Source organism: Saccopteryx leptura, chromosome 5, assembly GCF_036850995.1.
Source record: "Saccopteryx leptura isolate mSacLep1 chromosome 5, mSacLep1_pri_phased_curated, whole genome shotgun sequence".
Lineage (NCBI taxonomy): Eukaryota > Metazoa > Chordata > Mammalia > Chiroptera > Emballonuridae > Saccopteryx > Saccopteryx leptura.
Genome location: NC_089507.1, coordinates 138,081,600 through 138,225,778, shown reverse-complemented (window position 1 = coordinate 138,225,778; position 144,179 = coordinate 138,081,600). Strand labels below are relative to the sequence as shown.

At 39.9% G+C, this 144,179-nt stretch overlaps 1 long non-coding RNA gene across 1 annotated transcript; it reads right to left on the bottom strand.

Annotated features, from left to right (window-relative positions):
* Nucleotides 1-41,941: 41,941 nt before the first annotated feature.
* On the bottom strand, nucleotides 41,942-129,556 carry LOC136405788 (uncharacterized). The gene is made up of 3 exons (XR_010751572.1): nucleotides 129,514-129,556; nucleotides 120,484-120,682; nucleotides 41,942-42,036 (listed from the first exon to the last, which is right to left on the bottom strand). It is a non-coding gene; the product is annotated as an uncharacterized lncRNA (long non-coding RNA).
* Between the last annotated feature and the right edge of the window lie 14,623 nt (nucleotides 129,557-144,179).

The following is a 144,179-nucleotide window of genomic DNA, read 5'->3' as shown; positions in this document are numbered from 1 at the left end:
AAGAGACTTCTCTCTTGTTCAATGGCAGTTGCCACAGAAAAAAGGCCCACATCTCACACCACCACTCCTGGCTGCATCTAGTCCCAGGCTATGCCAATGACGGTTTCTTAATCTCTAGCAAATGGAATGTTATAGTACCCCAGACTTATAGAATTAGAATCTGCATTTAGCAAAATCCCAGGTTATTTATATGCACTGAATGTTGACAAGTCCCCATTTTTTAATTATTTATATTTGGGAATATGAATATGTAAAACTCTAGCAGTTACTATATTTAACTCCTCATATTGGAAAGCCAAAATCCACTAAATGCTTTCTGTCAGCTGTTTTAACTCATCTGTGACTTTTTAAGTCATTAGTGACAGTCAGGCCACATAGTTTTGAACTCCCATAATCCAAACTTCCCCTGCAACCAGTAAAATTTTTAAATGATGTAGAAATTCTGATTCCAAATGTTGGCAGTTTTTGGGGTGTTGTTACATGAGAGTAACAGGAAATATGATGTACACTGTACTATATATTTTATACACTAGGCTAGGACACAGTATATCAGAGATAACCAAAAAGTGTGTGAGGGGAGGGAGTCTGGGGTGACCCAAGACAACACAGTGGGTCTTGAGCACACACCCCAGAAACCTCAATCCAGGATTGGAGGTCCAGCAGACAATTGAGTAAGGACCCAACCGATGGGCTGAACAACTCACCACACTTTGCTGGCTCTATGACTAAGTGAATTGCTTCATACTTATGCTTTTATTTTCTCATTTGAAAAGCTGAATTATTATATGAGAGTTAAATGAGATGCTACATGTTAAGCACTTAGCATAGTGCCTGGCACAAAATAAGGCTTGACATAAGTCAAATACCATGGCAGAAACACATGTTCTCTGTATGCCTCAGTTTCCTCATTCATTCTATAAATATTACTAAGCACCTACTATCTGCTTAGCTCCATGCTAGGCACTGTGGATCCAGTGAGAGTTAAAACTCTGTTCTTTTCACTTATATGCAACAAGTCTGTTGGAGAAGCCAAATAATGACTAGGTGCTACAACAGAGAAAAATGCCTAGAGCAGCACAGTGAGATGAGGAACTCTGGAGACCCCAGATACTAAAAGGCTAATGCCACCTGTTCACAATTTATTTATTATTATTTTTCCCCCAAAGATAGAATTAGGAAGGCAGTCAGAGTCCACACATGCACCTAACTGGGATCCACCCAACATGCCCATCAGGGGGCAATGCTCTGCCCATCTGGGGAATTGCTCTGTTGTAACAGGGGCCATTCTAAAGCCAGAGGCAGACGCCATGGAGCCCTCCTCAGAGCCAGGGCCAACTTTGCTCCAATGGAGATTTGGCTGCAGGAGGGGAAGAGAGAGATAGAGAGGAATGAGAGGGGGAAAGTTGAAGAAGAAAATGTCTGCCTCTTTTGTGTGTCCTGGCCGGGAATTAAACATAGGACTTCCACACACTGGGCTGATGCTCTACCGCTGAGCCAACCAGCCAAGACCACCTACTGTTTGTAATTTAAAGTGAAAACAGCAATGGTAAAAATAGTAGGAGACAGAGATGAAAATAGCATCTTCCTGAATTTTCTGATGACAACATTCTAGATAATTGAGGCTGTTTCTCTCTTTTTTTTGTTTAAGCCTTAATGATTCCATAAAAGCTGGTTCACATGACAAAGTCAAAGAAAACTCGGGTCTAGTAGAGCACATCTGCATCCACTCTTGCTTCAGCATGTTTAAGCTTTGGAAGGAAGACACAGAAATAAAGGGAATACAGGGAAGACATCTGTGTAGCAGAAAACCAGAAGGTTGTATAGGCAGACCTCTTTCTATTATGTGTAGCTTCATTGTGCTTCATAGATGTTGACTTATTTTTTTCTTTCTTTTAAAACTGAAGGTCAAAACTCTCCACTACTAAATTTTGATTACAGCTCCCTCTATTGCATGGTTGGTCTGGAACCAAACCAGGAAACTATCCAAGGTTTGTTTGCCTCTGATTATTTCTAAGGTCTGGGGCTATACACATTACACTTGTTAATTCACTCATTCAATGTAACCACATCACATCATTTGGAAAGATTAGAAATATATCTTCCTTTCTGAGGCATAAGAAAGATTTCAACTTTCAAATAATTTCCTATCACCATCAAAACTTGCTTTTCTGTGCACTCAGCACCTGCTAGTGCCTGAAGTTCCAATCACTACAGCCACAAAAACGTGGCAACCTTCGCAGGAGCCCTTCCCTCCTTCTTGATGAACTTCTATACATCACTCAAAGCCCACTTTTAGGTTCTGCCACTCTGAAATCTTCTCTGTATCTGTAGGAGTGGCAGGACCTCATCAAAATGTCTTCTTTAAATATTCTTCTATTCTGTAAATGCTCCCCATTTTCACTGTCATTTCCCATAAGAGTGTGATGGTTTTGCATCCCCAGCACTCAGCGTGGGTTCCATCACATGTAGGACAAACGGCAGTATTTTCACAGATGACAAAAAGCAAGCCTCCTGCAGATAGACTGAGGAGCTCAGGAACGAACAGGTCTCCCAGGTTGTGCGGACCTGGAGCTGAGTCCATCATCTTTGCATCCAGCGACCCTGGAACCTGAAGCAACTCGGCTGGGAAAGTAGATTGCGGAGGCTGAGTTATCTCCAATGTTCAGGAAAAGATGACGAAACCCCAGATTCTGAGGGCGTGGCCTCAGGGGCGCCTCTGGGCCAAGACATTCTGCAGGTGGGCGAAAAGACCAGCAGCACCCAACAGAGGAGCAGTGCACACGCGCAAACACACACACACACACACACACACACACACACACACTCTCAGAAATGCACAAGGAGGCTGTAACAAGACAAGCAGAGACAAACCCTCCCTCAGCCCTAGAGGGTCTCGCAGCTCAACAGGAAAAACTGGCCATTTTCGGAGTCACATGACAGCTGAGGCACTGGATCCTTTCTGCCCTTTAGACCCGCCCTGGGTGCCCGCACTGGGAGAGCCCAGGAGCGCCCGCAAACCATGTGGCAGCTTCCGCAGCCACCATGATGGCTACTGGGCTGGGATGGTGCAAGGCTGGTATAAGGTGGGGCACAAAGAGGTGCAGGGCGGGTGTGTTAGACAGGGTGGGGCGGAAGAAGTGTGGAGGGACAGCACCAGAACGACATGGGTTGGAGAAGATGGAGAGAGGTGATTATGGCCCGGGGAGGAATAGTGAGACACAGGGAGGAGCAGGGATTGCATGGGGCGGGGTTAGGGCAAAAAGGGGTAGCCAGGGGTGCTGACACAAATGAAGGAGAGGGAATATGGTTTGGAGAGGGAGCCCAGGGTTTCTTAAGGCAGATATTCTGCAATGTGCAGCAGGGCGCTAGGAGGGGAAAAAACAGCGAGGGACGGAAACCGCGAGGGGCAGAGGCAGCGCAGTGCGAAGTGAATGCACTTAGGATGTTAGAAAGAAGTGTTCAGAAAAGAGCCTTCCTGTGCCCTTTCTGTGAAAGGAAATTTTGTTCATGTCTCATGGTCGTTGTGATGGAAGAAACAGCATTTGTCACCTCAGTGAAATTTGAGTTTATTCAAAGGTTATCCTTGATTGGAAAAGAGATATTATTAAAAAACACAGAAAAGGCCTGACCTGTGGTGGGGCAGTGGATAAAGCGTCGACCTGGGAACACTGACGTCTATGGTTCAGAGCCCTGCACTTGTCTTGTCAAGGCATATATGGGAGTTGATGCTTCCTGCTCCTCTTTCCTCTCTCTCTCTCTCTCTCTCTCTCTCTCTCTCTCTCCTCCCTAAAATGAAAAAGAAACCCAATAAACAAAAATAAAAAAACCCAAAATTATATGTGTCATGAATTTGGATGCAAAGTGTCTGTCGGCACCCTGTTTGTGAGGACGCACTTTGTGCACATGAAGATGTAGATTTGTCATGTCGCAGGAGGTGCCTGTTGGTGTTTTTAGAACAGGTTCTAAAAACCAGTTGTGTGACATAGCTCTTTGGGAATGAGGATGAGAGTGTACTAGACTCTGAAAAAACCTTACATGTAAATGGGGGCTCAAACCTTCTATTATGGAGCTATGGAGTCTTCAGGTAGGTCATTCACTTTTGATTGGGGGGAATGGCGCCCTTTCTGGAAGTCTTCAGTTGTAGGCCTACAGGATATGCATTCCCACTGGTCTGAGTGAGGCCCGCAGTTCCCGCCGGCGTTGTAGACCCATCGGAGACACTTTGCGGTGAGTCTGGGTGCTGTCCTGGGTGTTTTTGTGGGGGGAGAGAAGCGAGGAAGGTTTTCTGTTGGAGGAGGTTTTGGGGGAGTCTGTGGGGGCCACCGTGGCTGAGTGGGGGAGTCACAATGAAGGGAGATGATGATCAGTGCAGGAGGAAGCCCGGAGTTGGTACCTGCTGCTGCTCTGGTTGCAGGTCCTGTAAGAAGGGAGAGGTTGCAAAGGGGAAGGGAGGAAGGGAGGACGGAAAGGAGAGGCACCAACATTTTCTCCGCAAATGTTCCCGGGAGGAAAGGAGTGATGTGTCACAGTGTGGAGTGTTATGAAGGTTCTGGGTCATGGGGCAGCTCCTAAGGTGGAGTCTCATAAAATATTGAAATGAGGTGGCCCAGGGGAAAACTGTTCTCAGCTGGTTTCTCCACTGTGTGTGTCAAGACAGTATCCTCAGTTTGCTGTCCATGGCTATAACCACATAGTGACTCTTTGAAAGATTGCTGTTGATGTATTTGCAGTGCAGTGCTACCTCCATGCTCCTCCTGCAGCCATGGCTCAATTGGAGCGAGTTGGCCCCAGGTGCTCAGGGTGGCTCCATGGTGTTCGCCTCAGGCGCTAAGAAGAGCTTGGTTTCTAAGCAACAGAGCAATGCCCCAGATAGTAAGAACATCACCTCCTAGTGGGCATGCTGGGTTGACCCTGCATACGGGAGTTGGTCTTTCCCCCCCTGTTCCCCTCACTAAATAAAAAAAAGATAGAAACAGCATAGAGCCTTTGCCATTTAGCTCAGGTGATTAGCAACATCCACCGGAAACACCAAGGTTGTGGATTTGATCCCCAGTCAGGGCATAACCAATGAGTTCACGTCTGAGTGGAACAACAAATGAATGTTTCCATTCCCACTCCCTTCTCTCTTCCTTCTTCTCTCTGTCTTTCTATAAATCAATAAAAATTAAACCCTGACCAGATAGCTTCGTTGGTTAGAGCATTGACTTGGACCACAGAGGTTGTCGGTTTGATTCCTTGGTTAGGGCAAATACAGGAACATCTCAATACTTCTGTCTCTCTCTGCCTCTCTCTCAAAAACAACAACCAAAACAGTGGGAGAACTAATTGTAAACCAATAACTGTAGCCTGTTTCCTACTGTAAAACTCGGGGATTAAATATGTTATGTATCGCCCTGTCTTCTCAGAAGGAAATCAGTACAGTGCAGTGCAGTGCTTTGGGCAGCAATCTCAGCTGATGAAACAGGGGAGCTGGTCCCACCCACCCTGCCCTACAGCCCGCTTTATGCTGGTCTGGGGGTTGGTAAGGGGTAAAGAGCTGGCTTGTGGGTGATGGACTCGCACCAGGCACTGCCCTTTCCCCAGAGGAGCCATCGGCCTGTGCAGAAGACACAGGGCATCCCCGCAAGTACCAGAAACAGGAGGGAGGTAGAGAGAGGGTGGACCTCCGTAGTTCCAGACTGGCCACTAAGGGGAGGCGGCAGCCTGTGGCATCCTGATTTAAAACATTCTCAACTGAGGAGAGCGATTGGAGCCACATGAATCCTCCTGAAGGCCACTCAGGCCAGAGGCCAGGTGAGCCCTGGCCTCTTAGGCTGTGAGGGAAAGGGCAAGGGTGGGGCTACAGAGAAGGAGCCCATCAAGTAGGGGAGGCTGAGTGCCATCGCTAAAGAAGAAACTCCTGGAGGATGTGGGGCCTGGTAGATGAAGGGTGGGGTCAGAGTAGCCAGCCTGATAGAGCAGGGTGAAGAAGATCATTGGTTGAGGAGCCTTGGGAAGTGGGGCTTGGTGGAGGTTAGATTTAGGGGTAGGGGTAGGGTTAGGGTGAGAATTAGGGTAAGGATGAGGTTAAGAGTGAGTGTTAGGCGCTCTCCGTCATATTTCTGTCAGAGTTCCCGCCGCTTGGCCAAGCTAGACAATAAAGCTTTAATGTGTAAACGATGGACCTTGCTCCTGTCTTCCATATTTTGGGTCCCTCCGAATTTGGATTAACACTAAGTGCATTCACTCCGCACTGCACTGCCTCTGCCCCTCACAGTTTCCATCCCTCACTGTCCTTTCCCCTCCTAGCGCCCTGCTTCACATCGCAGAATATCTGCCTTAAGAAACCCTCAGCTCCCTCTCCAAACCCTATTCCCTCTCATTCATTTGTGTCAGCGCCCCTGGCTGCCCTTCCTGCCCTGCCTCCACCCCACGCAATTCCTGCTCCTCCTTGCACCTCACTATTCCTCCCCGGGCCATAATCACCTCTTTCCATCTTCCCCATCTCAAAAACAAAAACAAACAAACAAAAAAAAAGAGTGAGTGTTAGGACAGTTAGGGTGAGGGTGAGTGTGATGGTGAAGTTGAGGGTGAGAGTGAAGGTTAGGATTAGTGTTAGGGTTAGAGTAAGCTTAAGGTTAGGGTTAGGGTAAGGGTTAGAGTTATGAAGAATTGCTAGTTCTCATCTCTCCCAGCCTGTTTGTCCCTCTCTCTTTCTCAAAACAAGGGGGGAAATGTTTACCGTGAAGTCATGTCAAACCATTATATTTTGATTTTTTTCTATCACTTTTTTTATTATCTCCTCAAATTACTTTCTGCTCCTTGGTGTTTGCTGCTGTCTGAGATACTACCGCATTTTTTCAGTGCCTGCATAGTTGGTGAGGCTAACACAGACCTCCAGTTTCAGTTTTACAAAAATACATTTTTTTCCTGCTAAAAGACTGGTAAAAAAAAAAAACCCACATTATAATCTCAGTCCCCAGAGACTCCTCTCTGGTTCCTTGGAAGTTCCCACAAGAAAAGGCCCACATCTCACACCTCCAATCCTGTCTGCATCTAGTCCCAGGCTACTCCAAGTATGGTTCCCTAATCTCTAGCAAAGGGAGTGTTGTAGTATCCCAGACTTACAGAATAAGAATCTGCTTTTAGCAAAATCCCAGGTAATTTATATACACTTAATGTTGAAAAGTCCCTATTTTTAATTATTTATATCTGAGAATATGGATATGTAGAAATTCTACCAGTTACTAAATTTAACTTCTCATATTGGAAAGCCAAAATCCACTAAATGCTTTTTGTCAGCTGTTTAAACTCATCCGTGACTATTTAAGTTATTAGTGAAAATCAGGCCACTTAGTTTTGATCTCTCATAATCCCAAACTTCCCCTGCCACCAGTAAAATTTTTAAATGATATAGAAATTCTGATTCCAAAGGGTGGCAGTTTATGGGATGCTGTTTCATGGGAGTAATAGGAAATATAATTAACACTGTTCTATATATTTCATACACTAGGCTAGGCCACAGTATATCAGAGATAACCAAAAAGTTTGTGAAAGAAGGGAGTCTGCAAAGACCCATGACAACACAGTGGGTCTTGATGAGCACACAACCCAGAAACCTCAATCCAGGATTGGAGGTCCAGCAGACAATTGAGAAAGGTCCCAACTGATCAGCTGAACACCTCAGCACTCTTTGCAGGCTCTATGACTAAGTGAACTGCTTCATACTTATGCTTTTATTTTCTCATTAAAATATCAGGGTTATTATTTGAGAGTTAAATATGATGCTACATGTTTAGCACTTAACATAGTGCCTGGCACAAAATAAAGGCTTTAATAAGTCAAAAACCATGGCAGAAACACGTGTTTTCTGTAAGACACAGTTTCCTCATTCATTCTATAAATATTACTAAGCACCTACTATCTGCTAAGCTCCATGTTAGGCACTGGGGATACAGTGATAGTTAAAATTTAGTCCCTTTCTTTTAAAAGCAACAAGTCAGGTGGAGAAGCCAAATAATGACTAGGTGCTACAACAGAGAAAAACGTCTAGAGCAGCACAGTGAGATGAAGAACTCTTGAGACTCCAGATGATAAAAGGCTAATATGACTTGTTCATAATTTATTATTATTTTTCCCCCAAAGTTAGAAGCGGGAAGGCTGTCAGACTCCACACATGCACCAGACCGTGATCCACCCAACATGCTCACCAGGGTGCAATGCTGTGCCCATCTGGAGTATTGCTCTGTTGCAACAGGAGCCATTCTATTGTTGAGGTGGAGGTCAGGGAGCCATCCTCAGGACCTGGGGCCACCTTTGCTCCAAGGGAGTTTTGGCTGCAGGAGGGGAAGAGAGAGATAGAGAGGAAGGAGGCGAGAAAGGTTGAAGAAACAGATGGGTGCCTCTTTTGTATGTCCTAGCCAGGAATTGAACTCAGGACTTCCACACAATGGGACGACACTCTATCACTGAGCCAACCAACCAAGGCCACCACCAAACTGTAATTTAAAGTGAAAACAGCAATGGTAAAAATAGTAGAAAACAGATATGAAAATAGTATCTTCCTGAATTTTCTGATGACAACATTCTAGATAATTGAGGCTGTTTCTCCTGTTTTTGTGTTTAAGCTTTAAAGATTTCATTAATGCTGTTTCACACGACCAAGTCAAAGAAAACTTGGGTCTAGAAGAGCTCATCAGCATCCACTCTTGCTTCAGTGTGTCCTAGCTTTGGAAGGAAGACACAGAAATAAAGGGAATACAGGGAATACAGCTGTGACGCAGAAAACCAGAAGGTTGTATAGGCAGACCTCATTCTATTGTAGGTAGCTTCATTTTGCTTCATAAATGTTGCCCTATTTTTTTCTTTCTTTTAAAACTGAAGGCAAAAACCCTCCACTAGTAAATTTTGATTATAGCTGACTCTATTGCATGGTTGGTCTGGAACCTAACCAGCAAACTATCCAACGTTTGCCTCTGATTATTTCTAAGGTCTGGGACTATATATACTTACACTTGTTTATTCACTCATTTAATGTAACCACATGGAATCATTTGGAAAGATCAGAAAGTTATCTTCCTTTCTGAGTCATAAGGGAGATCTCAGCCCTCAAATAATTCCACTGTCACCATAAAATCTCACTTTTCTGTGCACTCAGCAACAGCTAGCGCCTGAAGTTCCAATCACTACAGGCACAAAAGCTTGGCAACCTTTGCAGGAATTCTTCCCTCCTACTTGATGAACTCCTATACATCACTCATTCCAAATTGGTTTGTCCTCAATAACATAAATTCTTCTATACAGAACAGAGCTACAAGAAAAAATAAACAATTGCATAATCATACCACATTCAAAACAATGCCTCTCCCCTTCTAGACTGAGCATGCCTCTTTCAAAACTAATACATTCTATCTAAGTAGATGGTGGTGCAGTGGATATAGATTTGCATTGGGAAACAGAGGACCCAAGTTCGAATCCTGAGGTTGCTGGCATGAGCACAGTCTCACCAGCTTCAGTGTGCAGAGTCGTTGTATTCAGCATGGGATCATACACATGACTACCCATGGCTGCTGTCTTGAGAAAGGGGTCATTTTTTCTGCTGAAAACCACCTTGCTCCCCGTCAAGGCAAATGTGAGAAAGTAATAACGAACAACTAAGAAGACTAAGGAGCCATAATGAAAAATTGAAATTTCTCATCTCTGTCCCTATCTGTCCCTCTCGATATCTTCTTCTGTCTCTGTAACACATACACACACACACACACACACACACACACACACACATACACACACAAACAAACACAGAACTGATATGTTCCCAGAAAACAAATTATTAAGTATACACAAAAAATTTACAGAAATGGCAAACTGGAATCAACGTGTGTAAACAATACTCTCTACCTAAACTTTCCTTTGGACTTTCACTGAGGCGTGATTTACAAGATGCACACGAGGTGGCAGCAAAGAAGCACATGTAACAGAGACTGTTATTGTATGTGCTATGGAGCAAGCTCCAGCAAACTTCAGAGAATTGAAATGATATAAAGTATGACTCTTGTTTCACTACAGTTAACGTAGAAACAAGTAGCAAACAGTAACTAGAAATTCTTTATATTTACAAGTTATAAAAGTATATTTTAGATAGCCTTGGATTCAACATTAATAGATAATGCACAACACCCAACTGCTGTATTTTTTCCAGGTGAACTACTCTGAGCTGTTATTCCCAAGATGCACACGAGGTGGCAGCAGAGAAGCGCACTTGGAAAACATTTACCAGAGACAATCCGGTATATTCTTTCAAGCAAGTTTCAACTACCTCAAACCTTTGAAATGATATAAAGCATGTTTCCTGTACTCATTACATTTACTCTAGTAATCAGGAATAGAAACTAACTAGAAAACCCTTCTTTTTTTGAGTTAAGAAATTCACTCCATGGCCCTGGCTGGTTGGCTCAGTGGTAGAGCGTCGGCCTGGCATGCGGGGGACCCGGGTTTGGTTCCCGGCCAGGGCACATAGGAGAAGCGCCCATTTGCTTCTCCACCCCTCCTCCTTCCTCTCTGTCTCTCACTTCCCCTCCTGCAGCCAAGGCTCCATTGGGGCAAAGATGGCCCGGGCACTGGGGATGGCTCCTTGGCCTCTGCCCCAGGCACTAGAGTGGCTCTGGTTGCGGCAGAGCGACACCACAGAAGGGCAGAGCATCGCCCCCTGGTGGGCAGAGCGTTGCCCCTGGTGGGCGTGCCGGGTGGATCCCGGTCAGGTGCATGAGGGAGTCTGACTGTCTCTCCCCATTTCCAGCTTCAGAAAAATACAATAAAAAAAATTCACTCCTAAATAACTCCAACTCAAAATAACAATTCAAGTTACAAAATACTTTAAAATTAATGGAAATAAAAATTACATAAGAAAACTTATGAAAAAATGCAGTGATGAATACATTTTAGAGGAAAAAAACCTTAAAATACACAGCCTTTCCACCCATATAAAGAACTAGGATACTAAATAAAATTCAGAGAAAGTAAAAGAAAAAAATATTCACAGCCTGAGCAGGCGGTGACACAGTGGATACAGCATTTGAATGGAAAGCGGAAGACCCAGGTTTGAGATCCCAAGTTCGCCAGCTTGAGCGTGGGCTCATCTGGTTTGAGCAAAGCTCACCAGCTTGAGCCCAAGGACGCTGGCTCAAGCAAGGGGTCACTAGGTCAGCTGTAGCCCCCTTGTCAGGCACATATGAGAAAGCAGTCAGTGAAAAACTACGGTGTCACAATGAAAAACTGCTGAATGATCTGTGATCTGGCACATAATAAAAAACTTTCTCCATTCCTGTCTGTCTGTTCCAATCTATCACTCTCTCTGACTCTCTCCCTCTCTCTGTAAAAAAAAAAAAAAAAGAAAGAAATGTTCACAGAGACATTTAGAGGGTGTATACCATATTTCCCCTTGTATAAGACTCATCCTTTTCAAAAAATGTGAAGTTTGAAAACCGGGTGCATCTCATACAATGGTTGTAGTATATTTTTACATGCATTTTCAGTTTATTCGCATTAGTTATCATTTTCTCAAAATTTGTGCCACAAAATTAAGGTGCGTCTTATACAGGGAGGCATCTTATACATGGGAAAATATGGTACTTTACAACCTGACCACTTATTTTCACTTGGGGTGAAATTTTGAACAACTTAGTTCATTCCTCTATGCAATTTAAGCTGCAAAAACAACAAAAAAATAAGCCATTGTCATTTTTTAATTTAATTATTAATGTTAGAAAGAGGAAGAGGAGGAAAACAAAAAGACAGATAGTCGGAAACGTCAATCTGTTTCTGTATGTTCCTTGACCCAGGACCAAACCTATGACATTAGTGTATGGGTGTGATGCTTTAACTACTGTGCTCTCTAGTGAAAGCAAACCATAGTCTTTTGGGGGGGAAAATTACTTGAGAAAACCTGATATAATTAAAAAATAAAATAAAATTTTAGTCTGCAGTGGTGATAACATCAGAAGACATTTCTTTGCTCCTAACTGTCAGGGGCATAAAAACTATTTCTAGTTGTTTTGCACAAAGTGACTGCTTTCCTAACATGCACTTTTTCTTGTGCCATGGCAGCACACCAGAATGAGAGACCTTCTAATCTTTGGACATCAAAATTTATCTGAGCCTGGGTCTCCACTTACAAGCGAGGTTCTTTTGGTCACAAAACACCTACCAGGGTCTCTGTTTCATTACTTGTAAATTTTCTCAGTTTTATAGCTGAGAACACACATTGCTGAAGAACTGAGACTTATGTCTCAGCTCTGCCTTCCGAGAAACTAATATACTGAACCTCGCCACGATCAATCAAAACTGGAACCAAAGACATTGAACTACCAAATCCAGTTCCTGTCACAACTTATAATTATTTTATTTATGTATATTTTTCCTTCCTCTCTCTACCCCATGACCATGTAGTATTCATAAAGAGAGAAAGTGAGTCTGTCCCATTCACTATAGGCAACCAGTGTCGAGCACAGTGCCTGGCACATAAAAGAAATAAAATAAGTGTTTACTGAATGAATGAATGAATGAATGAATGAATAAATAGTCATTTGCATGTGTACAGACATATCCACAAATGACAGACACTTTAGACAAATATAGATATGCTCATATGCACTGCACATCTATGCACCCAGATGTACACACACCCAATGTAGCTGAGTACATATAGATAAAGAAATATAATAGATACACAAAGAATATGGAAAAAATGTCAAAATATTAAGAGTAGATATCTCTGTATGAAAATTCGTTGTTTTTTTCTTATCATTTTTTCTTGCACTTCTGCAATAAGAATACAGTTTTTATAATATAAAAGCTGTTAAATTTCAACATACTTGTCAAATCAAATCACATCATATTTTACAATACATTAAGAAGATTTAAATAAAAGAAGTTCAAAAGACAGAAGTAAAAATAATAGAATGGGAAGTCATTGAGTGCAGGGACATGAGATCCTAGGAAAGTCTCTAGTATATGATGAACACTTTCAGAGGCTTTATGAAAGCATGCCCAGAAGAAAAAGAAAAACAGGATGAACCGATAGATTCCCAAAAAACAAACCACTAAGAATACACAAAAACTTTACAGAAACAGCAAATTGGAATCAACGTTTTTAGACAATCCTCTCTACCAAAAATTTCCTTTGGGCCTGTACTGAGGTGTAATTCCCAAGATGTACACGAGGTGGCAGCAGAGAAGCACATGTAACAGAGACCATTACTGTATGTGTTATAGAGCAAGTTCCAGCAAAATTTAGAGAATTGAAATGATATCAGTATGTCTCTTGCCTTCACTACACTTAACGTTGAAACAAGTAGCAAATAGTAACTAGAAATTTCTTATATTTACAAGTTACAGAAGTATCTTCTACATAGCCTTGGATTCAACATTGATTGATAATGCACAACACCCAACTGCTGTATTTTTCCAGGTGAACTGCTCTGAGCTGCTATTCCCAAGGTGTACACCAGGCGGCAAAAGAGAAGCGCACTTGGAAAACATTTACCATAGACAATCCTGTATATTCTTTCAAGCAAGTTTCAACTACCTCAAACCTTCGAAATGATATAAAGCATGTTTCCTGTTGTCATTACACTTACTCTAGTTATCAGTAATAGACACTAACTAAAAAACTCTTCCTTTTTTAAGTTAAGAAATTCATTCCTAAATAACTCCCCCTCAAAATCACAATTCAAGTTACAAAATACTTTAAAATAAATGGAAATAAAAACTACATAAGAAAACCTATGAAACATACAATGATGAATATATTTTAGAAAAAAAAAACATTAAATTACATAGCCTTTCCACTGATATTAAGAACCTGAATACTAAATAAAATCCAGAGAAAGTAAAAGAAGAAAATATTCACAGCCTGAGCAGGCAGTGGCACAGTGGATAGAGCCGGAGTCCCCAAACTTTTTACACAGGGGGCCAGTTCACTGTTCCTCAGACCATTGGAGGGTCAGACTATAAAAAAACTATGAACAAATCCCTATGCACACTGCACATATCTTATTTTAAAGTAAAAAAACAAAACGGTAACAAATACAATATTTAAAATAAAGAACAAGTAAATTTAAATCAACAAACTGACTAGTATTTCAATGGGAACTATGGGCCTGCTTTTGGCTAATGAGATGGTCAATGTCGGTTTCATATTTGTCACTGCTAGCCATAACAAGTGATATGACACGCTTCCGGGGCTGTGATGCATACGTCCCGCGTCACCAGAAGTAGTACTGTACATGAGTGATGCCGCGCTTTGCGGCACCACCACATACAGTACTCCAGATGCAGATGCATCCTGTGCTCCTCTCACTGACCACCAGTAAAAAGGTGCCCCTTCTGGAAGTGCGGTGGGGGCCGGATAAATGGACTCAGGGGGCCACATGTGGCCCGCGGGCCGTAGTTTGGTGACCCCTGGGATAGAGCATATGACTGGAATGTGGAGGACCCAGGTTTGAGATCCCAAAGTCACCAGATTGAGTGTGGGCTCATCTGGTTTGAGCAAAGCTCACCAGCTTGAGACCAAGATTGCTGGATCAAGCAAGAGGTCACTCGATCAGCTGTAGACCCCTAGTCCAGGCACATATGAGAGAGCAGTCAATGAACAACTAAGGTGTCAAAACAAAAAACTGCTGATTGATCTGTGACCTGGCACATAATAAAAAACTCTCTCCATTCCTGCCAGTCTGTTCCTATCTATTCCTCTTTCTGAGTTTCTCCCGGTTTCTGTAAAAAAAAAAAAAAAGGTTCACAGAGATATTTGGAGGTGTATACTATATTTCCCCATGTATATGACATCGATTTTGAAAAGTGTGGTGTTTGAAAACTGGGTGAGGCCCTGGCCAGTTAGCTCAGTGGCAGAGTGTCGGCCTGGCATGCAGGAGTCCTGGGTTTGAATCCCGGCCAGGGCACACAGGAGAAGCGCCCATCTGCTTCTCCACCCCTCTCCCTCTCCTTCCTCTCTGTCTCTCTCTTCCCCTCCCACAGCCAAGGCTCCATTGGAGCAAAAGTTTGCCCAGGCGCTGAGGATGGCTCTGTGGCCTCTGCCTCAGGCGCTAGAAAGGCTCTGATTGCGGCAAAGCAATGCCCCAATTGGGCAGAGTATCGCCCCCTGGTGGGCATGCCGGGTGGATCCCGGTCGGGCACATGCGGGAGTCTGTCTGACTGCCTTCCCATTTTCAACTTCAGAAAAATGCAAAAGAAAAAAAAAAAAGAAAACTGGGTGCTTCTTATAAAGTGGTAAGTATATTTTACTTGCATTTCCTGTTTCTTTGTATTTGTTATCATTTTCTCAAATTTTGTGCCACAAATTAAGGAGCTTCTTATACAGGGATGCATTGTATACATGGGGAAATATGGTACTTCAAAATCTGACCACTTATTTCCACTTGAGGCGAAATTTTAAAAAACATAATTCATTCCACTATGCAATTGAAGCTTCAAAAACAACAACAAAAAAGCCATTGTCGTTTTTTCTTTTATTTAATTATTAATGTTAGAGGGAGGAAGAGGGTGGAAACAGACAGACAGATAGTCAGAAACATCAATCTGTTTCTATATGTGCCTTGACCCAAGACCAAAGCTATGACATTATTGTATAGGTGTGATGCTCCAACTACTGAGCTCTCTGTTGAGAGTAAGCCATTGTCTTTTGGGGAAAAAATTACTAGAGAAAACTTGAGGTAATTAAAAAATAAAATAACAATCTAGTCTGCTGTGGTGAAAACACCAGAAGACTATTCTTTGCTCTAGACAGTCAGAGGCATAAACACTACTTCTAATTGATTAGCACAAAGTAACCCCTTTCCTAACATGCACTTTTTCTTGTGCCATGGCAGCAGTCCACACTGTGAGACCTCCTAAGCTTTGGACATCAGAATTTATCTGAGCCTGGGTCACTACTTACAAGCTAGGTTCTTTTGGTCTCAGAACATCTACCAAGGTCTTTATTTCATGACTTGTAAATTTTCTCAGTTTTATAGCTGAGGACACACATTGCTGAAGAACCGAGACTTATGTCTCAGCTCTGTCTTCTGAGAAACTGATATACTAAACCTTGCCAACATCAGTCAGAACTGCTACCAAAGACATTGCACTACGAAATTCAGTGCTTGTCACAACTTAAAAGTATTTTACTTATGTATTTTTTTCCTTCCTCTCTCTACCTCATGACAGTGTAGTATTCATAAAGACAGAAAGTGAGTCAGTCTCATTCACTACAGGCAATTAGTGTTGAGCACAGTGCCTGGCACATAATAGAAATACAATACGTGTTTACTGAATGAATGAATAAATAGTCATTTGCATACATATACAGATATACACAAATGACAGACACTGTGGACACAGAGATATGCTCATGTTCAATGGACATCTATGCACACAGATGTACACACACAATGTACCTGAGTACATATAGATACAGAAATATAATAGAGACACAAAGAATATGAAAAAAAAGTCACAAAATTAACAGTGGATATCTCTGTATGAAAATTTGTTGTTTTTTTCTTATCATTTTTTCTTGCACTTCTGCAATAAGAATACAGTTTTTATAATAAAAAGCTGTTAAAATTCAACATACTTGTAATATCAAAACCCATCATATTTTTCAATACATTAAGAAGATTTAAATAAAAGAAGTTCAAAAGACAGAGGTAAAAATAGTAGAATGGGAAGTCATTGAGTGCAGGGACATGAGTTCCTAGCACACTGCCTAGTATATGATGGGCACATTTAAATGCTTTATGAAAGCATGGCTGGAAGGAAAGAAGAAAAAGAAGATGAACCAATAGGTTCCAAGAAAATAATCACTAAGGATACACAAAAACTTTACAGAAATGGCAAATTGAAATCAACATTTGTAGACAATCCTCTCTAGCAAAACTTTTTTTTTTTTTTGGACCTGTACTGAGGCGTGATTTTCAAGATGCACACTAGGTGGCGCAGGGAACCACATGTAAGAGAGACCATTATTGTATGTGCTATAGAGCAAGTACCAGCAAACTTCAGAGGATTGAAATGATATAAGTGTGTCTCCTGCTTTCACTACACTTAACATTGAAACAAGTAGCAAACAGTAACTAGAAATTTCTTATATTTACAAGTTATAAAAGTGTCTTCTAGATAGCTTGGATTCAACTTGATAGATAATGCACAACACCCAAGTGAACTGCTCTAAGCTTTTATTCCCAAGGTGCACAGGAGGTGGCAGCAGAGAAGTGTACTTGGAAAACATTTACCACAGACAATCCTTTATGTTCTTTCAAGCAATTTCCAACTACCTCAAACCTTTGAATTGATATGAAGCATGTTTCTTGTTGTCATTACACTTACCCTAGTTATCAGTAATAGAAACTAACTAAAAAACCCTTTTTTAAGTTAAGAAATTCACTCCTAAATAACCCCTTTTCAAAATCACAATTCAAGTTACAAAATGCTTGAAAATGAATGCAAATAAAAACTACAACAGAAATCCTATGGAAAAATGTAGAGATGAATACACTTTAGGGGAAAAAAACCTTAAAATACACAGTCTTTCCACATATACTCAGAACAAAGATACTAAATAAAATCCAGAGAAAGTAAAAGAAAAAAATGTTCACAGCCTGAGCAGGCAGTGGCGCTGTGGATATACAATTTTTTCAAAAAAGATGAGTCTTATACATGGGGAAATATGGTATACACCCTCCAAATGTCTCTGTGAATATATCTTTTAAAAAAAAAACAAACAGGAAAAAAGTGAGCGAGAGGGATAGATAGGTACAGTTAGACAGGAATGGGGAGAGTTTTTTATTATGTGCCAGGTCAGAGATCAATCATCAGTATTTTGTTGTGACACCATAAGTGTTCATTGACTGCTCTCCCATATGTGGCTTGACCAGGGACCTACAGCTGACCAATTGACCTTTTGTTTGAGCCAGCGATCTTGGACTTAAGCTGGTGAGCTTTGCTCAAACAATATCACTCATGCTGGCGACCTTGGGATCTCAAACCTGAGTCCTCCGCATTCCAGTCAAATACTCTATCAACTGCACCACCCCCTGCTCAGGCTGTGCACATTTTTTTCTTTTACCTTCTTTGGATTTTGTTTAGTATCCTGGTTATTAGTATGGGTAGAAATGCTGTGTATTTTAAGGGGTTTTTTCCCTAAAATATATTCATCACTACATTTTAATAGGTTTTCTTATGTAGTTTTTATTTCCATTAATTTTAAAGTATTTTGTATCTTGAATAGTGATTTTGAGAGGTGGATATTTAGGAGTGAATTTCTTAACTTAAAAAAGGAAGTGTTTTTTAGTTTGTTTCTATTACTGATAACTAGAGTAATTGTAATGACAACAGGAAACATGCTTTATATCATTTCGAAGGTTTGAGGTAGTTGAAACTTGCTTGAAAGAACATACAGGATTGTCTGTGGTAAATGTTTTCCAAGTGCGCTTCTCTGCTGTCTCTTTGTGTGCAATTTGGGAATAACAACTAAAAGCAGTTCATTTGAAAAAATACAACAGTTGGGTGTTGTGTGTTATCTACCAATGTTGAATCCAAGTCTATCTAGAAGATACTTTTATAACTTGTAAATATAAAAAATTTCTAGTTACTGTTTGCTACTTGTTTCAACGTTAACTGTAGTGAAAGCGAGAGATATACTTGATATGATTTCAATTCTCTGAAGTTTGCTGGAACATGCTCCATAGCACATACAATAATGGAATCTGTTAAATTTGCTTGTCTGCTGCCACCTTGTGTGCATCTTGAAAATCACGCCTCAGTACAGGTCCAAAGGAATTTTTCGGTAGAGATGATTGTCTACAAACGTTGACTCCAATTTGCCGTTTCTGTAAAGTTTTTGTGTATCCTTAGTAGTTTGTTTTCTAGGAATCTATCTGTTCTTTTAGTTTTTCTTCTTTCTTTCCAGCCAAGCTTTCATAAAGCCTTTGAAAGTGTCCATCATATAACAGGCACTGTGCTAGGAACTGATGTACCCGCACTCAATGACTTCCTGTTCTACTATTTTCACTTCTGTCTTTTGAACTTCTTTTATTTAAATCTTCTTAATATATTGTAAAATATGATGTGCTTTGATTTGACAAGTATGTTCAATTTTAACAGCTATTCTATTATAATAAATGTATTCGTATTGCAGAAGTGCAAGAAAAAATGATAAGAAAAACAAAACAATAAATTTTCATACAGAGATATCTACTGTTAATATTATGACATTTTCTTTCCATATTCTTTGTGTCCCTATTATATTTCTGTATCTATATGTACTCAGGTACATTAAGTGTGTGCACATCTGTTTGCAGGGATGTGAATTCTATATGAGCATATCTCTTTCTGTCCACAGTGTCTTTCATTTGTGTATATCTGTGTATGTATGCAAATGACTATTTATTCATGCATTCAATAAACATTTATTGTATTTTTATTATGTGCCAGGCACTGTGCTTGACACTTGATGCCTATAGTGAATGAGACAGACTCACTTTCTGTTTTTATGAATACTACACTTTCATGGGGTAGACAGAGGAAGGAAAATATACATAAATAAAATAATTATACGTTGTGACAAGCACTGCATTTGGCAGTGCAATGTTTTGGTCCCAGTTTTGATTGATTATGGCGAGGTTCAGTATATTAGTTTCTTTTTTTCTTTCCTGAAGCTGGAAACAGGCAGACAGACTCCCGCATGTGCCCGACTGGGATCCACCCAGCACACCCACCAGGGACGATGCTCTGCCCACCAGGGGGCGATGCTCTGCCCCTCTGGGGCATCGCTCTGCCGTGACCAGAGCCACTCTAGCGCCTGGGGCAGAGGTTAAGGAGCCATCCCCAGCGCCCGGGCCATCTTTGCTCCAATGGAGCCTTGGCTGCGGGAAGGGAAGAGAGACACAGAGAGGAAGGAGGGGGTGGAGAAGTATATGGGCGCTTCTCCTATGTGCCCTGGCCAGGAATCAAACCCGGGTCCCCCTCACGCCAGTCCCACACTCTACCGCTGAGCCAACCAGCCAGGGCACTATATATTAGTTTCTTGAAAGTCAGAGCTGAGACATAAGTCTCGGTTCTTCAGCAACGTGTGTTCTCAGCTATAAAACTGAAAAAATTTACAAGTGATTAAACAAAGACACTGGGAAGTGTTCTGTGACCAAAAGAACAAAGCTTGTAAGTGGAGACCCAGGCTCAGATAAATTCTGATGTGCAAAGATTTAAAGATTTCTCAGTCTGGACTGCTGCCACAGCACAAAAAAAAGTTTATGTTAGAAAAGGGGTCACTTTGTCCTAAACAGTTGGAAATAGTGTTTATGCCCTTGAATTTTAAGAGCAAAGAAAATTCTCCCGGTGTTGTCACCACAGGAGACTAGATTATTATTTTAATTTTTAAATACCTCAGGTTTTCTCTAATAATTTTTTCCCTTAAAAGACAATGGCTTGCTCTCACCAGAGAGCTCAATAGCTAGAACATCACACCCATACACTAATGTCATAAGTTTGGTCCTGTGTCAAGGCATATACAGAAACAGATTGATGTTTCTGACTATCTGTCTGTCTGTTTTAGCCCTCTTAGTTCTTCTATCATTAATAATTAAATAAAAAAACAAATGTCAATGGCTTTCCTGTTGTTGTTTTTGCAGCTTCCATTGCATAGAGGAATGAATTATATTTTTCAAAATTTCACCCCAAGAGGAAATAAGTGGTAAGGTTGTAAAGTACCATATTTCCTCATGTCTAAGTGACTCCCTGTATAAAACGCACCTTAATTTTGTGGCACAAAATTTGAGAAAATGATAATGAATGTGAATAAACAGAAAATGTATGTAAAAAATACTTCAACTACTGTATAACACGAACCCAGTTTTCAAACCCCACATTTTTCAAAAAAGATGAGTCTTATACATGGGGAAATATGGTATAAACCATCCAAATTTCTCTGTGAACATTTCTGTTTTTCCTTTTTCTTTTTTTACAGAAACAGGGAGAGAGTCAGAGACAGGGATAAATAGGGATAGACAGACAGGAATGAAGAGAGTTCTTTATTATGTGCCAGGTTATAGATCAATCATCAGTTTTTTGTTGTGACACCTTAGTTGTTCATTGACTGCTCTTTCATATGTGCCTTGACCAGGGGGCTACAGCTGACCGAGTGACCCTATGCTCAAGCCAGCGAACTTGGAATCAAGCTGGTGAGCTTTGCTCAAATCAGATGATCCCTGCTCAAGCTGGCAACCTTGGGATCTCAAACCTGGGTCCTCCACATTCCAGTCAAATGCTCTATCCACTGCGGCACCATCTGCTCAGGCTGTGAATATTTTTTTTCTTTTATTTTCTCTGGATTTTATTCAGTATCCTGCATCTTAGTATGGGTGGAAAGGCTGTGTACTTTAAAGATCTTTTTCCCTAAAATATATTCATCAATACATTTTCCCATAAGTTTTCTTATGTAGTTTGTATTTTCATTAATTTTAAAGTAACTTGTAACTTGAATTGTGATTTTGAAGGGGCGTTATTTAGGAGTGAATTTTTAAAAGAGGACAGATATTTTAGTTAGTTTCTATTACTGATTACTAGAGTAAGTGTAATGACACAAGAAACATGCTTTATATCCTTTCAAATGTTTGAGGTAGTTGAAACTTGCTTGAAAGAACATACAAGCAAGTTTCTGTGGTAAATGTTTTCCAAGTGTGCTTCTCTGCTGCTACCTCTTGTACACCTTGGGAATAAGAGCTCAGAGCAGTTCACCTGGAAATATACAGCAGTTGGGTGTTGTGCATTATCTATCAATGTTGAATCCAAAGCTATCTAGAAGATACTTTTATAACTTGTAAATATAAGGAATTTCTAGTTACTGTTTGCTACTTGTTTCAACGTTAACTTTAGTGAAAGCAAGAGACATACTTGATATCATTTCAATCCTCTGAAGTTTACTGGAACTTGCTCCATAGCACATACAATAATGGTCTCTGTTACATGTGCTTCTCTGCTGCCACCTCGTGTGCATCTTGGGAATCATGCCTCAGTACAGCTCCAAAGGAAAGTTTTGGTAGAGAGGATTGTCTACAAACGTTGATTCCAATTTGCCCTTTCTATAGAGTTTTTGTGTATCCTTAGTGATTTGTTTTATGGGAATCTATCAGTTCTGTGCCTGTGTGTGTGTTTGTGTGTATCTTTGTGTGTGTTATAGAGACAGAGAAAGATAGCGAGAGAAACAGATAGGGGCAGAGTTGAGGAGCTTCAATTTTTCATTATGGCTTCTTAGTCTCCTTAGTGTTTTATTATTGCTTTCTCATGTGTGCCTTGACAAAGTTCGGGGGGGTTTCAGCAGAAAGAGTGACCCCGTGCTCAAGCCAGCAACCATGGGGGTCATGCGTATGATCCCATGCTCAATACAACAACTCTGCGCAATCAAGCTGGTGAGCCCGTGCTCATCTCAGCAACCTCAGGATTCAAACCTGTGTCCTCTGTTTCCCAGTGCGAATCTATATTCACTGCACCACCGTCTGCTTAGTTGGAACCTATTGGTTCTGAAAGAGGCTTGCTCAGTCTAGCTGTGGAGAGGCATTGTGTTAAATCTTTTATGATTATGCATTTGTTTATTTTTTCTTGTAGCTCTGTTCTGTTTAGAAGAATTTATGTTATTGAGCACAGACCAATTTGGAACTCACTAGTTAATTGAAGTCACTGATATGAAGTGCTGTTCATTTCTGTTAGTGCATTTTGCCCTCAAGTGTACTGTATGCTATTATATAATTTTGCATGTAATACAGATAAGTGTGAAAGGAGGTTTACATTTGTTCATATGGAAACAACACAATTGTTCATAAATAGTAATCCCACAAATAACTGTTTGACATACTAAAAAATGTAATCTTACTTTTGTACCACCTGTGCGCCTTTACCCATTCTTTCATTTTCAATCTCTTTGTACTTTTACCAGAAGTGGATTTAATGGTGGGAACACCGGGCATGAACCCTGGGCCCCAACTTCTGAAGGGCCTCGCAAAAGCCCAACTTGACAGTTTTTTCTAATGACAAGAGGCCCAGTAATTTCTTCTGCACCTGAGGCCTCCACCAACCTTAGTTCATCCCTGTCCTCTATATTTTTGGATTTATGTGACTCCATGTCCTATATTAGTAATGAATAATCATTAAAATCTAAATGGAAAGAAGTTTGGTCAAGGTTATAACATTAGGCTCCAATATTTTTATTTACTTTTCTCACAGTATTTATTATATAATGCATTTTGTTTCCATGCAAATAAAAAGATAACTCAAATAAAATTTCTATATGGATGTGCAGGTATTCCTGGGCATTTTTTTTTTTTTTTGTCATTTGGTCTATTCATGTGTCATTACCCTACTGTTTTAATTATTGTATTTTTATAATGGAATGCATTTTATGTCTAGTTGTGCAAGCTTCTCTGTTTTATTTTGCTTTTCAGAATTGTTCTTGCATTGCGGGTGCTTATTGGTCTCCATTCTGTTCACTCACTGCCTGCCGTTAAGACCCTCCCACAGCCCAGTCTTATGACAATCCAAAGTGTTTGCATACACTGCAATTGCCCGACCTGGGTGAGAAACACATGTTCAAAGATTATTCTGGAACCGGAATGATTGGCCTGGGAATGTAGAAACCACACCCCATTAATGCAGTGTGTTAACCTCTGAGGATTGAGGTGTAATATCGAGTTATACACCAATGAATACATAGGGTCACCATGTTTTCTGTGTTCTTCTTCAAGTCTCAGTGTACTGTGATGATGGAAATATTTGTTCACATTATAGAGTTTACAGCAGGACATATTGAATGAGTCAGCTCTGGAGTGACCATCTTTTCTGTTAGGTTGAATACGAAAACTCCCCTTCAACTTCTCTAATGGCCAGGTAATATAGGGAGCAAGGAAAATGTGGAGGGGCTCTGAGGAAGCTCAGTTTTCGCATGTAGCCTGCTATGAGCAGGCAGATATTTGTTGCAGGAATCCAAAGCCCCAAGTGTCTTTCCATTTCTATCCTGAGGAAGTAAAGATTGATACCAAGCATACATGACTGAAGGCATTTGTGTGTCCAGAAAAGGCCTCAAGTACACAATGCTTGGTGCTGCTAGAGCTTTCTGCAGGTCAGGATACAGACAGCAGATGATTTGGTGTTATGTCTTAGAAAGTGCAAGAAAAATCTAATTAGTTTTTCAAAACTAAATAATAAAATTGGACACTGGATTCTGCTTGTTAGTTTCTCATGCATGATGTTAAGTTTCTGCTTAATAAATTGACAAGCTGATTTCTCCAAGGCACCTCAGTCCTGGAGAGTTTGGGTCCTCCACTTGCAGTATTGTTGCTGCCTCATTCCTTTGTAGCTCCTTTACATGAAAACCAAAAACAAAAACAAATGTCAACTGAACAAGGGACATGAGGTAATAACCTTCAAGACTGCTCTTGGTTTTCAGCCCAAGGAAACCAGAGGGATTCATGGGGACAAGTAAATACCTACTCTGGGGCAGTCGATCAATGAAAAATTTTTCATCAAGTGACTATGAAGCATATGCCTATTCGCAGTTTGCTGGCCAAGAAACATAGGAGAAGCAACTAGCAATTGATGCTTCCTACTCCTCTCAACCCTCCTCTGCCTTTTCTTTCTAAACTTAATAAATAAAACTTTTAAATTAATTAATTTTTAAAAATGCATAAGTTTAAAAAGTTCATCTTTACAGGGACACCAGTAAGGCCATATGAATTACTGCTACATCTAGAGAATCTCAAAGTTGATGCCAGAAAGTTTAGGGAAAACAGACCAGTGGCCTGTGGGTTGGACGCCTCTGTGCCATAACTACTTTCTTTCTGGAGAAGGTCAAGAGCAAGTCATAATAATGGTGGAGGTTATGGGCACTGAGTCCTTCTGACCTTTTCCTACGGATAAATCTCCTTTTTAGGTGGCCCCTCAATGTCCCTTCTCAGACTGTTGTTTCCAAAAAATGAGGAGGTTGTGAGAATGCAAGGACTGGGAGGGTGTCCCTGGCTAATCCTGGGCTTCCAGATGCTTGGCCAGATAAGTTTATTATTAGCCTGGATGTCAGCTGAAAATGGCAAGGACAGAGTGCAGTGGGGACATACTGAGCTCCAACATCTCACATGCTATGTGGTGGTGGCAGCATAGAGGAGGAAACTGATAGGAATGTTGTATGGGACTGTGTAAAAATAGCACAGAGGGAAAGTACTGGTCACATGGTTGGCAGGAGCTAATGAGCACCACTTTCCTGAATCCTCACAGCCACATGAGCAGGAGTGGTTCTCCCCATTTGACAAAGGAGGAGACTGAGTTTTCACTTTTTTGCTTGTAGAAGTTGGAGCCAGAAGTCAGCTCTCAAGTTAATTCTGAGCCTGTAGGAAGCTTCTGTCAGGTGAAGCCTCAAAGGAAGAGCACATTGAAAGAAGCATACCAGTGCTCTAGACTGAAGAACAGATTTTAACATGTCATCAGACAGAGAGAAGGTAGAAGTGGGGAGGGCACTCTTAAAGGGATCTGTTGTTGGTTCACCACCTGGGAAGTGCCATGCCACTTCCTGGCTCCCCTCCTATACTATCCTATCTTATCCTATCCTATTCCATTTCTTGCCCAATTTCCACCCCATCTCCAACTAAGTTGAGTGCTTTACAAGCTGGACCATTAGTTTATGTGCAGGTGTTCTTAAAAAAAACCAGTATGCAAAAATTTCAAGGACTACTTTGATGGCTGTATATGTCCAAGATACCTTGTGGGTACACTATTCTAGCCCATCTTGGACCATAGTTTCTAGGTTTTGAATTAGGTTAGAATCGGTCTTTAGTTCTAATACCTGTGAAATGCAGATAACAATCTTCCCTGTCTCATTTGGCAAATGGGAAAATTAAATGAGGTGAGGCATGTGAGGGTCTTAAAGTAAGAATAAATAACATGTCTGGATTCTCAGTGAATGCTGTGGGTAGAAAAAAAATGTTCTCTGTTGCCTTTTTTGTCTTTATTTTTTTTAATTTTTACTTTTATTGAATTCAGAGAGAGGAAGGGGGGTAAAGCTGAGACAGAACTTCGATCTGTTTCTGTATGTGCCCCAGCCAAGGACTGAACCATCCACCTCTTCATTGCAAGACAATGCTCCAGCCAAGCGAGCCATCCAGCCAGGACGATTGCTGCTACGTTTTGCACATATTTGGATTAACACAGCCATGGGCATTTCTAAAAAAACCCAAACAAACAAACTTTTCTGCTGCCATCTCATGGATGTCTGAAATTAACAGCTAGGTAAATGTCACCAGAAAATTGTCTTCCTCTGCCGCTATCTAATTTACATTTTGAAGTTAAAAGCTAGTGCATATAACCAGAAAATGTCAAACTGCTTATTTATCACCGATGTGTCTTTTCCCATCTTTCACTTTGCATCTCGTTGCATGCTTATGTTTTAGGGAACTCCATGTTTTATATTAGTCATAAGTAGTTATTCAAATACAGAGGAACAGTTTGGTCGAGGGGATGATATAAGATTCCAATAATTTTTTGTATTTTCTTTTCTCAAAATATTTATTCTATAATGCATCTTTTTTTTTTCAATTAGACCTGCCCTTTATCTTATTGTTTTCCAACCCTATCAAGTGCTGAAGGCACGGATAAAAAGATTGACTGCAGCTGATGATGATGAACTCTTTTATCATGGCAGCAGTGAGACAGCAGAAGTGAGAAGGGGGTTTCTGTGAAATGGCTTGAGTGCCACAAGAGCTTTGGAAAGAAAAGCAAAAGGATTGTGTTGGCAAATTCCACCCTGAGGTTTTCAAGACTGGGAAGTGATTGAAACTCAGCCAGGTAAAGGAGCAGTATGTTTGAGGAGTGTCAGGGGTGGTATCAACTGAGAGAGTGTACCAAGTAGGGCATGGAAAAAATTATAAAAAAGTGCTGAGACTGGGCCAGGTAAAGGGTGTTATAAAAGCAGAAGTGGGATTGGGGCTTTGTTCATGACAGTTTGGTAATGGAGAGAGCCAGGTAAAAAAAAATGGTTGTGGCATGTTCATCTAGAAATAAATGGGGCATATGTAAGGCAAACTTTACATAATATAAAAAAGTCATTTAGGGAATGGAGAATTTGTCAGATTTGAAGACAGAATGGAGAATGATTCACGGGCAGTGAAGAATTGGAGGGAGTGAGGTTGGATGAGAAACACGACAGTGTGCTGCATAGTGGAAGAAATTTGTGTGTTAATTTTCCCTTGGTGGAAGGAATTGTGAGCAAAGTTAAGCAGCATCAGCTGCTAACAATTTTAATTACTAAGAATTCCAACATCAATAAGGTGGTATTGGCATCAAAAAATGGTCATTTGCTGATGAATAATTGATTTGGCTGAGACTTCAACTAGATTTACCCTGAAAAACTTACTAAATTACCTCTCTTGTTTGTCTGGCTTATACAAAAATAAAGGAAAGACAAGATAAGGAAACTTATGTTACAGAACTGTGGTAGGAGCAAGGAAGTCGTCCAGATTTTAGCAGTGCCTCAATGTGTTTATAGTCTTTCTGAGTTGCAGCCATATATGCTAAAGTGGAATTGTGAAAGTTCAGAAAGGGGGCAGAAATTGAAAAACTGCTTGCAGGCAGGCAATGCTGGAGAAGTGTTTCCTTCCTCCACAGCCTCATCATCTCTGGTTGTTCATTGATTTGTTAGTGAAAGCCTTTCAGACAGGTGTGAAGTAATGTCTCATAGGAGTTTTTATTTGAATTTCTCTATGGATTTTTGACATGGAGTATTTATATATGACCATTTTTACTGGAGAGTTATTTGAATACTCTATCACTTCATTTTTAAAGGTTTATACTTTCCAATTTTGTATTGACTTTTTTAGAAATCATGGTATATATTGTTTCCATTCAGCTTGATGTTTCACCAATTTAATGGATTTAAGCAAGAACTGCTAAAAGGAGTCAGCCACTAAACTGAGCAAGGTATAGGCTAATCTACCCCTTATGCAGGCATAGAGAACCTGAGCTGCCTCTCTGACCCAAATGGCACTTGCATATTTTTATTATGGTGCACATTTAGAATAAGCTCTACCTTATCTGAAAATGCACCTGAGATAGTGTCTGCTTCTTCTAGTCATGCTGAGGCTATTTAAATTGCTCCAGCAGCCACTTGGTTGGCATTGTCATGGAACTGAGAGAAAAAGGTAAAACGGAAAAAGGTGTATATACAGAGGACCAGCAGAGGAATGTTTTGGTATGTAATATTGTGGGTTTTTTAAAAGATATTTTTGGTGGTGTATGGCAGTGGGAGTTTGCGTGAGAATTAGAATTATAAGTTTATTTATGCTTCGCTTTATATTACCAAGAAACTAAGCATATATGTGACAACTAGTAAATATGTCTTGTAAAATATTAAAAATAATTGTTCTACCAGTAAATACAGCTCAACCAACAACAAGATTTATTTTGTTTATGAATATTAATGTAAAGAATACTGGCATAACATATACAATTACTTAATTTTGGTTTTACCAAAATTAAAATTTTCTTAAAAAATAAGAATACTAGTATATATCAATAAAGTTACAGAAAAATCAATAACAAAATGATCTCTTTATAAAATGAAACAAAGATATGTTCTAATTGAATTGAAATGTATGATATACTGGGATAAGTTTTTGAGAGAAAGAGAATTAGTTTTGTCTTAAAGTAAAGATTGTTGTTATTGATGCAAATTTGGTTCTATTTTACTTTGTTAAAAAAAACAAACTTTTTTTATACTGTGTAACACCAGATAAGATATTATAAATTTTTATCTTCCTATAAAGCAAAGATACTATGTTTTTTATAAATTATGTTAATGATTTCTATTTTTCTTAGAGGTTTTCATTTACTATAGGGACAATCTTCTCAAACCTAAGAACCAAAGATGTAATAATCATACATCTATCCAGTCCTAATGTGACAGGACCCATTTCCCAATAATCAGAAATAAAAGCTTTAGTGATTGCATGCCCCAGTCTTTCATGTGTAATTGTGGAAAGGGTCATGCCTAAAAGAGAAAGGTGTCCAGTCACTTTAGTATTTCATTGATTGCTTCTCATATGTGCTTTGAGTGGGGTGCTTTTGTTGAGCCAGCAACCTTGGGCTTAAGCCAGCAACCTTGAGATCATATTCTTGATCCCTTGCTTGAGCTAATAACCACAAGGTTTCTAACCAAGTACCTCAGTGTTTCTGTTTGATGCTTTATCTACTGTACCAACACTCGTCAGGCTGCCATGTTATACTTTGAATCCTCAGATCTTGTTTATGTTATAGCAGAAAGTTTGTACCCTTGTGCAATCTCTGTCTTGAGTATGGGATCATAGACATGACCCCATTGGTTGCTGGCTTGAGCCCAAGGTCACTGGCTTGAGCAAGAGGTAACTCACTCCACTGTAGCCTCCCTATCAACACATATGAAAAAGCAATCAGTAAACAAGTAAGGTGCCACAATGAAGAATTGATGTTTCTCATCTCTCTCTTTTCCTGCCTCTCTGTCCCTATCTGTCCCTCTCTCTATCTCTCTCTCTCTCTCTGAAACAAAAAAGAAAAAAAAACTTCCTTGTTTGATCATATGTTCTAATGTCATGATAAACTGTACAGTAATAATTTGGTTATTTTGGCCTGACAAAGTCAATTTGAACACCATTGTAAGATTTTCTTAAAAATCCATTATTTTTTTTCCAACCTATACATTCTGATATGGATAAATATCAGTAAAAATGTTTCCAAAGATTTATGTCACTTAAATTTTCCTTTTTAAAGTATGTGTGTAATTTATCTATTTTCTTGTCTATATCTTCACCAATTTGAGTTTGCATTTTTTTTTAGAATTAAGACATTTGATGATGAACTACTGTATAATAAATTTCTTGAAGAGATGTGTCTCTTTCATAGGATACTAATTTTTTATTAATCTTCATATGCCTATAAGGACAACTTTTCATATAGAAAGAGCCCCCTTTGTTTTTATGGCACTAAGCTCAACCCATTGATTGTACACATACTGTTCAGTACCCTCATGAGATTTCCTTTAGGGATCAAGGCTTCACCAGATCAGTTTTTAAGAATGAGAACTAATGAAAAGACCAGCAAGAACTCAATGAGGACTGAAAGTGAAGATTCATAATTCTACTTAGAAGCCTGTTAAGTGTAAAATGGCCTTCTGAGAAAGGTAAGCTTGGTCAAGTTCAAGCAGGATATTTCTTCTGGCTGACAATGACAAGAACTCTTGCAAGGCTGCAAAGAGGCACAGACTTCACTGATTTGAAAATAAAATGTCATCTCTGAGTCTTTAGAACTCTGTGTCATTTAAAATGACAAGCTGGGTAACTGGCATACTCTGTTCTCCTAAGCAGTTATATTTCTTATTGTAAAGTAATATACTGGCTTTTGACACATAAGTTTCCTCTTCCCTTTTGTGTCCTGAACAAAGCAGAATTTGAGATTCAATGAAGATTCTTGATGGGTAGCCATGACAGAATAGCCCCAGGAACTGGCTGGCCCTCTGTCAGCACAGTGGTACAGGGCCCTAACTGATAAGATTAAAGCTTGCTGATGATACATTTAGCCTCAGGTATAAAAATGTCAAGAAAAAATTATTTGAAGTTTTTAGGTAATGGTGACTGGTAATTTAACCTAATTTTACCCACCCCTGCCTTCTTGGGGCTGACACTTCAGGGGGACAAACCCTATTATGTAATGAAGTGGGACTGTTTTGGAAGGATTCACGCACTCAGTCTCTTGTATCCCTTCTATCATAAGTCTTCAAAGATGACTCCCATTTTTCTAGAATCAAACATAATTAATTCATCTTGTCTAATTCCATCCTACTGTAAGATATTTTGGTGTCTATATATTTCTCTGTCCTAAAGTTTAAAAGGATAAAGAGATGTGAGATAGCAAGCAAATATTTATGAAAGAAAAAATGATGTACAAAATATATAAGGAGGGTGACAATCTGCTTTCTAATTGTTTGAAAAATTTTGACATATGTTTATTTAGTCAAACCCAGTAACAACATTAGTGGGGCTAAAAATGACTTAAAGTGACTTAGTGGGGCTTAAAATGATTTTAGTATTATTCATTTACCTGAGTGTTCCCAAGGTGACAATGGTCTAAGTCAAAACAGGAAAAAAGTCTTGTCAGTACTCTGCTGAGATATCTTAATACTCATTGCCTACTAAATCTGGAATACATCATGTTGAGGGAAAAGAATGTAAGCTACAGAAGTGACATTCACAGTACAGTGCTATTATATTTATGTAATTAAAACCATTCATACTATGTATTGTTTATGGATTATAGCTAGGTGGTAAATAGTGTCATGCATGAGAATGAGGAAATGAAAAGTTCAGAATAGTACTTTTTTGTGGGGTAGAGAAGGAAAAGAATGCATTTGAGAAAGGCTTTATATGTATTTATAATTTATTTCTCAAGTTTGTGAATGCACAGATGGCTTATTATATTCTCCTAGTTTTTTTGTAAAATTTTTTTAAAGTTTAATTTAAAAAGAAAATGAGAATGAGAGGATGTGTTATTTTAATGAATATGTTAAATTTTTGCATAAGTCAGTGTTACTTTATTTTTCTTCCTCTCTAAGAGAGGTTTGTGTTAGCAAATACCAAGCCTAGTTTGTGTGACTCTGAGCATTCTCTGCTCTGGATGGTCTGGTAGCCTACTGTCCACCTCAGACTGTGGACAGTTGGCCATGTACAGGCTACTTCTGAGCATGTTCTGGATGGCAGATCCCTATGCACAAGTTAACTGCTTTTTCTTTTTATTTTGCGCATGCCACCCCTGGGTGGGGTGGGGGTTAATTTGTTTGACCATGAAACTACAGTGAGTCTAAAAAGCATTTTTAACCAATAGAAGTTTGTGCCACTAAATTCATTTTTGGGATCACTGATTTTTTTCCTTTGATGGTGGAATCAAGGGAGAGAAGGCCAAGACCTGGTGCTTTGTAAATGGAAGTGTATGGTTGACATCTTTTCCAATGAGACTTTTTGTTTTGAGCAGTTTCTGAGTATTATTACTTCTGAATATGTGACTGATCTGGTGTTAAAGACTGATGAAAATTGTTTGATTCCCCCACCCCAATTATTCTGAAAGAACTACATGAGACGTGCCTGTTCTCTCCAGGATTTTGCTAGTTATGAGAACAAGGTACAGCCTTGAGATACAAGGAATGTGAATTACAATAAATTGTTGTCTGTCGGTGGCATACTTGGGTGTACAAAGGGAAAATGGTAAAAATGAGTTGATAAAGAAAAATAGTATGGAAGCAAACCCAAAAGCCATAACACGTTACATGGATCACAGGTCACCTATTCAATTTAATAGAGACTCCATCAGAGTGTTCCTTAATCAAAATGTTAATCTCTAACAGGTACATTTTTGTTTTAACTGAGAAAAGTTTTCTTTCCTTATTACACAATAATATACATATACATATGTGTATATATGTATGTGTGTAGTTATATATTTTTATCATGATTTTACAAAAACTGGAGTCTAAACCAGATGATAAACAAGTACTATCTGTCATTCATAGTTTCTGCCACTGTTACAGTAAAAGAGATGTTCCCTTTCCCCAAGTTTTCAGAGTTAGGAAATACAAATACTTTATTGCCCCATGGAAAAGAATGGGAAGAACACGTGGCCTCTATTAGATTCTCATGGGACTTCTCAAAGAAAATGAGGGGCATATGATTGGTGAGGTGAAAATGACAGTTTGAGCATTGAGGGCTCAGCCTTTCCCAGGTGTCTCTTGGAATGACTAGTTCTCAGCAGCTCTTTGCTCATAACTGTGATGAGATCATGACTGTGATGAGCTTTCTTGATAGATCCTGTTCCTACAAGAGGAAGGGGAAAGTTTACCTTAGTGGGGAATGTATAACTTGGAGAGATTAGGGAGCTCTTCACTGGCTATAAATCAAGCCAAACTCTTTAGCCTTACCAGAAATTATACTGTCCTTTTTTGTTTGTTTTCTTTTTTTCTATTCTCTTTTTTTAGTTGTTTTTTTTTTTTGTGTGTGTGTGTGTGTGAGAGAGAGAGAGGGACAGACAGGGAGAGAGATGAGAAGCACCAATTCTTCATCCTGTTTCTTCATTAAGAGTATATTATTCTGGCTCCCTATTTTGCTTGACTTTCTGCTTTTGTTTCTTTGAGTTGAATAAAACAGTAATCTTGCCCAGTCTTGAAAAAGTTGTCTTTGTTACATTGTGTGTTAAAATAGTTTTAGCCTGCCCGTTGTCATGGGGGAGGTGCACACAGTGCCTGTCATGTCACCTGGCCTGAGTGGGTTCTGAAATGGCCGCCTCTGGTGTGTAAGCCTCCTTGCGCTTTTAATCTGAGCAAGGATGCCTGGTGTAAAAGGGGCTGGGTGATGTGTGCTTTGCGTGTCCTGTTTTAATTATCTGTTGTCAGAGCACGGTCTGCACTGGGTTACCTGGTTGCTTTCTTGTATCTCACCCCCCATTAGATCCACCCTTTGTCCTGGTGGTGTAGCTTGGGTACACTCACATCCTTAATTTGTTCATTCTTCACCTTCTCGGTGCTTGGCAGCCCTGTGCACGTACAGAGCATTCCAACTCACTCCACACTGGGCCGCACAGTTTTGCTAGTGTTAAGCTTTCTGTGGGTAGAGCAGCCAGAGCAATGTGAGCAGAAGCACCCCCCCCCAATCTCTGCACTTTCTCAGATCAGGCAGTCCTGTGTGCAGAGAGCCCATTTGCTGGCCTCTTATTATCTAGGATGGGAATGCCAGTAGTGACCCACTATCTCTGCAATTTCTCTGGGTCAAATAGTCCTGCAGCTGGTACCAGAGTGTTTTGCTAGCTCTGTACTCTCTCTAGGTGGAAAGCCCAATATGTACATGCAGCTCAGTGGGTGAAGTGTCGCCCACCATACCTACTTGCTGGGTCGATATCTGAGAAGAGCTCTCTTTATACAAGCTATGCTGCCCTCATGATTCTGTTGTATTTAGCTCCAGGAGGGGTGGCTGGGGATGTGCAGCAGTGTTCAGTGGTTAGACATAGAGCCTGATTGTAGCTCCCGTCTTCTGACCCCATGCCTGGGAGTTGTTCATATTGGTGCTCACTGGTCCCTTCGGTTCTGAGCTGATCATTCACCTCCTGCAGAGCTCTAATGGTTCCTCAGCCTTTTCTTTGCTCTCTCTCTTACTCTCTCTCTCTCTCTCTGTCTCTCTTTAGCTTATTGTGCAGAAGCTATTTAATTGTTTCTCAGTTGTCTTTCAGGAGGACTTGTTCTATGTATAGAGGTACATTAGATGGGTTTTGGAGAGGGTGCAAGCTCAGCGTCCAAATGTGCCACAATCTCGGACCCACTCTAGAGTTCTTAAATAAAGTCTGATATTGTTGCAGCAACAGGCATTTTATCTGATATGCTCTTATTCCTCATATTCAAATATCTATACAATTTTTGAGACATTGGTTGTCTCTCTGACTTCAATAAGTTTTTGGATCCAGGAGGAGAGTTTATTTTCACCTTGTTTAGATTTTTTTTCTTCTGTGAGGATGGGCATGATAATTTCCAAACTTCTTACTTGTAGGACCAGAAACTGGAACTCTTGTATTAATCACTCTTTATCTCTTGGCTTCATTGTAAAATAAAGGGATCATATCACACCATGGTGCCTAAACTCTCCTCTATTTCCAGCATTCTGTTCATTCAATAAGCACTGACTTGCTTGAATGACAGTGCCAATTTGTGACATTTGCTACCATTCCACAAGTAGACTTGCAGGTGCACAAACAGACAAACTTTTTTTGAGTCCTTTCTTGATTATGTTTATCAAATCCAGAAAGTTCAGGAGTCCAAAAAATTTAACATTTAGAGACATTAAGTTCCATGTATTCTTTAATGCTCTAAAAATATTTTCTGAATGTTTGGTAAATGCTGAAAACTTTTATTGTAAACTTGGGATCTCAAAAATTATGAATGTGTATAATTGTAATGAATCGCTCTCTTTCATCCCCCATTTTTTCTCTCTAGCTATGATTTGTTTTTCTCTTTATTTCTTCCTCTCTCCCTCTTTTCCTCCCTGGATTTCTCTATCACCCTTCTTTTCATCTTGTTTTTCTTCTTTCTTACCAGGCATAATTTCATAAAGCCTTTGAAAGTGCCCATCATATACCAGGAACTGTGCTAGGAACTCATGTCCCTACACTCAAGGACTTCCCATTCTACTATTTTTACTTTTGTCTTTTGAACTTCTTTTATTTAAATCTTCTTAATGTATTGTAAATTGTGATGTGCTTTGATTTGAATATTATCAGCTTTTTTATTAAAAAAATGAATTCTTATTGCAGAAGTGTAAGAAAAAATAATAAAAAAACAAATTTTCATACAGAGATATCTACTGTTAATATTATGACATTTTCTTTCCATATTCTTTGTGTACCTATTATATTTTTCTATCTATATGTACTCAGGTACATTGGGTGTGTGTACATCTGTGTGCATAGATGTACATTGCACATGAGCTTATCTCTCTGTGTCCACAGTGTCTGTCATTTGTATATATCTGTGTATGTATGCAAATTACTATTTATTCATTTATTCAATAAACACTTATTTAATTTCTATTATGTGCCAAGCACTGTGCTCAACACTGTTTGCCTATAGTGAATGAGACAGACTCACTTTCTGTCTTTATGAATACTACACTGTCATGGGATAGAGAAGAAGACAAATATACATAAATAAAATAATTATAAGTTGTGACAAGCACTGCATTTGGTAGTGCAATGTCTTTGGGCCCAGTTTTGATTCATTGTGGCGAGGTTCAGTATATCAGTTTCTTGGAAGGCAGAGGTAAGACATAAGTCTCGATTCTTTAGCAATGTATGTTCTCAGCTATAAAACTGAGAAAATATACAAGTGATGAAATAATACCCTGGGAGGTATTCTGTGACCAAAAAACCTAGCTTCTAAGTGATGACACAGGCTCAGATAAATTCTGATGTCCAAAGCTCAGGAGGTCTCTTAGTCTGGACTGCTGCCATGGCACAAGAAAAAGTGCATGTAAGGAAAGAGGTCACTTTGTGCTTAACAATTAGAAATAGTGTTTATGCCCCTGACTGTCAAGAGCAAAGAAATGTCTTCTCATGTTGTCACCACAGCAAACTAGATTATTATTTTATTTTTTAATTACCTCAGGTTTTTACTAGTAATTTTCCCCCCAAAAGACAATGGCTTGATATCACCAGAAATCTCAGTAGTTAGAACATCACAGCCATACACTAATGTCATAGCTTTGGTCCTGGGTAAAGGCACATACAGAAACAGTTTGATGTTTCTAAATATCTGTCTGTCTGTTTCTCCCCTCTTCCTCTCTCTAACATTAATAATCAAATAAAAAAAATGACAATGGTTTTTTTGTTGTTGTTTTTGCAGCTTAAATTGTATAGAGGAATGAATTATGGCTTTCAAAATCTCACCCCAAGAAGAAATAAGTGGTAAGGTTGTAAAGTACCTTATTTCCCCATGTATAAGATACCTCCCTGTATAAGTTTAATGTGTGGGCACAAAATTTGAGAAAATAATAACAAATGTGAATAAACATGAAATGCAAGTTAAAAATACTACACCCACTGTATAAGATGCACCCAGTTTTCAAATCCTACATTTTTCAAAGAAGATGAGTCTTATACATGGGTAAATATGGTATACACCCTCCAAATATCTCTGTGAACATTTCTTTTTTTTTAAAGGGACAGGGAGAAAGCTAGAGAGAGGGATGGATAGGGCAGACAGACAGGAATAGAGAGTTTTTTTTATTATGTTCCAGGTCACAGATCAATCATCAGTTTTTTGTTGTGATACCTCAGTTGTTCACTGACTGCTCTCTCATATGTGTCTTGACCAGGGTGCTACAGCTGACTGAGTGACCCCTTGCTCAAGCCAGTGACATTGGGCTGAAGATGGTGAGCTTTGCTCAAACGAGATTAACCTACACTTAAGCTGGCGACCTTGGGATCTTAAACCTGGTTCATCAGCATTCCAGTCAAATGCTCTATCCACTGTGCCACTGCCTGCTCAGGCTGTGAACATTTTTTTCTTTTACTTTCTCTAGATTTTATTTAGTATCCTGGTTCTTAGTATGGGTGGAAAGGCTGTATATTTTAAGGTTTTTTTTCCCTAAAATATATCCATCAATACATTTTTCCATAGGTTTTTTTAATCTAGTTTTTATTTCCATTAATTTTAAAGTATTTTGTACTGTAAATTGTGATTTTGAGGAGGGGTTATTTAGGGGTGAATTTCTTATCTTAAAAAAAGAGGGGTTTTTTAGTTAGTTTCTATTACTGATTACTGAATTAAGTGTAATGACAACAAGAAACATGCTTTATATCATTTCAAAGGTTTGAGGTAGTGGAAACTTGCTTGACAGAACATACTGGATTGTCTGTGGTAAATGATTTTCAGTGCGCTTTTCTTGTGCCACATCATGTGCACCTTGGGAATAACAGTTCAGAGCAGTTCACCTGGAAAAATACAGCAGTTGGTTGTTGTGTGTTATCTATCAATGTTGAATCCAAGGCTATCTAGAAGATACTTTTATAACTTGTAAATATAAGGAATTTCTAGTTACTGTTTGCTACTTGTTTCAACGTTAACTGTAGTGAAAGCAAGAGTCATACTTGATACCATTTCAATCCTCTGAAGTTTGCTGGAACTTGCTTTATAGCACATACTATAACAGTCTCTGTTACAAGTGCTTCTCTGCTGCCACCTCGTGTCCATCTTGGCAATCATGCCTCAGTGCAGTTCCGAAAGAAAGTTTTGGTAGAGAGGATTGTCTACAAACATTGATTTCAATTTGCGATTTCTGTAAAGCTTTTGTGTATTTTTAGCGATTTGTTTTCTGGGAATCTATCGGTTCTGTGTGTGTGTGTGTGTGTGTGTGTGTGTGTGTGTGTGTGTGTGTGTGTGTGTTACAGAGTCAGAGAGAGATAGCGAGAGGGACAGATAGGGACAGAGTTGAGAAGCTTCAATTTTTTTATTATGGCTCCTTAGTCTCCTTAGTTGTTCTTTTTTGCTATCTCATATGTGCTTGACGGGGTGTGGGGGAGTTTTTTTTCCAGAGAGTGACACCTTGCTCAAGCCATCAACCATGGGGGTCATGTGTATGATCCCATGCTCAATACAATGACTGGGTGCACTCAAGCTGGTGAGCCAGTGCTCATGCCAGCATCCTCAGGATTTGTACTTGGGTCCTCTGTTTCCTAATGTGAATCTATATCCACTGCACCACTGTCTCCTTAGGTGGAACCTATTGGTTCTGAAAGAGGCATGTTCAGTCTCGAAGGGGAGAGGCATTTTATTAAATCTGTTATGATTATGCAGTTGTTTATTTTTCCTTGTAGCTCTGTTTTTTATAGAAAAATGTATGTTATTGCGCACAGACCAATTTGAAACTTCCCAGTTAATTGAAGTCACTAATATGAAGTGCTGTTTATTTCTGTTAGTGCATTTTTGCCTCAACTGTATTGTTTGCTATTATATAATTTTGCATGTAATACAGATAAGTGTGAAAGAAGGTTTACATTTGTTCATATAGAAACAACACAATTGTTCATAAATAGTAATCCCACAAATAACTGTTTGACATACTAAAAAATATAAACTTACTTTTATAACACCCATGTGCTTTACCCATTCTTTTATTTTCAATCTCTTTGTACCTTTATCAGAGGTGGATTAAATGGGGGGAACACCGGGCATGTTCTCTGGCCCCGACTTCTGAAGGGCCTCACAAAAGCCGAACTTGACAGTTTTTTCTAATGACAAGAAGCCCAATATTTTCTTCTGCAACTGAGACCTCAACGAAACTTAGTCCATCTCTGTCCTCTATGTTTTAGGAATTAGGTGACTCCCTGTCCTATATTAGTAATGAATAGTCATTAAAATATAAAAGGAATGGAGTTTAGTCAAGGTTATGATATAAGGCTCCAATATTTTTTATTGACTTTTCTAAAAGTATTTATTATATAATGCATATTGTTTCCATGCAACTAAAAAGAGAACTCAGACAAAATTTTCATATGGATGGGCAGGTATTACTGGGCATCTTTTTCTGTTTTGTCATTTGGTATATTCATGTGTCATTACTCTACTGTTTTAATTATTGTATCTTCATAATGGAATGCATCTCCTGTCTAGTTGTGCAAGCTTCTTTGTTTTATTTTGCTGTTTAGAATTGTCCTTGCATTGTGGTTGCTTATTGTTCTCTATTCTCTTCACTCACTGCCTTTTGTTAAGACCCTCCCTCAGCTTAGGCTCATGACAATCCAATGTATCTGCATACACTGCAATTGTCCCGACCTGGGTGAGAAACACATGTTCAAAGATTATTCTGGAACCGGAATGTTTGGCCTGGGAATGTAGAGACCATACCCCATTAATGCAGTGTGTTAACCTCTGAGGATTGAGGAGTAATATAGAGTTATACAACAATGGATATGTAGGGTCACAATGTTTTCTGTGTTCTTCTTCAGGTCTCAGTGTACTGTTATGAGAAAAATATTTGCTCACATTCTAGAGTTTAAAACAGGACATATTTAATGAATCAGCTCTGGAATGACCATCTTTTCTCTTAGATTGAATGCGAAACCTCCCCATCAACTTCCCTAATGGCAAGGTAAGAAAGGGAGCAAGGAAAAGGTGGACAGGCTCTGAGGAAGCTCGGTTTCCCCATGTAGCCTGCTATGAGCAGGCAGGTATTTGTTGCAGGAAAGCCAAAGCACCAAGTAATTTTTTATTCCAATCCTGAGGAAGTAAAGGGTGAGACCAAGCATACTTGACTAAAGGCAATTGCGCATTTAGGGTAGGCCTCAAGTACAGGATGCTTGGCCCTGCTGCAGCTTTCTGCAGGTCAGGATACAAACAGCAGATGATTTGGTGTTATGTCTTAGAAAGGGCTAGAGAAGTATAATTAGTTTTTAAAAACTAAATAATAAAATTGGACACTGGATTCTCCCTGTTAGTTTCTCATGCATGATGTTATGTCTGCTTAATAACTTGGATAGCTCATTTCTTCAAGGCACCTCAGTCCTGGGGAGATTGGGGTTTTCCATTTGCAGTATTATTGCTGCCTCATTCCTTTGTGGCTCCTTTACCTGAAACCCAAAAAAAAACAACAACAAATGACACCTGAAAAGGAAACATGAGGAGGAAATAAGCCTTCAAGACTCATCTAGGTTTTCAGCCCAAGGGAAACAGAGGGATTCATGGGGAAAGGTAAGTCCCTACTCTGGGACAGTGGAGCAATGAAAAGATTTCCATCAAGTGACTATGAGGCCTATGCCTATTTGCAGTTTGCTAGCCATAAACAATGGTTAAGCAACTACAAATCGATGCTTCCTGCTCCTCCCCACTTTTCTCTGTCTTCTCTTTCTAAACTTAATAAATAAAAACTTTTAAAATTAATTAATTTTTAAAAATGTATAAGTTTTAAAAATTAATTTTTACAGGGACCCCAGTAAGGCTATATGAATTACTGCTACATCTTGAGAATCTCAAATTAGATGTCAGGAAGGAGTTTAGGAAAAACAGCCCAGTGGACTGTGGGTCGGACCCCTCTGTGCTATAACTAATTTGCTTCTAGAGAAGGTCAAGAGCAAGTCATAATAATGGTGGAGGTTATAAGCACTGAGTCCTTCTGCCCTTTTCCTCCGGATGCATCCCCTTTTCCAGTGGCCCCTCAGTGTCCCTTCTCGGTTGTGGTATCCAAGGAATGAAGAGGTTGTGAGAGTGCAAAAACTAGGAGGGTGTCCCTGGCTAATCCTGGGCTTCCAGGTGCTTGGCCAGATAAGTTTATTATTGGCCTGGACATCAGCTGGGAATGGCAAGGAAAGAGTGCAGGGGGGCCATCCTGAGCTCCAAGGTTTCACACGCTATGTGGTAGTGGCTGCAGTGAGGAGAGAACTGATAGGAATGTTGTATGAGACATGGGTCAAAATGGCACAGAGGGAAAATGCTGGTCACAAGGTTGGCAGGACCTAACAAGCATGGCTTTCCTGAAGTCTCACAGTCACGTAAGCAGGAGAGGTTCGCCCCATCTGACAGAGGAGGAGACTGAGTTTTTATTTCTTTGCTTGTAGATGTTGGAGCCAGAAATCAGCTCTCGAGTTAATTCTGAGCCTGTAGGAACTTCTATCAGGTGAAGCCTCAAAGGAAGGACACATGGTTAGAAGCATACCAGTGCTCTGGACTGAAGAACAGATTTTAAAATACCATCATACAGGGAGGGTGTAGAAGTGGGGAGGGCACTTTTGAAGGGATCTGTTTTTGGTTTAGCTCCTGGGAAGGGCCAGGCCACCTCCTCGCTTCATTTTATCCTATCCTATTTTATTTACTGCCCAATTTCCACCACAACTCCACCTTGGTTGAGTGCTAGAAGAGCTGAACCATTAGTTTATGTGCAGGTGTTCTTAAAAAAAAAACCAGTATGCAAAAAATTGCAATGACTACTTTGATGGCTGTATGTGTCCAGGATGCTGTGTGTGTACACTTTTCTGGCCCATCATGGACCTTCGTTACTGGGTTTTGAATTAGGTTAGAATCGGTCTTTAGTTCAAATAACTGTGAAATGCAGATAACAATCTTCCCTGTCTCATTTTGCAAATGCGAACATTAAGTGAGGTGAGGCATGTGAGGTTCTTAAAATAGGAATGAATAGCATGTTTGGATTCTCAGTGAATACTGTGAGCAGAAAATATTGTCTCTGGTTTTTTTTTTTTTTTTTGTCTTTATTTTTTTCTATTTTTTTAATTTTTATTGAATCCAGAGAGAGTAAAGGGGGTAAGGGGGAGACAAAAACATCAATCTGTTTCTGTATGTGCCCCATCCAAAGACTGAACCAACCTCCTTTGCATTGCAAGACAATGCTACAGCCAAGCAAGCCATTCATCCAGGATGATTGCTGCTGCATTTTGCACACATTTGGATTAACAGGGCCATGGGAATTTCTAGAAAAAAAGAAATACAGTTTTCTGCTGCCATCTCATGGATGTCTTGAAATTAACAGCTAGGTAAATGTCACCAGAAAAATGTCTTTCTCTTCTGCTCTCTAATGTACATTTTAAAATTAAAAGCTAGTACATATAACCAGAAAATGTCAAACTGCATTTGCATCACCAATGTGTCTTTTCCCATTTTTCATTTTGTATCTAATTGCTGCTTATGTTTTAGGGAACTCCATGTTTTATATTAGTCATGAGTAGTTATTCAAATACAGAGGAAAGTTTGGTCGAGGAGATGTTATAGGATTCTAATATTTTTTGTATTATTTTTGTCACAGTATTTATTCTATAATGCATCTTCTTTTCAATTAGACCTGCCCTTTATTTTATTTTTTTCCAAGCTTATTAAGTCCTGATGACATGGATAAAGGGATTGACTGCACGTGATGCTGAGGATCTCTTTCAACATGGCAGCAGTGAGACAGGAGTAGTTAGAAGGGGGTTTGTGTGAAATGGCTTGGGTGCCACAAGAGCTTTTGAAAGAAAAGTAAAAGGATTGTGGTAGCAAATTCCAACCTAAGATTCTCAAGACTGGGAAGTGATTGAAACTCAGCCAGGTAAAGAAACAGTATATTTGAGGAGTGTCAGTGGTGGTAGCAACTGGGAGAGTGTGGAGAGTATGGCATAGAAAAATTATAAACAAGAGCTGAGACTGGGCCAGGGAAAGGGTGTTATAAAGCAGAAGTGGGAGTGGGGCTTTGTTCATGACAGGTTGGTAATGGAGAGACCAGGGTAAAAAGGAAAATGGTTGTGGCATGTTCATCTAGAAATAAATGGGGAATATGTAAGGCAGACTTTACATAAAATAGAAAAGTTATTTAGGGCATGGAGAATTTGTCAGATTTGAGGACAGAATGGAGAATGATACATGGGCAGTGAAGAATTGGAGGGAGTGAGGTTGGATGGGCAACAGGACAGTGTGCTGCATAGTGGAAAATATTTGTGTGTTTATTTTCTCTTGGTGGAAGGAATTATGAGCAAATTTAAGCATCATCAGCTTCTAACGATTTTAATTACTAGGGCTTCCAACTTTAATACGGTGGTAGTGGCATCAGAAAATGGTCATTTGCTCATGAAGAATTTATTTGGCTAAGAGTTCTACTAGATTTACCCTGAAAAACTTACTAAATTACCTCTCTTGTTTGTCTGGCTTATGAAAAAAATAAAAGAAAGACAAGATAAGAAAACTTATGTTACAGAACTGTGGTAGGAGAAAGGAAGTCGTCCAGATTTTAGAAGTGCATCAATGTGTTTCTAGTGTTTCTGTCTTGCAGCCATGTATGCTAAAGTGAAATTTTGAAAGTTCAGAAAAAGGAGCAGAAATTCAAAAACTGCATGCAGGCAGGCAATGCTGGAGAAGTGTTTCCTTCCTCCACATTCTCATCATCTCTGTTTTTTTTATTGATTTGTAAGAGAAAGCCCTTCTGACAAGTGTGAAGTAATGTGTCATAGACATTTTAATTTGCATTTCTCTCCTGATTTCTGACATGGAGTATTTTTTATATGCCCATTTTTAGTGGGGAGTTATTTGAATACTCCATCACTTCATTTTCTAAGGTTGATAGTTTCCAACTGTGTTTTGACTTTTTTAGAAATCATGGTATATATTGCTTCCATTCAGCTTAATGTTTCACCAATTTAATGGATTTAAGCAGGAACTGCTGGAATGATTCAGCCACTAAACTGAGTGAGGTATAGAATAATCTGCTTCTTAAGCAGGCATAGAGTTCCTTAGCTGCCTCTCTGACCCAAATGGCACTTGCATATTTTTATTTTGTTGCACATTTTGGATAAACTTTACCTTACTGAAAATGCTCCTAAAATAGTGTCTGCTTCTTCTAGTTATGCTGAGGCAATTTAATTGCTCCAGCAGCCACTTGGGAGGCATTGCCATGAAACTGAGTGAAAGAGATAAGACTGGAAAGTGTCTATATACAGAGGACCAGCAGAGAAATGTTTTGGTATTTAACATTGAAAAACTACATGTAGGCAGGCATTTCTGGAGAAGTGTTTCCTTCCTCCACATCCTCATCATCTCTGGTTTTTTATTGATTTGTAAGAGAAAGCCCTTCTGACAAGTGTGAAGTAATGTGTCATAGCCGTTTTAATTTGCATTTCTCTCCTGATTTCTGACATGGAGTATTTTTATATGCCCATTTTTAGTGGAGAGTTATTTGAATACTTTGGTTTTTTAAAAGATATTTTTTTGTGGGGTAAGTAGTGTGAATTTGCGTGAGAATTGGAATTATATGTTTATGTATACTTCCCTTTATATTACCAAGAAACTAAGCATATATGTGACAACTAGTAAATATGTCTTGTAAAATATTAAAAATAATCATGCTACCAGTAAATACAGCTCAACCAACAAGATTGATTTTGTTTATGAATATCAATGTAAAGAATACTGGCATGCCTGACCTGTGGTGGCACAGTGGATAAAGCGTCGACCTGGAAATGCTGAGGTCGCCGGTTCGAAATCCTGGGCTTGCCTGGTCAAGGCATATATGGGAGTTGATGCTTCCAGCTCCTCCCCCTGTCTCTCTCTCTCTCTCTCTCTCTCTCTCTCTCCCTTTCTCTCTCCTCTCTAAAATGAATAAATAAAATAAAAAAAAAGAATACTGGCATAACATATACAATTACTTAATTTTGTTTTTTACCAGAATTAAAATTTTCTAAAATGATTAGAATACTAGTATATATCAAAAAAGCTACAGAAAAATGAATAACAAAATGAACTCTGTAAAAATGAAACAAATATATGTTCTAATTAAATTAAAATACATGATATACTGGGATAACTTTTTGAGAGAAAGAGAATTAGTGGTAATAGTTTTATATGGTTTGAAGCTGTCCACTGGGTGTGCTGAATCTGGGAATCTCTGGAATTTGTAAGCCACAGTCAGCCTTCACCTGTGTTCTTTCCTAGGACCACCTGGTATGGAGTTGCAAAATGATTTGCAGCCTGACCTGGTGGTAATGCTGTGGATAGTGAGTTAGAACGGGATGTTTAGGAACCGGGTTAGAAACCTCAAGGTCGCCAGCTTGAGTATAGGCTTATCTGATTTAAGGAAGGGTCACCAGCTTGAGCTCAAGATCGCTGGTTTGAGCATGGTGTCACTTAGTCGGTTGTAGCCTTCCAGTTAAGGTACATATTAGAAAGCAATCAATGAACAACTAAGGTGCAACATCAAAAATTGATGCTTCTCATTTCTCTCCCTTTCTGTCTGTCTGTCCCTATCTGTTCCTCTCTCTGTCTATCTCTATCTCTCTCACACACAAAAAAAAATTAATTTGCAGACGTCTGCTTCTTGTGCTGGACTTGGAAGTGTCTGGGCAAGAGGCCAAGTTGCAAACCATTGGCAGCTACTACTGCAGGACCTGAGGCTACTTTGCAAGATGTACAAACGTGCTGAGGCCAGGTGCTGCTTGTTTGAGATTTTAGGAAATTCTGAGGCATTAACTAAGACAGGACACTCATATGGAAAAACCACTTGAAACACCTTGGCTGGGCCCACATATAGGGTGCAGTGACCTTAGGTAATCACTGGGGCAGGGAAAACTTGTGACCATATTGGTTAGATTCAGATATGCCATCTGCTGGACTTTCTGTGGTGAATGTCTTATCAAAGATACAATAATAATTTCCGCCAGCACTTCTGCCTGGGAGAAGGCTGTTTCTCCAGCTTTTGCCTTGATTCTGTCCAATTCATTTCTTTCCTTTTTGTCTCTTGTGCCTTTCTTACAGCTGCACCAGTGCTTGAACTCAGAGGGAGTCAGATTAAGTATGCGTGTGAGGTGTGCATACACTTTAAGGAAAACTGCCTGGGACACCAGAAGCCCTCTGTTGTCCTCAGCCTCAATCATCAACCTCAACATCAATCCCCCTGGTTTTTTACACCAAAAATTATGGAAACTTCTCTTTCTATCTCTGGAACTCTGGGATGGTGTCCTGGTGTGGGACTGTGACTTTTGTTTCTTAGGAGGTTATAAGATTACTCTTCATTTAGTTTAAAGTTGGTTATTCAGAATGATTGTAATTAAATATAGTTGTAACTCCTGGCAGGAGTTGAGTGTAATATCCATCTACTTTGCCACCATCTTAAATTTTGCCTGCTGTTTATTTTGGTGTTTTTTTACTAACCAGTTCTGCTGTTAGTCTTGATTTGATTTTAATACTAGCTGTTATTTACTAATAGAAGTTCTTGCTCCATCTTTGTTTTGTTTAGGTGTGGATTTATTTTGAATTATTCTGCTTAGGACTTGGATTACAATTTGAGAACTTATTTCTTCATTTGTGAAAATTCTTGGCCATTATTTCTTTAAATAGCATCTTTGCCTCATTTTTTAAAATAAATTTCTAGAGCTTCTATTTCACATATGCTGGAGTTTCTCATTCAGTTTGTTAACGTTTTTTGCAGTTTTTATCTCTCCTCATCTCTGTGCCAAATTCTTTGTAAATTCTTCATATCTTTTACCTTGATAATTTTATTTTTATTTACCTCTTGCTTACTATTAAAACTGTATTTTGAGTTTATTCAATGAGTATATTTTCTTCTCGATTGTTTTTTTTATATCTACCAATTTCCATAGATTAATTATTCTTTCATAATCCTGAATATGTTACACATATTTAAAGTCCTTTTCAGACTGCTTTATTTTTGTGATTTATGTTGTTACTTGTTGTTGTATTGTGTTTGTTGTCTCACTCTAATAGTATTGGTTTCTTCATTACCATTGTACTTTTATTTACAAACTTATTCTCAATAGAGACCACATTAGTATGCCGGGTAGGGAGGCGTTTTTATGAAATGGTTTTGTGTTTGTATATGGTTTCAGAAAAGGTGTGGCTGCCTTGATTATTTTATTTTATTTTTATTTTGGTCGTTGTTGAATGACTGTGAATTCACTTAAATAGGCAATACAGAAAGCAAAAGAGATAGGAGGCATAGTTAATGACTTCTGCTTTGTGTATATTTTGTTTGGAGTTTTGAGTTGATTAAAGATGAAATTTAAATAACTTAAATAGAAAATAGAAATGTTGATTTCAGCCTTGGGAAAAATGATGAGAATTATGGGCTGGGTGTTTTTCAGTTATGGTAGATGTACTCCCAGTTTTGCATTGAGTGTTTCTGAAGTCTCAGGAAAACTGGTGCCAGGATATGAAAATGCAAGGCTCGAGGTTGTATCCCTACATGAACTTTACCTGTTCATTTGAAAAGCATGTGACTCAATAACAGCTAGATGAAAGAGGATCGTAAGGCAAGGTGTTTAGGAAATGGTGTGGCTCTTTTTATTCTCTAAGTGTGCTGTGCCACTATTCCAAATTTCTCCAAGTTTACCTGCTTGGAACTCATAGATCAGCTTCTTAATAGTCAAGATTTTTTTCTTGATTTGGCCTTCTTTGTACTGTGCAGATAATAGAAACTTTCATTATATATCTATACATGAAGCATGTTTGCAATTCTAACTTCTTGTGGATGACTGCAGGGATGACAAAGATTTTAGCCTGCCCTGTAGCTTATGAAGAAGTTTAGTTTTACCTTTAATACTTTGTTCTATTTCCACTGGCATTACTGCCTCAGCACTTGGGCTGTGAAATTTTCTTTTTGTTTTCAGTACTTCAAAACTTTGCCTTCTTGGATGCAGACTTAACTATATATTTTTTACTTATGATTTGTTATATAGTAGACATTTCTGTGTTTGTGTTGGATTTCAGATGGTCTTTACAAGTCTACTTAGGCAGCCATCTTGAATGAAAAGCCACCAGTAAATTTACTGAAACTAAATTTTTTAACACAGTAGAGATAAAGTAGTTTGTAGATTTTTGTGTTTTTGTCTGTTATGAAGATTTTCTGCCTAACTGGTGGTGACACAGTGGATAGAGTGTTGACCTGGATGCTGAGGGCCCAGGTTTGAAACACCAAGATATTTGTTTTGAGTGCAAAGTCACCAGCTTGATCATGGGAAAACTGATATGATCCCATTGTCTCTGGCTTGAGCCCAGATGTCAATGTCTTAAGCCCAAGGTCACTGGCTTGACCAGGGAATTACTCACTCTTCTGTATCCCCCCCAACTCTCAATGCACATATGAGAAGTAATTAAAGATTAACCAAAGTGCCACACTTACAAGTTGATGCTTATCATTTCTATCTTTCTGTCTTTTTCATCCTTACCCTCCTCTCTCTCAAGCTCTGACTCCGTCTCTTTTTTTTCTGTCTTTTTAAAGAAATGTCTTCCTACTATCATTTTTCATAATTATACATTTTAGTGAATTGGCATTTAAAAGAAATTAATGTAATAGATATGAATGGGACTCTCAAAACTTGAGCTTTGAAGTAATGAAATCTGTTATTAGGAACTTTATACATAAAACTGGTCAGAGGAAGAACGTCAGAGTAATGGCGGGGTAGCAAGTGATACCGATAAATCTCCCCCAAAAATCAACAAGATCTTCAACCAGAAACAGAAAAACCTATACTTGGAGCCTCCAGATGCTTTGCAATACACTCAAAGGTATGGTCGAGTGAAAAATTGGCTAAATATATAACCAAACCCCGAAGGAAATAGGGAGTAAGAAATGCTCCGCCTTCCTCACTAACCTAAACAGGGCGGCTTTCTCTGGTAACTGTGAATATAGAAACTGAGGCAGGCAAAGGGGGTGAATAGATCCAGGCCACGGCACAAACGGCCGAACCAGGCTGTGGCATGGAGATCCAAGCCGAGGAAAAACTGATCCTGTGGCAACCCGGGCAATACAAGCTAACACTCGCGCCAAACCCAAACAAAGAAAGACAAGCGGGGCAGCCATTTTACCCGATCTCCTGGTTGGTGCGCAGTTAGTGGGCGAGAGATTTCTTCCTAAGCCCTGGAAGTGGGTGCCCATGTTACCCCACAGAGAGGCAGAGTCAGAGGCCTTTCTGTGGGCCGAAAGCAGAATCTCTGGGCAGCCCCAGTGCCCTGGGAAAGCCGCGCATGGGAGGGAGCGAGAACTAATTCCAACGGTGGAAATTTTCCATGCTGGAGCGGGTTTCACTCAGAGGGAAACGAGGCTGGCCTCAAATCCTGGTCTGCGCGCGCAGATAGTGAATGAGAGATTCCTCTGAGTGCCTCGGCAGTGCGCACCCGTGTTATAGCACAGAGAGGCAGAGTCAGGGGCCTTTGTATGGGCCAAAGCGGAATCTCGGGATGCCCCAGCGCCTTGCAAAAGCCGCGCACGGGAAAGTAGCGAGACTCAATTCCAACGTTGCAACTTTTCCATGCGGTTGGGGGTTTCACTCAGAGCGTGAGACTGCTGGCTGGATATCCTGGTCTGCACACGCATAGAGTGAATGAGAGTTTCCTCCAAGCGCCCCGGAAGTGAGTGCCCACCTGTGTTACCAGACAGAGTGGCAGAGCCAGAGGTCTTTGAGTGGGCGGAAAGCCCGCCTGATTATGCTAGCAGCTCTGACTGACTGAGCATTACCCAGAGCCCTGTGCTGAGTGGAAATAGAGTGGGGAGTTGCCAGCTCTTTGAGCCTCTTACTATCCAGGAAGAGGCAGCAGCAACCCCATAACTGGATTATCAGGCTACTAATTGAGGAAGGAAAGACTAGGAGAAAGGCTCCAGGAACATGGACTCTCTCACTGTCGGAGCCTATAAATGCTAATGAGCCTCGACTGCCAACGAGACTAAAGCACAATACATGACATTGCCATAGAGACTTATCAACTGCAAACCTCTACCTGAGCATGCCAAAGGGGCAGAACCCGGGGTACAGAGTCACCGACCAGGAAGAGGGAGAGAAACAAAAAAGCAAGAAGATAACCTCTCAAAATCAAGAATAATCTGCAGACTCTATAAACTATCCCATTTTATTATATTTGTTCGTTTGTTTCTCTTATCTTCATTCTTGATACTTTTTTTCCTCCTCCAATTTGGCCGATTAACTCTCTGCCGGTCTTACTCTCTCCTCTCCTTGAACTACACTACCCATAAGTGTCACATCTCCCATTATCTTTTCTCTTCTCTTCCTTTCTCTCTATGAGGGTTGCACTCCAAAACCCTTAACTCTCTCTCTCTCTTTCTCCTCTCTTTTTTTTTCTTTTAGTGGTTCACTCTTTTTTTCTCTCTCTCTCTTTCTTTTCTCCCTCTATATTAGTTTCTTCCTTTCTCCTTTACATCTCCTCTCATTCAAACCTCAATAACAAACAAATTATCTTATTTGGGACTCAAACTTATGTTTGTGGCATTTTGGGGGGTTTTTACTTCACCTTTTGAACTCACTAGCAGTGCTCCCATCCCTGGATTTCCATTTTATCTAGTTCTTGTTTCACTAAATACAATAGTAATTTTTTAATTTATCCCCCCATTTTTTCGTTTTCCTCTTATTCCTCTCATCATAACTCTTAGACAACCAACACCTAAAAGCAAATCATTTTATTCTTGACCCAAATTTTTTCCTTATTTGCTTTTTGTGGGTCCATACCCTCTTTTTTTTTCTTTTTTCTTTTTTTTTTTTTTTGCCCCTTAATTACTTTTCCCCAATTCAGGCCCTCCATCACAGGCATTGTTTGTTATAATTCACAGTTCAGCACAAGATTTTCTCAAGAAAGAGGGGAGAGGAGAGGAGAGGAAAAAAGGAGGGGGGGGAATAATTTACTTTTTTTAAATTTTTATTTTATTTTATTTTTCTTTATTTCGTTATTAATTTTTTTTAAAAAAAAACAACTCTTCAATTTTTTATTTTTTTTTTATTTTTTTAACTTTTTATTCTTTATTCAATCTCATTAATACTATCAAAAAACCAACCTCAGATGCCATTAAGGAAGAGAAAATCGAATATCATGAATACAAAAGACAGAGAGGTAACACACCTAGATGAGGAAAAATTTATGCAGAAAAAATTTAATATATTGGAAACCTTGGAGCTAAATGACAGAGAATTCAAGATAGAAATCCTAAAAATCCTCCGAGATATACAAGAAAACACAGAAAGGCAATTTAGGGAGCTCAGAAAACAACTCAATGAACACAAAGAATATATGTCCAAGGAAATTGAAACTATAAAAACAAATCAAACAGAGATGAAAAACTCAATTCACGAGCTGAAAAATGAAGTAACAAGCTTAGCTAATAGAACAGGTCAGATAGAAGAGAGGATTAGTGAAATAGAAGACAAGCAACTTGAGGCACAACAGAGAGAAGAAGAAAGAGTCTCAAAAATTAAAAAAAAATGAGATAGCCCTACAAGAATTATCTGACTCCATCAAAAAGAATAACATAAGAATAATAGGTATATCAGAGGGAGAAGAGAGAGAAAATGGAATGGAGAACATACTCAAACAAATAATAGATGAGAACTTCCCAAGCCTGTGGAAAGAACTAAAGCCTCAAGTTCAAGAAGCAAACAGAACTCCTAGTTTTCTTAACCCCAACAAACCTACTCCAAGGTATATCATAATGAAATTGACACAAACCAACAGCAAAGAAAAAATTCTCAAGGCAGCCAGAGAAAAGAAGAATACAACATATAAAGGAAGGCCCATTAGATTATCATCAGATTTCTCAGCAGAAACTCTACAAGCCAGAAGAGAGTGGACCCCAATATTTAAAGTCCTGAAAGAGAGGAACTTTCAGCCACAAATACTATACCCATTAAAGCTATTCTTCAAATATGAAGGAGAAATAAAAACATTCACAGATACAGAAAAGATGAGGGAATTTATCATCAGAAAACCCCCACTCCAGGAATTACTAAAGGGGGTTCTCCAATCAGATACAAAGAACAAAAAAAAACAGAGCCACAAGTAAAAGCTTCAAGAAGAACACAATAAAACCAAATTTAAACTGTGACAACAACAAAAAGAAAGAGGGGGAGAAGATGGAGATTAACAGTAGCAAAGGACGATGGAGTGCAAAAGTACTCACAAAATATTTCGCGACAATGAACAGGATAGGGACCCTTTTTATTACTCAAAGGTAACCACCATTGAAAAAAACCACCACAGAAGCACATGAGATAAAAAAGATAGCAACAGAGGAAAGATGTATGGAATACAACCAAATAAAAACAAAAGATAGAAAAACGAAATAGAAGGATCAAACAAGACACAAAACTAACAGAAAGCAAGATATAAAATGGCAATAGGGAACTCACAAGTATCAATAATTACACTAAATATAAATGGATTAAACTCACCAATAAAAAGGCACAGAGTAGCAGAATGGATTAAAAAAGAAAATCCAACTGTATGCTGCCTACAGGAAACTCATCTAAGTAACAAGGATAAAAACAAATTCAAAGTGAAAGGCTGGAAAACAATACTCCAAGCAAATAACATCCAAAAAAAAGCAGGTGTAGCAATACTCATATCAGATAATGCTGACTACAAGACAGGAAAGGTACTCAGAGACAAAAATGGCCATTTCATAATGACTAAGGGGACACTGAATCAAGAAGACATAACAATTCTTAATATATATGCACCAAACCAAGGAGCACCAAAATATATAAGACAGCTACTTATTGATCTTAAAACAAAAACTGAGAAAAATACAATCATACTTGGAGACCTCAATACACCGCTGACAGCTCTAGATCGGTCATCCAAACAGAGAATCAACAAAGACATAGTGGCCTTAAACAAAACACTAGAGCACCTGGATATGATAGACATCCACAGGACATTTCATCCCAAAGTGACTGAGTATACATTTTTCTCCAGTGTACATGGATCATTCTCGAGAATTGACTATATGTTGGGCCACAAAAACAACATCAGCAAATTCAGAAAAATCGAAGTTGTACCAAGCATATTTTCTGATCATAAAGCCTTGAAACTAGAATTCAACTGCAAAAAAGAGGGAAAAAAAATCCCACAAAAATGTGGAAACTAAACAACATACTTTTAAAAAATGAATGGGTCAAAGAAGAAATAAGTGCAGAGATCAAAAGATATATACAGACTAATGAAAATGACAATATGACATATCAGAATCTATGGGATGCAGCAAAAGCAGTGATAAGAGGGAAGTTCATATCACTTCAGGCCTATATGAACAAACAAGAGAGAGCCCAAGTGAACCACTTAACTTCCCACCTTAAGGAACTAGAAAAAGAAGAACAAAAAGAACCCAAAACCAGCCGAAGAAAGGAGATAATAAAAATCAGAGCAGAAATAAATGAATTATTGAACAGAAAAACTATAGAAAAAATTAATAGAACAAGGAGCTGGTTCTTTGAAAAGATCAACAAAATTGACAAACCCTTGGCAAGACTTACCAAGGAAAAAAGAGAAAGAACTCATATAAACAAAATCCAAAATGAAAGAGGAGAAATCACCACGGACACCGTAGATATACAAAGAATTATTGTAGAATACTATGAAAAACGTTATGCCACTAAATTCAACAACCTAGAAGAAATGGATAAATTCCTAGAACAATACAACCTTCCTAGACTGAGTCAAGAAGAAGCAGAAAGCCTAAACAGACCTATCAGTAGAGAAGAAATAGAAAAAAACATTAAAAACCTCCCCAAAAATAAAAGTCCAGGCCCTGACGGCTATACAAGTGAATTTTATCAAACATTCAAAGAAGACTTGGTTCCTATTCTACTCAAAATCTTCCAAAAAATTGAAGAAGAAGCAATACTTCCAAACACATTTTATGAGGCCAACATAACCCTTATACCAAAACCAGGCAAGGATGGCACAAAAAAAGAAAACTACAGACCAATATCTCTAATGAATACAGATGCTAAAATACTAAACAAAATACTAGCAAATTGAATACAACAACATATTAAAAAAATAATACATCATGATCAAGTGGGATTCATCCTAGAATCTCAAGGATGGTTCAACATATGTAAAACGGTTAATGTAATACACCATATCAACAAAACAAAGAACAAAAACCACATGATCTTATCAATAGACGCAGAAAAGGCTTTCGATAAAATACAACACAATTTTATGTTTAAGACTCTCAACAAAATGGGTATAGAAGGAAAATATCTCAACATGATAAAGGCCATATATGATAAACCATCAGCTAACATCATATTAAATGGCACTAAACTGAAGGCTTTCTCCCTTAAATCAGGAACAAGACAGGGTTGTCCACTCTCTCCACTCTTATTTAATGTGGTACTAGAGGTTCTAGCCAGAGCAATCAGACAAGACAAAGAAATAAAAGGCATCCATATCGGAAAAGAAGAAGTAAAGGTATCACTTTTTGCAGATGATATGATCCTATACATTGAAAACCACAAAGAATCCACAAAAAGACTACTAGAAACAATAAGCCAATACAGTAAGGTCGCAGGATACAAAATTAACATACAGAAGTCAATAGCCTTTCTATATGCCAACAATGACACAACTGAGAAGGAACTCAAAAGAATAATCCCCTTCACGATTGCAACAAAAAAAAATAAAATACTTAGGAATAAACATAACAAAGAATGTAAAGGACTTATATAATGAAAACTATAAACCATTGTTAAGGGAAATCAAAAAAGATATAATGAGATGGAAGAATATACCTTGTTCTTGGCTAGGGAGAATAAATATAATCAAGATGGCTATATTACCCAAAGCAATATACAAATTTAATGCAATTCCCATCAAACTTCCAATGACGTTTTTTAAAGAAATAGAGCAAAAAATAATCAGATTTATATGGAACTATAAAAAACCCTGAATAGCCAAAGCAATCCTAAAGAAAAAGAATGAAGCTGGGGGCATTACAATACCTGACTTCAAACTCTATTATAGGGCGACGACAATCAAAACAGCATGGTATTGGCAGAAAAATAGACACTCAGACCAATGGAACAGAATAGAAAGTCCAGAAATAAAACCACATATATATAGTCAAATAATTTTTGATAAAGGGGCCAACAACACACAATGGAGAAAAGAAAGCCTCTTCAATAAATGGTGCTGGGAAAACTGGAAAGCCACATGCAAAAGAATGAAACTGGACTACTGTTTGTCCCCCTATACAAAAATTAACTCAAAATGGATCAAACATCTAAACCTAAGACCTGAAACAATTAAGTACATAGAAGAAGACATAGGTACTCAACTCATGGACCTGGGTTTTAAAGAGCATTTTATGAATTTGACTCCAATGGCAAGAGAAGTGAAGGCAAAAATTAATGAATGGGACTACATCAGACTAAGAAGTTTTTGCGCAGCAAGAGAAACTGATAACAAAATAAACAGAAAGCCAACTAAATGGGAAATTATATTTTCAAACAACAGCTCAGATAAGGGCCTAATATCCAAAATATACAAAGAACTCATAAAACTCAACAACAAACAAACAAACAATCCAATAAAAAAATGGGAAGAGGACATGAACAGACACTTCTCCCAGGAAGAAATACAAATGGCCAACAGATATATGAAAAGATCCTCATCTTCTTTAGCTATTAGAGAAATGCAAATCAAAACTGCAATGAGATACCACCTCACACCTGTTCGATTAGCTATTATTAGCAAGACAGGTAATAGCAAATGTTGGAGAGGATGTGGAGAAAAAGGAACCCTCATACACTGTTGGTGGGAATGTAAAGTAGTACAACCATTATGGAAGAAAGTATGGTGGTTCCTCAAAAAACTGAAAATAGAACTACCTTATGACCCAGCAATCCCTCTACTGGGTATATACCCCCAAAACTCAGAAACATTGATACGTAAAGACACATGCAGCCCCATGTTTATTGCAGCATTGTTCACAGTGGCCAGGACATGGAAACAACCAAAAAGCCCGTCAATAGATGACTGGATAAAGAAGATGTGGCACATATACACTATGGAATACTACTCAGCCATAAGAAATGATGACATCGGAACATTTACAGCAAAATGGTGGGATCTTGATAACATGATACGAAGCGAAATAAGTAAATCAGAAAAAAACAGGAACTGCATCATTCCATACGTAGGTGGGACATAAAAGTGAAACTAAGAGACATTGATAAGAGTGTGGTGGTTATGGGAGGGAGGGGGAATGGGAGAGTGAAAGGGGGAGGGGGAGGGGCACAAAGAAAACAAGATAGAAGGTGACAGAGGACAATCTGACTTTGGGTGGTGGGTATGCAACATAATTGAACAACAAGATAACCTGGACTTGTTATCTTTGAATATATGTATCCTGATTTATTTATGTCACCCATTAAAAAAATAAAATTATTAAAAAAATAGTAATATTGAAATTAAAAAAAAATAAAACTGGTCAGAAAATTTGGTTTTTGTTTTTGCGTTTTATTTTTGTATAATTATCAAAACTTAACCATGAGAACTGGCACACTGAGTGAGATTGAGTTGGCGGCACATTCACTTGATCTATGCTTATTATAACTGTATACTTGCTCATACAAATGGTGACCCTGGCTGGTTGGTGCAGTGGTAGAGCATTGACCCAGCACATAAACCTTTGGTTCAATTCTGGGTCAGAGCATACAGGAGACGCACCCATAATTTTCTCCACACCTCCTCATCTCACTTATCACTTTCTTCTTCACTTGTACTTAATTGTAATGAGTTATCCACAGGCACTGATGATGGCTCCTTGTCCTCTGCCTGAGGCACTAATTAATGACTCTAGTTGCTATGGAGCAGAAGCCCTGTATGTGCAGAGCATCACCCCCTATTGGTCTTGCTGGGTCGATTCTGGTCAGGGTACATGCAGCAGTCTGTCTCTACTTCCCGTCCTCTCACTAAATTCTTTTTAAAAAGGTAAAATTTACTGATGTATACATACTTTACTTTTTTTTCTGGTGTCTCCTTGGGACTTCACTTCATGCCTCAAATTTCTGAATTTAGCTTCTTTATGAAAATCTTTATGGCAAATAACAGTCTTTCTAAGATGTTCTCTACCACTCCTTGTGTACTCTGGATGGATTTCTTCATATTGTTCATATATTCTTTTGCATGTACGTTTTTTGAAATTACATAATTCTGAATTGTGTGCCTTGCCCCCTTTTCTACCTGAATTGTTTTCAGTATTGTGTATCTTCTAAATTCCGTAATGTTAATTCAACAGAAATTGAAATGAGGAAAAGATGGATTTTTGTTGTCATTGTCAGTGATGCCAGATTGCCAGATGGATATAAAAATTTAAGATTCTGAGAATCATCTTATTCAGTTCAAAACCTCCAAAACACCTGATATTACTTTTATCAAGTCACTCATTTAAACAGGTAAAATGGAGTCATTTGTGATATTGGGTGTTTCCATGCTCAGAACAAAATGTCTTTTTCTCCTTTGTTGTTTTCAACAAAAATATTCCTTAATTTAGATGTTGAAATTTTTTTTAACTTTTTTAATTTATGTATATATATGTATATAATTATATATGTAAATGTAAATGTATATTTAATTATATTTCTATTTTTATAGACTCCATTTATTCATTTGAAAACTTTGCACCTGCTTTTCTTAGTTTATATGCTGTATTTTTCTATCCTAGTTGAGTTAGGGGTCTCCAGGACCACCCTCAGTCTCAATGATTGTCCAAGACTCACTGGATTCAGAAAACTGTTATACTCATGGTTGTGTTTTATTAATGTGAAAGGACATATATTAAAATTAGAAAACAGAAATAGTGCATGTTATGAAATCCAGGAGGAACCAGGCACAAGCTTCCAAGTATTTCCTTTCAGTAAAGTCACATGAAGATGCTTAATTCTATTAGTAACAATGTGGGACAGTTTATAGGAGTATTGCCAACCAGGAAAACTTGCCAGAGCCTTCATACCTATGGTCTTTTATTGGGGGGTGTTAAGTACCATTGTGTTCAGCCTCCACATTACTGACACCATCTCCTTGAAGTCCAACCACCCAGAGGTCAAACTGAATACAGCATGGCCCAAGACCTCAGGCATATAGAAACATTCTTACAAGGTGTAATATTTTACACATAGTACACTTGAGCTTAGGCAAAAGGCCAAGAAGTGATCAGGTATAAAATTCCAAGAGTTCAGAAGTCATCTCCCAAAACTTTGTCCAGGGCTGGTATTGACAACTTTCCTTAAGAATGTGAAGGGTTTGAGGAACATAGGCAAACCAAATAAATGGTTGCACATTAGGAAGTGCATGTTAATTCTTCAAGACTGTATTTAAGTATCTCCTCTTCAGTGAAAACTTACCAGGCTACTCCAATTATGGCTTCTTAATCTCTAGCAAAAGGAGTGTTGCAGTATCCCAGACGTACAGAATGAGAATCTGCATTTTAGCAAAATATCAGGTTATTTATATGCACTAAATGTTGACAAGTTTATATTTTTAATTAATTATATCTGAGTGTATGGATATGTAGAAATTCTACCAGTTACTAAATTTAACTTCTCATATAGAAAAGCCAAAATGCACTAAAGGCTTTTTGTCAGCTGTTTTAGCTTATCCGTGACTTTTAAAGTTATTAGTGTCAATCAGGCCACATAGTTTTGATCTTTCATAATCCCAAACTTCCCCTGCCACCAGTAAAATTTTTAAATGATGTAGAAATTCTTATTCCAAAGGGTGACAGATTCCATGGTGCTGTTACATGGGAGTAACAGAAAATATGATTCGCACTGTAATATATATTTTATACACTAGGCTAGGCCACAGTATATCAGAGATAACCAAAAAGTTTGTGAAAGGAGGGAGTCTGGGGAAACCCATGAAAACACAGTGGGTCTTGAGGAGCACACACCCCAGAAACCTCAATCCAGGATTGGAGGTCCAACAGAAAATTGAGTACAGTCCCAACCAATTGACTGAACACCTCAGCACTCATTGCAGGCTCTATGAATAAGTGAGCTGCTTCATATTTATGCTTTTATTTCCTCATTTGAAAAGCAGGGTTATTATATGAGAGTTAAATGAGATGCTACATGTTAAACACTTAGTATAGTGCCTGGCACAAAATAAAAGCTTGACATCAGTCAAAAACCATGGTGGAAATACGTGTTCTCTGTAGGCCTCAGTTTCATCATTAATTCTATAAATATTACTAAGCACCTACTATCTGCTAAGATCCATGCTAGGCACTGGGGTCCAGTGATCATTAAAACTCAGTCCCTTTCTCTTAAAAACAACAAGTCTGGTGGAGAAGCCAAATAATTACTCAGTGCTACAACAGAGAAAAATGTCTAAAGTAGCACAGTGAGATGAGGAACTCTGGAGACCACAGATACTAAAAGACTAATACCACCTGTTTGTAATTTATTTATTAATATTTTTCTCTCTGAGTTAGAAGCGGGAAGGCAGTCAGAAACACTTATGCACCCAACCAAGATCCACCCAACACGTCCACCCGTGGGCAATGCTCTGCCCATCTGTGACATTGCTCTGTTGCAACAGGAGCCATTCTAGCACCTGAGGCAGAGGCTATGGAGCATTCCTCAGTGCCCGAGGCCAACGTTGCCCCAATGGAGCTTTGACTGAAAAATGGAAAAAGAGAGATAAAGAAGAAGGAGGGGGGAGGTTGAAGAAGCAGATGCGTGACTCTTCAGTGTGTTAAAGCTGGGAATTGAACCCAGGACTTTTACACACTGGGCCGATGATCTACCGCTAAGCCAACCAGCCAAGGTCACCAACTGTTTATAATTTAAAGAGAAAACAGCAATGGTAAAAATAATAGGAGACAGAATTGAAAATAGCATCTTTCTAAATTTTCTAATAACATTCTAGATAACTGAGGCTGTTTCTCCTGTTTTTGTGTTTAAGCCTTAATGATTCCATAAAAGCTGGTTCACATGACCAAGTCAAAAAAAACTGGTGTCCAGAAGAGCTAATTGGCATCCCCTGTTGCTTAAGTGTATCTAAGCTTTGGAAGGAAGACACAGAAATAAAGAAAATACAGGGAAGAAAACTGTGAAACAGAAAACCAGAAGGTTGTATAGGTAGACCTCATTCTATTGTGTGTAGCTTCATTGTGCTTCATAAATGTTGCCCTATTTTTTTTTCTTTTAAAACTGAAGGCAAAATCCCTCTCTATCTATATGTACTCAGGTTCATTTGGTGTGTGTACATCTATGTGCATAAATGTGCATTGCACATGAGCTTATTTCTCTGTGTCCTCGGTGTCAGTCATTTGTGGATATCTGTGTACGTATGCAAATGATTATTTATTCATTTATTCAGAAAACACTTATTGTATTTCTATTATATGCCAGGCACTGTACTCAACACTGGTTGCCTACAGTGAATAAGACAGACTCACTTTCTGTCTTTATGAATACTACACTGTCATGGGTTGACAGAGGTAGGAAAAATATACATAAATAAAATTATTATACGTTGTGACAAGCACCAGATGGTAATGCAATGTCTTTGGTCCTGTTTTGATTGATCATGGCGAGGTTCAGTATATCAGTTTCTCGGAAGGCAGAGCTGAGACATAAGTCTCGGTTCTTCAGCAATGCGTGTTTTCAGCTATAAAACTGAGAAAATTTTCAAGTGATGAAACAAAGATCCTGGGAGGTGTTCTGTGACCAAAAGAAACTAGCTTGTAAGTGGTGACCCAGGCTCAGATAAATTCTGATGTCTAAAGCTTAGGAGGTCTCTCAGTCTAGACTGCTGTCACAGCACAAGAAAAAGTACTTGTTAAAGAGGCTGTCTTTACTCCATTGTATTTCCTTACCTCCTTTGTCAAATATCAGTTGTCCATAGAACTGTGGGTTTATTTCTGGGTTCTCTGTTCTGTTTCATTGATCTATATGCCTGTTCTTATGCAAATACCAGGCTGTTTTGAGTTCAATGGCCTTGTAGTATAACTTGATATTAGGAAGTGTGATACCTCCCACTTTATTCTTCTATTTTAAGATTGCTGAAGCCAGAAATTCTACAAGCTAAAAGAGAGTGAACCCCAATATTTAAAGTCCTGAAAGAGAGGAACTTTCAGCCACAAATACTATACCCATTAAAGCTATCCTTCAAAAATGAAGGAGAAATAAAAACATTCACAGATACAGAAAAGATGAGGGAATTTATCATTAGAAAACACCCACTCCAGGAATTACTAAAGGGCGTTCTCCAATCAGATACAAAGAACAACAAAAAAAAACAGAGCCACAAGTAAAAGCTTCAAGAAGAACACAATAAAATCAAATTTAAACTGTGACAACAACAAAAAGAAAGAGGGGGAGAAGATGGAGATTAACAGTAGCAAAGGACGATGGAGTGCAAAAGTACTCACAAAATAGTTCACTACAATGAACAGGGTAGGGACCCTTTTCATTACTCAAAGGTAACCACCATTGAAAAACCACCACAGAAGCACATGAGATAAAAGAGATAGCAACAGAGGAAAGATGTATGAATACAACCAAATAAAAACAAAAGATAGAAAAACGAAAGAGAAGGATCAAACAAGACACAAAACTAACAGAAAGCAAGATATAAAATGGCAATAGGGAACTCACAAGTATCAATAATTACACTAAATGTAAATGGATTAAACTCACCAATAAAAAGGCACAGAGTAGAAGAATGGATTAAAAAAGAAAATCCAACTGTATGCTGCCTACAGGAAACTCATCTAAGTAACAAGGATAAAAACAAATTCAAAGTGAAAGGCTGGAAAACAATACTCCAAGCAAATAACATCCAAAAAAAAGCAGGTGTAGCAATACTCATATCAGATAATGCTGACTACAAGACAGGAAAGGTACTCAGAGACAAAAATGGCCATTTCATAATGGCTAAGGGGACACTGAATCAAGAAGACATAACAATTCTTAATATATATGCACCAAACCAAGGAGCACCAAAATATATAAGAGACCTACTTAGTGATCTTAAAACAAAAACTGACAAAAATACAATCATACTTGGATACCTCAATACACCGCTGACGGCTCTAGATCGGTCATCCAAACAGAGAATCAACAAAGACATAGAGGCCTAAAACAAAACACTAGGGCACCTGGATATGATAGACATCTACAGGACATTTCATCCCAAAGTGACTGAGTATACATTTTTCTCCAGTGTACATGGATCATTCTCGAGAATTGACCATATGTTGGGCCACAAAAACAACATCAGCAAATTCAGAAAAATCGAAGTTGTACCAAGCATATTTTCTGATCATAAAGCCTTGAAACTAGAATTCAACTGCAAAAAAGAGGAAAAAAATCCCACAAAAATGTGGAAACTAAACAACATACTTTTAAAAAATGAATGGGTCAAAGAAGAAATAAGTGCAGAGATCAAAAGATATATACAGACTAATGAAAATGACAATACGACATATCAGAATCTATGGGATGCAGCAAAAGCAGTGATAAGAGGGAAGTTCATATCACTTCAGGCCTATATGAACAAACAAGAGAGAGCCCAAGTGAACCACTTAACTTCCCACCTTAAGGAACTAGAAAAAGAAGAACAAAGACAACCCAAAACCAGCCGAAGAAAGGAGATAATAAAAATCAGAGCAGAAATAAATGAATTATTGAACAGAAAAACTATAGAAAAAATTAATAGAACAAGGAGCTGGTTCTTTGAAAAGATCAACAAAATTGACAAACCCTTGGCAAGACTTACCAAGGAAAAAAGAGAAAGAACTCATATAAACAAAATCCAAAATGAAAGAGGAGAAATCACCACGGACACCGTAGATATACAAAGAATTATTGTAGAATACTATGAAAAACGTTATGCCACTAAATTCAACAACCTAGAAGAAATGGATAAATTCCTAGAAAAATACAACCTTCCTAGACTGAGTCAAGAAGAAGCAGAAAGCCTAAACAGACCTATCAGTAGAGAAGAAATAAAAACACCATTAAAAACCTCCCCAAAAATAAATGTCCAGGCCCTGCGAGCTATACCAGCGAATTTTATCAAACATTCAAAGAAGACTTGGTTCCTATTCTACTCAAAGTATTCCAAAAAATTGAAGAAGAAACAATATTTCCAAACACATTTTATGAAGCCAACATAACCCTCATACCAAAACCAGGCAAGGATGGCACAAAAAAAGAAAACTACAGACCAATATCTCTAATGAATACAGATGCTAAAATACTAAACAAAATACTAGCAAATCGAATACAACAACATATTAAAAAAATAATACATCATGATCAAGTGGGATTCATCCCAGAATCTCAAGGATGGTTCAACATACGTAAAACGGTTAATGTAATACACCATATCAACAAAACAAAGAACAAAAACCACATGATCTTATCAATAGACGCAGAAAAGGCTTTCGATAAAATACAACACAATTTTATGTTTAAGACTCTCAACAAAATGGGTATAGAAGGAAAATATCTCAACATGATAAAGGCCATATATGATAAACCATCAGATAACATCATATTAAATGGCACTAAACTGAAGGCTTTCTCCCTTAAATCAGGAACAAGACAGGGTTGTCCACTCTCTCCACTCTTATTTAATGTGGTAATAGAGGTTCTAGCCAGAGCAATCAGACAAGACAAAGAAATAAAAGGCATCCATATCGGAAAAGAAGAAGTAAAGGTATCACTTTTTGCAGATGATATGATCCTATACATTGAAAACCACAAAGAATCCACAAAAAGACTACTAGAAACAATAAGCCAATACAGTAAGGTCGCAGGATACAAAATTAACATACAGAAGTCAATAGCCTTTCTATATGCCAACAATGACACAACTGAGAAGGAACTCAAAAGAATAATCCCCTTCACGATTGCAACAAAAAAAATAAAATACTTAGGAATAAACATAACAAAGAATGTAAAGGACTTATATAATGAAAACTATAAACCATTGTTAAGGGAAATCGAAAAAGATATAATGAGATGGAAGAATATACCTTGTTCTTGGCTAGGGAGAATAAATATAATCAAGATGGCTATATTACCCAAAGCAATATACAAATTTAATGCAATTCCCATCAAACTTCCAATGACGTTTTTTAAAGAAATAGAGCAAAAAATCATCAGATTTATATGGAACTATAAAAAACCCTGAATAGCCAAAGCAATCCTAAAGAAAAAGAATGAAGCTGGGGGCATTACAATACCTGACTTCAAACTCTATTATAGGGCGACGACAATCAAAACAGCATGGTATTGGCAGAAAAATAGACACTCAGACCAATGGAACAGAATAGAAAGTCCAGAAATAAAACCACATATATATAGTCAAATAATTTTTGATAAAGGGGCCAACAACACACAATGGAGAAAAGAAAGCCTCTTCAATAAATGGTGCTGGGAAAAGTGGAAAGCCACATGCAAAAGAATGAAACTGGACTGCAGTTTGTCCCGCTGTACTAAAATTAACTCAAAATGGATCAAAGATCTAAACTTAAGACCTGAAACAACTAAGTACATAGAAGAAGACATAGGTACTCAACTCATGACCTGGGTTTTAAAGAGCATTTTATGAATTTGACTCCAATGGCAAGAGAAGTGAAGGCAAAAATTAATGAATGGGACTACATCAAACTAAGAAGTTTTTGTTCAGCAAGAGAAACTGATAGCAAAATAAACAGAAAGCCAACTAAATGGGAAATGATATTTTCAAACAACAGCTCAGATAGGGGCCTAATATCCAAAATATACAAAGAACTCATAAAACTCAACAACAAACAAACAAACAATCCAATAAAAAAATGGGAAGAAGATATGAACAGACACTTCTCCCAGGAAGAAATACAAATGGCCAACAGATATATGAAAAGATGCTCATCTTCTTTAGCTATTAGAGAAATGCAAATCAAAACGGCAATGAGATATCACCTCACACCTGTTCGATTAGCTATTATTAGCAAGACAGGTAATAGCAAATGTTGGAGAGGCTGTGGAGAAAAAGGAACCCTCATACACTGTTGGTGGGAATGTAAAGTAGTACAACCATTATGGAAGAACGTATGGTGGTTCCTCAAAAAACTGAAAATAGAACTACCTTATGACCCAGCAATCCCTCTACTGGGTATATACCCCCAAAACTCAGAAACATTGATACGTAAAGACACATGCAGCCCCATGTTTATTGCAGCATTGTTCACAGTGGCCAGGACATGGAAACAACCAAAAAGCCCGTCAATAGATGACTGGATAAAGAAGATGTGGCACATATACACTATGGAATACTACTCAGCCATAAGAAATGATGACATCGGAACATTTACAGCAAAATGGTGGGATCTTGATAACATGATACGAAGCGAAATAAGTAAATCAGAAAAAAACAGGAACTGCATTATTCCATACGTATGTGGGACATAAAATTGAAACTAAGAGACATTGATAAGAGTGTGGTGGTTACGGGGGGTGGGGAGGGCGGAATGGGAGAGGGAAAGGGGGAGGGGGAGGGGCACAAGGAAAACAAGATAGAAGCTGACAGAGGACAATCTGACTTTGGGTGATGGGTATGCAACATAATTGAATGACAAGATAACCTGGACTTGTTATCTTTGAATATATGTATCCTGATTTATTGATGTCACCCCATTAAAAAAATAAAATTAAAAAAAAAAAAAGATTGCTGAGGCTATTCGTGTTCTCTTTTCATTCCATATATGTTTTTGGAATATGTGGTCTATATCTTTGCGGTATGTCATTGGTATTTTAATTGGTATTGCATTGAATTTATAGATTGCTTTGGGTAATATAGACATTTTAATGATGTGTATTCTTCCTAACCATGAGCACGGTATGTGCTTCCACTTGTTTGTATCTTCCTTGATTTCTTTTATTAATGCTTTGTAATTTTCCGAGTACAAGTCTTTAGTCTCCTTGGTTAAGTTTATTCCTAGGTACTTTATTTTTTTGGTTGTAATTGTGAAGGGGATTGTTTCCTTAATTTCTCTTTCTGACTGTTCATTGTTGGTGTATAAAAATACCTCTGATTTCTGAGTATTGATTATATATCCTGCCACTTTGCTGAATTCATTTATCAGGTTCAGTAGCTTTTTGACTGAGACTTTAGGGTTTTCTATATACAATATCATATCATCTGAAAATAATGATAGTTTTACTTCTTTTTTTCCAATTTGAATGCCTTTTATTTCTTCTTCTTGTCTGATTGCAGTGGCTAGGACTTCCAGGACTATGTTGAATAAGAGTGGTGAGAGGGGGCACCCCTGCCTTGTTCCTGATCTTAAGTGTATTGCTTTTAATTTTTGCCCATTGAGTATGATGTTGGCTGCGGGTTTCTTATAGATGGCCTTTATCATGTTGAGGTATGTTCCCTGTATTCCCACTTTGCTGAGAGTTTTTATCATGAAATGGGTGCTGGATTATATCAAATGCTTTTTCTGCATCTATTGAAATTCTCATATGGTTTTTCTCCTTCTTTTTGTTTATTTGATGAATCACATTGATTGATTTACGAATATTGTACCATACTTGCCTCCCTAGAATAAATCCCACTTGATCATGGTGTATGATTTTTTCCATATATTGTTGGATCTGGTTTGCTAATATTTTGTTGAGGATTTTAGCATCTATATTCATCAGAGATATTGGCGTATAATTTTCTTTCTTTGTGTTGTCTTTGCCTGGTTTTGGAATCAGAATTATGCTCGCCTCATAAAAGGAGCTTGGAAGTCTTCCTTCCTCTTGAATTTTTTGAAATAGTTTGAGAAGGATAGAAGTTAGTTTTTCTATGAATATTTGGTAGAATTCCGTTGTGAAGCCATCGGGCCCTGGACTTTTCTTTGTTGGGAGTTTTTGATAACTGTTTCAATCTTTTTCGTTGTAATCGGTCTGTTTAGGTTTTCTGATTCTTCCAGATTGATTTTTGGAAGACTGTATGTTTCAAGGAATTTGTCCATTTCATCTAGGTTGTCTAGTTTTTGGCATGCAGTTTTTCATAGTATTTTCTTATAATATTTTGTATTTCTGCTGTGTCAGTTGTTATTTCTCCTTTCTCATTTCTAATTTTATTTATTTGAGTCCTCTCTCTCTCTCTTTTTCTTGGTGAGTCTAGTTAAAGGTTCATCAATCTTGTTTACCTTTTCAAAGAACCAGCTCCTAGTTTCCTTGATCTTCTGTATTGTTTCTTTAGCCTCTATGTCATTTATTTCTGCTCTGATCTTTATTATTTTCTTCCTTCTACTACATTTGAGCTATACTTGCTGTTCTTTTTCTAATTCTTTTAGATGCAGGGTTAAGTTGTTTGTTTGAGCTTTTTCTAGCTTCTTAAAGTGTGCCTGTAGTGCTATGAACTTCCCTCTCAGCACTGCTTTTGCTGTGTCCCATAAATTTTGAGTTGTTGTATGCTCATTGTCATTTGTTTCTAGGAATTTTTTTATTTCTTCTTTGATCTCATTCTTAATCCATTCATTATTTAACAACCTGCTATTTAGTTTCCATGTGTTTGAGAATTTTTGAGCTTTTCTGTTGTGATTCATTTCTAGTTTCATGCCATTGTGATCGGAGAAAGCGCTTGATATGATTTCAGTCTTCCTAAATTTGTTGAGAGCACTTTTGTGCCCTAACATGTGGTCTATCCTAGAGAATGTACCACGAGCACTTGAAAAGAATGTATATTCTGCTCCTTTAGGGTGAAAGGTTCTGAAGATATGTATTAAATCAAGTTGATCTAGTGTTTCCAATAAGTCTGCTGTTTCTTTGTTAATTTTCTTTCTTAAGAATCTATCTAGTGATGTTAGTGGGGTATTGAAATCCCCTACTATTATAGTATTGCTGTAGATCTCACCCTTTAAATCCATCAAAGTCTGCTTTATATATTTGGGTGCTCCTATATTAGGTGCATAGTTATATCTTCCTGTTGGATTACTCCCTTTATCATTATGTAGTGGCCTTCTTTATCTCTTACTATGTCCTTTGTTTTAAAGTCCAATTTGTCTGATATAAGTATTGCTACCCCCGCTTTTTTTCCATTTCCGTTTGCATGAAACATTTTTTTCCATCCTTTTACCTTCAATCTATGTGTGTCTTTTGTTCTAAGGTGTGTCTCTTGTAGACAGCATATGTATGGGTCCTGTTTTCTTGTCCACGCAGCTACCCTATGTCTTTTGATTGGATCATTTAATCCATTTACATTTAAGGTTATTATTGATATGTAGTTGTTTATTGCCATTTTCTTCTTTAAAGGTGTATTCCTTTTTTTGCTATATTCTTTTCCCACTTTGAACTGTTTACAAGAGGCCCCTTAACATTTTCTGCAGCATTGGTTTGGTTGTAATGAACTCCTTGAGTTGTTTTTTGTCTGGAAAGCTTTTTATTTCTCCTTTGATTTTAAACAATAGCCTTGCTGGATAAAGTAGTCTTGGTTGTAGGTTCTTGTTCTGCATTACTTTGAATATTTCTTGCCATTCCCTTCTGGCCTCAAGTGTTTCAGTTGAGAAGTCAGATGTCATCCTTATGGGATCTCCTTTGTAGGTGATAACTTTTTTTTCTTTTGCAGCTTTTAATATTTTCTCTTTATCTCTTAGCCTTGGTATTTTAATTATGATGTGTCTTGTTGTAGGTTTCTTTGGGTTTCTCTTTAATGGAGTCCTCTGTGCTTCTTGGATTTGTGAGAGTTTCTCTTGCATTAATTTAGGGAAGTTTTCAGCTATGATATGATTGAACAAAGTCTCTATCCCTTGTTCTTTTTCTTCTTCTTCAGGAACCCCTATGATGCGGATGTCATTTCTCTTCATGTTGTCACAGAGCTCTCTAAGAGTTTCCTCTGACTTTTTGAGTCTCTTTTCTCTTTTCTTCTCTGCTTTCATGCCTTCATTCCAGTTGTCTTCTATCTCGCTGATTCGGTCCTCTGCTCTATATATTCTGTTTTTAATTCTTTCCATTGTGGTCTTTATTTCTGATATTTTATTTGTCATCTCCGACTGATTCTTTTTTATACTTGCTATTTTTTTATTTAGGTTTTCATAATGACCATCCATTGTTGTTCTAAGATCCCTAAGCATCCTTACAATCATTATTTTGAACTCTGCAACTGGAAGTTTGATTAATTCCATATCACTCAGTTCATCTCTCGAAGGTGTCTCTTGTGGTTTCATTTGGATTGCACTCCTTTGTCTTCTCATCATGATGTTTTATTTGTAGAGTTGGTTGAGTCTAGGCTTGCTGTTGTCTGCCTCCAGTTTTCAGTTGTGTTATTTCTAGGTCTTCTTGGGTTGGTATCAGCTGTTATCTGTAATCCACTTTTGGATTTGGGCAGCTTTGAAGTCTTGATTTGTTTGTTTTCTTAACAGGTGATAGTCTTGTTTACTGATCTCAGCAGGGGGCTTCCTTGAAACTGTATCCAGGAATGCGATGTGTGTAACCTGAGACTCTGAAGGCCTCTTTAGCCAGCTAATCTCACTGGGGTCACGGTGTTTTCTCAGTTTCAGTAGGGGGAGGTGTATCTCAGATCTCCATAAAGACCTGAGTTACTGCCCCTCCTCCCCACTTCTTGTTTTCAGCTGTGTCTTGTTGCGCTGATTGGAGCTGGAGAGATGTCTGAAAATCTCTGATCCGGAAGCACTTCAGCTCTGTTTTGTGAAAGGTTCAGTCCCTCCCCCAGCTATGGCCACCTCCAGCATGGATGTGTCAGCTTTTTTATTTAGTTTCCTGCATTCCTTAGCCCCTCACAGTCTGTCCCTCTCCCTGTCCTTTCCACTTGGGAGATAAGCTGGTCTTTTCAACACACCTCGCTCCCTGGTCACCAGGCAAGTGGCTGTGAGCAGTAGTTTCTGAACTTTTCCCTCTGAGATCCTCTCTGGGCTCTTAGTCTCACCCCCCCCCTCTGTTCCAGTAAGTAGAGGAGGTTCAGGCACTCATTACCAGGATTGTTGTGGTTTCTTCTTTGCTCCTTGGTTTTTGAAAGCTGTTCTTGTAGTTCAGAGTTGGTTTTCATGCTGATTTTTCCTAAATTGATTTGTATTCCAGTTTGGTGGTGATAGCTGGGCATCTGTGCATCCACCTACTCTGCTACCATCTCTGTTCATAGTTTTTTTTTATAGTCCAGCCCTCCAACAGTCTGAGGGACAGTGAACTGTCCCCCTGAGTAAAAGTTTGGGAACCCTTATTCTAGGCAGTCAAGCATTTGTCTCTGAACATTTCTTTTTTATTTGTTTGTTTGTTTTTTGTTTTGATTTTTTTGTTTCACAGAGACAGATTGAAAGTCAAAGAGAGGGCTAGATAGGGACAGACAGACAGGACTGAAGAGAGTTTTTTATTATGTGCCAGGTCACAGATCCATCATCAGTTTTTTGTTGTGACACCTAGTTGTTCATTGACTGCTCTTTCATATGTGCCTTGAACAGAAAGCTACAGCTGAACAAGTGACCCCTTGCCCGAGCCAGCAACCCTATTGGGCTTAAGCTGGTTAGCTTTGGTCATACCAGATGAGCCCACTCTCAAGCTGGTGACCTTGGGTTCTCAAACCTGGGTCCTTCGAATTCCAGTCAAATGTTCTATCCACTGTGTAACTGCCTGCTCAGGCTGTGAATATTTTTTTCTTTTACTCTGTCTAAATTTTATTCAGTATCCTCGTTATTAGTATGAGTGTAAAGGCTGTGTATTTGAAGGGTTTTTTTTTTTCCCTAAAATGTATTCATTACTACATTTTTTCATAGGTTTTCTTATATAGTTTATTTTCATTAATTTGAAAGTATTTTGTAATTTGAAGTTTGTATTTGAGGGGGCGCTATTTAGGAGTGAATTTCTTACCTTAAAAAGGGAAATGTTTTTTAGTTAGTTTCTATTACTGATTACTAGAGTAAGTGTAATGACAACAAGAAACAAGCTTTATATCATTTCAAAGGTTTGAGGTAGTTGAAACTTCCTTAAAAGAACATACAGGATTGTTTGTGGTAATGTTTTTCAAGTGCACTTATCTGCTGCCACCTTGTGTGCACCTTGGGAATAAGAGCTCAGAGCAATTCACCAGGAAATATACAGCAGTTGTTTGTTGTGTGTTATCTATCAATGTAGAATCCAAGGCTATCTAGAAGATACTTTTAATTTTGTAAATATAAGGAATTTCTAGTTACTCTTTGCTACTTGTTTCAACGTTAACTGTAGTGAAAACAAGAGACATACTTGATATCATTTCAATCCTCTGAACTTTGCTGGAACTTGCTCTTTAGCACATACAATAATGGTCTCTGTTACAAGTGCATTTCCTCTGCCACCTCGTGTGCATCTTCGGAATCATGCCTCAGTACAGGTCCAAAGGAAAGTTTTGGTAGAGAGGATTGTCAACAAACGTTGATTCCAATTTGCCGTTTCTGTAAATTTTTTGTGTATCCTTAGTGGTTTGTTTACTGGGAATTTATCAGTTCATCTTGTTTTTCTTCTTACCTTCCAGCCATGCTTTCATAAAGCCTTTGAACATGCCCATCGTATACCAGGCACTGTGCTAGGAACTCATGTCCCTGCCCTCAATGACTTCCCATTCTACTATTTTTACTTCTGTCTTTAGAACTTCTTTTATTTAAATCTTCTTAACGCATTGTAAAATATGATGTGCTTTGATTGACAAGTATGTTGAGTTTTAACAGCTTTTTTATTATAAAATCTGTATTCTTATTGCAGAAGTGCAAGAAAAATGATAAAAAAAACAAAACAACAAATTTTCATACAAAGATATCTACTGTTAATATTAGGACATTTTCTTTCCATATTGTTCGTGTACCTAATATATTTCCCTATCTATATGTACTCAGGTACATTTGGTGTGTTTACATCTTTGTGCATAGATGTGCATTGCACATGTGCATATCTCTCTCTGTCCACAATATCTGTCATTTGTTTATATCTGTGTACCTAAGCAAATGACTATATATTTATTCATTCAGTAAATACCTATTCTATTTCTATTACATGCTAGGCACTGTGCTCGGCACTGGTTGCCTATAGTGAAGGAGACAGACTCACTTTCTGATTTTATGAATACTACACTGTCATGGGGTAGAAATAGGAAGGAAAATATACATAAATAAAATAATTATAAGTTTTGACAAGCACTGGATATGGTAGTGCAATGTCTTTGGTTACAGTTCTGATTGATCATGGCGAGGTTCAGTATATCAGTTTCTCGGAAGGCAGAGCTGAGACATAAGTCTCGGGTTTCAGCAATGCGTGTTTTCAGCTATAAAACTGAGAACATTTACAAGTGATGAAACAAAGACACTGGGAGGTGTTCTGTGACCAAAACAACCTAGCTTGTAAGTGATTACCCAGGCTCAGATAAATTCTGATGTCTAAAGCTTAGGAGGTCTCTCAGTCTGGACTGCTGCCATGGCACAAATAAAAGTGCATGTAAGAAAAGGGGTCATTTGGGCTAAACAATTAGAAAGAGTGTTTATGCCCCTGACTTTCAAAAGCAAATAAAAGACTTCTTGTGTTGTCACCTCACCACACTAGACTATTATTTAATTTTTTAATTACCTCAGGTTTTCTCTAATAATTTTTTGCCCCAAAAGACAATGGCTTGCTCTCCACAGAGAGCTAAGTAATTAGAGCATCACACCCATACATTAATGTCATAGGTTTTGTCCTGGGTCAGGGCATATACAAAAACAGATTGATGTTTCTGACTATCTGTCTGTCTCTTTTCCCCCTCTTCATCTTTCTAACATTAATAATTAAATAAAAGAAAAAATGACAATGGATTTCTTGTTGTTGTTTTTGCAGCTTAAATTTTATAGAGGAATGAATTACGTTTTTCAAAATTTCACACTAAGAGAAAATAAGTGGTAAGGTTGTAATGTACCCTATTTCCCCATGTACAATATTCCTCCCTGTATAAAACACACCTTAAATTTGGGGCACAAAATTTGAGAAAATGATAACAAATGTGAATAAACAGGAAATGCAAGTTAAAAGTACTACAACCACTGTATAAGACTCACCCAGTTTACAAACCCCACATTTTTTCAAAAAAGATGAGTCTTAATATGGGAAAATATGGTAAACACCATTGAAATGTCTCTGTGAACATTTTTTTTTTACAGAGACAGGGAGAGAGTCAGAGAGAGGGATAGATAGGGACAGAGAGACAGAAATGGAGAGATTATTTTATTATGTGCCAGGTCACAGATCAATCATCAGTTTTTCATTGTGACCCCTTAGTTGTTCATTCAATGCTCACTCGTATGTGCCTTGACCAGGGGGCTACAGCTGACCAAGTGACCCCTTGCTCAAGCCAGCGACTTTGGGCTCACGCTGGTGAGCTTTGCTCAAACCAGATGAGCCCACACTTAAGCTGGTGACCTTAGGATCTTACACCTGGGTCCTCAGCTTTCCAGTAAAATATTCTAGACACTGCGCCACCGCCTGCTCAGGCTGTGAATATTTTTTTCTTTTACTTTCTCTGGATTTTATTTAGTATCCTGGTTCTTAGTATGGGTGGAAAGACTGTGTATTTTAAGTTTTTTTTTCTCTAAAATATATTCATCACTATATTTTTTCATAGGTTTTCTTATGTAGTTTTTATTTCCATTAATTTTAAAGTATTTTGTAACTTGAATTGTGATATTGAGGAGGGGTTATTTAGGAGTGAATTTCCTAACTTAAAAAAAGAAGAATTTTTGAGTTAGTTTCTATTACTGATTACTAGATTGAGTGTAATGACTAGAAGAAACATGCTTTATATCATTCCAAAAGTTTGAAGTAGTTGAAACTTGCTTGAAAGAACATACAGGATTGTCTGTGGTAAATAGTTTCCAAGTGCGTTTTTCTGCTGCTACCTCGTGTGCACCTTGAAAATGACACCTCAGAGTAGTTCACCTGGATAAATACAGCAGTTTTGTGTTGTGCATTATCTATCAATGTTGAGTCCAATGCTATCTAGAAGATAATTTTATAACTTGTAAATATAAGGAATTTGGAGTTACTGTTTGCTACTTGTTTCAACGTTAACTGTAGTGAAAGCAAGAGACATACTTGATATCATTTTAATCCTCTGAAGTTTGCTGGAACTTGCTCGATAGCACATACAATAATGGTCTCTGTTACATGTGTTTCTCTGCTTCCAACTTATGTGCATCTTGGGAATCATGCCTCAGTGCATGTCCAAAGGAAATTTTGGTAGAGAGGATTGTCTACAAACGTTGATTCCAATTTGCCATTTCTGTAATGTATTTGTGTATTTTTAATGATTTGTTCTCTGGGAATCTATCAGTTCTGTGCCTGTGTGTGTGTGTGTATTACAGAGACAGATAGAGATAGAGAGAGGTACAAATTAGGGACAGAGATGGGGAGCTTCAGTTTTTTATTATGGCTCCTTAGTTTCCTTAGTGTTTTGTTATTGCTTTCTCATGTATTTCTTGATGAAAGGTGGGGGTTTTTCAGCTGAGGGAGTGACTGACCCCTTCTCAAGCCAGCAACAATGGGGGTCATATGTATGATCCCATGTTCAATACAATGACTGCACACTCAAGCTGGTGATCCCGTGCTCATGAAAGCAACCTCGGGATTCAAACATGGGTCCTTTGTTTCCCAGTGTGAATCTATATCCACTGCACTACCTTCTGCTTAAGTGGAACATATTGGTTCTGAAAGAGGCATGCTCTGTCTAGAAGTGGAAAGGCATTGTGTTAAAACTGTTATGATTTTGTATTTGTTTTTTGTTTTTTTTTTTTGTTTTTGTTTTTTTTGTTTGTTTGTTTTTGTATTTCTGTTCTGAATTGAAGAATTTATGTTATTGAGCACAGACCAATTTGGAACGCCCTTGTTAACTGAAGTCACTGATATGAAGTGCTGTTCATTTCTGTTAGTGCATTTTGCCGTTAAGTGTACTGTATGCTATTATATAATTTTCCATGTAATACAGATAAGTGTGAAAGAAGGTTTACATTTGTTCTCATGGAAACAACACAATTGTTCATAAATAGTAATTCCACAAATAAATTTTTGACCTACTAAAAAATGTAAACTTACTTTTGTACCACCAGTGTGACTTTACCCATTCTTTCATTTTCAATCCCTTTGTAACTTTATCAGAGGTGGGTTTAATGGTGGGAACACCGGGCATGTACCCTGGGCCCCGAATTCTAAAGGGCCTCGCAAAAGCCCAACCTGACAGTTTTTTTCTAATGACAAGGGGCCCATATTTTCTTCTGCACCCGAGGCCTCAACCAACCTTAGTGCATCTCTATGTTTTAGGATTTAGCTGACTCCATGTCCTACATTAGTAATGAGTAGTCATTAAAATCTAAATGGAATGAAGTTTTGTTAAGGTTATGATATAGGGCTCCAATATTTTTTATTTATTTTTCTCACATTATTTATTATATGATGCATATTGTTTCATGCAACTAAAAAGATATCTCAGATAAAATTTTATATGGATGTGCAGGTATTACTTGGCCTTTTTTTTTGTTTTGTCATTTGGTCTATTCATGTGTCATTACCCTACTGTTTTAATAATTGTACTTTCATAATGGAATGCATCTCTTGTCTAGTTGTACAAGCTTCTGTGTTTTATTTTGCTTTTAAGAATTGTCCTTGCATTGTGAGTGCTTATTTTTCTCTGTTCTGTTCTCTCACTGCCTGCCTTTAAGATGCTTTCTCAGCCCAGTCTCATGACAATCCAAAGTGTCTGCATATACTGCAATTGTCCCGACCTGGGTGAGAAACACATGTTCAAAGATTATTCTGGAACTGGAATGATTGGCCTGGAAATCTAGAAACCACACTTTATTAATGCAGTGAGTTAATCTCTGAGGATTGAGGAGTAATATCAAGTTATACACCAATGAATACATAGGGTCACAATATTTTCTGTGTTATTCTTCAGGTGTCATTGCATTGTGATGGGAAAAATATTTGCTCACATTTTAGAGTTTAAAGCAGAATGTATTGAATTAGTCAGCTCTGGAATGACCATCTTTTCTGTTAGGTTGAATGTGAAACCTCCCATTATCTTCCGTAATGGCCAAGTAAGGTAGGGAGCAAGGAAAAGTTGGAGGGGCTTTGAGGAAGCTCAGTTTCCCCTTTGTATCCTGCTATGAGTGGGCAGTTATTTGTTGCAGAAAAGCCAAAGTGCCAAGTGAATTTTGATTTCTATCCTGAGAAAGTAAACAGTGAGACCAAGCATACATGACTAAAGGCAATCGCACATACAGGGAAGGTCTCAAGTACACGAAGCTTGGCCCTGCTGGAGCTTTTTGCAGGTCAGGATACAGACAGCAGATGATTTGGTGTTATGTCTCAGAAAGGGCAAGAGAAAGCTAATTAGTTTTTCAAAACTAAATAAAAAATATTAGACACTGGATTCTGCTTGTTAGTTTCTCATGCATGATGTTATGTTTCTTCTGAAAGGAAAGAGGAAAAACAAGGTTATTATTTTATGTGCTATGGAGCAAGTTCCAGCAAACTTCAAAGGATTGAAATGATATCAAGTATGTCTCTTGCTTTCACTACAGTTAACGTTGAAACAAGTAGCAAACATTAACTAGAAATTTCTTATATTTACATATTATTAAAGGATCTTCTAAATAACCTTGGATTCAACATTGGTAGATTAAGTCACAACACACAACTGCTGTATTTTTCCAAATGAACTCCTCTGAGCTGTTATTCCCAAGGTGCACACCAGGTGGCAGCAGAGAAACACACTTGGAAAACATTTACCACAGACAATCCTGTATGTTCTTTCAAGCAAGTTTCAACTACCTCAAACCTTTGAAATGATATAAAGCATGTTTCTTGTTGACATTACACTTAATTTAGTAATCAATATTAGAAACTAACTAAAAAACCCTTCCTTTTTTAAGTAGTAAAATTCACTCCAAAAAACCCCCCTCAAAATCACAATTCAAGTTACAAAATACTTTAAAATTAATGGAAATAAAAACTACAATAGAAAACCTATGGAAAAATGTAGTGATGAATATATATTTTTTTAAAAAGTTAAAATACACAGCCTTTCCACCCATATTTAGAACCAGGATACTAAATAAAATCCAGAGAAAGTAAAAGAAAAAACTGTTCACAGCCTGAGCAAGTGGTCACGCAGTGGATAGAGCATTTAACTGGAATTCAGAGAACCCAGGTCTGAGATCATAAACAAGCTAGCTTGAACATAGGCTCATGTGGTTTGAGCAAAGCTCACCAGCTTGAGCCCAAGGATGCTGGCTCAAGCAAGAAATCACTCAGTCAGCTGTAGCCCCCTGATCAAGGCACATACAAGTGAGCAGTGAATGAACAACAAAGGTGTCACAAAGAAAAACTGATGATTGATCTGTGACCTGACACATAATAAAAAACTCTCTCCAATCCTGTCTGTCTGTCCCTATCTGCTCCGCTCTTTGACTCTCTCCCTGTCTCCATAAAAAAAAAAAAAAATGTTCAAATAGACATTTGGAGGGTGTATAATATATTTCCCACGTATAAGACTCATCTTTTTGAAAAATGTGGGGTTTGAAAACTGGGTGCATCTTATACAGTGGTTGTGTTTTTTTACTTGCATTTCCTGTTTATTCGCATTTGTTAACAATTTCTCAAATTTTTTGCCCCCAAATTAAGGTGTGTCTTATACAGGGAAGCATCTTATACAAGGGGAAATATGGTACTTTACAACCTTACCACTTATTTCCTCTTGGAGTGAGATTTTAAAAAACAAAATTTATTCCTCTATACAATTTTAGCTGCCAAAACAAGAACAAAAAGCCATTGTCATTTTTTCTTTTATTTACTTATTAACGTTAGAGGGAGGAAGAAGAGAAAAAGACAGAGAGATTGTTAGAAACATTAATCTGTTTCTGTATGTTCCTTAATCCAGGACCAAACATATGACATTAGTGTATGGGTGTGATGCTCTAAATACTGAGCTCTCTGGTAAGAACAAGCCATTGTCCTTTGGGGAAAAAAATTACTAGTGAAAACCTGAGGTAATTAAAAAATAAAATAATAATCTAGTCTGCTGTGGTGACAACATCAGAAGTCTTTTCTTTGCTCTTGACAGTCAGGGGCATAAACACTATTTCTAATTGTTTAGCACAAAATGACCCCTTTATTAACATGCACTTTTGCTTGTGCTGTGGCAGCAGTTTAGACTGAGAGACCTCCTAAGCTTTGGACATCAGAATTTATCTGAGCCTGGGTCACCACTTACAAGCTAGGTTGTTTTGGTCACAAAACACTTCCCAGGGTTTTTGTTTCATCACTAGTAAATTTTCTCTGTTTTATAGCTGAAGGCATGCATTGCTGAAGAACTGAAACTTATGTCTCAGCTCTGCCTTCAGAAAAACTGATAGAGTGAACCTCACCACAATAAATCAAAACTGGGACTAAAGACATCGCACTACCATATCCAGTGCTTGTCACAACTTATAATTATTTTCTTTATGTATACTTTCCTTCTTCTGTCCACCCCATAACAGTGTAGTATTTATAAAAACAGAAATTGAGTCTGTCTAATTTACTATAGGCAACCAGTGTCAAACAGTGCCTGGCACATAATAGAAATACAATACGTGTTTACTAAATGAATGAATGAATAAATAAATAGTCATTTGCATATGTATACAGATATCGACAAATGTCAGACACTGTGGACACAAAGAAATATGCTCACGTAGAAAGCACATCTATGCACACAGATGTACACACACCCAATGTACCGGAGTACATATAGATAAAGAAATATAATAGGTACACAAAGAATATGGAAAGAAAATGTTTTAATATTAGCAGTAGCTATCTCTGTATGAAAATCTGTTGTTTTGTTTTTCTTATGATTTTTTCTTGCACTTCTGCAATAACAATACATTTTTTATAATAGAAAAGCTATTAAAATTCAACATACTTGTCAAATGACAGCACGTCACAATTTACAATATATTAAGTAGATTTAAAAAAAAGAAGTTCAAAAGACAGAAGTAAAAAGAGTAGAATGGTAAGTCATTGAATTCAGGGACATGAGTTCCTAGCACAGGGCCAGGTATATCATGGGCACATTCAAAGGCTTTATGAAAGCATGGCTGAAAGGATAGAAAAAACAAGATGAACCAAGAGATTCCCAGAAAACAAACCACTAAGGATAAACAAGTACATGAGAGAAACGAACAATTAGAAACAACGTTTGTAGACAATCCTCTCTACCAAAATTTTCCTTTGGACCTGTACTGAGGTGTGATTCCCAAGATGCACACGAGTTGGCAGGAGACAAGCACATGTAACAGAGACCATTATTATATGTGATATAGAGAATGTCCAGCAATCTTCAGAGGATTGAAATGATATCAAGTATGTCTCGTGCTTTCACTACACTTAAAGGTTGAAAAAATAGCAAACAGGAACTGGAAATTTTAAATATTTACAAGTTACAGAATTATCTTCCAGATAGCCTTGGATTCAACATTCATAGATAATGCACAACACCCAACTGCTGTCTTTTTCAATGTGAAGCTTTGAGTTGTTATTTTCAAGGTGCACATGAGGAGGCAGCAGAGAAGCACACTTGGAAAACATTTACCACAGACAATCCTGTATGATCTTTCAAGCAAGTTTCAAGTACCTCAAACCTTTCAAATGATATAAAGCATGTTTTTTGTTGTTATTACACTTAATCTAGTAATCAGTAATAGAAACTAATTAAAAAACCCTACCTTTTTTAAGTGATGAAATTCACTCCTAAATAACCCTCCCTCAATATCACAATTCAAGTTACAAATACTTTAAAATTAATGGAAATAAAAACTACATAAGATACCATATAAAATATCGTAGTGATGAATACATTTTGGTGGGGAAAAAAACCTTAAAATACACAGCCTTTTCACCCATACTAAGAACCAAGATACTAAATAAAATCTAGAGAAAGTAAAAGAAAAAATCTTCAAGCCTAAGCAGGCGGTGGCGCAGTGGATATAGCATTTGACTGGAATGCGGAGGACCCAGTTTTGAGATCCCAAGGTAGCCAGCTTGAGCCTGGCCTCATCTAGTTTGAGAAAAGCTCACCAGCTTGAACACAGTATGGTCACTGGCTCAAGCAAGGGGTCACTCGGACAGCTGTAGCCTCCATACGAGAGAGCAGTCAATGAACAACTAGGTGTCACAACAAAAAACTGATGATTGATCTGTGACCTGGCACATAATAAAAAACTCTCTCCATTCTGTCTGTCTGTCCTTATATATCCCTCTCTCTGACTCTCTCCCTGTCTCTGTAACAAAAAAAAGAAAAGAAAAAAAGAAATGTTCACAGAGACATTTGGTGGGTGTATACCTTATTTTCCCACATATAAGACTCATTTTTTTTTGAAAAATGAGGGGTTTGAAAACTGGATGCGTCTTATACAGTGGTTGTAGTATTTTTGACTTGCATTTCCTGTTTATTCACATTTGTTATCATTTTCTCAAATTTTGTGCACCAAAATTAAGTGCATCTTATAGAGGGAGGCATCTTATACATGGAGAAATATGGTACTTTACAATCTTACCACTTATTTCCTCTTGGGGTGAGATTTTGAAAAACATAATTCATTCCTCTATGCAATTTCAGCTGCTAAAACAAGAACAAAATGCCATTGTCATATTTTCTTTTATTTAATTATTAATGTTAGAGGGAGGAAAAGGGGGGATACAGACAGACAGATATTAAGAAAAATCAATCTCTTTCTGTATGTGCCTTGACCCAGGACCAAACCTATGACATTAGTGTATGGATGTGATGCTCTAACTACTGTGCTCTATGGTGAGAGGAAGCAGTTGTCTTTTGGGGAAAAAATTACTAGTGAAAACCTGAGGTAATTAAAAAATAAAACAATAATCTAGCCTGCTGTGCTGACAACACCAGAAGACTTTTTATTGCTCTTCACAGTCAGGGTCATAAACACTATTTCTAATAGTTTAGCACAAACTGGCTCCTTTCCTAACATGCACTTTTTCTTGTGCCATGGCAGAAGTCCAGACAGAGAAACCTTCTGAGCTTTGGATAAAAGAATTTATATGAGCCTGAGTCACCACATACAAGCTAGGATCTTTTGCTCACAGAACACCTCCCAGGTTCTTTGTTTTATCACTTGTAAATATTCTCAGTTTTATAGCTGAGAACATGCATTGCTGAAGATCCAAGACTTATGTCTCAACTCTGCCTTCCAAGAAACTGATATACTGAAATGAACCAAGATCAGTCAAAACTGAGACTAAAGACATTGCACTACCAAGTCCAGTGCTTGTCACAACTTATAATTATTTTATTTAGGTATATTTTTTCTTCCTCTGTCTACCCCATGACATTGTAGTATTCAAAAAGACCAAAAGTGAGTCTTTCATTAACTATAGGCAAACAGTGTGGAGCACAGTTCCTGGCACATAATAGAAATACAATAAGAGTTTACTGACTGAATGAATAAGTAGTAATTTGCATACATACACAGATATGCACAAATGACAGACACTGTGCACACAGAGATATGCTCACGTGCAAAGCACATTTATGCACTCAGAAATACATATACCCAAAGTACCTGAGTACATATAGATAAAGAAATATAATAGGTACACAGAGAATATGGAAAAAAATGTCATAATATTAACAGTAGATGTCTCTGAATGAAAATTTGTTGTTTTTATTTATTATCATTTTTTGTTGCACTTATGCAATCAGAATACAGTTTTTATAAAAAAAAGCTGATAAATTTTAATATACTTGTCTAATCAAAGCACATCATATTTTACAATACATTAAGAGGATTTCAATAAAAGAAGTTCAAAAGACAGAAGTAAAAATAGTAGAATGGGAAGTCATTGAGTGCAGGGACATGAGACCATAGCACAGTGCCTGGTATATAATGGGCACTTTCAAAGACTTTATGAAAGCATGGCTTCAAGGAAAGAAGTAAAACAAAATGAACCGAGAGTTTTCCAGAAAACAAACCACTAAGGATACAAAAATATTGTACAGAAACGGCCAATTGGAATCAACGTTTGTAGACAATTGTCTCTACGAAAACTTTTTTTTAGACCTGTACTGAAGCATGATTTCTAAAATGCACACGAGGTGGCAGAAGAGAAGCACATGTAACAGAGACCATTACTGTATGTGCTATGAAAAAAGTTCCAGCAAACTTCAGAGGATTGAAATGATATCAAGTATTACCTTTGCTTTCACTACAGTTAACGTTGAATCAAGTAGCCAAGAGTAACTAGAAATTCTTTATATTTACAAGTTCTAAAAGAACCTTCTTGATAGCCTTGATTTCAACATTGATAGATAACGCACAACACCCAACTGTTGTATTTTTCCAGGTGAAATGCGCTTAGCTGTTATTCCCAAGGTGCATACTAGGTGGCGGCTGAGAATTGCATTTGAAAAACATTTACCACGGACTACCTTGTATGTTCTTTCAAGCAAGTTTCAACTACCTCAAACCTTTGAAATGATATAAAGCATATTTATTGATGTCATTGAACTTACTCTAGTAATCAGTAATAGAAACTAACTAAAAAACCATTCCTGTTTTAAGTTAAGAAATTCACTCGAAATAACCCTCCCTCAAATTCAGAATTCAAGTTACAAAAAATTTAAAATTAATGGAAATGAAACTACATAAAAAACCTAAGCAAGAAATGCTAAGGGACCTGTTGTAAACAGATCAAAGGGAAAAAAGAATATAGCAAAAGAGAAATACAGTTTTAAAGAAAAAAATGGCAATAAAAAATTACATATCAGTAATAACCTTAAATGTTAATGGATTAAATGATCCAATCAAGAGACATAGGGTAGCTGCGTGGATAAGAAAACAGGACCCATACATATGCTACCTAAAAAAGATACACCTTAAATCAAAAGATGCAAACAGACTGATGATAAAAGGATGAGAAAAAATATTTCACAAAAATGGAAATGAAAAAAAAGCTGGGGTAGCAATACTTATATCAGACAAAATGGACTTTAAAACAAAGACCATAGTTAGAGATAAAGAAGGTCACTACATAATGATAAAGGGAGCAATCCAAAAGGAAGATATAACCATTATAAATATCTACACACCTAATATAGGAGCAACTAAATATATAAAGCAGACTTTGACAGACTTAAAGGGTGAGATCAACAGCAATACAATAATAGTAGGGGATTTCAATAACCCATTAACATCATTAGATATATCCTCAAGAAAGAAAATTAACAAAGAAACAGCAGACTTAAAAAACATATAAGATCAACTCGATTTAATAGATATCTTCAGAACCTTTCACCCTAAAACAGCAGAATATACATTCTTTTCAGGCACTCATGGTACATTCTCCAGAATAGACCACATGTTAGGGCACAAAAGCGGTCTCAACAAATTTAAGAAGATTGAAATCATATCGAGCACTTTCTCTGATCACAATGGCATTAAACTAGAAATCAACCACAATAGAAAAATTGAAAAACATTCAAACATTTGGAAACTGAATAGCACATTATTAAACAATGAATGGGTTAACATTGAGATCAAAGAAGAAATTAAAAAATTCCTAAAAACAAACGATAATGAGCATACATCAACTCAAAATTTATGGGATACAGCAAAAGCAGTCTTGAGAGGGAAGTTTATAGCATTACAGGCATACCTCAAGAAGCTAGGAAAAGCTCAAATAAACATCTTAACCCTGCATCTAAAAGAACTAGAAAATGAACAGCAAGTAAAACCCAGAGTTAGTAGAAGGAAGGAAATAATAAAGATCAGAGCAGAAATAAATGACATAGAGGCTAAAGAAACAATACAGAGGTTCAATGAAACCAGGAACTGGTTCTTTAAAAAGGTAAACAAGATTGATGAACCTTTAACAAGACTCACCAAGAAAAAAAAGAGAGGACTCAAATAAATAAAATTAGAAACCAGAGTGGAGAAATAACAACTAACACAACAGAAATACAAAATATTGTAAGAAAATACTATGAAGAACTGTACGCCAAAAAACTAGACAACCTAGATGAAATAGACAAATTCCTTGAATCATATAATCTTCCAAAAATCAATTTGGAAAAATCAGAAAACCTAAACAGACCAATTACAACAAATGAGATTGAAACAGCTATCAAAAAACTCCCAAAAAAGAAAAGTCCTGGGCCTGATGACTTCACAAGTAAATTCTACCAAATATTCAAAGAAGAACTAACTCCTATCCTTCTCAAGCTATTTTAAAAAATTCAAGAGGAAGGAGGACTTCCAAACTCCTTTTATGAGGCGAGCATAATTCTGATTCCAAAACCAGGCAAGAAAACAAAAAAAAGAAAATTATAAGCCAATATTCCTGATGAACTTAGATACAAACATTCTCAACAAAATATTAGCAAACCAGATCCAGCAATATATGAAAAAAATCATACATCATGATAAAGTGGGATTTATTCTTGGGAGGCAAGGCTTGTACAATATTCACAAATCAATCAATTTGATTCATCACATAAACAAAAGAATGGAGAAAAACCACATGATAATTTCAATAGATGCAGAAAAAGCATTTGATAAAGTCCAGCACCCATTTATGATCAAAACTCTCAGCAAAGTGGGAACACAGGGAACATATCTCAACATGATAAAGGCCATCTATGACAAACCCACAGCCAACATCATACTCAATGGGCAAAAATTAAAAGCAATACCCTTAAGATCAGGAACAAGGCAGGGGTGCCCCCTTTCACCACTCTTATTCAAGATAGTTCTAAAGTCCTAGCCACAGCAATCAGACAAAAAATAAATAAATAAAAGGCATCCAAATTGGAAAAGAAGAAGTAAAACTATCATTATTTGCAGATGATATGATATTGTATATAGAAAACCCTAAAGTCTCAGTCAAAAAACTACTAGACCTGATAAATGAATTCGGCAAGGTGGCAGGATATAAAATCAATACTCAGAAATCAGAGGCATTCTTATACACTAATAATGAACTGTCAGAAGTAGAAATCAAGGACTCAATCCCCTTTACCATTGCAACCAAAAAAATAAAGTACCTAGGAATAAATCTAACCAAGGAGATTAAAGACTTGTACTCGGAAAATTATAAAACATTGATAAAAGAAATCAGGGAAGACACGAATAAGTGGAGGCATATACCGTGCTCATGGTTAGGAAGAATAAACATCATTAAAATGTTTATACTACCCAAAGCAATTTATAAATTCAATGCAATACCGATTAAAATACTAATGCCTTACTTCAAAGATATAGAACACATATTCCAAAAATTTATATGGAACCAAAAGAGAACATGAATAGCCTCAGCAATCTTGAAAAGGAAGAATAAAGCGGGAGGTATTACACTTCCGGATATCAAGTTATACTACAAGGCCATTGTACTCAAAACAGCATGGTACTGGCATAAGAACTGGCACATAGATCAATGGAACAGAACAGAGAACCCAGAAATAAACCCACAGCTCTATGGACAACTGATATTTGACGAAGAAGGTAAGAAAATACAATGGAGTAAAGACAGCCTCTTCAACAAATGGTGTTGGGAAAATTGGACAGCTACCTGCAAAAAAATGAAACTAGACCACCAATTTACACCACTCACAAAAATAAACTCAAAATGGATAGAAGACTTAAATGTAAGCCGTGAAACCATAGGCATCTTAGAAGAAAACTTAGGCAGTAAGCTCTCTGACATCTCTCGCTGCAATATATTTGCTGAATTGTCTCCACAGGCAAGTGAAATAAAAGACAGGATAAACAAATGGGACTTTATCAAACTAAAAAGCTTCTGCACAGTTAAAGACAATAAGATCAGAATAAAAAGACAAACTACACAATGGGAGAATATATTTGACATTGCGTCTGATAAGGGGATAATAACCAAAATTTATAAAGGACTTGTAAAACAATACCAGGAAGACAAACAGTCCAATCATGGGCAAAAAAAAAAAAAAAATGAATAGACACTTCTCGAAAGAGGACACACAGATGGCCAATAGGCATATGAAAAAATGCTCAACATCACTAATGATTAGAGAAATGCAAATTAAAACCACAATGAGATATCACCTCACACCAGTCAGAATGGCGCTCATCAATAAAACAACACAGAATAAGTGCTGGCGAGGATGTGGAGAAAAGGGAACCCTCCTGCACTGCTGGTGGGAATGCAGACTGGTGCAACCACTGTGGAAAACAGTATGGAGATTTCTCAAGAAATTAAAAATCAAACTGCATTTTGACCCAGCTATACCACTGTTAGGACTATACCCCAAGAACACTATAGCATTCTTTGAAAAGAAGAAATGCACCCCCATGTTTATGGCAGCATTGTTCACAATAGCAAAGATCTGAAAACAGCCCAAGTGTCCATCAGAGGACGAGTGGATTAAAAAGCTTTGGTATATATATACTATGGAATACTACTCAGCCATAAGAAATGATGACATAGGATCTGTTACAACATGGATGGGCCTTGATAACATTATACTGAGCAATAGAGGTAAATCAGAAAAAAACTAAGAATTATATGATTCCATTCATAGGTAACACATAAAGATGAGACTCAGAGACATGGACAACAGTGTTGGGGTTACAGGGTAGGGGGAGGAGAGGGAGTGGTTTGGGGAGGGGAGTGGCACAAAGATCATGGCTTTTCAGCATTTGCGATATTCCCCCCTTAATCTATAGACAGACAGCAAATATTTTCTTATGGTGTTTCCGCTATAAAGACTGCTGTCTTAGAAACAAATGCTGATGAACTATTTCAGCAGTTCCTCCTTCTTCAAAGACTTATATATCAACATAGAGCTCCATGTTTCATAGGAGAGACTCAAGCTCACTCCATGCTTTCTGGAGTTTTAGCACAAGGGAATGCCCTTTTTTTTCTTTTCTTTTTTTTATTGTATTTTTCTTTTATTTATTTATTTTTTGTATTTTTCTGAAGATGGAAATGGGGAGGCAGTCAGACAGACTCCCACATGCGCCTGACCAGGATCTACCTGGCATGCCTACTGGGGGGGAATGCTCTGCCCATCTGTGTTGTTGCTCTGTTGCAACCAGAGCCATTCTAGCGCCTGAGGCAGAGGCATGGGGCCATCCTTAGTGCCCGGGGTGGCTTTGCTCTGGTGGAGCCTTGGCTGCAGGAGGGGATGAGAGAGACAGAGGAAGGAGAGGGGGAGGGGTGGAGAAGTACACGGGCGCTTCTTCTGTGTGCTCTGACTGGGATTCGAACCCGGGAATCCTGTGCACCAGGCCAATGCTCTACCACTGAGCCAACCAGCCAGGGCCTAGGAATGCCCTTGTTGATCAAGCTACCCAAAAGAAAATTATATGGAGCAACCATGACAGACCGAGTAAGTCAGTCTCATACTATTTATCACAAGAACGCTGCAGCCCAGTGTAAACAGTTTCAACTTTCTCGGAAAGCAGCACGAGAATTGCACTTGGAAAACATTTACCACAGACTATCCTGTATGTTCTTTCAAGCAAGTTTCAACTACCTCAAACCTTTGAAATGATATAAAGCATACTTATTGATGTCTTTGAACTTACTCTAGTAATCAGTAATAGAAACTAACTAAAAAACCATTCCTGTTTTAAGTTAAGAAATTCACTCTGAAATAACCATTCCTCAAATTCAGAATTCAAGTTACAAAAAATTTAAAATTAATGGAAATGAAACTACATAAAAAAACCTAAGGAAAACTGTAATGATCAATAAATTTTAGGAGAATAAAACCTTAAAATACACAGCATTCCCACCCATACTAAGAACAAGGATACTAAATAAAATCCAGAGAAAGTAAAAGAAAAAAATGTTCACAGCCTGAACAGGTGGTGGCGCAGTGAATAGAGCATTTGTCTGAAATGCACAGGACCCAGGTTTAAGATCCCAAGGTCGCCAGCTGAAGCGTGGGCTCATCTGGTTTCAGCAAAGCTCACCAGCTTCAGCTCAAGGCTGCTTGCTTGAGCAAGGGGTCACTCAGTCAGTTGTAACCCCCTGGTCAAGGCACATGTGAGAGAGCTGTCAATGAACAACTAAGGTGTCACAATGAAAAATTGATCATTGATCTGTGACCTGTCAAATAATAAAAAACTCTCTTCATTCCTGTCTCTCTGTTTCTATCTATTCCTCTCTCTGAATCTCTTCCTGTCTCTGTAAATAAAGAGAAAAAAGAAAAAAGAAATGTTCACAGAGACATTTGTAGGGTGTATACCATATTTCCCCATGTATAAGACTCATCTTTTTTGAAAAATGTGGGGTTTGAAAACTGGGTGCGTCTTATACAGTGGTTGTAGTATTTTTACTTGATTTTCCTGTTTATTCTCATTTGTTTTCATTTTCACAAATTTTGTGCACCAAAATTAAGGTGTGTCATATAGAGGGAGGCATCTTATACATGATGAAATATGGTACATTACAAACTTACCACTTATTTCCTCTTGGGGTGAGAATTTGAAAAATATAATTCATTCCTCTAAGCATATTAACTGCAAAAACAACAACAGAAAAGCCATTGTCATTTATACTTTTATTTAATTATTAATGTTAGAGGGAGGAAGGAGGGATACAGAGAGACAGATAGTCAGAAATATCAAGCCCTGGCCGGTTGGCTCAGTGGTGGAGCGTCGGCCTGGTGTGCAAGGGGTCCCGGGTTTGATTGCCAGCCAGGGCACACAGGAGAAGCGCCCATCTGCTTCTCCACTCCTCCCCCTCTCCTTCCTCTTTGTCTCTCTCTTCCCCTCCTGCAGCAAGGCTCCATTGGAGCAAAGATGGCCTGGGTGCTGGGGATGGCTCCTCGGCCTCTGCCTCAGGCGATGAAGTGGCTCTGGTCGCAACAGAGTGACGGAGGGGCAGAGTATCGCCCCCTGGTGGGCAGAGCATTGCCCCCTGGTGGGCGTGCCGGGTGGATCCCAGTCGGGCGCATGCGGGAGTCTGTTTGACTGTCTCTTCCCATTTCCAGCTTCGGAAAAATAGAAAAAAAAAAAAGAAATATCAATCTGATTCTTTATGTGCCTTGACCCAGGACCAAACTTATGACATTAGCGTATGATTGTAATGATCTAATTACTGAGCTCTCTGGTGAGAGCAAGCCATTGTCTTTTGGGGGAAATATTACTAGAGAAACCTGAGGTAAATAAAAAATAAAATAATAATCTAGTCTGTTGTGGTGACAACACCAGAAGTTTTTTTTTTTGCTCTTGACAGTCAAGGGCATAAACACCATTTCAAATTTTTTAGTATGATGTGACCCCTTTCCTAACATGAACTTATTCTTGTGCCGTGGCAGCAGTCCAGAATGAGAACCTTCTATGCTTTGGATATCAGAATTCATCTGAGCCTCGGTCACCACTTACAAGCTAGGTTCTTTTGGTTACAGAACACCTCCCAGGGTCTTGGTTCATTACTTGTAAATTTTCTCACCTCTATAGCTGAGAACATGCATTGCTGAAAAAAAGAGACTTATGCCTCAGCTTTGCCTTCCGAGAAACTGATATACTGAACCTCACTACGATCAAATACAACTGGGACCACAGACATTGCAATACCAAATTCAGTGCTTGTCACAATATATTATTATTTAATTTATGTATATTTTTCCTTCCTCTCTTTACTCCATGAGAGTGTAGTATTCATAACGACAGAAAGTGAGTCTGTCTCATTCCCTATATGCAACCAGTGTCGAGCACAGTGAATGGCACATAATAGAAATATAATGAGTTTTTACTGAATGAATGAATAAATAGTCATTTACATATGTACACAGATATCCAAAAATGACAGACACTGTGGACACAGAGAGATATGCTCATGTGCAATGCACATCTATGCACACAGATATATAAACTCCCAATTTACCTAAGTACATATAGATAAGAGAAACATAATAGGTAAACAAAGAATATGGAAAGAAAATGTCATAATATTAACATTACATATCTCTGTATGAAAATTTGTTGTTTTGTTTTTCGTATCATTTTTTCTTGCACTTCTGCAATAAGAATACAGTTTTTATAATAAAAAAAACTTAAAATATAATATACTTGTCAAATCAAAGCACAACATATTCTACAATGCATTAAGATGATTTAAATAAATGAAGTTCAAAAGACATAAGTAAAAATAATAGAATATGAAGTCATTGAGTGCAGGGACATGAGTCCCTATCACAGTGCTTGGTATATAATGGGCATTTTCAAAGGCTGTATGAAAGCATGGCTGGAAGAAAAGAAGAAAAACAAGATGAACCGATAGATTCCAAGAAAACAAACCACTAAGGATACACAAAAATCTTACAGAAATGAACAATTGAAATCAATGTTTGTAGAAAATCCTCTCTACCAAAACTTTCCTTTGGACCTGTACTGAGGCGTGATTCTCAAGATGCACACAAGGTGGCAGAAGAGCAGCACATGTAACAGGACCATTATTGTATGTGCTATTGAACAAGTTCCAGTAAACTTCAGAGGATGGAAATGATATCAAATATGTCTCTTCCTTGAACTACCGTTAACATTGAAACAAGTAGCAAACAGTAACTAGAAATTCCTTATATTTACAAGTTATAAAAGTATCTTCTAAATAGCCTTGGATTCAACAATGATAGATAACGCACAACAGCAGTCTGCTGTATTTTTCTAGGTGAACTGCTCGGAGCTGTTATTCTCGAGGTGCACATAGGTGGCAGCAGATAAGCGCACTTGAAAAACATTTACCACAGACAATCTTGTATGTTCTTTCAAGCAATTTTCAACTACCTAAATGCTTTGAAATGATATAAAGCATGTTTCTTGTTGTCATTACACTTACTCTAGTAATCAATAATAGAAACTAACTAAAAATCCCTTCCTTTTTTAAGTTCAAAGATTCACTCCTAAATAACCCCTCCTCAAAATCACAATTCAAGTTACAAAATACTTTAAAAATAATGGAAATAAAAACTACATAAAAAAACCTATGGAAAAAATGTAGTGATGTATACAATTTAGGGGAAAATAACCATAAAACACACAGCCTTTCCACCCATACTAAGAACCTGCATACTAAATAAATTTCAGAGAAAGTGAAAGAAAAAAATGTTCACAGCCTGAGCATGGGGTGGCACAGTGAATAGAGAATTTGACTGAATGCGGAGGACCCAGGTTTGAGAACCCAAGGTCGCCAGCTTAAGCGTGGGCTCATCTGGTTTCAGCAAAGCTCACCAGCTTCAGCCCAAGGCTGCTTGCTTGAGCAAGGGGTCACTCGTTCAGTTGTAACCTCCTGGTCAAGGCACATATGAGAGAGCTGTCAATGAACAACTAAGGTGTCACAATGAAAAACTGGTCATTTAGATCAACTCGATTTAATAGATATCTTCAGAACCTTTCACCCTAAAACAGCAGAATATACATTCTTTTCAAGCGCTCATGGTACATTCTCTAGAATAGACCACATGTTAGGGCACAAAAGTGGGTTCAACAAATTTAAGAAGATTGAAATCATATCGAGCACGTTCTCTGATCACAATGGCATTAAACTAGAAATCAACCACAATAGAAAAATTGAAAAACATTCAAACACTTGGAAACTAAATAGCACATTATTAAACAATGAATGGGTTAACACTGAGATCAAAGAAGAAATTAAAAAATTCCTAGAAACAAACGATAATGAGCATACATCAACTCAAAATTTATGGGACACAGCAAAAGCAGTCTTGAGAGGGAAGTTTATAGCATTACAGACATATCTCAAGAAGCTAGGAAAAGCTCAAATAAACATCTTAAACCTGCATCTAAGAGAACTAAAAAAAGAACAGCAAGTAAAGCCCAGAGTTAGTAGAAGGAAGGAAATAATAGAGATCAGAGCAGAAATAAATGACATAGAGGCTAAAGAAACAATACAGAGGATCAATGAAACGAGGAGCTGGTTCTTTGAAAAAGTAAACAAGATCGATGAACCTTTAATGAGACTCACCAAGAAAAAGGAGAGAGGACTCAAATAAATAAAATTAGAAACGAGAGTGGAGAAATAACAAGTGACAAACAGAAATACAAAATATTGTAAGAAAATATTATGAAGAACTGTACGCCAAAAAACTAGACAACCTGGATGAAATGGACAAATTCCTTGAATCATATAATATTCCAAAAATCAATCTGGAAGAATCAGAAAACCTAAACAGACCAATTACAACAAATGAGATTGAAACAGCTATCAAAAAACTCCCAAAAAAGAAAAGTCCTGGGCCTGATGGCTTCACAAGTAAATTCTACCATATATTCAAAGAAGAACTAACTCCTATCCTTCTCAAGCTATTTCAAAAAATTCAAGAGGAAGAAAGACTTCCAAACTCCTTTTATGAGGCGAGCATAATTCTGATTCCAAAACCAGGCAAAGACAACACACACAAAAAAATTATAAGCCAATATCCCTGATGAACTTAGATGCAAAAATCCTCAACAAAATATTAGCAAACCGGATCCAGCAATATATGGAAAAAATTATACACAATGATCAAGTAGGATTTGTTCTTGGGAGGCAAAGCTGGTACAATATTTGCAAATCAATCAATTTGATTCATCACATAAAAAAAAAGAAAGGAGAAAAACCACATGATAATTTCAACAGATGCAGAAAAAGCATTTGATAAAGTCCAGCACCCATTCATGATCAAAACTCTCAGCAAAGTGGAAATACAGGGAACATACCTCAACATGATAAAGGCCATCAATTACAAACCCACAGCCAACATCATACTCAATGAGCAAAAATTAAAAGCAATCCCCTTAAGATCAGGAACAAGGCAAAGGAGCCCCCTTTCACTACTCTTATTCAACATAGTTCTGGAACTCCTAGCCACAACAATCAGACAAGAAAAATAAATAAAAGGCATCCAAATTGGAAAAGAAGAAGTAAAACTATCATTATTTGCAGATGATATGATATTGTATATAGAAAACCCTAAAGTCTCAGTCAAAAAACGACTAGACCTAATAAATGAATTTGGCAAGGTGGCAGGATATAAAATCAATACTCAGAAATCAGAGGCATTCTTATACACTAATAATGAACTGTCAGAAGTAGAAATCAAGGACTCAATCCCCTTTACCATTGCAACCAAAAAAATAAAATACCTAGGAATAAGTCTGACCAAGGAGATTAAAGACTTGTACGTGGAAAATTATAAAACATTGATAAAAGAAATCAGGGAAGATATGAATAGGTGGAGGCATATACCATGCTTATGGTTAGGAAGAATAAACATCATTAAAATGTCTATATTACCCAAAACAATTTATAAATTCAATGCAATACTGATTAAAATACCAATGACTTACTTCAAAGACATAGAACACATATTCCAAAAATTTATATGGAACCAAAAGAGAACATGGATAGCCTTAGCAATCTTGAAAAGGAAAGAAAAAGGGGGGGTATCACACTTCCAAATATCAAGTTATATTATAAGGCCATTGTACTCAAAACAGCATGGTACTGGCATTAGAACAGGCACATAGATCAATGGAACAGAACAGAGAACCCAGAAATAAACCCACAGCTCTGTGGACAACTCATATTTGACAAAGGAGGAAAGACAATACAATGGAGTAAAGACAGCCTCTTCAACAAATGGTGTTGGGAAAATTGGACAGCTACCTGCAAAAAAATGAAACTAGACCACCAACTTACACCACTCACAAAAATAAACTCAAAATGGATAGAAGACTTGAATGTAAGTCACGAAACCATAAGCATCTTAGAAGAAAACAGGCAGTAAGCTCTCTGACATCTCGCAGCAATATATTTGCTGATTTGTCTCCACAGGCAAGTGAAATAAAAGACAGGATAAACAAATGAGACTTTATCAAACTAAAAAGCTTCTGCACAGTTAAAGACAATAAGAACAGAATAAAAAGACAAACTACACAATGGGAGAATATATTTGACATAGCATCTGATAATGGGTTAATAACCAAAATTTATAAAGAACTTGTAAAACTTAATACCAGGTAAACAAACAATCCAATCCAAAAATGGGCAAAAGAAATGAATAGACACTTCTCGAAAGAGGACACACAGATGGCCAACAGGCATATGAAAAAATGTTCAACATCACTAATGATTAGAGAAATGCAAATTAAAACCACAATGAGATATCACCTCACACCAGTCAGAATGGCGCTCATCAATAAAACAACACAGAATAAGCACTGGCGAGGATGTGGAGAAAAGGGAACCCTCCTGCACTGCTGGTGGGAATGCAGACTGGTGCAACCACTGTGGAAAACAGTATGGAGATTCGTTAAGAAATTAAAAATCAAACTGCCTTTTGACCCAGCTATACCACTGTTAGGAATATACCCCAAGAACACCATAGCACTGTTTGAAAAGAAGAAATGCACCCCCATGTTTATGGCAGCATTGTTCACAATAGCAAAGACCTGGGAAACAGCCCAAATGTCCATCAGAGGACGAGTGGATTAAAAAGCTTTGGTATATATATACTATGGAATACCACTCAGCCATAAGAAATGATGACATAGGATCTTTTACAACATGAATGAGCCTTGATAACATTATACTGAGTGAAAGAAGTAAATCAGAAGAAACTAAGAACTATATGTTTCCATACATAGGTGGGCCTTAAAGATGAGACTCAGAGACATGGACAACAGTGTTGGGGTTACAGGGTGGGGGGAAGAAGAGGGAGGGTGTTGGGGGAAGGGAGGGGCACAAAGATCATGGATTTTCAGCATTTGCCATATTCCCCCCTTAATCTATAGACAGACAGCAAATATTTACGTATGGTGTTCCCACTATAAAGACTGCTGTCTTAGGGACAAATGCTGATAAAATATTTTAGCAGTTCCTCCTTCTTCAAAGACTTATATATCAACATAGAGCTCCATGTTTCATAGGACATACTCAAGCTCACGTCATGCTCCCTGGAGCTTTAGCACAAGAGAATGCCCCCCCTTTTTTGTAGTATTTTTTCTTTTATTTATTTATTTTTTGTATTTTTCTGAGGATGGAGATTGGGAGGCAGTCAGACAGAGTCCTGCATGCGCCTGACTGGGATCCACCTGGCATGCCTACAAGGGGGGAATGCTCTGCCCATCTGGGGTGTTGCTCTGTTACAACCGGAGCCATTCCAGCGACTGGGGCAGAGGCCATAGGGCCATCCTTAGTGCCTGGGGTAGCTTTGCTCTGGTAGAGCCTTGGCTGCGGGCGGGAGGAGAGAGACGAAGAGGAAGGAGAGGGGAATGGGTGGAGAGGTAGATGAGTGCTTCTCCTGTATGCTCTGGCCAGGAATCAAACCCAGCAATCCTGCACACCAGGTCAATGACTCCGACGGGTCTACCATATCATGCTTTTTACTTAAAAAAAAAAATTTACATTTCTTTTGAATGCTGATGAACAGGAGACACCAAATCTTTTTCGCCTGCAAACTACTACCTTCCTTAATAGATCTAGCTAATAACACTGTTTTGTCTTTTTCCAAATAGCTCCAGATATATGGAAAAGAGTTATATAGGCAGATGGGGATCCTCAAACCCCTCAGCGAGATCTTCTGAGAATGGCTTTTAAGATACCTAGAGGCAGAAAAAGCCCAACAGAGATCAGGGGAACTACCAGCTTTTAGGATACACCCTTAAAGGCTCCAATGCCCCAAAGGGGTCTCATAGGATGCCATTTGTGTCCTGCTTCAATAGTGGAAAGGAAGGTCATTGAGCTAAAGCCTGCCAGGCTTACACGCCTCTGCTGTGAGGAAACAGGGACACTGGAAGGAGGGCTTCCCCTTCACTCCTCTAAGGGAGTGTTCAGTCTCTTCCAGCCCTGCTCCAGCCACCTATGACATAACCCTGCCCAGAAAGCTGGGGTTTGCCACTGAAGGCTGAAGGTGCCCAGGGCCATTGGCCCCATCTACAACACTGTGAATGAGCCTAGGTTATTTGTTCCAAGAAGCAAGTAAACTGATCTCATTTGCACAAGGGCCACTTAACTATGTTTTGCCTGAATAGTCAGGTTTTTTATTCTTCCCTTAAAGATCTCTGTTGTGGGTGTTGATAGTCCTATTTTCTGCTGCTTTGCTTAATATATAGTGTTTCCTTTATCCCTCCTACCTCAATGTCCCACTCATATTTCAGGCTGGGACCTACTCCTAATTTAGAGCTCTCTTTCCTCCTTTTGCCAACTTGTATTATGAATTTACCTTTGCCACACAGCTTAGTGTATCCCAAGGTTCTCTTTACCATGCCACAGTCACAGAGCTCCAGGGAAAAGCAACCTGGTCTCAACTCTCCAGGCAGAGGAGAACAGAAGCTTCATATCCACGCATGCTGTAAATGGCTTTTTTCAGTCTACCTGAATCATTACCAGCTAGAAGCAGTGGTCATTGGGACTTGGACATGAGCTGCAAAGTATAGAATGGTGACATCAATTCCAGTGCTATGCTGACTTTTCCTGTGGGGAACTTTCCTGGATTCCTGCTCCCTGTGACAGCTCCTAACAGACTGAACTGTGGTTGGGTTGCATTTTTCAGGGATTTGGCATGGTGATGGGGCCAACTTGGACTTGGAGAACATGTTAAGGGCACTACTCTTTTTTGGATTTTGGCTGTATAGGCCAGGAGTTTGCTTAAAGACTTTTAATCACTGTTAAAAAAATAGAAGACTGGATGAAGAAGATGGGGCACATATACACCATGGTATACTATTCAGCTAGGAGAAATGATGACATTGGATCACTTACAGTGGAATGGTGAAGTCTTGGTAGCATTGTGCGAGGTGAAATAAGCGAATCAAAAAAAACCAGGAACTGCAGGATTCCATACATTAGTGGGACATAAAGGCAAGACCAAGAGGCATGGACAGGAGTGTAGTGGTTACGGGGGGGTGGGGGGAGGGAAGGAGGGAGTGGGGGAAGGGGACAGGTATAGAGAGAACTGGGTGGAGGGTGGCGGAGGACGATCTCTCTTCAGGTGATGGGTATGCAACAGAACTAAATGACAAGATTACCTGGAAATGTTTTCTTTGAATGTATGTACCTTGATTTATTGATGTCACCCCATTAAAATAAAAATTTATTTATAAAATAAAAAAAAGAAAAACTGATCATTGATCTGTGACCTGTCAAATAATAAAAAACTCTCTCCATTCCTCTCTCTGTTTCTATCTATTCCTCTCTCTGACTCTCTTCCTGTCTCTGTAAATAAAAAGAAAAAAGAAAAAAAGAAATGTTCACAGAGACATATGAGGTTTTATACCATATTTCTCCATGTATATAACTCATCTTTTTTCAAAAATGTGGGGTTTGAAATCTGGATGCATCTTATAGAGTGGTTGTAGTATTTTTTACAGCACTTCCTGTTTCTTCGCATGTGTTATCACTTTCTCAAATTTGTGCCCCAAAATTAAGGTGCATCTTATACAGGGAGGCATCTTACACATGGGAAAATATGGTATTTTACAAACATACCACTTATTTCCTCTTGGGGTTTGATTTTGCAAAAAACATAATTCACTCTATGCAATTTAAGCTGCAAAAACAACAACAAAAAAAGCCATGGTCATTTTTTGTTTTATTTAATTATTAATGTAAGAGGGAGGAAGAGGGGGGATACAGACAGACAGATATTCAGAAACATCAATCTGTTTCTGTATTTGCCTTGACCCAGGACCAAACCTATGACGTTAGTGTTTGGGAGTGATGCTCTAACTACTGAGCTCCCTGGTGAGAGGAAGCCATTGTCTTTTTGGAAGGAAAATTACTAGGGAAAACCTGAATAATTAAAAAATAAATTAATAATATAGTCTGCTGTGGTGACAACACCAGAAGACTTTTCTTTGCTCTTGATAATCAGGGGCATATACACTATTTCTAACTCTTTAGCACAAAGTGACCCCTTTCCTAACATGCACTTTTTCTGTGCCATGCAACAGTCCAGACTGAGAAACCTTTTAAGTTTTGGACACCAGAATTTATCTGAGCCTTGGTGACCACTTAAAAGCTAGGTTTTTTTGGTCACACAACACCTCTCAGGGTTTTTGTTTCATCACTTGTAAATTTTCTCAATTTTAGAGCTGAGAACACGCATTGCTGAAGAACCAAGATTTATGTCTCAGCTCTGCCTTCTGAGAAACTGATATAGTGAACCTTGCCATGATCAATCACAACTGGGACCAAAGACATTGCACTACCAAATCCTGTGCTTTTCACAACTTATAACTGTTTTATTTATGTATATTTTCCTTCCTCTGTTTACCCCAATACAGTGTATTATTCATAAAGAGAGAAAGTTAGTCTGTCTCATCCACTATAGGCAACCAGTGCCTAGCACAGTGCCTGGCACATAATAGAAATATAATAAATGTTCACTGAATGAATGAATAAATAGTCATTTGCATACATACACAGATATCCAAGAAAGTCAGACACTGTGAACAGAGAAATATGATCATGTGCAATGCACATATATGCACAGAGATGGACGCACACCCAATGTATCTGAGTACATATAGATAGAGAAATATAATAGGTACACAAAGAATATGGAAAGAAAATGTCATAATATTAACAGTAGATATCTCTGTATGAAAATTTGTTGTTTTGTTTTTTTATCATTTTTTCTTGCACTTCTGCAATAAAAATACAGTTTTTATAATAAAAAGCTGTTAAAATTCAATATACTTGTCAAATCAAAGCACATCATATTTTACAATACATTAAGAAGATTTAAATAAAAGAAGTTCAAAAGACAGAAGTAAAAATAGTAGAATGGGAAGTCATTGAGTGCAGGGACGTTAGTTCCTAGCACAGTGCCTGGTATATGATGGGTACTGTCAAAGGCTTTATGAAAGCATGGTCAGATGGAAAGAAGGAAAACAAGATGAACTGATAGATTCCCAGAAAACAAACCACTAAGGATACATAAAATCTTTACAGAAACGGTCAATTGGAATCAACGTTTGTAGACAATCCTCTCTACTAAACCTTTTTTTTGGACCTGTACTGAGGCATGATTCCCAAGATGCACAAGAGGTGGCAGCAGAGAAGCACATGTAACAAACACCATTACTGTATATGCTATGGAGCAAGTTCCCGCAAACTTCAGAGGATTGAAATGATATCAAGTATGTCTCTTGCTTTCACTACAGTTAACGTTGAAACAAGTAGCCTACAGTCACTAGAAATTCCTTATATTTACAAGTTATAAAAGTATCTTCTAGATAGCCTCGGATTCAACATTGATAGATAACGCACAACACCCAACTGCTGCATTTTTTCCAGGTGAGCTGCTCTGAGTTGTTATTCCCAAGGTGCACTTAAAAAAGGAAGGGTTTTTTAGTTAGTTTCTATTACTGATTACTAGATTAAGTGTTTGTTTTTTGTGGATGTCTGTGTATGTATGCAAATGACTACTTATTCATTCATTCAATAAACACTTATTGTATTTCTTATATGCCAGGCACTGAGCTCGAAACTGGTTGCCTATAGTGAGTGAGACAGAGTCACATTCTGTCTCATGAATACTACACTGTCAATGTTTAGACAGAGGAAGGAAAAATATACATAAATAAAATAATTATAAGTTTTGAGAAGCACTGAATTTGGTAGTGTAATGTCTTTGGTCCCAGTTTTGATTGATCGTGGTGCGGTTCAGTATATCAGTTTCTCGTAAGACAGAGCTGAGACATAAGTTTTGGTTCTTCAGCAATGCGTGTTCTCAGCTATTAAACTGAGAAAATTTACAAGTGATGAAACAAAGTTCCTGGGAGGTGTTCTGTGACCAAAAGAACCTAGGTTATAAGTGGTGATCCAGGCTCAGATAAATTCTGATGTCCAAAGCTTAGGAGGCCTCACAATCTAAACTGCTGCCATGGCACAAAAAAAGTGCATGTTAGGAAAGGGGTCACTTTGTGCTAAACAATTAGAAATAGTGTTTATGCCCTTGACTGTCAAGAGAAAAGAAAAGTCTTCTGATGTTGTCACCACAGCACACTAGGTAATTATTTTATTTTTTAATTATGACAGGTTTTCTCTAGTAATTTTAACCCCCAAAAGACAATGGCTTGCTCTCACCAGAGAGCTCAGTAATTAGAGCATCACACCCATACACTAGTGTTATAGGTTTCGTCCTGGGTCAAGGCACATACATGAACAGATTGATCTTTCTGACTATCTGTCTGTCTGTTTTTCCCCTCTTCCTTCATCTAACATTAATAACTAAATAAAAGAAAAAATGACAGTGGCTTTTTTGTTGTTGTTTTTGCTTCTTAAGTTGTATAGAGTAATGATTTATGTTTTTCAAAATCTCACCCCAAGAGGAAATAAGTGGTAAGTTTATAAAGTACCATATTTCCCCATGTATAATATGCCTCTCTGTATAAGACGCACCTAAATTTTGGGGCACAATATTTGAGAAAATGATAACAAATGAGAGTAAACAAGAAATGCAAGTAAAAAATACTACAACCATTGTATAAGACGTACCCAGTTTTCAAACCCCATATTTTTCAAAAACGATGAGTCTTATGCATGGGGAAATATGATATACACCCTGAAAATATCTCTGTAAACATTTCTTTTTTTTTTTTTTTTTTTTTTTTTTTACAGAGACATGGAGAGAGTCATAGAGAGGAATAGACAGGGACAGACAAACAGGAATGGAGGGAGTTTTTATTATGAGCCAGATCTCAGATCAATCATCAGTTTTTTGTTGTGACACCTTAGTTGTTAAATGACGGCTCTCTCATATGTACCTTTACCAGAGGGCTACAGCTGACCGAGTGACCCCTTGCTCAAGCCAGCGACCTTGGGCTCAAGCTGGTGAGCAGTGCTCAAACCAGATGAGCCCACGCTCAAGCTGGCCACCTTGGGATCTCAAACCTGGGTCCTCCGCATTCCAGTCCAATGCTCTATCCACTGCACCACAACCTGCTCAGGCTGTGAACATTTTTTTCTTTTATTTCTCTGGATTTTATGTAGTATCCTGGTTCTTAGTGTAAGTGGATAGGCTGTGTATTTTAATGTTTTTTCCCCTTAAATGTATTTATCACTACATTTTCCCATAGGTTTGCTTATGTAGTTTTTATTTCCACTAAATTAAAAGTATTTTGTAACTTGAATTGTGATTTTGAGGAAGGGGTTATTTAGGAATGAATTACAAAACTTAAAAAAGGAAGGGTTTTTTAGTTAGTTTCTATTACTGATTACTAGATTAAGTGTAATGACAACAAGAAACATGCTTTATATTATTTCAGAGGTTTGAGGTAGTTGAAACTTACTTGAAAGAACATACAGGATTGTCTTGGTAAACTTTTTCCAAGTGCGCTCCTCTGTTGCTACCTCCTGTGCACATTGGGAATAACAGCTCAGAGCAGTTCACATGAAAAAACACGGTGTGTTATTTATCAAAGTTGAATCCAATGCTATCTAGAAGATGCTTTTATAACTTTTAAATATAAGAAATTTCTAGTTACTGTTTGCTACTTGTTTCAATGTTAACTGTAGTGAAAACAAGAGACATTCTTGATATCATTTCAATCCTCTAAGTTTGCTGAAACTTGCTCCATAGCACATAAAATAAAGGTCTCTTTTTCATGTGCTTCTCTGCTGTCACCTTCTGTTCATCTTGGGAATCACGCCTCAGTGCAGGTCCAAAAAAATGATTGGTAGAGAGGATTGTCTACAAATGTTGATTCCAAATTTCCATATCTATAAAGTTTTTGTGAATCCTTAGTGATTTGTTTTTTTGGAAATCTATTTGTTCTGTGTGTGTGTGTGTGTGTGTGTGTGTGTGTGTGTGTGTGTGTGTGTTACAGAGACAGAGAGAGATAGCAAGAGGGACAGATAGGGACAGAGAAGAGATGATTCAATTTTTCATTATGGCTCCTTAGTCTCCTTAGTTGTTGGTTATTGCTTTCTCATATGTGCCTTGATGGAATGTGGGGGGGGGGGTTCAGCAGAGAGTGTGACCCCTTGCACAAGTCAGCAAAAATGGTTGTCATGTGTATGATCTCATGCTCAATACAACGACTCAAGCTGGTGAGCCCTTGCTCATGGCAGCAACCTCGGGATTCGAACCTGGGTCCTCTGTTTTCCAGTGTGAATCTATATCCACTGCACCACCATCTGCTTAGGTGGAATGTATTGGTTCTGAAAGAAGAATGCTCAGTCTAGAAGGGGAGAGGCATTTTTTTAAATCTGTTATGATTATGCATCTGTTTTTTGTTTTTTTGTTTTTTGGAGCTCTGTTTTGTATAGAAGAATTTATGTTATTGAACTCAGACCAATTTGGAAATTCCTAGTTAATTGAAGTCACTGATATGAAGTGCTGTTCATTTCTGTTAGTGCATTTGGCCCTCCTGTGTACTCTATGCTATTATATAATTTTGCATGTTATACAGAAAAGTGTTTACATTTTTTTATATGGAAACAACACAATTGTTCATAAATAGCAATCCCAGAAATAACTGTTTGACATACTAAAAAATGTAAACTTACTTTTGTACCACCTGTGTGCCTTTACCCATTCTTTCATTTTCAATCTCTTTGTACCTTTATCAGAGATGGATTTAATGGTGGGAACACCGGGCATGTACCTGGGCCCCAACTTCTGAAGGGCCTCGCAAAAGACCAACTTGAATCTCTTTTCTAATGACAAGGGGCCCAATATTTTCTTCTGCACCCAAGGCCTCAACCAACCTTAGTCCATCACTTTCCTCTATGTTTTAAAATTTAGGTGACCCCATGTCCTATATTTGTAATGAATAGTCATTAAAATCTAAATGGAATGGAGTTTGGTTAAGGTTATGATATAAGGCTCCAATATTTTTTATTTACTTTTCTCACAGTATTTACTATGTAATGCATATTGTTTCCATGCAACTAAAATGATATCTCAGACAAAATTTTTATATAGATGTGCAGGTATTACTGGGCATTTTTTTCTGTTTTGTCATTTGGTCTATTCATGTGTCATTACCCTAATCTTTTAATTATTGTATCTTCATAATGGAATGCACCTATTGTCTAGTTGTGCAAGCTTCTGTGTTTTATTTTGCTTTTCAGAATTGTCCTTGCATTGCGGATGCTTATTGTTCTCCATTCTGTTCACTCACTGCCTGCCATTAAGACCCTCCTTAAGCCCAGGCTCATAACAATCTAAAGTGTCTGCATATAATGCAATTGTCCCGACTTCGGTGAGAAACACTTGTTCAAAGATTATTCTGTAACTGTAATGATTAGCCTGGGAATGTAGAAAGCACACCCCATTAATGCAGTGAGTTAACCTCTGAGGATTGAGGAGTGATATAGAGTAATACACCAATAAGTATGTAGGGTCACAATGTTGTCTGTGTTCTTCTTCAGGTTGCAGTGTACTGTTATGGGGAAAATATTTGTTCACATTCTAGATTTTAAAGCAGGACATATTGAATGATTCAGGTCTGGAATGACCATTTTTTCTGTTAGGTTGAATGTGAAACCTCCCTATCAACTTCCTTAATAACCAGGTAAGATAGGGAGCAAGGAAAATGTGGAGAGGGTCTGAGGAAGCACGGTTTCCCCATATAGCTTGCTATGTCCAGGCAGTTATTTGTTGCAGGAAAGTCAAAGCACAAAGTGACTTTCCATTCCCATCCTGAGAAAGTAAAGTGTGAGACCAAGCATGCATGTCAGGATACAGACAGCAGCTGATTTGGTGTTATGTCTCAGAAAGGGCAAGAAAAATCTAATTAATTTTTCAAAACTAAGTTATAATATTGGACACTAAATTCTGCTTGTTAGTTTCTCAGGCATGATGTTATGTTTCTGCTTAATAAATTGGATAGCTGATTTCTCCAAGGCACCCCAGTCCTGGATAGATTGGGATCCTCCACTTGCAGTATTGTTGCTGCCTCATTATTTGTGGCTGCTTTATATGAAACCTAAAAAACAACAACAAATGGCACCTGAACAGAAGTCATGAGGAGGAAGTAGCCTTCAAGACTGCTTTTGGTTTTCATTCCAAGAAAACCAGAGGGATTCATGGGGACAGGAAGTCTCTACTCTGGGACAGTGGAGCAATGAAAAATTTTTCCTCAACTGACTATGAAGCCTATGCCTATTCGCAGTTTGCTGGCCAAGAATCATAGGAGAAGCAACTACCAATCATTGCTTTCTGCTCAACCCCACCCTTCTTTGTCTTCTCTTTCTAAGCTTAATAAATAAAAACTTTTAAAATTAATTAATTTTTATAAATGTATAAGTTATAAAATTAATCTTTACAGGGTCCCCAGTAAGGCCATATGAATTACTGCTACATCTTGAGAATCTCAAATTAGATGCCAGGAAATAGTTTAGGAAAAACAGCCCAGTGGCCTGTTGGTAGGTCCCCTCTGTGCCATAACTACTTTGTTTCTAAAGAAGGTCAAGAGTAACTCATAATAGTGTTGGAGGTATGGGCACTGAGTCCTTCTGCTCTTTTGCTCCAGAAGCCTCTTCTTTTAAGGTGGCCTCTCAGTGTCCTTACTCAGACAGTGGTTTCCAAGAAATAAAGAGGTTGTGAGAGTGCAAGGACTGGGAGGGTGTTCCTGGCTCAGCCTGGGCTTCCAGGAGATTGGCCAGATAAGTTTATTATTAGCCTGAACATCAGCTGGGAATGGCAAGGACAGAGTGCAGGGGGGCCATCCTGAGCTCCAAAGTCTCACAAGCTATGTGGTGGTGGCTGCATAGAAAATGAAACTGATAGTAATGTTGTATGAGACATAAGTGAAAATAGCACAGAGGGAAAGTGCTTTCTCACGGTTGGCAGGAGCTAATGAGAACAGCTTTCCTGAATCCTCACAGCCACCTGAGCAGGAGTGGTTCTTTTCATTTGACAGAAAAAAAGACTGAGTTTTTATCTCTTTGCTTGTAGATGTTGGAACCAGAAGTCAGCTCTCGAGTTGATTCTGAGCCTGTAGGAAGCTTCTGTCAGGTGAAGCCTCAAAGGAAAGACACATGGGTAGAAGCAGACCAGTGCTCTGGACTGAAGATCAGATTTTAAAATGACATCAGACATTGAGGGGATAGAAGTGGTGAGGGCACTCTTTTTTATTTTTTTTTTAAACTTTTTTTTTTATTATTCATTTTTAGAGAGGAGAGAGAGACAGAGAGGGAGAGAGAGGAAAGAGAGACAGAGAGAGAGAGAGAGAAGGGGGGAGGAGCTGGAAGCATCAACTCCCATATGTGCCTTGACCAGGCAAGCCCAGGGTTTCGAACCGGTGACCTCAGCATTTCCAGGTCGACGCTTTCTCCACTGCGCCACCACAGGTCAGGCCTGTGAGGGCACTCTTAAAGGGATCTGTTGTTGATTCAGCACCTGGGCAGGGCCAGGACACCTCATAATTCCCCTTCTATCCTATCCTATTTTATCCCATTTCCTGCCCAATTTCCACCTCAACTCCACCTTGGTTTAGTGCTTAACAACCTGGACCATTAGCTTAGGTGCAGGTGTTCTTAAAAAAAAACCAGTATGCAAAAATTTTGAGGACTACTTTGATGGCTGTATGTGTCCAGGATACCAAATGTGTACACATTTTTGGCCCATCTTGGACCATAATTTCTGAGTTTTGAATTAAGTTAGAATTGATATTTAATTCAAATACTTGTGAAATGCAGATAACAATTGTCCCTGACTCATTTGGCAAATGGGAACATTAAGTGAGGTGAGACATGTGAGGGTATTTAAATAGAAATGAATAGCATTCCTGATTTCTCAGTGAATGATGTTGGCAGGAAAAATGAACTCTCTTGAATTTTTTTTGTCTTTGTTTTTTTTAATTTTTTTAACTTTTTATTTTTATTGAATACAGAAAGAGGAAGGAGGGTAAGAAGGAGACTGAAGAATTGATCAGTCTCTGTATGTGCCTCAACAAAGGACTGAACCAGCCACCTATGCATTGCAAGACAATACTCCAGCCAAGAAAGCCATCCAGCCAGGACGATTGCTTCTGCGTTTTAGACACATTTGGATTAACATGACCATAGGCCTTTCTAAAAAAAAAACAAACAAACTTTTCTACTTCCATCTCAAGGACGTCTTGAAAATAACAGCTAGGTAAATTTCACCAAAAAAAAGTCTTCCTCACTTGCTATATAATGTACATTTTGAAATTAAAAGCTAGTACATATTATCAAAAACTATCAAACTGCTTTTTCATCACCGATGTGTCTTTTCCCATTTTTCACTTTGCATCTCATTGCATGCTTATATTTTAGGGAACTCCATGTTTTATATTAGTCATGAGTAGTTATTCAAATACAGAGAAACTGTTTGGTCAAGGGGATAATCTAGGATTCTAATAATTTTTTGTATTTTCTTTCTCACAGTACTTATTCTATAATGCATCTTCTTTTCAATTAGACCTGCCCTTTATTTTAATTTTTTCCAACCCTATGAAGTGCTGAAGGCATGGATACAAAAATTGACTGCTGCTGATGCTGATGAACTCTTTCAACATGGCAGCAGTGAGACAGCAGAAGTGAGAAGGTGGTTTCTGTGAAATTGCTTGAGTGCCATAAGAGCTTTGGAACAAAAAGTAAAAGAATTGTGGTGGAAAATTCCACCCTAAGATTATCACGACTGGGAAGGGATCAAAACTCAGCCAGCTAAAGAAGCAGTATGTTTGAGGAGTGTCAGGGGTGGTATCAACTGTGAGACTGTGCAGAGTAGTGCATGGAAAAAATTACAAACAAGTGCTGAGCCTGGGCCAGGTAAAGGTTGTTATAAAAGCAGAAGTGGGAAGGGGGCTTTGTTCATGACAGGTTGGTAATAAAGAGATGAGGATAAAAAGGAAAATGGTTATGGCATGTTCGTCTAGAAATAAATGGGGTATATGTAAGGCAGACTTTACATTAAATAGAAAAGTTATTTAGAGAATAAAGAATTTGTGAGATTTGAGGACAGAATGGAGAATGATTCACAGGCAGTGAAGAATTGGAGGGAGTGACATTGGATGGGCAACAGGACAGTATGCTGCATACTGAAAGAAATTTTTTAGTTCATTTTCTCTTGGTGGAAGAAATTGTGAGGAAATTTAAGCACCATCAGCTGCTAATGATTTTAATTACTAGGGCTTCCAACTTTAATAAGGTTATATTGGCATCGGAAAATTCTCATTTGCTCATGCAGAATTGATTTGCCTGAGAGTTCTACTAGATATACCCTAAAAAACTTACTTAATTATATCTCTTGTATGTGTGCCTTATGCAAAAATAGAAGACAAGGTAGGAAAACTTATGTTACAGAACAGTGGTAGGAGCAAGGATGTCATCCAGATTTTAGCAGTGCATCAATGTGTTTATAGTCTCTTTGTGTTGTAGCCATATATAAAAAAGTGGAATTGTGAAACTTCAGAGAGGGGAGCAGAAAATAAAAAACTGCATGCAGGCAGGCAATGCTGGAGAAGTGTTTCCTTCCTCCACATCCTCATCATCTCTGGTTGTTCATTGATTTGTTAGAGAAAGACATTCTGACAGGTGTGAGGTAATGTCTCATAGCAGTTTTAATTTGCATTTATCTACTGATTTCTGATATGGAGTATTTCTATATGCCCACTTTTAGTTGGGAGTTATTTGAATACTCTATCACTTCATTTTCTAAGGCTTATATTTCCAATTTTGTTTTGACTTTTTTAGAAATCACGGTATATATTGCATCAGCTCAGCTTGATGTTTCAACAATTTAATTGATTTAAGCAGGAACTGTTAGAAGGAGTCAGCCACTAAACTGATTGAGGTATAGGCTAATCTGCCTCTTAAGCATAGGGTACCTGAGCTGCCTCTCTGACCCAAATGGCACTTGCATAATTTTATTATGGTGCACATTTAGGATAAGAATTACCTTATTTGAAAATGCACCTGAGATAGTGTCTGCTACTTCTAGTCATGCTGAGGCAATTTAAATTGCTCCAGCAGCCACTTAGGAGGTTTTGCCGAGATACTGAGAGAAAAAGATAAGACCAGAAAGAATCTATATACAGAGGACCAGCAGAGGAATGTTATGGTATGTAACATTGTGGGCTTTTTAAAAGATATTTTGTTGTGGTGTAAGGCAGTGGGAGTTTGCATGAAAATTAGAATGATAAGTTTATTAATGCTTCACTTTATATTACCAAGAAACTAAGCATATATGTGTCAACTAGTAAATATGTCTTGTAAAATATTAAAAATTATCGTGCTACCAGTAAACACAGCTCAACCAACAAGATTGATTTTGTTTATGATATTAATGTAAAGAATACTGACATAACATATAAAATTACTTAATTTTGGTTTTTACCAGAATTAAAATTTTCTTAAAAGGATTAGAACACTAGTATATATCAACAAAGCTACAGAAAAATCAATAACAAAATGAACTCTGTATAAAATGAAACAAAGATATGTTCTAATTGAATTAAATGTATAATATACTGGGGTAAGTTTTTGAGAGAAAGAGAATTAGTTTTGTCTTAAAGTAAAGATTGTTGTTATTGATGCAAATTTGTTTCTATTTTACCTGTTAAAAAAACCAAACTTTTAAAAATATGTAGCACCAGATAAGATGTTATAAATTTTTATCTGCCTATAAAGCAAAGATACTATGTTTTTTATAAATTAAGTTACTGATTTATTTTTATTCATAAAGATCATCAATTAGTCTAGGGACAATCTTCTCAATCTTAAGAATCAAAGATGTGATAATCATACATCTATCCAGTCCTGATGTGACAGGACCCTTTTCCCAACACTCAGAAATAAAGGCTTTAGTGGTTGCATGCCCCACTCTTTCATGTGTAATGGTGGAAAGGGGCATGCCTAAAAGAGAAAGCTGTCCAGTCACTTTACTTGTTCATTAATTGCTTTTAATATGTGCCTTGACTGGGGTGCTTATGTTGAGCCAGCAACCTTGGGATCAAGCCAGCAACCTTGGCATACTATTGTTGATCCCATGCTTGAGCTAGTAACCACAAGGTTTCCAACCAGGCACCTCAGTGTTTCTGGTTGATGCTCTATCTACTGTACCACCACTGGTCAGGTTGCCATGTTATACTTTAGATCCTCAGATCTTATTTATGTTATATCAGAAAGTTTGTATCCTTGGGGGGTCTCTGACTTGAGTGTGGGATCATAAAAATGACTCCATGGTTGCTGGTTTGAGCCCAAGTTTACTGGCTTGAGCAAGAGGTCACTCACTCCACTGTAGCCTCCCTATCAACACATAAGAGAAAGCAATCAGTGAACAACTAAGGTGCCACAATGAAGAATTGATGTTTCTCATATCTCTCTGTTTTTCTGCCTGTCTGTCCCTCTCTCTATCTCTCTCTCTGTCACAAAAAAACCAAAAACTTACTTCTTTGAGCATATGTTCTAATGTCCTGATGCAGTAATAGTTTGTTTATTTTAGCCTTACAAAGTCAATTTGAACACCATTGTAAGATTCGCTTAAAAATCCATTAATTTTTTTCCAACTCATACATTCTGATATGGATGAATATTAGTAAAAATGTCAAAGAAGGCTTATGTCACTTGAATTTCACTTTTTAAAGTATGTGTGTATTTTATATATTTCCTTGTCTATATCTTCACCAATTTAAATTAATATATACTTTTTAGTATTAAAACATTTGATGATGTACTACTGTATAATAACTTTCTTGATGTGCCTCTTTCATGGAATACTAATTTTTTTATTAACATTCAGATGCCTATAAGTACAAATTTTTATATACAAAGATCCCCCTTAGGTTTTATGGCACTAAGCTCAACCCATTGAATGTACACATACTGTTCAGTAGCCTCATGAGATTTGCTTTAGGGATCAAGGCTTCGCTAGATCAGTTTTTAAGAATGAGAACTAATGGAAAGACCAGCAAGGACTCAATGGGGACTGAAAGGGGATATTCATAATTCTACTTAGAAGCCTGTTAAGTGTAAAATGGCCCTCTGAAAAAGGTAAGCTTCGTCAAGGTCAAGCAGGACATTTCTTCTGGCTGACAATGACAAGAACTCTTGCAAGGCTGCAAAGAGGCACAGACTTCGGTGATTTAAAAATCAAATGTCATCAATGAGACTTTAGAATTCTGTGTCATAGAAGATGCCAAGCTTGGCAACTGGCATAATCTGTTCTCCTAAGCAGTTATATTTTTTATTTTATAGTAATACACTGGCTTCTGACACATAAGTTTTCTTTTCCCTTTAATGGCCTGAACAAAGCAGGATTTGTGATTCAGTGAAGATTCTTGATGTATAGCCATGACAGAATAGCCCCAGGAACTGGCTGGCCCTCTTATCAGCACAGTAGTACAGGGCCCTAACTGATAAGGTTAAAGCTTGCTGATGATACATTTAGCCTCAGGTATAAAAATGTCAAGATAAAAACTATTTGAAGTTTTTAGGTAATGATGACTGGTAATTTAACCTACTTTTACCCACCCCTGCCTTCTTGGGGCTGACACTTCAGTGGGACAAACCCTATGATGTAATGTAGTGGGACTGCTTCGGAAGGATTCAGGCACTCAGTCTTTTATATCCATTCTATCATAAGTCTTCAGTGATGACTCCAATTTTTCTAGGATCAAACATAATGTATTTATCTTGTCTAATTCCTTCCTACTGTAAGATATTTTGGTGTCTATATATTTCTCTGTCCTAGAGTTTGGAAAGATAAAAAGATATGCGATGGTGTGCAAATATTTATTAAAGAAGAAATGGTGTTCAAAATATATAAAGAGGGAGACAATCTGCTCTTTAATTGTTTGAAGAATATTGACACGTGTTTATTTAGTTGAAGCCAGTAACAACCTTAGTGAGGCTTAAAGTGACTTAAAGTGATGTAGAGAATCTTAAAGTGATTTCAGTTATTATTCATTTACCTGAGTGTTCCCAAGATGACAATGGTCTAAGTCGAAACAAGAAAAACGTCTTGTCAGTCCTCTGCTGAGAAATCTTAATACTCATTGCCTACTGAATCTGAAATACATCATGTTGAGGGAAAAGAATGCAAGCTACAGAAGTGACATTCACAGTACTGTGCTATTATATTTATGTAATTAAAAACATTAATACTATGTATTGTTTATGGATTATAGCTACGTGGTAAAGAGTGTCATGCATGAGAATGAGGAACTGACAAGTTCAGAATCGTATTTCGTTGTGGGGTAGGGAAGGAAGAGAATACATTTGAGAAAGGCTTCATATGTATGTATACTATTTTATTTCTCAAATTTGTGAAAGTACATATGGCCCATTATATTCTCCTATTTTTTTGGTAAAATTTATTTTTTAAAAGCTTAATTTAAAGAGAAGATGAGAATGAGAGGATGTGTTATTTTAATAAATATGTTAAATCTTTGCATAGTCAGCATTACTTTATTTTCCTTCATCTCTACAAGAGGTTTGTGTGAGCAAATGCCAAGCCTAGTTTGTGTGACTCTGAGCGTTCCTTGCTCTGGATGGTCTGGTAGCCTCCCGTCTGCCTCAGACTGTGGACAGTGGGCCATGTACAGGCTACTTCTGAACATGTTCTTGACGGCAGCTCCCTATGCATAAGTTAACTGCTTTTTTTTTTATTTTGCACATGCCACCCCTGGGTGGGGTGTGGAGTTCCTTTTTTTCACCAGGATACTACAGTGAAGCTCAAAAGCATTTTTAGCCAATAGCATTTTGTGCCACTAAATTCATTTATGAGCTAAGTGATTCTTTTCTTTGATGGTGGAATTAAGGGTGAAAAGGCCACTACCTGGTGCTTCATAAATAGAAGAGTATGGTTGACATTTTTACCACCGAGACTTCTTGTTTTGAGCAGTTTCTGAGTATTATTACTTCTGGATATGTGACTGATCCAGTGTTATAGACTGTTGGAAATTGTTTGATTCCCCTACTTCATTTGTTCTGAAAGCACTACTTGAGTCATTTATGTTCTTCCTAGGCTTTTGCTAGTTATGACAAGCAGGTACAGCCTTGAGGTACAAGGAATGTGCATTACAATAAATTTTTGTTTGTGGGTGGCATAGTTGGGTGTCCAAAGGGAAAATGCTAAAAATGAGCTGAGAAATAAAAAGAGTGTGGAAGCAAACACATAAGCCATGACACATTACATGGATTATAGGTCACCTATGTCAATTTACAAGAGACTCCATCAGAGTGTTCTTTAATCAAAATGTTAATCTCCAACAGGTACATTTTTGTAATAACTGAGAAAATTTTTTTTCTTTATTACACAATAATATACATATACATATGTGTATATATATGTGTGTGTAGTTATATCTCTTTATCATGATTTTACAAAGATTGGAGTCTAAACCAGATGATAAACAAGTACTATCTGTCATTCATAGTTTCTGCCACTGTTATACTAAAAGAGATGTCCCCTTTCCCTAAGTTTTCAGAAATAGGAAATACAACTACTCTATTGCACCATGGAAAAGTATGGGAAGAACACGTGGCCTCTATTACATTCTCATGGGACTTCTCAGAGGAAATGATGGGCATATGATTGGTGAATGGAAAATGAAAGTTTGAGCATAGAGGGCTCAGCCTTGCCCAGGTGTCTCTTGGAATGACTAGTTCTCAGAAGCTCTTTGCTCATAACAGTGATGAGATCATGACTGTGATGAGCTTTCTAGATAGATCTTGTTTCTACATGAGGAAGGAGAAAGTTTACCTTAGTGGGGAACATATAACTTGGAGAGATTAGGGAGCTTTTCGCTGGTCAAGCCAAACCCTTTACCCTTAACAGAAATGATACTGTCCTTTTTTGTTTACTTTTTTTTCTCTTCTCTTCTTTTTTTTTTATTTTTTTTTGTGTGTGACACAGAGAGGCACAGATAGGTACAGACACGGAGAGTGATGAGAAGCACTAATTCTTCATCCTGTTTCTTCATTTAGGATATATTCTTCTATCTCCCCATTTTGCATGACTTTCTGTTTTTGTTCTTTAGAGAAGAATAAAATAGTCATCTTGCCCAGTCTTGAAAAAGTTGTCTTTGTTACATTGTGTGTTAAAATAATTTCAGCCTGCCAGCTGTCACGGGACAGGTGCACACAGTGCCTGTCATGTCACCTGGCCTGAATGGGTTCTGAAAGGCCCGCCTGTGGTGTGTGAGCCTCCTTGTCTTTTTAATTAGAGCAGGGCTGCCTGGTGTAAAAGGGCTGCATGATGTGTACTTTGCATGTCCTGTTTTAATTATCTGTTGTCAGAGCACGGTCTGCGCTGGGTTACCTGGTTGCTTTCTTGTATCTCACCTCCCATTAGATCCACCTTTGTCCTAGTGGGGTAGCTTGGGTACACACACAGCCTGATTTTGTTCATTCTTCATCTTCTCAGGGTTTGGCAGCCCTGTGCACATACAAAGTATTGTCCAACTCACTCCACACTGGGTCGCAAAGTTTTGCTAGCTTTGTGCTTTCTTTGGACAGAGCAGCCCAACCATTGCAAGCAGCAGTGGCCCCCAATCTCTGCACTTTCTCTGATCAGGCAGTCCTGTGTGAAGACCACAGCCCATTGGATGGCCCCCCATTATCCAGGTTGGGAATGTCTGTAGTGACCCACTATCTCTGCACTTTCTCTGTGTTGAATAGTCTTGCAGCTTGTACCAGAGTGTATTGCTAGCTCTGCACTCTCTCTAGCTGGGGAGCCCCACATACACATCCAGCTCAGTGGGTGAAGTGTCACCCACCATACCTTGCTTGCTGGGTCCATATTTGAGAAGATGATTGCTCTTTATACAAACTATGCTGCCCTCATGATTCTGTTGTATTTAGCTTCAAGAGGAGTGGTTGGGGATGTGCTGAATTGTTCAGCGGTTGTCCATAAAGCCTGGATGTAGCTCCCATCTCCTAACCACTTGCCTGGGAGGTGTAAACAGTGTTGCTCACTGGTCTCTTTGGTCCTGAGCTGATCCTTCAACTCCTGCAGAGCTCAAGGTTACTCAGCCTTCTCTATTCTTTCTGTCTCTCTCTCTCTCCCTCTCTCTCTGTCTCGCTCTCTTTAGCTTGTTGTGCAAAACCTATTTAATTATTTCTCAGTTGTCTTTCAGGAGGAATTGTTCTAAGTAAAGGGGTACATTGGATGGGTTTTGGGGAGAGTGCAAGCTCAGTGTCCACATGTGCCACCATCTTGGACCCACTGTAGAGTTCTTAAATAAAGTCTGATTTTGGCTGCAGCAAAGGCTTTTGCTCTGATAGGTTCTTATTTCTCATATTTAAGTATCTACACAATTTTTGAGACATGGGTTGTATCTCTGATTTCAATTAGTTGTTGGATCCAGGAGGAGTGGTTTATTTTCACTTTGTTTAGTTTCTTTTCTTCTGCGAGGATGGGCATAATAATTTCCAAGCTTCTTACTTGTAGGACCAGAAACTGGAACTCTTGATTAATCGCCCAATATCTCTTGGCTTCTTGTTCCCTATTTGTAAAATAAAGGGATCAGATCACACCATGGTGCCTAAACTCTCCTCTAGTTACAGCATTCTGTTCATTCCATAAGCTCTGACTAGCGTGAATGATAGTGCTAATTTGTGACATTTGCTACCATTCTACAGGTAGACCTGCAGGTGGACAAACAGAGGCACAGCTTTTTTAGTCCTCCCTTGATTATGTTTATCAAATCTAGAAAGTTCAGGAGTCCAATAAATTTAACATTTAGAGACAGTAAGTTCCATGTATTCTTTAATGCTCTAAAAATATTTTCTGAATGTGTGTCTCAAGACAGTATACTCAGTTTGCTGCCCATGGCCATAAATGCATAGTGACTCTTTGAAGGTTTGCTGTTGATGTATTTGCAGTGCAGTGCTAACTCCATGCTTCTCATGCAGCCATGGCTCAATTTGAGCGAGTTGGTCCCGGGCGCTGAGTGTGGCTTCATGGTGTCTGCCTCAGGCGCTAAGAAGAGCTTGGTTGCTAAGCAATGGAGCAACACCCTAGATGGTCAGAACATCGCCCCCTATTGAGCTTGCCGGGAGGATCCCTCATATGGGAGTTAGTCTCTCTGCCTCACTTCCTCTCACTAAATAAAAGAAAAATTAAGAAAGAAAGAGTAGAGAGCCTTTGCCAGTTAGCTCAGTTGGTTAGGAACATCCACCAGAAACACCATCGTTGTGGATTTGATCCCAAGTCAGGGCAAAACCAATGAGTTCATGGCTGAGTGGAACAACAAATGAATGTTTCCTTTCCCACTCCCTTCTCTCTCCTTTCTTCTCTCTGTCTCTCTATAAATCAATAATAATTAAACCCTCATCAGAGAGCTTCATAGTTTAGAGCATCATCCTGGACCATGGAGGTTATCAGTTTGATTCCTTGGATAGGGAATATACAGGAACATTTTACTGTTTCTGTCTCTCTCTGCCTCTCTCTCAAAAACAGCAACAAAGACAGAAGGGAGAACTAATTGTAAACCAAAGACCATAGCCAGTTTTCTACTTTAAAACTTGAGGATTAAAAGGAGTTATGAATTGCCCTTTCTTCTCAGAAGGAAATCAGTCCACAAGGTAGCTCCTTGCAGAAATCTCAGCTGATGGGGCACGGAAGCTGGTCCAACCCACCCTGCCCTGCAGCCCCCTGCACGCTGGTCTGTGGGCCGGTATGGGGGCAAGAGCTGGCTTGAGGGAGAAGGACTCGCACCAGGCACTGCTCTTTCACCAGAAGAGACACCGGCCTGTGCAAGTGACACAGGGCGTCTCCACAAGTGCCGGGAGAGGGAAGGAGAGAGTGGGTGGACCTCCGCTGTTCCAGACCGGCCGCTAAGGGGAGACGGCCTGTGGTGTCCTGATTTAAAACATTCTCAACTGTGGAGAGTGATTGGAGCCACTTGAAGCCTCCTTAAGGCCACTCAGGCCAGAGGCCAGGTGAGCCCTCTTAGGCAGTGAGAGGAAAGGCAAGGGCGGGTCGTGCAGAAGGAGCCCGACAGGTAGGGCCGGGTGAGTGCCATCGCTGAAGACTGATCCTCTGTAGAGGTGGGGTCTGGCTGATCAGGGGCGGGGTCATGGCAGCCAGCCTGATAGGGCAGGATGAAAGAGATCAGTGGGTGCTGAGACTTGGGAGGTGTGGCTTGTTGGGTTTAGGGTTAGGGTTAGGGATAAGGTTAGGATTAGGTTTAGGATGAGGGTTAGGATGAGGGAGAGGGTTAGGAGGTATAGTGTGAGGTTGAGGGTGAGGGTGAGGGTGAGTGTGAGGGTTAGGGTTAGGGTAGGGTTAGGGTTAGGGTTATGAAAAATTGATGCTTCTCATCTCTCCCAGCCTGTTTTTTCCTCTCTATTTCTCAAAAAAAAGGGGAAGGGGAGATGTTCACCCTGAAGTCATGTCAAACAATTATATTTTGATTTTTTTTCTATCACTTTTTTCATTGTCTCCTCAAATTTACTTTCCGCTCCTTGGTGTTTGTTACAGTCTGAGATACTACAGCATATTTGGTGAGGTGAACAGAGACCTCTATTCTCAGTTTCACAAAAATCCTTTTCTTTTTCCTGCTAAAAGAACTGGTCAACAAACATCCATCCCATAATCCCAGTCCCCAAAGACTCCTCTCTGGTTCCTTGGCAGTTGCCACAAAAAAAAGGCACACATCTCACACCTTTACTCCTGGCTGCATCTAGTCCCAGGCTACTCCAAGTATGGTTCCTTAATCTCTAGCAAAGGGAGTGTTGTAGTATCCCGAACTTACAGAATGAGAATCTGCATTTTAGCAAAATCCCAGGTTATTTATATGCACTAAATGTTGACAAATTCCTATTTTTAATTATTTATATCTGAAAACATGGATATGGAGAAATTCTACCAGGTACTAAATTTAACTCCTCATATTGGAATGCCAAAATCCACTAAATAATTTTTGTCAGCTGTTTTAACTCCTCCGTGACTTTTTAAGTTATTAGTGACAATCAGGCCACTTAGTTTTGATCTCACATAATTTCAATCTTCCCATGCCACCAGTAAAATTTTGAAATGATGTAGAAATTCTGATTCCAAAAGAATGACAGTTTTCGGGGTGCTGTTACATGGGAGTAACAGGAAATATTATGTACACTGTACTATATATTTTATACACTAGGATAGGCCACAGTATATCAGAGATAACCAAAAAGTTTGTGAAATAAAGGAGTCTGGGGAAACCCATAACAACACACTGGGTCTTGACAAGCACACACCTCAGAAAACTCAATCCAGGATTTGAGGTCCAGCAGACAATTGAGTAAGGTCCCAACTGATGGGCTCAACACCTCAGCACACTTTGCAGGCTCTACGACTAAGTGAATTGCTTCATACTGATGCTTTTATTGCCTCATTTGAAAAGCAGGGTTATTATATGAGAGTTAAATAAGATGCTACATGTTAAGCACTTAGCATAGTGCCTGGCACAAAATAAAGGCTTGACATATATCAAAAACCATGGCAGAAACACATGTTCTCTGTAGGCCTCGGTTTTCTCATTCATTATATAAATACTACTAAGCAGCTACAATCTGCTAAACTCCATGCTAGGCACTTGGGATCCAGTGATAGTTAAAACTTGGTCCCTTTAGTTTAAAAGCAACAAGTCATGTGGAGAAGCCAAATAATGACTAGGTGCTACAACAAAGAAAAACATCTAGAGCAGCACAGTGAGATGAGGAACTCTGGAGACCCCAGATACTAAAAGGCTAATACCAACTATTTGTAATTTATTTATTATTATTTTTCCCCAAAGATAGAAGTGGGAAGATAGTCAGACTCCACACATGGACCCGACCAGGATCCAATCAACATGCCCACCAGGGGGCAATGCCCTGACCATATAGGGCATTGCTCTGTTGCAACAGGAGCCATTCTAGCTCCTGAGGGGGAGGCCATGGAGCCATCCTCAGCACTCAGGGCCAACTTTGCTCCAATGGAGCTTTGGCTGCAGAAGGGGAAGACAGAGATAAAGAGGAAGGAGCAGGTAAGTTTGAAGAAGTAGATGGGAGCCTCTTCTGTGTTTCCTAGCCGTGAATTGAACCCAGGACTTCCACACACTGGGCCAACACTCTACTGCTGAGCAAACCAGCCAAGTCCACCACCTGTTTGTAATTTAAAGTGAAAACTGCAATTGTAAAAATAGTAGGAGACAGATAAAAATAGCATCTTTCTAAATTTTCTGATGACAACATTCTAGATAATTGAGGCTGTTTCTCCTGTTTTTGTGTTTAAGCCTTACTGATTCCATTAAAGCTGGTTCACATGACCAAGTAAAAAAAAACTCGGGTATAGAAGAGCTCATTGGCATCCACTATTGCTTCAGTATGTCCAAGCTTTGGAAAAAAGACTCAGAAATAAAGGGAATACAGGGAAGAGAGCTGTGAAGCAGAAAACCAGTAGGTTGTATAGGCAGACCTCATTTTATTGTGTGTAGCTTCATTGTGCTTCATAGATGTTGCCCTATTTTTTTTTCTTTCTTTTAAAACTGAAGGCAAAAACCCTTCCACTACTAAATTTTGATTACAACTCACTCTACTGCATGGTTGGTCTGGAACCAAACCAGCAAACTATCCAAGGTTTGCCTCTGATTATTTCTAAAGTCTGGGGCTATATATCTTTACATTTGTTCATTCACTCATTCAATGTAACCACATCACATCATTTGGATAGATTAGAAAATGATCTTTGTTTTTGAGGCATAAGGGAGATTGCAACCCCCAAATAATTTTACTCTCACCATCACAACTCACTTTTCTGTGCACTAAGCATCTGCTAGGGCCTGAACTTTCAATCACTACAGCCACAAAAGCTTGGCAACCTTTGCAAAAGCCCTTTCTTCCTACTTGGTGAACTGCTATACATCACTCAAAGCCCATTTTTAGGCTTTGCCTTTCTGAAATCTTCTCTGTGCCCGCAGGAGAGGCTGTACCCCATCAAAATGCCTTCTTTGATATTCTTCTATTCTGTGAATGTTTCCCATTTAAACTGTCAGGTCCCTTAAGGGACTGCGGGGTTTGCATCCTCAGCACTCAGCGCAAGGTCCTGCACTGGGTAGGCCAAATGGCATCATTTTTACAGATGACAAAAAGGAAGCCTCCTCCAGATGGACTGAGGAGCTCAGGAACAAACAGGTCTCCCCGGTTGTGCAAACCTGGAGCTGGGTCCATTGTTCTTTGCATCCAGCGCCCCTGGAACCTACACCAACTTGGCTTGGATATCAGAGAGCGAAGGCTGAGTTTTCTCCAAGGTTCAGGGAAGGATGGCGAGAACCCACTTTCCGCTGGCTAGGCCTCAGGGGCACCCCTGTGCCAAGACAGCTTGGAGGTGGGTGGAAACACCAGCAGCACCGGACAGAGGAGCAGTACATGCGTGAAAACACGCAAAAGCACAGATACACACACGCACTCTCAGAAACGTACATGGAAGCGGCAACAAGACAAGCAGTGACAAACCCTCCTTAAGCCTAAGAGAGGTGCGTGGCTCAACAGGAAATACTGGCCATCTTCGCAGTCACATGTTCGCGGAGGCTCTTGGTCTGTTCTGCCCTTTAGACCCTGCCCAGGTCTCCCGCACTTGGAGGGCAAAGGAGCACCAGCAGAGTCCTGTCGTTGCATTCTGCAGCCACCATGTTGGCTACCAGGTGGGGACGGTGTGGGGTGGGCACAGGGCGGGGGTACAAAAAGGCGCGGGGAAGGACAGAGTGAATGACACAGGGTGTGGAGGACAGGGCAGAGCAGAAGGTATAACACGAGACGGCACGAGAGCGACACAGGGTGGGGCAGACTGTGAGGGGTGATTATGGTGTGGGGAGAGATAGTGAGGCTCGGTGAGAAGCTGGGATGGAGTGGGGTGGGGGCAGGTCAGGATGGGGTGGTGAGGCACATGGACACAAGGTGAAGGAGAGGGAATAGGGATTGGAGAGGAGCCGAGAGTTTCTTAAAGCAGACTTTCTGCAATATGCAGCGGGGCGCAGAGAGTAGAAAAGACAAGGAGGGGCGGCGGCAGCGTAGTGCAGAGTGAATCCACTCCACATGTTAGAAAGAAGTGTTCAGAGAAGAGCCTGCCCTTGCCCTTTTTGTGAAAGGAAATTTTGTTCATGTCTCATGGTCATTGTGATGAAAGAAACAGCATTTGTCACCTCAGTGAAATTTGAGTTTAGAAAGAGGAAATCCTTGATTGGAAAGAAGATATTATTTTAAAAAACACAGAAAAGGCCTGACCTGTGGTGGCGCAGTGGATAAAGTGTCGATCTGGGAACACTGTGGTCGCCGGTTCAGAGCCCTGCACTTGTCTGGTCAAAGCATATATGGGAGTTGATGCTTCCTGCTCCTCTCTCTTTCTCTCTCTCTCTCTCTCTCTCTCCCCCTCCCTCCCTCTTCTCTAAAATGAAAAAAAAAACAAAAAACAAAAAACAAAAATTAAAAAAAAAACACACAAAAATGTACGTGTCATGGATTTGGATGTGAAGTGTCTGCCGGCACCCTGTCTGTGAGGGCGCACAGTGTGCACATAAAGACATAAATTTGTCATGTCACAGGAGTTGCTCGTTGGTGTTCTTAGGACCTGTTCTTAGTCTGAGTTGCACGATATAGCTCTTTGGGATCGAGGATGAATGTGTACTAGACTCTGAAAAAGCCTTGCATGTCAATGAGGGCCCATACCTTCTGTTATGGAGCTATGGAGTCTTCAGGTAGGTCGTTCACTTTTGTTTGGAGGGGAATGGCGCCCTTCAGGGAGTCTTCAGTCGTAGGCCTATGGGGGATGCATTTACACTGGTCTGAGTGGGGCTGCGGTTCCCGTCGGCATCATAGATCATTCTTGAAAATTTCGCAGTGAGTCTGGGTGGTGTTCAGGGTGTTCCTGTGGGGGGAGAGAAGCGAGGAAGGGTTTCAGTCCAGGGAGGTCCTGGGGGAGTCTGTGGGGATCACCATGGCTGAGTGGGGGAGTCACAAGGAAGGAAACTGAATGACCGGTACTGGAGAGAGCCCAGAGGGTGGTGCCCGCTGCTGCCCTGGGTGTGAGTCCTGCAAAGGGGAAGGTGGGAGGGAGGAAAGGAGAGGCATCTGCAAAGTCCATGAATGTTCCCGAAAGGGGAGGAGCAGTATGTTGCTGTGAGGAAGGTTATGAAGGGTCTGGGTCATGAAGCAGCTCCAAGGGTGAAGTCTCATAGAATATTAAAATGAGGTGGCCCAGGGGATAGCTGTTCTCAGCTGGTTGCTCCAGTGTATGTCTCAAGTCAGTATTTTTAGTTTTCTGCCCTTGACCATAACCACAAAGTGACTCTTTGAAAATTTGCTGTTGATGTATTTGCAGTTCAGTGCTACTTCCATGCTCCTCCTGCAGCCATGGCTCAATTGGAGTGAGTTGGTCCCAGGTGCTGATGGTGGTTCCATGATGTCCACCTCAGGTACTAAGGAGAGTTTGGTTGCTAAGCAACATAGCAACGCTCCAGATGGTCAAAATATCGCCCCCTAGTGGGCTTGCCGGGTAGATCCCACATACAAGAGTTGGTCTCTCTGCCTTCTTTCCTCTCACTAAATAAAAAAAAAGAAAGAAAGAAACAGCAGAGAGCCTTTGCCAAGTAGCTCAGGTGGTTAGGAACATCCACCGGAAACACCAAGGTTGTGGATTTGATACCCAGTCAGGGCATAATCAATGAGTCCATGGCTGAGTGGAATAACAAATTAATGTTCATCTTCCCACTCCCTTCTCTCTCCTTTCTTCTCTCAGTCTCTCAAATCAATAAAAATTAAACCCTGGCCAGATAGCTTTGTTGGTTAGAGAATCGTCCTGGACCACGGAGGATGTTGGTTTGATTCCTTAGTTAGGGCACATACAGGAACATCTTGATGTTTCTTTCTCTCTCTGACTCTCTCTCAAAAACAACAACAAAGACAGCAGGGAGAACTCATTGTAAACCAAAGACCGTAGCCAGTTTCCTACTGTAAAACTCGGGGATTAAAAGGAGTTAGGTATTGCCCTGTCTTCGCAGAAGGAAATCAGTCCACGAGGTAGCTCCATGCAGAAATCTTAGCAGATGGGGCTGAGGAACTGGTTCCACCCACCCTGCCCTGCAACCCACTGTGCACTGGTCTGGGGGCTGGTCTGGGGGAAAAAGCTGGCTTGAGGGTGTAGGACTGGCTCCAGGCACTGCCCTTTCGCCAGAGGGGCCACCGGCCTGTGCAGGAGACACAGGGCATCCCCACAAGTGCCGGGCGAGAAAGGGAGGGAAAGAGAGGGTGGACCTCTGCTGTTCCAGACCGTGGACCTCTGCTGTTCCAGACAGGCCACTAAAAGGAGGCAGCTTCTGGCGTCCTGATTTAAAACATTCTCAACTACGGAGGGCAATTGGATCCACTTGAAGCCTCCTGAAGGTCAGTCAGGCCAGAGGCCAGGTTAACCCTCTAGGGCAATGAGGGGAAGGGCAAGGGCGGGGCCATGGAGAAGGAGCCCCACAGGTAGGGCAGGCTGAGAGCCATCTCTGAAGAAGGAGCCTCTGGAATAGGTGGGGCCTGGCAGATGAGGGGCGGGGTCGTGGCAGCCCACCTGATAGGGCAGAGTGAAGGAGATCACTGGGTGCAGAGCCTTGGGAGATGAGGCTTGGCATGGATTAGGTTTAGGGTTGGTTTAGGGTTAGGATGAGGGTGAGTGTGAGGGTTAGGGTTAGGGTAGGGTTAAGATAGGGTTAGGGTTAGGGTTATGAAGAATTGTTGCTTCTTATCTCTCCCAAGCCTGTTTGTTCCTCTCTCTTTCTCAAAAAAGGGAAGGGAAAATGTTCACCCTGAACTCATTTAAAACTATTATATATTGATTTTTTTCTATCACTTTTTTTATTATCTCCTCAAATTTACTTTCCGCTCCTTGGTGTTTGCTGCATTCTGAGATATGACAGCATTTTATTCAGTACCTGCATATTTGGTGAGGTGAACAGAGAACTCTAATCTCAGTTTTAAAAAATCCTTTTTTTTTCCTGCTAAAAGAACTGGTCAACAAACCCCCACCCCATAATCCCATTCCCCAGCGACTCCTCTCTGATTGGCAGTTGCCACAGAAAAAAGGCCCACATCTCACACCTCCAATACAGGCTGTGTCTATTTTCAGTCTACTCTAAGTACAGTTTCTTAATCACTAGCAAAAGGAGTGTTGTAGTATCCCGGACTTACAGAATGAGAATCTGCATTTTAGCAAAATCCCAGGTTATTTATATGCACTAAATGTTGACAGGTCCCTATTTTTAATTATTTATATCTGAAAATATGGATATGTAGAAATTCTACCAGTTACTAAATTTAACTGTTCATATTGGAAAGCCAAAATCCACTAAATGCTTTTTGTCAGCTGTTTAAACTCATCCGTGACTTTTAAAGTTATTAGTGACAATCAGGCCACTTAGTTTTGATCTCCCAGGATCCCAAACTTCCCCTGCCACCAGTAAAATTTTGAAATGATGTAGAAATTCTGATTCCAAAAGGTGGCAGTTTTCGGGGTGCTGTTAGATGGGAATAACAGGAAATATGATGCACACTGTACTATACATTTTATACACTAGGATAGGCCACAGTATATCAGAGATAACCAAACAGTTTGTGAAAGGAGGGGGTCTAGGGAGAACCATGACAACACAGTGGATCTTGATGAGCACACACCCCAGAAACCTAATCCAGGATTGGAGGTCCAGTAGACAATTGAGTAAGGTCCCAACTGATGGGCTCAACACCTCAGCACAATTTGCAGGCTCTATACCTTAGTGAATTGCTTCATACTAATGCATTTATTTTCTCATTTGAAAAGCAGGGTTATTATATGAGAGTTAAATGAAATGCTAAATGTTAAGCACTTAGCATAGTGCCTGGCAAAAATTAAGGCTTGACATAAGTCAAAAACCATGGTGGAAACACGTATTCCCTGTGGACCTCAGTTTCCTGATTCATACTATAAATATAACTAAGCACCTACTATCTGTTAAGCTTCATGCCAGGCACTGGGGATCCATTGATAGTTAAAACTCAGTTCCTTTTGCTTAAAAGCAACAAGTCAGGTGGAGAAGCCAAATAATGACTAGGTGCTACAACAGAGAAAAACTTCTAGAGCAGCACAGTGAGATGAGGAATTCTGGAGACCCCAGATGCTAAAAGGCTAATACCAACTGTTACTAATTTATTTTTTATTATTTCTCACTGAAAGATAAAATCGGGAAGGCAGTCAGACTCCACACATGCACTCGACCGGGATCCACCAAACATGCTTACCAGGAAGCAATGCTCTGCCCATTTGGGGTGTTGCTCTGTTGCAACAGGAGCCATTCTAGCGCCTGAGGGGGATGCCATAGAGCCCTCCTCAGCACTCGAGGACAACTTTGCTCCAATAAAGCTTTGGCTGCAGGAGGGGAAGACAGAGATGGAGAAAAAGAAGCGGGGGAAGGTTGAAGAAGCTGATGGGTGTCTCTTCTGTGTGTCCTAGCCGTGAATTGAACCCAGGACTTCCACACACTGGGCTGACACTCTAGCGCTGAGCCAACCAGCCAAGTCCACCACCTGTTTGTAATTTAAAGTGAAAACAGCAATGGTAAAAATAGTAGAAGACAGAGATGAAAATAGCATCTTCCTAAATTTTCTGATTACAACGTTCTAGTTAATTGAGGCTGTTTCTCCTGTTTTTTTTTTTTGTTTAAGCCTTAATGATTCCATAAAAGCTGGTTCACACGACCAAGTCAAAGAAAACTCGGGTCTAGAAGAGCTCATCGGCATCAACTCTTCCTTCAGTGTGTCTAAGCTTTGGAAGGAAGACACAGAAATAAAGGGAATATGGGGAAGACAGCTGTGAAGCAGAAAACTATAAGGTGGTATAGGCAGACCTCATTTTATTGTGTGTAGCTTCATTGTGCTTCATAGATGTTGCGCTATTTTTTTTCTTTCTTTTAAAACTGAAAACAAAAATCCTCCTCTAGAAAGTTTTGATTATAGCTCACTCTCAGTCTATTGCATGTTGCTCTGGAAACAAAGAAGCAAACAATCCAAGGTTTGCCTCTGATTATTTCTAAGGTCTGGGGCTATATATTCTTACACTTGTTCATTCACTCATTCAATGTAACCACATCACATCATTTGGAAAGATCAGAAAGTTATCTTCCTTTCTGAGGCATAAGGGAAATCTCAACCCCCAAATAATTCCACTATCACCATCACAACTCACTTTTCAGTGCACTCAGCACCTGCTAGGGCATGAAGTTCCAAACACTACAGCCACAAAAACTTGGTAACCTTCGCAAAAGCCCTTCCCTCCTACTTGATGAACTCCTCCTATACATCACTCAAAGCCCACTTTTAGGCTTTGCCTCTATGAACTCTTCCCTGTGCCCATAGCAGGGGCTGTACCCCATCAAAATGCCTTTTTTAGATATTCCTCTAGTCTATGAATGTTCCCCATTTAAACTGTCAGTTCCGTTAAGAGACTGCGGGTTTTGTATCCCCAGCACTCAGCGCGGGGTCCTGAACAGGGTATTCTGAATAGTAGCATTTTCACAGATGACAAAAAGCAAGCCTCCTCCAGATAGACTGAGGAGCTCAGGAACAAACAGGTCTTCCTGGTTGTGCAGACACAGAGCAGGGTAGATCGTTTTTTGCTTCCAGAGCCCCTGGAACCTACACCAACTCGAATGGGAAAGTGAAGAGCAGAGCCTTAGTTTTCTCCAAGGCTCGGGAAATGATGGTGAGGACCCAGATTCCGCTGGCACGGCCTCAGGGGCACCTCTGGCGAAGACAGCCTGAAGATGGGTGGAAATACCAGCACCACCTAACAGAGGAGCAGTGCAAGTGCACAAACACGCAAACACAAACACGCACACACGCGCGCGCACTCTCAGAAATGCACACGGAGGCGGCAACAAGACAGGTAGTCACAAGCTCTCCTTGAGCCCAAGAGCCTCACGCAGCTCAATAGGGAAAACTGGCCATCTTTGCAGTCGCATGACCGCTGAGACGCTGGGTCCTTTCCGCCCTTTATACCCCGCCTGCCTGCTTTGGGAGGGCCGAGGAGCGACTGCAGAGCCCTGCTGGCGGCTTCCACAGCTGCCATGATGGCTACCGGGCGAGGACCTTGCAGAGCAGGCACAGGGCAGGGGCACAAAGAGGCGTGGAGTGGGGCGGAAAAAATGACGCGGGGCGTGGCAGACAGGGCGGAGCAGAAGAAGCGGGGCGGGTTGGCGCGAGGACGACATGGGCTGGGACAGACAGCGAGGGGGGATTATGGCCAGGGGAAGGATTGTTAAACGCGAGGAAAAGGGGGTATGGTGTAAGGTGGCGGCAGGGCAGGACAGGGTGGCGAGGATCGCGGCAACAAGGTGAAGGAGAGGGAACAGGGATTAGAGAGTGAGCCAAGTGTTTCTTATAGCAGACATTTTATGATGTGCAGTGGGGCATGGGGAAGGGAAGAGACAGCGAGAAGCGGGGGAGGCGATAGGCATGGGCAGCACAAGGTGGAGCAGATCCGCTATGCATGTTAGAAAGACGTGTTCAGAAAAGAGCCCGCTCGTGCCCTTTCTGTGAAAGAAAATTTTGTTCATGTCTCATGGTCGTTGTGATGAAAGAAACAGCATTTGTCACCTCAGTGAAATTTGAGTTTAAGAAGAGGGAATCCTTGATTGGGAAAGAGATATTATTAAAAAAAAAAAAAGAAAGAAAGAAAAAGGCCTGACCTGCGGTGGCGCAGTGGATAAAGCGTCGACCTGGGAACACTGAGGTCGCCGGTTCAGAGCTCTGCACTTGTCTGGTCAAGGCATATATGGAAGTTGATGCTTCCTGCTCCTATTTACTCTCTCTCTCTCTCTCTTCCTTTCTCCCTCCTGGTGCAAGTCCTTCACCTCAAGCCAGCTCTTGCCCCCAGACCAGCCCCCAGACCAGCGCTCACTGGGCTGAAGGGCAGGGTGGGTGGGACCAGCTCCCCTGCCCCATCAGTTGAGATTTCAGCATGGAGCTACCTCCTGGACTGATTTCCTTCTGAGAAGACAGGCCAATACCTAACTTCTTTTAATCCCTGAGTTTTACAGTAGGAATCTGGCCATGGTCTTTGGTTTACAATTAGTTCTCTCCCCTGTCTTTGTTGTTGTTTTTGAGAGAGAGGCAGAGAGAGACAGAAACAAAGATGTTCCTGTATGTGTCCTAACCAAAAAATCAAACCGACAACCTCCGTGGTCCAGGACGATGCTCTAACCAATGAAGCTATCTGGCCAGGGCTTAATTTTTATTGATTTTTAGAAATACAGAGAGAAGAAAGGAGAGAGAAGGGAGTGGGAAGGGAAACATTTATTTGTTGTTCCACTCAGCCGTAAACTCATTGGTTATGCCCTGAATGGGGATCAAATCCACAACCTTGGTGTTTCTGGTGGATGTTCCCAACCTCCTGAGCAAACTGGCAAAGGCTCTCTGCTGTTTCTTTTTTTTATTATTTAGTGAGAGGAAGGGAGCCAAAGAAACAAATTCCCATATGCGGGGATCCACCGGCAAGCCCACCAGCGGGCGATGTACTGATCATCTGGGATGTTGCTCCATTGCTTAGCAACCAAGCTCTTCTTAGCAACTGAGGCAGACATCATGGAGCCACCCTCAGCACCTGGGACCAACTCGCTCCAATTGAGCCATGGCTGCAGGAGAAACATGGAGGTAACACTGCACTGCAAATACAGCAACAGCAAACCTTCAAAGAGTCACTGTACAGTTATAGCCATGGGCAGCAAACTAAGGATAATGTCTTTACACACACACTGGAGAAAACAGCTGAGAACAGCTTTCCCCTGGGCCACCTCATTTTAATATTCTATGAGACTCCGCCCTTGTAGCCACCCCATGACCAGACCATACATAACCTTCCTCACTCTGACACACTGCACTTCTTTTCCTGGGAACATTCACAGACTTTGCAGATGCCTCTCCTTTCCTCCCTCCCCACCTTCCCCTCCTCAGCCTATTCCTTTCCACAGGATCCACATCTAGGGTAGCAGCCTGCACCACGCTCTGGGCTCTCTTTTGCACCAGTCTCCCAGATCCCTTTCCTACTACTTTCCTACTCAGCCACGGTGGCACCCACAGACTCTCCAGGGAACTCCCTCAACCAAAACCCTTCCTTGAGTCTCTCCCCCCACAGGAACACCCTGGACACCGCCCAGACTCACCGCAAATTTTCCTCAACAGGTCTACGATGCCGGCGGGAACCGCGGGCTCCACTCAGACCAGTGGGAACGCATCCGTCATGAGCCTACGACTGAAGACTCACTGAGAGGGCACCATTTCCCCCAAATGAAAGTGAACCACCTACCTGAAGACTCCATAGCTTCATAAGGAAAGGTTATGAGCGCCCCTTTACATGTAAGTTTTTTTCAGAATCTAGTACACACACATCTTCGTTCCCACAGAGCTATGTCACAAAACTCAGACTAAAAACCAGTTGTAAGAATACAAATGGGTACCTCCTGCGACATGACAAATTTATGTCTTCATGTGCACAATGTGCACCCTCACAGACAGGGTGCCGGCAGACACTTCGCATCCAAATCCATGACACATAATTTTTTGTGTTTCCCTTATTTTTGTTTTTTGGTTGTTTTTTTTTTTTATTTTAGAGAGGAGTGAGGGTGACAGACAAAGAGAGGGAGAGAGAGAGAGGAAAGAGGAGCAGGAAGCATCAACTTCCATATATGCCTTGACCAGACAAGTGCAAGTCTCTGAACCGGCGACATCAGTGTTCCTGGTGCGACGCTTTATCCACTGCGCCACAACAGGTTAGGCCTTTTTTGTGTGTTTTTTTAAATAATATCTCTTTCCCAATCAAGATTTCCCTCTTTTTAAACTCAAATTTCACTGAGGTGACAAATGCTGTTTTTTCCATCACAACGACCATGAGACATGAACAAAATTTTCTTTCACAGAAAGGGCAGGAGCAGGCTCTTTGCTGAATAATTCTTTCTACTTGCAGAGGGGATCAGCTCTGCCATACACTGTCCCTGCCCCTTGCCATCCCTGCCCCTTGCTGTCTTGCCACTCCCTGCGCCCCGCTACACATCACAGAAAGTCTGCCATAAGAAACCCTTGGCTCCCTTTCCAATCCCTATTTCCTCTCCTTCACCTTGTGTCCGCACACCTCGCAGCCCTTTTATCCGGCCCCCACCCCATGCCATTCACGCTCCTTCCAGTGTTTCACTATTCCTCCCAGCGCCATAATCTCCCCTCGCCCTCTATCCCACCCCATGTCGTCCTCGCGCCATCCTGCCCCGCTCATTCCGCTCCGCCCTATCTGCCAAGCTCAGAGTCATTCACTTCGCCCCGCCCCACGCCTCTTCATGTCCCTGCCCTGTACCCGCGGCGCACTGTCCCCGCCCGGTAGACATCATGGTGGCTACAGAAGCCACCGCCTGGGCGCTGCTGGTGCTCCTTGGCCCTCCTACTGTGGGTGGCCTATGCCAAGTGTAAAGGGCTTAAAGGACTCAGCTCCTCAGTGGTCATGTGACTGAGAAGATGGCCAGTTTTTCCTTTGAGATGCAAGCCGCTCTTGGGCTTGGGGAGGGTTTGTGCTGCCTGTCTTGTGGCCGCCTCCGTGTGCGTTTCTGTGAGTGCGTGTGTGTGTGTTTGTGTGTGTGTGTGTTTGCATGTTTGTGCACGTGCACTACTCCTATCTTGGGTTCTGCTGGTCTTTCCACTCACCTCCACGCTGTCTTGGCCCAGAGGTGCCACTGAGGTAGTGCCGGCAAAATCTGGGTTCTCGCCATCATTTCCCGAACCTTGGAGAAAACTCAGGCTCCACTCTCCGCTTTCCCAGCTGAGTTGGTGCAGGTTCCAGGGCCGCTGGATGCAAAGAATAAAAAACCCAGCTCCAGATCCACACAACCGAGGAGCCCTGTTTGTTCATGAGCTCCTCAGTCCATCTAAAGGAGGCTTGCTTTTTGTCACTTGTGAAAACGCTGCCGTTTGGCCTAACCTACAGGAACCCATGATGAGTGCTGGAGATGCATAACCCGCACTAGGTCATGTGAAACAGCTTTTATGGAATCATTAAGGCTTAAACACAAAAACAGGAGAACCAGACTCAATTATATAAAATGTTGTCATCAGAAAATTCAGAAAGATGCTATTTTCATCTCTGTTTCCTACTATTTTTACCATTGCTGTTTTCACATTAAATTACAAACAGGTGGTGGCCTTGGTTGTTTGGCTCAGTGGTAGAGTGGCAGCCCAGTGTGTGGAAGTCCTGGGTTCAATTCCCGACTAGGACACACAGAGGAGTCACCTATCTGCTTCTTAAACCTCCCCCCTCTTCTTCCTTTCTATCTCTCTCTTTTCCTCATGCAGCCAAAGCTCCATTGCAGTAAAGTGGGAACCAGGCACTGAGAAGGGATCCATGGCCTCTGCCTCAGGTGCTAGAATGGCTCCTGTTTCAACAGAGAAACACCCCAGATGGGCAGAGCATTGCCCCATGGTGGGCATGTTGGGTGGATCCCGGTCAGGTGCATGTGTGGAGTCTGACTGCCTTCCCAGTTCTAACTTTGAGGAAAAAAATAATAATAAATAAATTACAAACATGTGGTAATAGCCTTTTAGCATCTGGGGTCTCCAGAGTTCCTCATCTCACTGTGCTGCTCTAGATGTTTTTCTCTGTTGTAGCACCTAGTCATTATTTGGCTTCTCCACATGACTTGTTGCTTTTAAACTAAAGGGACCGACTTTTAACTATCACTGGATCCCCAGTGCCTAGCAGGTAGCTTTGCAGATAGTACATGCTTAATAATATTTATAGAATAAATGAGGAAACTGAGGCCTACAGAGAAAACGTGTTTCCGCCATGGTTTTTGACTTATGTCAAGCCTTTATTTTGTGCCTGGCACTATGCTAAATGCGTTACATGTAGCATCTCTTTTAACTCTCATATAATAATCCTGCTTTTCAAATGAGGCAATAAAAGCATAAGTATAAAGCAGTTCATTTAGTCAGAGACCCTGCAAAGAGTGCTGAGGTGTTCAGCCCATCGGATTTGACCTTATTCAATAGTATGCTAGACCTCCAATCCTGGATTCAAGTTTCTGGGGTGTGTGCTCATCAAGACCCACAGTGTTGTCATGGGTCTCTCAGACTCCCTCCTTTTACAAACTCTTTGGTTATCTCTGATATACTTTGGCCTAGCCTAGGGTATAAAGTATATAGAACAGTGTGCATCATATTTTCTGTTACTCCCATGTAACAGCACACCGAAAACTGCCACTCTTTAAAATCAGAATTTCTACATCATTTCAAAATTTTTCTGGTGGCAGGGGAATTTTGGGATTATGGGAGATCAAAACTATGTGGCCTGATTGGCACTAATAACTTAAAAAGCCACAGATGAGTTAAAACAGCTGACAAAAAGCATTTAGTGGATTTTGGCTTTCCAATATGAGGAGTTATATTTAGTAACTGGTAGAATTTCTACATATCCATATTCTCAGATATAAATAATTAAAAAATAGAGACTCTTCAATATTTTGTGCATATAAATAACCTGGGATTCTGCTAAAATGCAGGTTCTCATTTTGTAAGTCTGGGATACTACAACAATTCCTTTGCTAGAGATTAAGGGACCGTATTTGGAGTAGTAGCCTGGGACTAGATGCAGCTAGGTTTGGAGGTGTGATATGTGGGAATTTCTTCTGTGGCAACTTCCAAGGAACAAGAGAGGAGTCTCTAATGACTGGAATTGTGGGGTGGGGGTTTCTTGACCAGTTCTTTTAGCAGGAAAAATAGAAAGATTTTTTTGATACTGAAACTGGTGGGCTCTGTTCGCCTAACCAAATATGCTGGCACTAAAAAAAAAATGCTGTAGTATCTCAGAGTGCAGCAAACACCAAAAAGCAGAAAGTAAATTTGAGGAGATAATAAAAAAAAGTGATAGAAAAAAACCAAAATATAATGGTTTGACATGAATTCACGGTGAAAATTTTTCCCCTTTTTTTTTTTCGAAAAAGAGAAAGGGAAAAACAGGTTAGAGACATGAGAAGCATCAATTCTTGATAACTCTAACCCTAACATTAACCCTAACCCTAACCCTAAACCTACCCTAACCTTAACTCTAAACCTAACCCTCACCCTCACTCTCACCCTAACTCTACTAACCCTCACTCTCATCCTAATCCTACTAACTCTCACTCTCACTCTCACCCTCACCCTAACCCTCACCATAACCCTAACCCATGCCAAGCCCCACCTCCCAAGGCTCCGCATTCAGTGATCTCTTATACCCTGCCTTTTCAGGCTGGCTGCCATGCCTACGCCCCTCATCTGACAGGCCCCACATTTTTTAGAGGCTCTGTCTTCAGCGATGGCACTCAGCCTGCCCTACCTGTCTGGCTCCTTTTCTTTGGCCCCACCCTTGACTTCCCCTCACTGCCTAAGAAGGCTAACCTGGTCTCTGGCCTGAGTGCCCTTCAGGAGGCTTGAAGTGGCTCCAATCGCCCTCTGCAGTTGAGAATGTTTTAAATCAGGATGCCACAGGCTGCCTCCCCTTAGCGGCAGGTCTAAAACAGCAGAGGTCCACCCACTCTCTCCCTTTCTCCCTCTCCCAGCACTTGCGGGTCGTCCTGTGTCTCCTGCTCAGGCTGGTGGCTCCTCTGGGGAAAGGGCAGTGCCTGGTGTGAGTCCTTCACCCTCATCCCAGCGCTTGCCCCCTGACCAGCCCCAAAACCAGGATGCAGCTGGCTGCAGGGAAGGTAGAGCGGGACCAGATCCCCTACCCCATCAGCTGAGATTTCTGCATGGAGCTACCTCATGGACTGATTTCCTTCTGTGAAGACAGAGCAGTAACTAACTCCTTTTAATTTCCGAGTTCTACAATAGGAAACTGGCTATGGTTTTTGGTTTACAATTAGTTCTCCCTGCTGTCTTTGTTGTAGTTTTTGAGAGAGAGGCAGAGAGAGACAGAAACATCGAGATGTTCCTGTATGTGCCATAACCAAGGAATCAAACTGACAACCTAAATGGTCCAGGCTAATGCTCTAACCAACGAAGCTATATGGCCAGGATTTAATTTTTATTGATTTATAAAGAGACAGAGAGAAGAAAGGAGAAAGAAGGGAGTGGGAAGGGAAATATTCATTTGTTGTTCCCCTCAGCCATGGACTCATTGGTTATGCCCTGAATGAAAATCAAATCCACAACCTTGGTTTTTTTGGTGGATGTCCCTAACCACCTGAGCTTACTGGTAAAGGTTCTTTGCTGTTTTTTTCATTTTTTTTTTTTTTTTTATTTAGTGAGAGGATTTGAGGCAGAGAGACCAACTGCGGTATGTGGGATCCACCCAGCAAGCCCACTAGGGGGTGATATTTTGACCATCTGGGGCTTTGCACCATTGCTTACCAACCGAGATCTTCTTAGCGCCTGAGGAGGACAAAATGGAGCCACCCTAAGCACCCAGGGCCAACTCGCTCCAATTGAGCCATGGCTGCAGGAGAAGCATGGAGGTAGCACTGCACTGCAAATACATCAACAGCAAACCTTCAAAGAGTCAAAATGCGGATATGGCCATGGGCAGCAAACTGAGAATACTGTCTTGACACACACACTGGAGCAACCAGCTGAGAACAGCTTTCCCCTGTGACACCTCATTTCAATATTCTATGAGACTCCACCCTAGGAGCCACCCCATGACCCAGACACTTAAAAAAATCTCCTCACTGAGACACACTGCTCCTCCCCTCCTGGATACATTCACAGGCTTTGCGGATGCCTCTCCTTTTCTCCCTCCCCACATTCCCCTCCGCACTCTTTTCTTTCCCACAGGACCCACAACCAGGGCAGTAACGGGCACCATGCTCCGGCTCTCTCCTGCACCAGTCTCCCAGCTTCTTTCCCTGTGTCTCCCAAACTCAGCCACGGTGGCCTCCACAGACTCCCCCAGGACCTCCCTCAACTGAAACCCTTCCTCGCTTCTCTCCCCCCACTGGAACGCCCTGGACACTGCCCAGACTCACCGCAAAGTTTCCACGATTGGTCTACGATGCCAGCGGGAACTGCAGGCCCCACTCAGACCAGTGGGAATGTATCCCCCTTAGGCCTATGACTGAAGACTCCCTGAAAGGGCACCATTCCCCCCAAACAAATGTGAACGACCTACCTGAAGACTGCATAACTTTATAATGAAAGGTTATGAGCCCCCATTTACATGTAAGGATTTTTCAGAGTCTAGTACACTCTCATCCTCATTCCACAGAGCTATGTCACGCAACTCAGACTAAGAACCGGTTCTAAGAACACCAACAGGCACCTACTGTGACATGACAAATTTATGTCTTCATGTGCACACTGTGCGCCCTCACAGACAGGGTTCCAGCAGACACTATACATCCAAATTCATGACATGTACTTTTTTGTGGTTATTTTGTTTGTTTGTTTTTTGTTTTTGTTTTTTTTTTTTTTTTCATTTTAGAGAAGAGGGAGGAAGAGAGAGAGAGAGAGAAAGGAAAGAGGAGCAGGAAGCATCGACTCCCATTTATGCCTTGACCAGTCAAGTGCAGGGCTCTGAGCTGGCGACCTCAGTGTTCCCAGGTCGACACTTGATCCACTGCACCACCACAGGTCTGGACATTTTTAATAATATCTTTTTCCCAATCAAGGACTCCCTCTTTCTAAACTCAAATTTCACTGAGGTGACAAATGCTGTTTCTTCCACCACAACGACCATGAGACATGAACAAAATTTCCCTTCACAGAAAGGGCACGAGCAGACTCTTTTCTGAACACTTCTTTGTAACATGCGGAGTGGATCCACTCTGCCCTGCGCTGCCCCCTCTCCTCACCGTTTCCGCCTCCTCGCTGTACTTGCCTCACCCTGTACCCCGCTGCACATCTCAGAAAGTCTGCCCTAAGAAACCCTCGGCTCCCTCTCCAATTCCTATTCCGTCTCTTTCACCTTTTGTCGCCGCACCTCACCGCCCTGTCCTGCCCTGCACCTGCCCCACTCCTCTTCCTCCTTCACTATCCCTCCCTGCGCCATAATCACCCCTCGCCATCTGCCAAACCCCATTTAGTCCTCGCGCTGACTCGCCCGGCTCCTTCCACTCCGCCCTGTCCCCCACGCCCCACGTCATTTGCTCCACCAGGCCCCGCACCTCTTTGTGCCCCCGCTCTGAGCCCGCCCCGCAATGTCCTTGCCTGGTAGCCATCATGGCGGTTGCAGAAGCCACTGCCTGGGCTCTGCGGGCGCTCCTCGTCCCTCCAAGTTTGGGTGGCCTGGTTGAGGTCTAAATGGCAGAAAGGACTCAGTGCTTCAGCGGTCATGTGACTGCGAAGATGGCCAGTTTTTCCTGTTGAGCCACGCGCTGCTCTTGGGCTAGGAAAGAATTTGTCCCTGCCTGTCTTGTCGCTGCCTTCAAGTGCGTTTCTGCAAATGCGTGTTTCTGTGTGTGTGTGTGTGTGTGTGTGTATGTGTGTATGTGTTTGTGTGTTTGCGCTCATGCACTGTTCCTCTATTGGGTGCTGCTGGTCTTTACACCCACCTCCAAACTGTCTTGGCCCAGAGGCGCCCCTGAGGCCATGTAGGAGGAATCTGGGTTCTCGCTATCATTTTCTGTACCTTGGAGAAAACTCAGCATCCGATATCCTCTTTCTCAGCTGAGTTGGTGCAGGTTCCAGGGGCGCTGGATGCAAAGAACGATGGACCAAGCTCCGGGTCCACACAACCGGGGAGACCTGTTTGTTCTTGAGCTCCTCAGTCCATCTGGAGGAGGCTTACACTTGGTCATCTGTGAAAACGCTGCTGTTCGGCCTACTCTGTGCAGGACCCCATGCTGAGTGCTGAAGATGCAAAACCTGCAGACTCTTAAGGGAACTGACAGTTTAAATGGGGAACATTCACAGAATAGAAGAATATCTAAAGAAGGTATTTTGATGAAATACAGCCCCTTCTACAGGCACAGAGAAGACTTCAGAGAGGCAGAACCTTAAAGTGGGTTTTGAGTGATGTATAGAAGTTCATCAATTAGGAGGGAAGGGCTCCTGCAAAAGTTGCCAAGCTTTTGTGGCTGTAGTGATTGGAACTTCAGGCCATAGCAGGGGCTGAGTGCACAGAAAGTGAGTTGTGATGGTGATAGTGGAATTATTTGAGGGCTGAGATCTCCCTGATGCCTCAGAAAGGAAGATGATTTTCTGATATTTCCAAATGATGTGATGTGTTTACATTAAATAAGTGAATGACAAAGTGTAAGGATATATAGCTACAGACCTTAGAAATAATCAGAGGCAAACCTTGGATAGTTTACTGGTTTGGTTCCAGACCAACCATGCAATAGATTGAGCTGTAATCAAAACTTACTTTTAAAGGGTTTTTGCCTTCAGTTTTAAAAGAAAACAAAATAGGGCAATTTGTATGAAGCACAATGAAGCTACACTCAATAAAATGAGGTCTACCTATACAAACTTCTGGATTTCTGCTTCACAGCTGTCTTTCCTGTATTCCCTTTATTTCTATGTCTTCCTTCCAAAGCTTGGACACACTAAAACAAGAGTGGATGCCGATGAGCTCTTCTAGACCGGGGTTTTCTTTGACTTGGTCGTGTGAACCACCTTTTAAAAACTCATTAAGGCTTAAACACAAAAACAGGTGAAACAATCTCAATTATCAAAAATGTTTTCATCAGAAAATTTAGGAAGATGCTAGTTTCATCTCTGTATCCTACTATTTTAGACATTACTGTTTTCACTTTAAATTACAAACAAGTGGTGGCCTTGGCTGGTTGGCTCAGAAGTAGAGTGTGGGCAGAGTGTGTGGAAGTCCTGGGTTCAATCCCCAGCTAGGACACACAGAAGAGGAACCCATCTGCTTCTTCAAACTTTCCCCTCTCCTTCCTCTCTATCTCTCTTCTTCTCCTGCAGCCAAAGCTACATTAGAGCAAAGTTGGCCTCGGGCACTGAGGAGGGCTCCATGGCTCCTGGAGAATGGCTCCTGTTGCAACAGAGCAACGCCCCAGATGGGCAGAACATTGCACCCTTGTGAGCATGTTGGATGGATCCTGGTCGGGTGCATGTGTGGAGTCTGACTGCCTTCCTGCTTCTAACTTTGGGGGGAAAATAATAAAAATAAATTACAAACAGGTGGTATCAGCCTTTTAGCATCTGGGTTCTCCAGAGTTCCTCATCTCACTGTGCTTCTCTAGAAGTTTTTCTCTGTTGTAGCACCTAGCCATTATTTGGCTTCTCTATCTGACTTGTTGCTTTTAAGCAAAAGGGACTGAGTTTTAACTATCACTGAATCCCAAGTGCATAGCATGGAGCTAAGCAGATAGTAGGTGCTTAGTAATATTTATAGAATGAATGAGGAACCTGAGGCCTACAGAGAACTCATGTTTCTGCCATGGTTTTTGACTTATGTCAAGCCTTTATTTTGTGCCAGGCACTATGCTAAGTGCTTAAAAAGTAGCATCTCATTTAACTTTCATATAATAACCCTGCTTTTCAAATGAGGAAATAAAAGCATAAGTATGAAGCCATTCATGTAGTCATAGAGCCTGCAAAGGGTGCTGAGGTATTCAACCCATCAGTTGGGAATTTACTCAATTGTCTGCTGGACCTCCAATTTTGGGTTGAGTTTTCTGAGTTGTGTGCTCGTCAAGACCCACTGTGTTGTCAAGGGACTCCCCAGACTCCCTCCTTTTACAAACTTTTTGGTTATCTCTGATATACTGTGACCTAGCCTAGTGTATAAAATATATAGTATGGTGTGCATCATATTTTCTGTTACTCTCATGTAACAGCACCCCGAAAACTGCCATTTTGGAATCAGAATTTCTACATCATTTAAAAATTTTACTGGTGGCAGGGGAAGTTTGGGATTATGGGACATCAAAACTATGTGGCCTGATTGTTACTAATAACTTATAAAGCCACAGACAAGTTAAAACAGCTGACAAAAAGCATTTAGTGGATTTTGGCTTTGCAATATGAGGAGTTGAATTTAGTAACTGGTAGAATTTCTATATATCCATAATCTCAGATATAAATAATTAAAAAATAGGGACTTGTCAACATTTAGTGCATATAAATAACCTCAGATTTTGCTAAAATGCAGATTCTCATTTTGTAAGTCTGAGATACTACAAAACTCCTTTTGCTAGACATTAAGGAACCGTACTTGGATTAGCCTGGGACTAGATGCATCCAGGAGTGGAGGTGTTAAATGTGGGCCTTTTTTCCGTGGCAACTGCCAAAAAATCAGAGAGGAGTCTCTGGGGACTGGATTATGGGGTGGGTTTTTTTTGACCAGTTCTTTTAGCAGGAAAAAGATAAGAATTTTTGTGAAACTGAAACTAGAGGATCCTGTTTGCCCCACCAAATATGCAGGCACTGAAGAAAATGCTGTAGTATTTCAGACTGCAGCAAACACCAAGGAACAGAAAATATATTTGAGGAGATAATGAAAAAAGTGCTAGAAAAAATCAAAATATAATGGTTTGACATGACTTCAGGGTGAACATTTTTCTCCCTTTTATTTTGAGAAAGAGAGAAGGACAAACAGGCTGGGAGAGATGAGAAGCATCAGTTCTTCATAACCCTAACCCTAACCCTAACCCTAACTCTAACCTAACCTTAAACTTAATCCTAACCCTTACCCTTACCATCACGCTCACCTTCACCCTCACCCTAACCCTCCTAACCCTCACTCTAATCCACACCCTCACCCTCACCCTAATACTCACTTTAACCCTAACCCTAACCCCCACCAAGCCCCACCTCCCAAGGCTCCACACCCATTTATCTCCCTCACTCTGCCCTATCAGGCTGGCTGCCACAATCCCGCCCTTCATCTGCCAGGCCCCATGTTCTCCACAGGCTCCCTCTTCAGCGATGGCACTCAGCCTGCCCTACCTGTCGGGCTCCTTCACCAAGGCCCCGCCCTTGCACTTCCCCTCACTGCCTCAGAGGGCTCACTGGGCCTCTGGCCTGAGTTGCCTTCAGGAGGCATCAAGTGGCTCCAATCGCCCTCCGCAGTTTAGAATGTTTTAAATCAGGACGCCACAGGATACCTCCCCTTAGGGGCCGGTCTGGAACAGCAGAGGTCCACCCTCTCTCTCTACCTCCCTCGCTCTCTCAGCACTTGTGGAGATGCCCTGTGTCTCTTGCACAGGCTGGTGGCTCCTCTGGGTAAAGGGCAGTGCCTGGTGCAAATCCTTCACCCTCAAAACAGCTCTTGCTGTCAGAGGAACCCCAAGACCAGCACATAGCGGACTGCAGAGCTGGGTGGCCAGGATCAGGTCCCCTGGCTCATCAGCTGAGATTTCTGCATGGAGCAACCTTGTGGACTGATTTTCTTCTGAGAAGACAGGGCAATACCTAACTTTTTTTAATCCCCGAGATTTACAGTAGGAAACTGGCTATGGTCTTTGGTTTACAATTAGTTCTCCCTACTATCTTTGCTTTGTTCTTTTTGAGTGAGAGGCAGAGAGAGACAGAAACATCGAGATCTTTCTGTATGTGCCCTAACCAAGCAATCAAACCGACAACCTCCGTAGTCGAGGACGATGCTCAAACCAATGAAGCTATCTGGCCAGGGTTTAATTTTTATTGATTTATAGAGAGACAGAGAGAAGAAAGGAGAGATAGGGGAGTGGAAATGGACACATTCATTTGTTGTTCCACTCAGCCATGGACTCATTGGTTATGCCCTGACTGGGGATCAAATTCACAAACTTGGTGTTTCCGGTGGATGTTCCTAACCACCTGAGCTAACTGGCAAAGGCTCTCTGCTGTTTCTTTTTTTTATTATTTAGTGAGAGGAAGGGAGGCAGAGAGACCAACTCTGGTATGCAGGACATACCCGGCAAGCCCACTAGGGGGCGTTGTTCTGACCATCTCGGGCGTTGCTCCATTGCTTAGCAAGCAAGCTCTTCTTAGCTCCTGAGGCAGACACCATGGGGCCACCTTCAGCACCCGGGGCCAACTCACTCCAATTCAGCCATGGCTGTAGGAGAAGCATGGAGTTAGCACTGCATTGCAAATACATCAACAGCAAACCCTCAAAGAGTCATTATGTGGTTATGGCCGTGGGCAGCAAACTGAGGATACTGTCTTGACACACAAACTGGAGAAACCAGCTAAGAACAGCTTTCCCCTGGGCCACCTCATTTCAATATTCTATGAGACTCCTCCCTAGGAACCGCCCCATAACCCAGACCCTTCATAAGTCTCCTCACTGCGACAAACCGCTCCTCCCCTTCCAGAAACAGTCACAGACTGCGGATTCCTCTCCTTTCCTCCCTCCCCACCTTCCCCTCCACACCCTCTTTTTCCCCACAGGACCGCACCCAGGGCACCTGCGGGCACCACACTCCGGGCTCTCTTTTGCACTGGTCTCCCAACTCCCTTCCCTGAGACTCCGTCACTCAGTCATGTTGGCCCCCACAGACTCCCCCATGACCTCCCCTGAATGAAACCCTTTCTTGCTTCTCTCCCCCACAGGAATACCTTGGACACCGCCCAGACTCACCGCAAAGTTTCTGCGACAGGTCTACGATGCCGGCTGGAAACGCGGGCCCCACTGAGACCAGTGGGAACGCATCCCCCATAGGCCTACAACTGAAGACTCCCCGATAAGTGTGCCATTCCCCTCTAACAAAAGTGAACGACCTACGCGAAAATTCCATAGCTCCAGAACGGAAGGTTATGAGCCTCCATTTACATGTAAGGTATTTTTCAGAGTTTAGTACACTCTCTTCCTTGTTCCCACAGAGTTATGTCACAAAAATCAGACTAAGAACCAGTTCTAAGAACACCAGCGGGCACCTCTGGCGACATGACAAATTTATGTCTTTATGTGCACACTATGCGTCCTCACAGACAGGGTGCCAGCAGACACTTCGCATCCAAATCTATGACACGTACATTTTTGTGGGGTTTTTTTCTTGTTTTTTTTTTTTATTATTATTTTAGAAAGAAGAGAGGGAGAGAGAGAGAGAGAGAGAGAGAGAGAGAGAGAGAGAGAGGAAAGAGGAGCAGGAAGCATCAACTCTCATATATGCCTTGACTAGACAAGTGCAGAGCTCTGAACCGGCGACCTCAGTGTTTCCAGGTCAACGTTTTTTCCACTGCGCCACCACAGGTCAGGCCTTTTTTGTGTGTTTTTAAATAATATCTCTTTCCCAGTCAAGGATTCCCTTTTTCTAAACTCAAATTTCACTGAGGTGACAAATGCTGTTTCTACCATCACAACGACCATGAGACATGAACAAATTTTCTTTCACAGAAAGTGCACGAGCAGGCTCTTTTCTGAAAATTTTTTTGTAACATGCAGAGCGGATCTGCTTTGCCCTGCACTGCCCCTGCCCCTCGCCGTCCACGTCCCTCGCTGTCCTTGCCCCTCCCTGTGCCCTGCTGCACATCACAGAAAGTCTGCCATAAGAAACCCTCTGCTCCCTATCCAACCAGGGGTCCCCAAACTTTTTACACAGGGGGCCAGTTCACTGTCCCTCAGACCATTGGAGGGCCGCCACATACAGTGCTCCTCTCACTGACCACCAATGAAAGAGGTGCCCCTTCCAGAAGTGTGGCAGGGGGCTGGATAAATGGCCTCAGGGGGCCTCATGTGGCCTGCAGGCCGTAGTGTGGGGATGCCTGCCGGGTCCGTGTGCCTCGCCGCTCTGTCCTGCCTTGCCTTCTTCCCACACCATCTCTGCTTCTCCCTGCGCCTCACTATCCCTCCCCGTGCCATAATCAACACTCACCCTCTGCCACACCCTGTGTCCTCCTCTTTCCTTCCTGCCTGCTCTTTTCGCTCCGCCCTGTCAGGCATTCCCCTAGTCACTCTCAATGCCCTGCCCCCCCACCTCTTTGTGCCCTTGCTTTGTGCCCGCCCCCACTGTCCCATCTCTGTGGCTTTCATGGTGGCCGCTGAAGCCACCGCCTGCACTCTGCGGGTGCTCCTCTGCCATCCAAGTGCAGGCTGCCAAGCGGGGTTTACAGGTTGGAAAGGCTCCAGCACCGGAGTGGTCATGTGACTGCAAATATGGCCAGTTTTTCCTGTTGAGCCATGCTCCACTCTTGGGCTTGGGGAAGGTTTGTTGCTGCCTGTCTTGTCGCGGCCTCCATGTGCATTTCTGTGAGTGTGTGTGTGTGTGTGTGTGTGTGTGTGTGTGTGTGTGCATGTTTGCACGCGTGCACTGCTCCTCTGTTGGGTGCTGCTGGTCTTTCCGCCCACCTCCAGGCTGTCTTGGCAAAGAGGTGCCCCTGAAACCTTGCCGGTGAAATCTGGGTTCTCGCCATCGTTTCTCGAACCTTGAAGAATACTCAGCCTCCGCTCTTTGCTTTCCCAGCCAAGTTCGAACAGGTTCCTGGGGCGCTGGATGCAAAGAACAATGGACCCAGCTATGGGTCCACACAACCGGGAGACCTGTTTGTTCCTGAGCTCCTCAGTCCATATGAAGGAGGCTTGTATTTTGTCATCTGTGAAAACACTACCTTTCAGTCTACCCTATGCAGGACACCATGCAGAGTGCTGGGGATGAAAAACCCGGAGACTCTTAAGGGAACTGACAGTTTAAATGGGGAACATACACAGAATACAAGAATATTTAAAGAAGGCATTTTGATGGGGTACAACCGCTCCTACAGGAACAGGGAAGAATACAAAGAGGCAGAGCCTAAAAGTGGGCTTTGAGTGATGTATAGGAGTTCATCAAGTAGGAAGAAAGGGCTCCTACAAAGGTTGCCAAGCTTTTGTGGCTGTAGAGATTGGAAATTCAGGCCCTAGCAGGTGCTGAGTGCACTGAAAGGCGAGTTATGATGGTGATAGTGGAATTACTTGAGAATTGAGATCTCCCTTAAACCTTAGAAAGGAAGATAACTTTATGATGTTTCCAAATGATGTGATGTGGTTACATTGAATGAGTGAATGAACAAGTGTAAGGATATATAGCTCCAGATCTTAGAAATACTCAGAGGCATACCTTGGATAGTTTGCTGGTATGATTCCAGACCAACCATGCTATAAAGTGAGCTGTAATTAAAATTTACTAGTGGAGGTTTTTTCCATCAGTTTTAAATGAAAAAAAAAAATAGGGCTACATCTATGAAGCTACACACAAAAGAATGAGTTCTGCCTATACAACCTTCTGTATTTCTGCTTCACAGCTGTCTTCCCTGTATTCCCTTTATTTCTGTGTCTTCCTTCCAAAGCTTGGGCACACTGAAGCAAGAGTGGATGCCAATGAGCTCTTCTAGACCAGAGTATTCTTTGACTTGGTCGTGTAAACCTGCTTTTATGGAATGATTAAGGCTTAAACACAAAAACAGCTTCAATTATCTAGAATGTTGTCATCAGAAAATTCAGGAACATGCTATTTTTATCTCATCTCTTACTATTTTTACCATTGCTATTTTCAGTTTAAATGATAAACAGGTGGTGGCCTTGGCTGGTTGGCTCAGCAGTAGAGTGTGGGCAGAGTGTGTGGAAGTCCTGGGTTCAATTCCCAGCTAAGAAACACAGAAGAGGCACCCATCTGCTTCATCAACCTTACCCCTCTCCTTCCTCTCAATCTCTCTTTTCCCCTCATGCAGCCAAAGCTCCATTGGAGCAAAGTAGGCCCTGCGTGCTGAGGAGTGCTCCATGGCTTTTGGAGAATGGCTCCTGTTGAAACAGAGCACACCCCAGATGAGCAGAGCATTGCCCCCTGATGGGCATGTTGGGTGGATCCCGGTCGGGTGCATGTGTGGAGTCTGACTACCTTCCCGCTTCTAACTTTGTAAAAAATAATAATAATAAATAGATTACAAACAGGTGGTATTAGCCTTTTAGCATCTGGGGTCTTCAGAGTCCCTCATCTCACTCACTGTGCTGCTCTAGATGATTTTCTCTGTTGTAGCACCTAGCCATTATTTGGCTTCTCCACCTCACATGTTGCTTTTATGCAAAAGGGACTGAGTTTTAACTATCACTGGATCCCTAGTGCCTAGCATGGAGCTTAGCAGATTGTAGCTGCTTAGTAATATTTATAGAATGAATGAGGAACCTGAGGCCTACAGAGAACATGTGTTTCTGCCATGGATTTTGACTTATGTCAAGCCTTTATTTTGTGCCAGGCACTATGCTAAGTGCTTAACATGTAGCATCTCATTTAACTCTCATATAATAACCCTGCTTTTCAAATGAGGAAATAAAAGCATCAGTATGAAGCAATTCACTTAGTCATAGAGCCTGCAAAGTGTGCTGAGGTGTTCAGCCCATCAGTTGGGAATTTACTCAACTGTCTGCTGGACCTCCAATCCTGGACTGAGTTTTCTGGGTTGTGTGCTCATCAAGACCACTGTGTTGTCATGGGTATCCCCAGACTCTCTCCTTTCACAAACTTTTTGGTTATCTC